Source organism: Ciconia boyciana, chromosome 21 (assembly GCF_034638445.1).
Source record: "Ciconia boyciana chromosome 21, ASM3463844v1, whole genome shotgun sequence".
NCBI classification, from domain to species: Eukaryota; Metazoa; Chordata; class Aves; order Ciconiiformes; family Ciconiidae; genus Ciconia; species Ciconia boyciana.
In genome coordinates this window covers 3983540-4097009 of record NC_132954.1, presented here as the reverse complement: position 1 = coordinate 4097009, position 113470 = coordinate 3983540, and the positions used below count along the sequence as shown (strand labels likewise).

At 50.0% G+C, this 113470-nt stretch overlaps 4 protein-coding genes and 1 long non-coding RNA gene across 23 annotated transcripts; 4 read left to right on the top strand and 1 right to left on the bottom strand.

Moving 5' to 3' along the window:
• Positions 1–9256: 9256 nt before the first annotated feature.
• Positions 9257–78243, top strand: ARID1A (AT-rich interaction domain 1A). Of its 7 annotated transcripts, XM_072884964.1 has the most exons (24): positions 9257–9491; positions 15297–15375; positions 15807–15961; positions 17675–17912; positions 40637–40849; positions 41577–42038; positions 43091–43204; positions 48799–48936; positions 58814–59054; positions 59424–59513; positions 60245–60412; positions 61021–61336; positions 62610–62755; positions 62842–62951; positions 65423–65632; positions 66193–66400; positions 70258–70390; positions 70745–70917; positions 71092–71242; positions 71392–71523; positions 71634–71730; positions 73187–74060; positions 74352–74482; positions 75323–78242. In XM_072884964.1, the coding sequence occupies exons 1-24, from the start codon at positions 9292–9294 to the stop codon at positions 77045–77047; spliced, it is 6504 nt and encodes a 2167-aa protein (XP_072741065.1). In that variant the 5' UTR covers positions 9257–9291; the 3' UTR covers positions 77048–78242. The 7 variants fall into 7 exon arrangements, with proteins under 7 accessions (XP_072741065.1, XP_072741066.1, XP_072741064.1 ...); XM_072884965.1 differs by lacking the exons at positions 9257–9491; positions 15297–15375; positions 15807–15961 and adding an exon at positions 16309–16701 and having other exon boundaries at positions 75323–78239; XM_072884963.1 differs by lacking the exons at positions 9257–9491; positions 15297–15375; positions 15807–15961 and adding an exon at positions 16749–16775 and having other exon boundaries at positions 17217–17912; positions 75323–78241.
• A 417-nt stretch (positions 78244–78660) lies between these two features.
• Positions 78661–79931, bottom strand: LOC140662004 (uncharacterized). The gene is made up of 3 exons (XR_012045962.1): positions 79710–79931; positions 79522–79609; positions 78661–78789 (listed from the first exon to the last, which is right to left on the bottom strand). It is a non-coding gene; the product is annotated as an uncharacterized lncRNA (long non-coding RNA).
• PIGV (phosphatidylinositol glycan anchor biosynthesis class V) lies at positions 78668–92185 on the top strand. 11 transcript variants are annotated; one of them, XR_012045960.1, is made up of 5 exons: positions 81031–81102; positions 84605–84758; positions 86169–87082; positions 87205–87326; positions 88154–88290. XR_012045960.1 is itself a non-coding variant. In XM_072884972.1 (5 exons), the coding sequence occupies exons 2-4, from the start codon at positions 84672–84674 to the stop codon at positions 88460–88462; spliced, it is 1554 nt and encodes a 517-aa protein (XP_072741073.1). In that variant the 5' UTR covers positions 81031–81102; positions 84605–84671; the 3' UTR covers positions 88463–88467; positions 92049–92185. The 11 variants fall into 11 exon arrangements, 10 of the variants coding, with proteins under 10 accessions (XP_072741072.1, XP_072741074.1, XP_072741073.1 ...); XM_072884972.1 differs by adding an exon at positions 92049–92185 and having other exon boundaries at positions 86169–87326; positions 88154–88467; XM_072884975.1 differs by having other exon boundaries at positions 86169–86372; positions 86886–87326; positions 88154–88570.
• ZDHHC18 (zDHHC palmitoyltransferase 18) lies at positions 89234–103876 on the top strand. 3 transcript variants are annotated; one of them, XR_012045961.1, is made up of 10 exons: positions 89234–89540; positions 92049–92209; positions 94114–94263; positions 95655–95792; positions 96286–96334; positions 96780–96882; positions 98381–98490; positions 100135–100234; positions 102693–102785; positions 103736–103876. XR_012045961.1 is itself a non-coding variant. In XM_072884977.1 (9 exons), exons 1-9 carry the CDS (start codon positions 89284–89286, stop codon positions 102732–102734), a joined length of 1110 nt encoding a protein of 369 aa, XP_072741078.1. In that variant the 5' UTR covers positions 89234–89283; the 3' UTR covers positions 102735–103729. The 3 variants fall into 3 exon arrangements, 2 of the variants coding, with proteins under 2 accessions (XP_072741078.1, XP_072741079.1); XM_072884977.1 differs by lacking the exon at positions 103736–103876 and having other exon boundaries at positions 102693–103729; XM_072884978.1 differs by lacking the exons at positions 102693–102785; positions 103736–103876 and having other exon boundaries at positions 100135–102661.
• Positions 103877–106658: 2782 nt separating this feature from the next.
• On the top strand, positions 106659–108570 carry SFN (stratifin). Its single transcript, XM_072885072.1, has 2 exons — positions 106659–106885; positions 107557–108570. Exons 1-2 carry the CDS (start codon positions 106818–106820, stop codon positions 108491–108493), a joined length of 1005 nt encoding a protein of 334 aa, XP_072741173.1. The 5' UTR covers positions 106659–106817; the 3' UTR covers positions 108494–108570.
• The last annotated feature ends 4900 nt before the right edge of the window (positions 108571–113470 follow it).

The window sequence follows — 113470 nt, the reverse complement described above, 5'->3', positions numbered from 1 at the left end:
TCTTCTGCCTAATTTAAACAATTCATCTTGTCTGTATTCAATACAACGTTATTTTCTACTGTTAGCTCTTTTATGATGTCTTCATTACATATTGATTACAGTTCTGAAATAGTTGGGGGTTGAGGGGGTTATTTCTGATTCAGAGAGTGTTTGATGAATTTATGTGCTGGCACCTGCAAACTGTATCCTTGTTTCCTCCACTGCTTCCATATTTACTTTAAGGACTGACTCGGGTCCTTATTGTTTGGACTTGGGTCCAATATTTATAAAAATATTGAGAGTGAAAACAGGCTCGACTCCCCTAGTTATGATGGGTCTTTCCTTCTAATAGATTAGAGCTTCCTGTTGGGGTTTTGTCATTTCTGAGTAAGGAAAGTCTGGTATCTTTCAGCTCAGTTGTTGCTTCATCTCCTCTGCTCTCCCAGGGGTCTTGCATGCACTTTCAGTTCTGCCTTACGTTTTTGATTTTGTGAGGTTCCCTACTATTTACATTTCTTCGCATATATCCTCTTCATACCATCTGCTACCTTATGTTTTGCTCATCTCTGAAATTTAGTAACCATATTTCATGCAACGTTGTTCTACATTATTTTGTTAAAATGTAATTAAAAGGTTCTAAAAGAACAAAGCAAATTAGAATTCACCCTTTCCGTGTAGACACCGTAACTGATGAGGGAACAACTCAATAAAGACCTTCAAATGCCTTGACACAAATGAATTTGTAACCAAAATTTTGTACCTTGTTTATCCAAAAGGTATATTATCGAATCAACTAGGAGAGTTTTATTACTGACAAAAGTTAAGGTTATTGTTAAAGAATGCCGTCTTCTCTATAAACTCTTTTTCTTTGGAATTCAGCAATTCTACTAGGTAGTATTTACTTTCGAGTGAGTGTGTGGCTGTGCCTTGTTAGATAAAAGCCACAGTACTAAAACTGTTTCGCTGAACTTAGCTCCTGACCTACCTCTGAGGCCATGTCTACAAAGGGATGATACATCAGTCTAGTTTGTTTGATCTAATTACAGCTATTTAACTATATTGAGCTCAAGTACACTCACCCCACTTTGTAATGCTGATTTAAGGTATTTTCACTGTTAATCGGGTGCACGGTTCTTTCTTGTATTAATTTACCTCTCAAAATATTCTGGGCAGTTATCCCATGGCGTGGTGTTCTGCTACGCAGCTGCGTGGGTTTCTTTCACAGCATGCTGACGGAATTCTCAGGAATTTGGGAATTCTGTGGGTCAACCTGACAAATTACTGTTCCTTTTCTCTTGGCATCCATTGATTTTTGCCTATGCAACTTCTTTTTCAAAATGCTGCAAGGTTGCATGAAGAAGAAACCGGTAAATGCATTATAATGCATATTCCTGTGAGGCTGCACAGGTGGGAGGATTTAGTTCTGTGGCTTCATAGAGCTTTTGCTACTTTGGTAACGGACGAAATGCACAAAGAGAAACAGTAAGATGTAATCAACCTGCTACTTCTGCATGGGATTTATCTGGAGCAGTTTACTCAATGGTGTACTGTTTCTGGGTGTAGTCAGCTAGCAGTGACTGATAGCATAGGGTCCTGGTGTGGGACTGGGATGGCCAGTAGCGGCAGCCAAACATCAGGATGACAGAATTGCATTCCTAGAAACCTCTGCAGATCTCCGCTGCAGAGGCAAAATACGAAACAAAGACTATCCTTAACATACAGAAGCCCATTGCCATCTGTGGAAGAGCATCATATCTGATTACTTCCAACTGAAAACCAGCCAGTTTTGTGTCAGGGATATTGTCATGGGATTTTTTTTTACATATATCTGAAGAAGGTGCTGATCTTCTGTGTCATAAAGCTTGGCAATGCGTAAGAAATTACCTAGAGTTTTTCTGAGGTACAGTCCGTGAATCAAATAAGGGTTATGGGGGTTCAAGGAATAAACATGGTCTGTCAAGCCAGGAGAAAGAATTTATGAACACAGAGAACAACTTCTTAATGGTTGTACACGGCCTTGCTCATCGATGTAGGTGATTTACCATTGAGTGGATGTAAAATGAATGTAGAATGGTATTACGAAACTTCCTCAGAACAGACTCATTAGAAACTTGACCTTGCCCTGATTTGCACATCATCTGTAAGAGGCAAGGAAAGATACTGAAAGGTGGGTAGAAGCAAGGAATGGAAAGACACTTCCAATGTTACGGACGTCCAGTAAGAAAGCCTCTGCAAAATAGCCATTTTATGAGGAAAAAGTCTGCACTATGATTTTATGAACAGAGCAAATTAATTGAAGAAAGAGTGTTTGACTTTATTAACAATTACTAGAGGTAATGTCATGCCACTGTGGGCTGAGGTGTAGCTCAGCGAAGATCTTCAACAGAAGTGTATCAAAGTAGTTTGACTTCACAAAATAAAATCAATAAAGAATCAAGAAACATTTAATCTAAAATGCCTTGTAAACTTTAAACTCAGAGTGCACGTGTATTTGCATAAGTGATGCACTTACAACACTCCCTCATCTCTTCTGGAGCTGGAAGTTGCAAGAAAGTCCTCCAGGTAACTTACTGAAATGGCAGCCTGAGACAGTGGCCCAGAATAGTGTGTTCTTCATCTAAAAGTCCACTTTTCTAATTGAAATCTTCCTTTCTCACCAGTATTTTTCTTCCTGTATTTGCTATAATAATAATTAGCTGTCATAGAAAGAGACATCAGGAGGGCCTTTGGTCCCATGCTGACTCTGAGACAAGAGAGGGATGCTTCTCTGTATCCCATACGGATGTTTGTGTATCCTGTCCTTAAAAAATCTGAAATGCAGGGCATTCTACAACTTCCATACTAGTGTTTTCATTGTTGAAACATCACTTTTGTTACTCTACCAAATCTTATTGTGAATTAAGTCTACTACCTATTCTGCTTTCAGTGGACATGAACATTTGATTGCTGACCTTTAACAAAATGGACTGTTGGTATTTTGTCCCCTCTCAATTCTCACATGAGCTCTCTCCTTTTCTTTCTTTTTTTTTTTTTTAATTAAGCAAATCCAGTATTTCAATTTGTTCTTGGGGGTTAGATTTCCTCAGTCTCCTAGCATTCTTGTTGCTCTCTTTGTGCTCTTTCCAATTGGTTTATATCTGGTTTTATTTTTTTATGTGGTACCTGAAAATGGATACAATACTCTAGCTGAGATTTCACCAACACTGAGTTGAGTGACATAATTGTCATGGGTGTCCTACATAAAGCAGCCTTATTAAATATTTCTGTGATGTATTATCTTTATTGCGTTGGCTCAAACTCAGTTTGCAATCTGTTATAACCACTGGCTTTAGTGTGGTACTGCTGCCCAGGCAGTTCCTCCCCTCCTCGTGCATGCTCATGTCTTGACCCTTGGCTACAAAAAAACTCCACTGAAAAAGTCAGGCCTGAAAACAAGGGGGAGAGAAAGATCTGAGGTGGTTTTCCAAATGTGCTATTCTTGTGAACTCCAAGTGGGTCAGCCTGCCAATAGAAGAGGAGTTGTGAGATAATGTTAATTTTCAATATTGGATGGAAATTATAATATGTTGTGTCTTATTACTATGCAGAAGGCGTTAATTTCATAAAAGTTCTACTATGAGCTGGAATAGGAATGTTTGCTTGCAAATGGAAAAGAACATAGTTATAGTACATGAGTCTTAGGTTATAATTTACTTGTTAAACTTTTTTGCTTTCCTGCTTAACAAGACGAGCAGAATAATTTGTTAATGTCTCTTTTAAAAAATAATAGGCATAGTTGCTAGAGTTGCAATGAACCAAAGTTAAATCTGAAAGGCATTTGAAGAAAGAAGAACACAACAACAGAAAAGTTACGGGATTCTGGTGTTGTCCAAAACACTGATGACCTGAAGATACAATTTCTGGATGTGAGGTGTCCTCTTGGTCTTTCATGCAGTTATCTGGTCAGAACACTGAAAAAAGAAAAAAAAAAGAAGGAAAAAACCCCAAAACTGAAGATGCTTTTTGGCTCCATGCTCCTGCCTGTTATTGTTTATAGCAACATGAAGAGGTGGCAGATACAAGGAAGGAGTCTTTGACAGCATGGAACACAGCGTGCTTGAAATCGTGACAAACATCTCCAGTGGTCAAACAGTTAAGAACAGAAGATCCCAAGAAGGGCAGCCATGGGTTGTTTGCTAAAGAAAAGTATTGCTAAAGCAGATATGTTTTGTCTGGAGAGATTAAGAGACCTTAGATGGACAGGAATAGGTGATACATATTCCTGGTGATGTTATTTATGATGGAAATGAAAAGCCATTAGCAAAAACTAGAAATGTGGTGTGAGCCCTTTATGGTCTTCTGGGGAGGTGCAATACTCTGGTGTTTTGGAAAGCTTTACCCTTAGAAAAGCTTGTTCTTTCAACAGTTCTCTGCAGAACTAGAGGGCCATTGCACTGCTGAGGTGACAGTGTGCATAGCCTTGACTACAACAAGGATCACTGCTTAGTTCTCCAAGCACTGTCTGACACAGAGAATTTGCTGAGCTTGTGCGTACTCCAGGGCCGGGTCAGCCTACATATTATTCACTCTCTGTATTTCATCCTTCTTTACGCTCTTGTGACCCGGATGAATGTAACAGGGAACTGAGCGGTGTGTTCAGTTTTCCTGTGTACGGTTCTTACACTTTTGCCCATCCTAATCCAGTTCCTTGCACCGTGATGCAGTCTCTAATTATAAATGAAATCATACAACCTTCCTTCTCAAACTCTTGTCTCATTCCATGAATGGGTTTTTTTCAGATTTTCCTTTTATCCGTGTTACTTGATGCTTGCTTACATATTTTATTTATTGCATATAATTCAAGTGCTGCAGTAAATACAGAATTACTAATTGTAATGGATTTTTGTGATGCTTTTCACTATAGTATCGGAATACTTTTTAACCACCATAAATGTATCTTCATGATATTGCAAAGAGATTTTCCTCTCATTTCACTGATGCAAAGCCAGGAAATTAATGGCAAAGCTATCAAAGTTCTCCACTCTATCTGTATGTTCCACAGTGACAAGAAACAAATTTCCAACTTGCCCCAGTAAACTAATTGTAAGTATCTTCATTAATCATCCACCAGGTTGCAGGTGAGCTTTCAAAGGGGGCTGCTGGTATGGGTTATCCCCTCCGTTTGGACCTTCCTGCCATTGGGCTTGAGGAGGCTCCCTTGGCTGCCTTAGGCCAGGCTTTTGCAGGCAATTGTATCTCATTTTGTCCATAAGGACATCAAGCTCCAGCATAAAAACAGTCCCTTTGAGCCTGGTGGCCCCACTAGAAGGATGTTTTAAAATCTAAGTTTTCTAATAACAAGATATTCTATTCTAATTTTCACCCTGAATGTACTCAGGCCTTTATATATCTTTGGTGCCAACACTACCCTTTAGTTTAAATACCTGTGTTCAAGCCATAATCTATGGATACAAACTAACCCCACCCTATCCCAGCCTTTCTTTTGTTGGAGTTAGCTGAAATAAAACCTTAGTCTTTTCTCATGATAGATTCTTTGCTCTTATAACCATCTGAAAAGCCCTTTCTATGAGTATGCCAGTTTTCACCTATCAGTCTTGAACATAAACTGTACCCAGAATTCTGCAAGAGAGCCGTTGCACTAACATCTGGATGTGCCTTACCTGCTCTTTAGATCACATTTGTCTTCTCCATTTTTGTGATGTTTAGCCATTTCTGTGACTAAATAATGCTTCTGCATCTTCATCCTTCTCTATTACAAGAATTTTGGCTCTTAGTCCCTGTGTGAACAGCCTTGTGCTTTGCATTAATCTCATTACTGCATTCCACCAGTCCATTCCTCAGGATTCCTGTCCTGTTCCAGAGCCTCATCCGGTTCTTCACTTAGGATATTCCAGTCTTCTGTACTGATGCTTTTCAATTTTGTCAATAACTAGCTATATTAACACTCTTCTTTCAATTCCTTGTACTGATGTAACTTAAAAGCAATAAATAGCACCAGTTCTGAGACCAATGCTGGAGGAGCTTTTAAAGCACTCACTCTCTAGCCCAAAAGTTCCCATTTCAACACAAGTCAGTGTGGGTTTTTTCACCGCTTTTTACCCACAAAACTTTTCTTGCACTAATCTTCATATTTTCCAGTTTAACTTGTATTTTCGCATGTGGCATCAGATCAAATGCTTTACTGAATTTTAGGTGGGTGAGATCAACTGTGTTTTCCTTTACCAAGAAAAATCTGCTTTCTTATCAAAGGAAGACATCAGATTTGTCTGGCATGATTGCCTTTGTTAAACCTATGTTGCATTTTAGCTGTTTATTTTCCTCCACATCTTTTCCTCCCCCAGGGGAAAAATAACTTAAGTTTTACATCTCACTGAGATCAGGCTAATTAGTCTCTCGTTGTCTGGACATTACTTTCCAAGTCTTTGGCTTGATTTTGTTGGGTTTTTTTTTCTCTCTCCTCACAGTAGATGTCAATTCTAGATTATTTTTATACCCCTAGAGGTAGTAGAAAAAAAAATCCAGTCACTTGCATCACAACTTAACTATAGTGGTTCATGTTTTGTCTGTTTTTTGTTTGTTGGTGGGGTTTGGGGTTTTTTTGTATTTTTAAAGAAAGATGCTATGTCATGGCTATCGATACAGGAAAAACGTAATGAATTTTGAAGTATGCAAAGTCCTTTAAAAAAAATAATAACAAGAAGCTTCTTAACTAACGATAGCTGAATCCAGGACTCCATTCTTCTCTGTAACTGTTGGATCATTACCACTACCAGTGGATCATTACAGCCCGTGGCAACACTGATCATTGACATCTAGAAGTCTGTTCCTTGGGCTGCTTCAGCTTTATTTACTGCTATCATTCCTGTGTTTACACAGAAAGTAAAGTGTGCTGGCTACTCGACACATGTATGTAAGATAATCAGTATGTATAAGAAAATACAGTCATACATATGTATAAGAAAACACAGTCTGAGAATAGACAAAATAAGTAAAACAATAGAAAGGTAGTGGATCTGGAGGGTCAGGATTACATAGGGAAGATTGCAGTGCTCTCAGTGATTACATGAACCCATACCACTGGAAAACCTAGATCATTAACTGTGTTTCCTGAAGGTAGGAAAAAATAATACTTTTAACTACTTTGTTTCATAATGTATGTAGTTACACTCCTTCGCAGTACATATAACAAATGTGAATCTTTCTGAGCACATTTCGCTCAGGTACCTAATTATAAAGATAGGAATGGAAGCAACAACCCTTGAATGGTTGGGGGTTTTGGTTTGGTGGTGGTGGTGGTTTGGTGGGGGGGGGGGGTTGCCAGATATACTCAATATTTGTATAAATATTTGAAAATTATGTCTTTTTAATGATTCTTCAGTATGTCTGGAGCTCAGGATTCTATTTTACAGAGGAAGTGAACAGTTCTGACCAATGCCTTTGTTTTACTGAAAGTGCGGGTGATAGTATCAGCCTTTATAAGAAGTAACATTGCTAAGGTTCGATTGTGGGCCTCTTTAAAGTCATAGGTAACTGTTAGATAAAAATGACCCGGTTTCTCAGTTCCAGTACCAAATTGCAAACGTTCCAGTGAAGCTAGTCTGAATGTGCTTAAATTTTAGTTTCTAATGCAAGTAAATGTGACTGAAGTACATACTTGTGAAGTTGGGAGTCTTACTTTTAGGCCCTGTATGTTTGAGCAAGATTACAGGATTGAGGCCTTAAAAGCAGAGAATCGGTCACATCCCTGCACGCAGGCTTCTGTGCGCATGTAAAGTCCTAAAGCTCCCCATGTGGGTTAGATTACAGAATGAAGATTTTGAAATACACATTTATGGGTGACTGTTGAAAGGTGGATAAGTAGAATTTCTGTCCGACCCTTTCATGATCAAATGTTTCAAAGCTGGTCAACACCTTGTTTATGTGGAATATCGCAATTGTTTTGTTTTATTAAGTTTTCTTTCAGTCATTTGTCCCTGCCTTTGTACATCTGAAATGAAGGGACATTACTAAGTGTTCTCCCCATAGCATGAATATTTAATAGTTTGTGTGTTCTTTCTCTGTATTGTCTGTGTACCTATATAACATCGACAAAATCTCTTAAAATCAATTTTTGCAAGAGATTTTCAAAGCACAGCATATGACTGAGTCACAGTCCTGAGTAAACTAAGCTATTGTAGAATTTCACCTAAAATACCAGGATGAATTTGCCAAATGGTGGTATTTTACAAATAACCATGGATTCAGCTAACTTCCCCTGGAGATTTTATTTCCGTGTGATCTGAGTTCCCAGTACTGATGAACTGGTGTCTTTTAGAAATCAACAAATCTTTGGCCCTTTTCAGCAGAAGATTTTCTTTGTTTTCTCAGAGGTACAGATACTCATTTTCTTGAGCTAGGAGCTGGTATGAGTATTATGGGCGGATCCTGCAAAGTGCTGAGCACACGGTTAACTTTAAGGGAGTATATGCTTAAAATCACTGGGACTGCTGATGTTTAAAATTACGCGTATACTTAAGTACTCTGATGTTCTGAGGCCAGTGGCTTTTGCATCTGCTGGGACTGAGCCCTAAGGAGACTACAGTGACCAGTTGCGGCTGAATTTTCTTTTCCCATTTTAAATATAAGGTTTAAAGCACAAATTCTGACAGCTGTTTAATTAAAAATACTTATTTTAAATGTGAGGAATGCAATGTGCAGTGTCGATACGCCTGGTTTCTTTCTGTCTCTCCTGGCATCCGAGCTCACTCCTCTACAGCCTTAGTGCAGGGCTTGCAGTTTTCAGTCGTGCTCCGTTCCTGCTTTATCCTCTTCCATCTTTTCCATCTGCTTCATTCTGTTTGGAAAATGGCAATGTAGAATGTGTTTGGTGTAACCTTAATCCTGACCAGCATCTGGGCTCCGTTTAAAAAAAAAAAAAAAAAAAGCATCTACTGCAGGCAAGGTTTCTGTATGTGTTTCCCTGCTTTGGTAAAACAAAGTTGGGGGGGGGGGGGGAGAGAACAAGCAAAAATAACCATAGAAAAATAATGTTTATTTTAATTGACATGTTCATTTATATGTAGGTATTGATATGTTTTCCCGCATACATGGCCAAACCATGGTGCTTGTACTTTTCCCCTCACCGCTCTCCTGGTGGGTGTCATGGCAGGGGGAAACCGGATTTGCACCATTTTAGCAAAGGAGAGAAGGGGGGGGGGGGGGTGTGTCTTTAAATCTTTTTTCGACAGCCACCCTGTTCATTACTCACCAATATGTAAAAGTTAATGCCAGCAGAAAAACATGCGAGGAACTGAAATTCCCGTGTGATGCCTTATGACATTCCCCTATCAGGCTTTTACAGGCCTCGTGGAGGTCCCCGACGACCAGGCGATTTTATTAAATACTCCCGCAGAAAGTCACGAAGATGCAATTGTGGCGACCCAGCCGCGGCTGCTGACCCTCCCTCCACCCGAGCCACGCCGCGCGTTTCCCCATCCCGTACCGGACCCGGGCAGACCGAAGCCGCCGAGCAGGTCGGTGCAGCACCCCGGGCCGGCCCGGGAGCCGCTCCCCGGGGGCTCCAGCCTCCTGGCATGTCCTCCCCGGGGATGTTTTCAGAGCCCAGCGTGCCGGGCACCTTTGGAAACCTGGGGCTGGATGTCCACGGCACCCCGCGGAGCGTCATTGTGTTCAGCCGCAGGTTAAACCAGCGCTTCAGAGCGAGTCCGGCCCGCGGGGCTGGCACCGCGCACGGCGAGCGCAGGGTAACGCTGCCCAGCCCACCGCGCTGCCCCGCGGGCTCTCCCCCCTTCCCATCCTTTAGGCTTTGGGCTTTTCCCGACCCCGTGCCGCATCTGCCCTGCGCTCTCGGCTCGGGGCTGTTGAACTTCACTCCCCGAGCAGCCACAGAGGTCGCTTCTGAGCAGCACAAAAAGGTGGTTTTGTGGTTTTTTTATTATTATTATTTTTATTTATTTATTTTATTTTATTTATTTATTTACCCCCCCCCAAGGCTCTCAGTCCCTCATGGCCCGAGTGGAAAAGCACATTTAAACCCTGAACTCGGATTTCCCACGTGGTATCTGGTCGAGCTGCTGTCACAGCCACGCAGGGCGAAGGCTCTTCTTCTCTCCTGCCTCTGCTGAGAATGCAGGAGGGGATGAACATTTTTCATTTAAGCGGTATTTTCAGGACACCAGAAACCAAACTTGTGCGAAAAGCTAGCCCTTGTCATCAGCAAGGCTCTTGCTTTTTGAATCCACCACCGAGTGTACAGATAATGAGGGGATTAAAGTTCTCCTCCACCTTTTGCGGGTGACTGTTGAAGTGATCGATGGTTGTCAGCGATCTGAGGGTTAATTCAGACAAGTTTATAGTGTTTGGCGTTCTGAGTCTGTATACATGCAAAGAGCATGGATGCTTTTGGACTGAAGAATTAGCAGTGTGTACCAGGAAGCAAAACCAATTGTTTATGTGAATATAGGATATATCGGATATGTGTATAAGCATTAAAACGGGGGAGGGGCTTTTTTTTAGTCGTCTTCACCCCATTCAGAGATCATGGTCATAATGCACGGTGTTTCAACACTGGCTGGGGAGAAACGGCGGGGAGGGGGGGGAGTACCCAAAGTTGCATCTGGTCTTCAGACCTCCCTGTAATTTCCGAGGGAAGGTGTCCCCTACCTTTAATTATTGAGTTTAAACAGACCTAGAGCACGCCTCATCTTTAAGGCCTTTTTCCTGATGTCTCTAGGAGGCACCCTTCTTCGAGCAAGGAGATAAAATCTTGGCAAAAAGAGCACCGAAGGATGTGAACCCCTCGGAAAATTCCACTTCCTGCACAGCAGTGCCTGGCCTTGGGTCTCTCGCTCATTCCCATGCACTTAACGAGGGATTTCTGCCTGAGGCTACCACACCAACTTTCTAAATAAATGCCGTGCCGCAGAGAACACCCGAGCTCGCTGCTTTTGCAGTTAATCTCAGCTCAGCACGATCTCGATCTCTCTCTCTCCTCTCTCTTCCTACTTCCCTCCATTTTATTTCTCCGCTGGTTTTTCTCTTCGGCAGACTCCAACTCTCTCCCTCCTGCTGAACTTGCCGGGAACAAAAGGCTCCGTTCCAGATCCAGCCCGCAGTTGCCGTGAGAAACTTCCTTGCAAGCGCTGTCTGTCGCTCTGCTCTCCCTCCCTCGCTCGCTCTCTCCCTGCCTCGGTAAAATGGCAGTGCAAGAGCTTTATGAAAAGGGTGAAAAAACCTTCTTTCTCGGCGCCTGCCTCTCCCGCAGCAACCCCCCCCTCCCCAGTCGTGACGCCTGAACTCAAACTTCTCTAAAAATACACTTTAGGAGGGCAGAATTTCACGGGAGTGACTATTTTTTGTGCACTCCACTGAAAAGAGCAGCTGAGGGGGGGAGAAGCGCAGGGAGGCAGCTCGCTGGGAGCCAGCAGCTTTCTCCATGCAGGCGAACCCGCTGCTGGTCTCACCGCCCTGCTCGGCATTGCCAGTTCCCAAGTACTTGAAACAGCATAATAGTTTTGCTTCACTGGGAAAATCCAGGCCCAGAGTTGAGGTCTTTCTCTTTTGGCAGCTTTAAAAGCCTTTTTTTTAACTCTTCCGAGTGGGGTTTGCAGTGTAACGCCGTTGCTCTGCCAGCCCACCCGACAGGTCCCAAATCTGGTGGGATTCAGTAGGAAATTAGACGGTTGGCTCCTGATCCAGTGCAGGGCTTTTTAGAAACTCCAGTCCGCGTTTTGTTTGATTTTTTTTTTTTTTCCCCTTTTTTTTTTAAGTAGATTTACTCTTCCTCCTCCGAGCGTTCCCCACCGGAGCTGGTGTCCGGGGCGGCTGCGGAGCCCGGTGCGCACACCCGCGTGTGTAAAATAATGCGGTTTGCTCCTTCCCTGCTCTTTATTCCGGTTTTCCTCCCCCAGTTGTCCCCTTTCCCAGCATCTCTCAAGTCTAATTATTAAATTCCAGCTCCGGCCTTATTTTCATTGAGGGGTGAGAGCTGCTCTCCTCGATTAGCCCCCAATCCGCACACATACGCCCCAAAATTTGCTCCCGTCCCACTTTTACCGCGCTTAGGTGGGAGATGGCGGAGCGAAGGAGGCAGCGGCCGTGGGGCAGCGAAACTCGCGTGTCCCCAGCCCCGCGGCTGCCCCGACCCGCCGCTGCCGTCCCTTCCTCTCCGCAAACTCCGCTTCGCCTTTTCCTCCTCCTAGCTAAAATAATGCATTTCCTTGAGGCAGGCCGAGTCCCCTTTCCTCTCAATAGGCATCCGAAGTTTCGCAGCTCCCTGTCAGATGTGACCACCCGGCTCTGGCAGCGCGGCTGAGGCAGGGGCTCGGTCCCTTCCCCGTGTCACCTTTGGTGCCCACTCGGGGGGAAGCACCAAAACCCCGTGTCCAATCCACTCCTGCCCTTGAGCTGTGCTGCTGCGTTCAGCACACTGACAGAGTTACCTTCTGCTTGAAACTCCACTTGGGCTGGCAGCGCAGAGCTCTCGCTGCCTTGCCCTCTGCCATGTGCCAGCGCCAGAGAGGGGGGATCCTACAATATCTTGACATCTTTGTAAGAGGATAAATAAGCATTGCCCCGCGCAACGCCCGGCACGTTAGCCACTCACAGCCAACAAATAATTCAAATGCTGTCAATCTTAGTGGTTACGAAGCTGCAACGAGAGCACTTAACCTAGATGTGACAGTGGCTGAAATACTGGAAGGCATGGGCTGGGCAACTATCAACATATTTACAGGGAATGTAATTTTCTTTAGCAAAACTACTCTCAGATAAGCTGAGGTACAGTAGATAACCTTTCCTTACTCCATTCCATATTTTGCAGCGTGCTCCATGAATTATAATAGATGGGTCTCTTGTTCTTGGGTCCAGTCTGCATATCTCAGCATACTGTGCCTTTCAGTAAAATGGAAGAGCATCCTTCTTCACCCAACTATATTAATTGCTTCTCAGCTCCTTTCATTCTAGCTTAGTTGCGCTAGTTAATACTTTATTATAGAAACTCTACCCAATTCCTGAAGTAATAATCCAGTCCATGTTTGTAGCAAGTTGAAAGGCTGGGGATAATGATAACTTGTGTGTGTGGAGCGTGAGGGAGCGCGGCTGACTTTAGTCCGGTTTCCATGTCAACGATTCAGTCCATATTTGCCATCACACAGTTGGCAGAGCTTTTTTTTTTTTTTTTTTTTTTGGGGGGGGGGAGAGACATTACTCCTGTTTCTAGTACTCTAATCTAGACCAGGTTTCCTAAACTGCCTTAGTGTTGGGTTAAATGGCATGGCCACCTTCATGAAGGAGACTTCCACTCAGGAGCCAGCCTAGTGGTGGTGGCCCGCAGTGCCATGTGAGAGCCGAGCTGGTTCCCCAGCCTATCTGAGCAGCCAGGGGCTGAGCCTGCTGTGGAGGAAAGCATGCTCAGCACTTAGGGAGATGGGGGAAGAGAGGACTGCTGCATGCTGCTTAGCAGGGATCACTCAGGCTGAGAAAAAGAGTGTTGATGCGTTGCAATGAAAAGTCTCGTCCGGTTCTGCGGAGCTGGAACGATGGTAGTTACAGCACGGGATGACATGACCGGCGGGAGGATTTTCAGCTATGAGGTGGAAATTTTAAGAACTGTGCTGTCATCTGTTTCCCAAACCCCATAGTTGGAATTTCATCGAATGCCTTTGTATTTAGTAAAGTGCCAGGGCCTCATTGATGAGGCATATTCCAAAATCTGCTTCAGCTTTCACAAACATTTGGTAAAGTGAGTGTCTCCTTATTGTGTGGGTGGCTGGGGAATCCAGTCTGCTTTTCACATTACAATCAACACCAGGTTTCATAGTCTGCCATAGCGCTCTTTGAAGAAGATCCCAAAGGACTGACACGCGTAGAGAGGTTGTGAGCATGGAGTCTTTATCTGGATGCACCTGAGCGGCAACCTAAGCTCCTGAACCCTAGTCGTTAAACTTCTGGTGGTGCTCAGTCGGATGGCGGGGCTTTGCTTCCTCAAGTAGACTGTAGCTTTGGAGCTGGGGAGATGGTTGGTTGAGACAGTTCTGGGATTAAACGGCAGAAAATTCTCTCCAGTTTGTTTTTTTTTTTAAGTTTAGGGGAAATTAAACATCTGAAGAAGAGTATTTTGGTGCTGTGGTGCACTATAGCCCACCATAGACATTAGTAAAGCCACAGGGCCTCACTTGTGAGAGTCTTGCCTGATGTGTTGAAGGAGTTTATCCCTCTGCTTGTCTTTCTAGAAGCCAGGGTTTGATCAAATAACAGAGGCTCCTCTGAAGAGAGCATGTAGATCAACTTTTTGTTCTAGCATGTTCCACAGTTTTCAAACCCTTCTGAAGAAGAGTATCTTGGCAGTTTTGCTGCTCTGTGGTCCCCACAGATATCAGTAAAGCCACAGGACCTCCCGTGTGAGATTCTAGCACCGTACTGGGGCTCCAGCCTTCATGAAGGCCTTTGAGTACTGTCACAATACCGATGTCATCATTTATTACCCTTTTCTTTCTAGTAGTTTATTTACAGCTGTGGAGAAAGACCAACTGACCAATTTGCTGAGATGGAATCTGCTCCGCGTTGCACAGTCAACTGTAAAGACTGTAAAATGGCAAAGCTGGCTTTGTTCAGGAGCCTGCAGGGCAGTTTATTGCTCTAGAATACATTTTAAATTTTGCTATTTATTGCCCTGTCCCGCCTCCCCTCCCACTTTCCAGCTGTGGAATAAACCCCTTTGTTCCGCCACCTGCATTCTAGATGATAAATATTTTATATTATAAGTTTTATAATGAGTGTGAGGGTTGAGTTGATAGCAGTAGACACCGAAATCTTCAATTCATGCATAACAGGCATACAGCGCTGGCAGTGATTCAGTCCTTCTACGCATTGCCTTGCCTCTCGCTCTGGACTCAGGCTTCCCCCCTGTCACCAGCGTTGTTAAAATGGGATTCCTTGTGCTGTGTCCCGTTGATTGTTAGACTCAGGCTGAGCCCTGTGCTTTTTTCACTGTACAGCTGGTAATCGGGGTTACTTCTGCCCCATTTTTTGTTTTGAGGTGGTGTTCTAAAATGGCAGTCTCAGAAGCGTCTTTTGAGTCTCCGCCCATTGTTTTCTGATGTTTTCTCTCTCCTTAAAGTTATATGTACTTAAACTTAACTTTTCCAAACAGTTCCATATTCCAGAGGAGACACCTACCCAGATTCAGTACCTGGGACCCAGATCTAAACCCTACTATGACCGCCATTTTTACTAGGCAACTGTGTCCTAATTTCTGAGAGCTTGGTTTTTGTAAGCCAAATAACTCATCTTTTTGTATCTTCCACGCTCTGCTGCAGACCCGTACCATTTGAAGTAAAATACGCAACTACAGAACCTGCTGGCATAGGACAGGCCGTGTCTGGGACGGAGTTCCAGGTAACGTTTCTCTCCTCCCTCTTCCTGCCCTGGGAAAGGCCGCGGGGATGGAGGAGGTGGGAATCTGGGTCTGAAAGGGTTGCAGAAGAGCATGGCCTAACTCTCAGTTCACCTCTTGACAGCTGGGGAGCTTCAGCAGCGCCTTACCCTTTGCGATTGCCAGAGCATCCTGTCCCATTGCTCAACCTGTTGTGTCTAGACACGTTCAGGTGGTTTTGGTTCTCCCCATCCAGCCGCCCCGAGGGAGTTCCTGGTTCAGTGCCCACTGCCGTCGCTTTGGCAGGAGCGGGAACCGGACTTTCTTGGATGTCCGTGTGTGCAGTTATAGTTCTGGCGTGCCGCCAACGCCTTTTCCAGAGGGACACAACCAGCGGAGAGGAAATGACAACCGCTAAGAGTTTGCAAAGGCTAATTCTAAATGGAATTTCTAGGGACAAAGAAGAGGCACTTCGTTAACCCACGGGCCATCTCCCCGCCGAAACCCCAGAGCCGGCAGCCGGCAAGGCGGCCCTGCGCCGTCGCCGCTCTCCCGGCCGACTCCCGCTGGAGGACGTCGCCTCGCTGCCCCGGGAAGTGCCCCGGCAAGGTAAGGGAGGCCGCCCCCCGAGCGGGGCCGGGCCGCTGCCCCCCTGCCCCCGCGCCGCCAGCTCCCCCGCGGTTCGGCCGCGTTCCCAGCCCCGGGCCGCTGCCGCCCTCCCCTCCCCTCCCCTCCCGGCCCGGCCCGGCCCGGCCCGGCTCGGCGGCCGGGCTCGGCTCCGCGGATCCGCTGCGGGTTTTGCGTGCGGCAGCCTCCGCCGCGCCGAGCCGCCAGCGGCCGGGGCCGGCCCGCTCCTCCTTTGTGACGGGGGGGAGGCTCCCGTCCGGGCCGCGCTCCGCTCCGCTCCGGGTTTGGCAGGCGGCCGCGGCGCTGGGTAAAATGGCAGTGCTGAGCCTCGTGTCGGAGTGAGCCCCACTCGGCGGACCAGAGTCGGGAGCTGCCGCGCGGCTCGCCCAGCCCGGCCCCGCCGCCGCTCGGCCCGGCTCCGGGGACGGCGCCCGCCCGCCCGCCGTGTCCCCCCTCCCTCCCTCCCGCCTCTCCCGCACCGGGAGCCCCGTCCCGGGTCCCCCCCTCCTCCTCCTTCCCCCCCACTCCCTCCTCCTCCCCTTTCTCCGCCGGCTGCAACCGAGGAGGTACAGCGGGGCCAGGCCCCGGGAAGCCCAGCCCAGCGGAGCCCTCCCCGCCTCGCCAACCAGGCCGGGGGGGAATGAGCCCCCGCTGCCCTGAAGAGCCCGCCGCCGCCTGAGCGGGGAGCAGCAGAGCAGCGAGGCCTCACGCCGGCCGGCCAGGCAGGGAGCAGCTCGGGGGGACCGGTCCGGGGGGGGGTGGCTGGGTGGGGAGGGGGGGGATCATGGCTGCTCAGGTTGCCCCCGCCGCCGCCAGCAGCCTGGGCGCCCCGGCTCCATCCGAGCTGAAGAAAGCGGAGGCGCAGCAGCGGGATTGTCCCCCGGAGGAGGCGGGGGGTGAGGCGGCGGCGGAGCGCGGCGGCGGCGGCGGCGAGAAGCAGGCGGAGAGCGAGGGCCCCACGGGGAAGGAGCTGCAGGACGGGGCCGAGAGCAACGGAGGGGGCGCAGGGGCCGAGTCCGACCTGAAGAGCTCGAACGGGAACCCGGGCCCCAGGCCCGCCGCTGCCGCCGCCACCCTGAACAATAACCTCCCGGAGCCGCCCGGTGGCGGCGGCAGCAGCGACGGGGTGGGGGCGCCGCAGCAGCAGCAGCCGCCGCAGCAGCCTCCCCCTTCCCACCCGGCCGCCTTGCCCCCGCCAGCCTACGGCTTCGGGCAGCCCTACGGCCGGGGCGCCCAGGCTGCTGCCGCCGCCGCCGCCGCTGCGGCCGCCGCCGCTGCCTTCCACCAACATGGCGGACAACAAAGCCCTGGCATGGCAGCGCTGCAGAGCGGGGGCCTGGAGCAGTCCTACCCGGGGCCGGCGGGAGCCCCCGCGGGGCCGCCCCCTCCCCAGAACTCGCACGGCGGCGCCGAGCACGGCTTCCCCAACCACCAGTACAACTCCTACTATGCGGCCGGGGCCGGGCGCAGCGCCGGCTCCTACCCGCCTCCCCCCCAGGCCTACGCCCTGAGCTCCCCCCGGGGCAGCGCGCAGAGCTCCGCTCCGGCGGCCGCCGGCGCCAAGTCCGCCGCCGCCTTCCAGCAGCAGCGCTTCGGGGTCATGGGGCCCTCGGCCGCCGGCGGCGCAGGAGGAGGGGGCGCCACCCCGCAGCCCACGGCCACCCCCACCCTCAACCAGCTCCTCACCTCCCCCAGCTCCGCCCGCGGCTACCAGGGGTACCCCGGGGGCGACTATAGCGGCGGGCCGCAGGACGGGGGAGCCGCCGCCAAGGGCCCGGCCGCAGCGGAGATGGTCTCGCAGTACGGCGGGGGCAACAGCCAGGGCTGGGCCGCGGCGGCCGGCGGGGCCCCGCCGAGGAGCCACCACGCGCCCATGAGCCCCGGGAGCAGCGGCGGCGGCGGCGGAGGACAGTCCCTCGGCAGGAGCCAGCAGGTAACGGCGGGGCCGCGTGGGGCGGGCGGGCGGCGCGCCGGGGGGGACGGGAGCGGACCGGGCCGGGACCGGGCCGGGCCGGGGGCGGCGGCGGGGGCGAGGGGCCGGGGGTGGGGGGACGGCGCCTCTCCCGCGGATTCCCCCCGCCGGGCCGGCGCTGCCGGGGAGCTGCCATTGTCTGTGCCTGCTCGCTCGCTCTAAAATGGCTGCCTCGCCGCCTTCCCTTCCTCCCTCCCCAGCCTTTGTGCGAGGCTCCCGGCGAGCGGCCGCCGTCCTCCCCGCGGCCCCGGCCCGCTCCGGGGGCTCCGGCGAGGGAGCGGGTCGGCCGCCCCCGGCGGAGGGCGGCGAGGGGCAGGCGAGGCCGGGCGCGGGGGGCCAGGGCTGCGGGCGGGCCCGCCCGGGCCAACGCGTGGCCCCGGCGGCGCCGCCGCCGCCATCCGCGCCGCCGCCCCGGCCCCGCCGCCCGGCTCCCCTCGGCGGCCCCGCCGGCCCCCCCCCCGGGGGCCCGCACCCCTCGGCGGGGACCGGCGAGGTCCGCCCGGCCGGCCGCGGCTCGGCCCGGCCGGTCGGGGCCATCTTCCCCGTCGGGCGGCCGGTCGGGCCGTCGGGCCGGGGCCTGCGGCTGGGAGCGCCGGTAAACAGCTCGGCGATGGGAGCAGTAAGTGCAGATCGCTTTGGTTTGGGATTTGAATTATGGAGGTAAAATCCTTCTGTCAAAGCCAGGAGACAGTTGGTCTTAGGTTGACATCCTATCTGTGATCTGATTGGCTCCCCATCTCCTGCTCTTGGCCATTTATAATTGCCTCTGATGTAATGGTACAACAATCCTGATGAGCTCATAAACTTTTACACTCGGCTTTTCTGCCAGCCCCGGACCCACGGCAGCCCTGCCGCTTCGCTCGCTGCCTCCTCGTCCCCCCCTCGCCGGAACCGGCCGTGACCTTGAGGCGGTTGGGTGGCAGCCCCGCATCGGCGGGAGCGGAGCCCCAGACAGCCTGCCCTTGTTGCATTGTGCCTGAAACAAAAGAGGAGGCGATGGCATTTTGTTTGTACCTTGGGTTTATTTTGCTTGTGATGTTTTATGCAGCCTGCAATAGAGTCTGTGTTGTCGGAACAGTGGCAGGGCTGCTCTGCACAATGGGCTTGCTGTTTATTTTGGTTATGTGACTTTCCCTTTGGTATAAATGATTTCTTTGATGGATCTGAGGATGCGTTTGTTCCTGGCTAATTTTGGCCCTTTTCAAAACTGGGGCTGTTTGGATTCTTTATTAGATGGAGAATGTGGGGGTTTCTGGGGGTACGTTACACCCTTAAGAAGGAAAAAACCCCAAACAACAAAACGATCGAACCCGAACTTGTGGCTGAAGCACCGAAAATGGTGAATTATCAATTTGCCTTCAGTAGAGCTTTACCGTAGGACAGGCCTGAGCCTCTAGCTGTAGGTCTTAGGGCACGTTTTGACTGACTTTGAGTGAGCACTGATGCGTCTCCTTACCCCCTAAATAAAGGGACATACTACAGACGGTCAGATGCTGCTTGTGGTCAGGCTCAACAGTGTCACAACTCTTTGCTTTTCCGAGGAGTACGAATAGGAAAAACGAGCCTGAGAATTAAATTTATTGTTGTATGTATAGAATTGCCCGTTTGCTGGAAATACGGATGCAGAGGAGAACGCAGTACGGCGTACGCATCAGACATTTTAGATACAGGGAGAAGAGGTGCTGGTATCTAATATCTGGAAACCTTGATTAAAACCAGGTTACTTTCTGTGTTTAGACGTGCATCTCCAAGGCCTGTCGTGGCCTCGTGCAGGACTGACAGACTTCCCTTTTCATTCTGTGTACTTTGCTCTAACTTCAGGCCCTGGGTCGGAGACATTTGATACCGCGCAGTGTGACATGCAGCCTCCAGAGTTTCCCTTCTTGCTCAGTACTTCTCTTGTGTCGATGTGAAAACTGCTTAATTTTTGTTCCTTGATTACAGAAGGCAATGTCTCCTTCAGCGTCTTGAATTGCTTAATTGTCTTTTCTGTCAGACTGAAAGAGGGCTCTCTAAGAGAGTGGATCTTCTCTCTGCTGCGGTCATCAAACTGTCCGACGGTAACTGGTAGCAAGTATTCGATTATCCTCAGGGAAGATTTCAGCTCCGCAGGCATATGTCCATGTATACCTGCAACACGTTTGGGCAACTGTTAACGGCGCGAGGGTGTTTACTGGAAGGTACTCTTTGTATCCTGAAAAATTTCAATTTAGATAAAATGCGTGGTAAAATACAGTGTCAGACTGAACTTTTCAAGCAGGTATTTTACTACAGCACATATCTGACAAAAGTGTACTTCTGTTGGCATTCTGATATGAATTTGTAAAAGAAGCTTATTTCGTCTTGGAAGATGAATTTAACTTGATTCCATGAGCTGCTGGTACATAGTGTCTTAATAATATCTGAGTAACTAGTCCCATCAACTGGAATTATTAATGAATAGTTGTGCTGAGAATTAGTTGAACTTTAGGTAGTACAAATAGTGTATATAAAGAGTAAACCAACCCCCTCCCCCCCCCCCAGCCTTTTTGTGCCAAGGATTATTGGGCTCAAACTGACAATTCCTTTTTTTTTCTGCTGGAAAAAGAAAAGAACAGACTTACCTAGCACGATGAAAAAAGCTTCCACATGTCATCTGTGCTGCCCACAAGAAATGGTTGATTAATAATAATACTCCAGTCCTAAATTACAGCCTCCTTTCGCTGTGTACTCTCTTAAATTCCCTAGATTGGGAGAACTTAAAGCTTTGTGTCTTTTCTTTGTCTTGTACAGTGATGAACAGAGTGGGTACTTACCACCGAAATTCTGGGAGAGCGAGAGGAGAATGTAATTCATCTGACCAAACACTAGAAAGAGAAGCATCTCTTGGTGCAGGCTTGGAGAAGACGATGTGGGAAGAGCGTGGGGTTCCTCTGGTCAGGAATCCTTGGGACAGTAAACCTGAGGTTTTTGGGACGGGAAGCAGGACTATGCAGAAAAGAGAAGTGCCTTTAATTCTTGACACTTTTTGGGATTTACGGATGATGCCATAGTTTCATCACATTGCTCGTCAAGAAAGGCAAAGTAATTTCTGGTGTGAAAGTTGTTTTGGCGGAGTATTTCCTGTAATAAAATGAGAGTATAGTCACTTGCACAGAGGTAGGCTCCAGTCTGTAGCCCTCACGGACACCTTTGCTCGCTGGCCGGTCCCAGGAAGGTGGTGCTGAGCGGGAGCCCCTGCGAAGGCAGGCGTGCTCCCCGTTTGTCGGGACTGCGATAGAGGACTTTGCATTTTTTTGTTTCTTGATGACCTTTATAGCTGGGAAATGTGGAGTAGGATCAGGAGATCAGAATGGTTGTTTTACAGTGTGTGGGATGAGAAATCTGCGGTTTTTCTGTGGGAATGACTTGTAAGAAACCAAGCCAGGGATCTTAGTTTTCAATTTTTCCAGCTCTATCATGTATTTGTTTCCACCCCCCTTCCCCTCAGAGTGTGTAGCAGTTCTTAATAATATGCTGGCTTTCCCAGCTTTAGAGAAAGAACTTCCCTCCCTTTAATAGATGGGCATTTCTCGTGGTACACGCTTTCGCTACAATAAATGACGTCTCCCGTAATGGGAGATGTCTTTGGATTGCATTAAACATTGACGTGTTGGATAACCTCCCCATAGGTGCATGAAGATCTCTAGGCCTCTACTGTAAGTTCAGTGAAGGCAGTTTAAAAATCGTATGTTAATACAAAAATGCTTTTGGGCCTGTTGCCATACAATAGCTATTTTTTGTTGACTTAGATCTCAACTTTAGTAGCAAGTGAGGCATGAAAAATGTTGTTGAAAATATGTTTTTTAAACTAAATTGGCACCAAATGGCTCTGTGCTGCCAATGAGCTGCGATAATCTTGGAATCGGAAATTGAGACCTGGCTCCTGTTGGCTTGTGTCGCAGGGTTTTTCCTTGCTTAGCGTTGTAATGTTACGAGCCCTTGAATTGCTCGCGAGGTGTCGTACGCGCTAGATCTTTCAACAAAACGGAGAGCGGTACATCTTCTTTTTCCGGGGTAGGGTTCGCCTCCGAATGAGTGATTTTAGGCCTTGTGTGTTTTAGAAAAAGTAGGAAAATTGTGCTAGTTTAATTTTGTTGGTAAGATGTAGTTAATTCTGGTGTGGACACTGAAGGTTTTGCTGGCTTACCTTTTCGAATAGTCTGCGCTAGTCTGAAGTAAACTAGGGGTTGCCTGATTCTCTTAATCCCTTGTTTTTTGAAATACTGTCTCCTTGATGCTCGGTTTTGAGGTGACCAGTGTTTCCAGGCAGGATATGTGTAGGATACAGGACTGTAAACCTCGATTCTGACTCTCAGCTGGAGCTTTTTTCCCCTGCCCTTATCACCACCAGTTTACAGGGAAACCTGGGACAAACCACAGGATTGTTCTGTAGTATTTTTTGCCTTGGTGAGATGGGGTAGGAAGGCTTGCCTACCTGCCTCTTACGAAGTATAAAGGAAATGATCTGTCAATCCTTATTTATTATCTGGGCTAGGGAAGGGTTTCTACATATGGTGTCTCTTGTAATCATGTTGTTGGTTGACAGAAATGTGATTTCTGGAAGGTTGTATGTTAGACTTTTGGGCCTTTTTTTTTTTTTTTTTGGCCAGAATACTTACTGGTTTCCTAAAACTGTCTGTCCAGTTTAATTCCTTTTACCTGCTACAACTTCTGTTTCCTGAAGTGACTGCTCAACAAACAGACAGAACCTCTTCCCTATTCTTAAGTAATACCAGAAACTAGGGTTGGGGGAAGCATGAGAATCAAATTTTCTGTTATATAGCTGTGTCTTACTGTTCTCGTAAGCTTGGTATGTTCGTAATACTTTGGTTTTTTCTGTAGCCTTATTTGAAAACGCTGGTCAATGAATACTACGTTACAGAAGTATTACACGAGACCCTGTTAAGGGTCTTGCATGAAGACTATATTAAAAAACCCAGCAGCTTTCCTTCAGAGAGCAACTAATGTCTACAACTAGGCTAAATAGTGTAGCTGTTCGTTTTATCTCTTACCTCATATGCAACTTTTCCACCATTTTTCTTCCTACTCTTTTCAAAGGAACACCACCAACTTGGAAATCCAGTTTTTACCCTATGAATCTGAATCTGTGATCTCGGTAATTACAATATTAGAGGAGAAAGATGCCCTTTCCAGTTTTTACTCTGTGTATTTGAAATTCTTTGTCTAGTCAGTTTGATTTCTTTTTTGAATTGCAACTCCTTCGTGATGGATTGCTCTGGGGAAAAGCTCATCAGCATGCCACTGCCCAGTTCCTGCCAAGAATATTTGAAACTCTCAAGTAGCAGTAGTAGCAAAGCAGAAACCGAAGGCAGGCAAGTGTAACTGGGGGGGGACGACACACGAGTGAAAAAGATAAGCTTGTCAGTATTTAGCATTGCTGTTGCAGCTACTTGCATTTTCTTCTGGAAGGGTCCTTAAACCATCAGCAAGGATGCAAAATAATAGCTCCCCTTTTGTTCTGGGGGAAAAAATAAAGGAAACATTTTTTTCCTGGGAAAAAATGGTTTTGAGGAGAAGTCCTGCAAAAGTTTTTCTGTCATGTGCTGCTTTCAAGAAGTTCAACCTTTAATTTATCCGGAGGTTATGCATGTGCAGTGGTAAAACTATACTGGATGTCTGTTAGCCAAAGCCATAAATCTCCAGCTAGAAGTGAATGACAGGTGGGATTGGAGGAAAAAAGCAGTTTTCTTTGGCACGCCAGACCAAAACTGATATGCGTTCTGTCTGGGTCCCTGCTGACCGCCTGTTCCTGGATGACATGAGAGGAGTTGCTGCCTTTTTGTTTTTCGTTTTAGTGGCTGGAAAAGCAGAGAAGTTGGTCACCTGAAGAGAGACCGTGTGTACTTTCTGTGGGCTCAGGAAGACCATGCTGTGTGTATAAATCGATTCCAGTAAAATTCCGATCATAAATTTAATGTCATCTCTGCTGTATTGAGTGTATGCTTGTCATTCTTAAGGCTGAAGTTCTGTAGAAACTAGGTTTCAGGCAGTCTTTTGTTTCGCCCTGGTACGTAGAGGAGGAACGTGAGGTCTTAAGTTCTTACAATGACTGTTTTTCAGCGGAAGCAGCTGAGGTGCTGATGTGGGATCTTGCCAAGGTGAGGCACTAGGGCTGGGACAGGGCGGAGGGTGGAATATAGGTCTTCTGAGTCTCATCCTGTGCTGTAAGCGCGAGACCATCTTTCCTCCCTAGTATATGGTTTTAGCTGAATATATTGTTAAGACCCTTTTAATGGAGTTCTGCGCCTATAGAAGCAGCACCCAAGCCTGCCCTCGGAGGCTCGTAGAACGAAAGAAGCAGGGCCGGAACAGGAGGAGCTGCTTCTGTCAGGACTGAGCTCATGTACATATTTTACCAGTTCCTGTAGTGCCTTAATCAGATGATAATATGTATTAACATATGGATGAGGGAGGGGTTCCCGTTTCTTACTCTTCTTCTGTGCACCTGCACTCCCAGTGTTATAACTCAGCAGTTCAGTTGTGCAACTTGAGCATTTTTGAGGTTTTTTGGACTACATCGAGAAGAGCATTTCCAGGTTTGCCCCGGTGTTCTTTCCTGAGTATTTCTGAGTTTAAGTGTCAGTTCAGTGAGTATTTACACAATGTAGGCATGAGCTTTCTGTAGTGAAATGTAAAGGCTGCTACATAATGATAGGTAAACTTAATAAAGCTACTTCAGAATTTCTCAGCAAATGATTTTTTTGCTTTATATGTTCAGAGTAAAATGATAACTGTAGCTAGAATCTAATTTCTAATCATGTTCTTTTTTATTTTTGGGGGAGAAAAAAGGGATGGAAGTGGGTAGGAGCAAATAAAGGAGGGGATCGGTTCATTCTGTAAACACTCATGGTAAAGAAATGTCTTTATGGGAGGGTGAGAGGGTGGAGATAGAGTGTGCGTGTGTCTTAATGCCTATGAAATTCCCGTGAAAAATCGGTTTGTGTAAATAACTCTGAAAAAGCTACTGCTCCATTACAGTTATTGGCATTTCATGCGATAACCAGCATGTCATTATTTTCTTAAGTTAGCTATAGTAATTGAAACTCTTTCAAGGACAAATTCAATTGCTACTAACTTTTTCTTTTCTTTTTTTCCCCCTTTTTTTAAACTTGAGTAACTTCTCTTCCTCCTGGATAATTCATATTATGCCTAAACTGTCCCAAGAAGCTGCAAGTCAGACATGGGGAGTAGTTTTTAGAGAAGTCGTGGGGGACCCTGATGCAGCCAGTATCCCCTCTGCGTGGAGCAGACCCCTCCTGCTCGCTCCTGCTGTGGGCTTGCCCTGCGTTTTGTGGGTGCGTTTGGCCGTGCGGCGACCCAGAGGGGACCAAAGAACGCTTTTATGTTTTTGTTGGGATGTGATGGTGGCATCCTGGATGTGGCTGGGAGCAGAGAGCGTTTCGATGGTTGCCAGTGTCAGACCCTGTGGCCTAAGGTAGCCGTGACTTTCCATCCTGAGAGATTCTGCGACTCTTCTCACAGAGAAATTCTTGAAGTTCAGAGGACTCTGGAATTTCCCCTGGGGAGAATTACTGGGTTAAACAAGTACTTTCCCCCCCCTCCACTCACTTGTGAAATTTCATTCAGGTTTGACTAAGAGAAACCCTGAAAATTACCATTTCCCTTCTGATGTCAGCACTGTTCTGGCACCCTGCCTGTGAATAACAGAAGAGGAATGTTTTAAAACCTGCGCTCAGGCCACAGCCACAGCTGCAGCTACACCTCCAGACGCCGTGGTGGGAGACCTGCTCTGCCCTGGCCAGGGCTGAGATTTGGGATACGCTCGGACCGGTGCATAACACAGCCAGCTCAAATTGTCGACAGCGGGTTTGTACTTTCTTAACGCTATCAGTGTCCAGAGCAGTAGTTTTCAACAGTGTGAATACAGTCCGAGAAGCACGAGGCACAGAAGAGGGAGGGTACCTGCTCTGAAAATGACCATTCTGTTTTGGGCTTATGGCACTCAAATTGATCTTTTTGGTGAGGAGAACGTGCAGAGTAGTCTGTGCTGCCTGCAAAATCTTGCTGTCGGTTCATTGCCTGCGTTGTCTTTGTAGGTGACTGTATTTTTCTTGTTGAACAGAGGTCTGGATCTGAATTCGAAAGGTCGCCTAGCCTGCTGTCCTGCTTCAGGGCAGGATCAGCTATACCTGAGAACAGGGCAGACAGCGACGAACGCGATGGAGCTGCCTCAGTCTGTTTCAGTGCTTTGCTACCCTTAGCAGTGGACATTAGGAAAAATATTCCAACTCAAATAATCTTAATTGAGTGTTGTTGTCCTGGTCTCTCTAGGTACGGAGAACAGAGGCAGAAGTGTTTGGTAACCTGCTTTAAATGTGTAGCTTTCTGCCCATCCCCTGTTTCCTTGAGATAAACCTGCTAGTTCAATTGCAAAATGTCTCCCTTTACTTCCAGATTACTGTGCTTGCTGGGCATTGCGTTGAAGGGATTGGACTGTCCTGCTTTGCCACCTGAACTTCTTACAGGGGCCCGGGGCTGGCCGGACTCACTCTACTCTGTATGGGATCCTTCCTGTAGGCTTGTTTGGAGTTTTGTACTTCATAACAGTCTGATGTTGGATTTAAAGTCCAAATGACTGTAGGACTATGCACCCTGTTCAAGTTTAGGAGGAGAATCTGGTATTCATTAACTGTATGTAAATAATTAAACTGGTGCCAGACTAGAGGTGGCCTTCCCTCAGACATAGTCCTTGTGAAATGGTTTGAAAAAAAGTTCTTACCTCTGTGCAGAAGATACGTTGAAACGGTGGAAGTGCTGGAGTTAGTTAAAACTTGATTTATTTATTTATTTTTAATTAAATGTCTCTGACTTTGGAGCTGACATTGCTAATCAAGGAAAAGGCTTCCCATTCAAGGCCAGTTTACTAAGCATGATCACGTGTTCCCAGAAACTGCCTTTTTGTTTTACTGTGGCTGCACGTGTTGTGTCAGTGGTCTAAGGAGTCCTGGAGTCCTGCCCTGCGGACTGGGGTAGCTGTGTGGGTGGGGGGTTTATTTTTTTATTAAAAGAAACCCCACCCAACCCAAACTCATTTGCTTACTGTTGCGTGGGGGGCTGGTGGTAATTGTAGTGCTTTGGGTCTCCTGGAAAGGATTCAGCGCAGCTGCTGTATATAACAGATTTGAATATTTATTTTTTTAAATTGTGTGTGGATAATTGGACAGTATTGTGATAGGAAGCATTTAAGTATCAGAGTATCTCCTAGTCTTTCTGTTTATTGCGATATACCAGCGAGGCTAGTATGAGCAGTTCTCCACGTCTCAGAAGCCTTGCCTTGCCTCCGCACCCTGCAACTGGGTGCATGGGAAACCTTCAGAGTAGGTGCTCAAAGCCATTTCTCTCAAAATTAAGGTTAATGCTATAACTACTAGATCATACTTTCTCTCTGGGCATGGGTTTACACCTGGAATAGTTTTCTCTGATTTTATGAAAAATCATCTCGCTGGAAATGTCGTTTCAAGCTGCCTGTGGGCAGAATGTGGCCCCCCTGGAACAGGGTATGTTAGTGGAGAAGGGACTTCCAGGTGATGAGTGTGCTAATCCTGGATGAGGGTTCATGATAGAAATGACATTAAAAGCACTCTTATTTAGCTCATGCTCTGGAGGAGAAGCAAAATGCCTGGCTATCTACTCTTGGATGTGCAGAAGAGACCGACAGACCTATCCCAAATTATCCTACCTGCCTGTACTTTAAAGATATTTCTAAAGCACCTTCTCTGGCCTTCCTGTTCGGTTCACAAGGCATGACAGCGTTGCAAAAGCTTGTTTCCCCGTTAATTGTGATTGATTACCTTGCAATCTAGGACAGGATTTCCTTTGAAAAGCTATATGCTGATTTGGTGTCAGGAATTAAAATCCGATGAAGTGATTAGTGTTCTATGAAATGTCCCAGAGCAATTGAGTGCTCCTCAGCTTTCAACTGCGTTTTGGCCCTTAACCCTTGCCTCCCTTCTCTTTCTCTGGAGCAAGGTGCTAAATCTGTTGTCTGTACGCTCAGGCGAGTAACTCATTAGGCGTATTGTGTCAGGAGATCGTGGTATAATTTGCTGCTGAGCTTCAGAGTGTAGATTTACTGGCTTTAATGATGAATGCAGAGCGTGTTGAAAGTGCACTGTGTCAAGGCAACAGTGATACTTGTACTGGATGGTGAACATGTATTAAGGTTAGCTTTACATCTGATCACTCTGTAAATGGCAATAAACTGTTTGGAGTTGTCACTGCTGTCAAGGTACAGTCATGTCTCATCTTCCTTTTCTCGTATGAGTTGTCTTACAGTTTCTTGTTATACCTGTTCCTGAAACCAGTGAAGACTTTGCAGCGTTGGCTGTTCCTCCTCCCCCCATGGCATTGGCACAGTTAGGAATTTTTGTATCTTCTCACCAGCTGCCAGCACAGACTCCTTTCAACTTGCTAAGCAACTCCCCGTGTTGTTCATTTAGCTGGAAAAGAAAGCTGGATTTTTTCTGGGCGTAGATGGAATAAAAGCCAAAGGACAGAAGCTAGCGTGGGGCAGTGGACCCAGGCCTCAAAAATCACCATAACCAAGGGCTGGTGGGCTTTTTTTTTTTTTTTTTAATGATTATTATTTTAAAATAACAGTGACCTTGTATCACGGTGGGGCTGGGATTCGTGTTGGGCTTGCCAAGTGTAACGAACCTGAATCACAACAGCGTTGGCTTGATGAAGGCTCTGAGTAGAGTGTCTTCACTGCTGTCTGGGAGCTGGCTTGGCTGCAGCTCTGAGTTTCTTGCCTACGTAGTCTTTTCGTCTCCCCCAACCTCCTCTCCTCTTACCAACGCAGGCATGACAGCAGCTCTGCTTTCTGGATGCATATAGATCATTTGGGTATAAATACTGGAGATTGGTTGTTGCTAGCTATAAAGTTACTGAGTGCATCCTTGGTAAATGCAGATGGTAACTTGTCATTACTGCAATTTTAAATATTTTTGGTTCCATGGAACTGAAGTGGAGTCTTGAAGGCTGAATTTTAAGGCTAAAATAAGAGAAGGCTCAGTAAGATCCACGAAAATAGCACCTAAACTTGTCAGCTGCTGTAATGAGAAGGGAAATGACTTTTCTTGTTCCTATTAGCAAAACAAAGCCTTGTTACCTTGTTTCGTGTTGGATATAAAATACCGGGCGGGATCAGGAGGGATGGACAGGGTTTAAGGTGTATGAAGTTGCTTCCTAATGAGGTGACACTAGGGCTAATGCCAGCGCAATACAAAATGTGCTGTGAACGTCAGCTGCTACCCTGTAACTGAGGTATGTCTGAGGTACCCTTGAAGTAATTAGCAGATCATTACCCCAGCCTCCTGGCTGGGATAAGGGTGTGTCTTTGGGCAGTTACAGCTGTCTGATCCGCCTTACCCCATCGCAGAACAGAGGTGATGTCCACCACTGAACTGTGAGTTTTGAATCAAGGTCTGGGAGGCGAGGGTGATGGAGCACGGAGTTTTGTGCTAACTTAAAGTGAGATTGCCTGTCTCTTCCACAGATTCATTCCAAACCTCAGATTTCTTGAATTATTTTGATCTTCCTTTATGTTGCATTATAGATGCTTTTAAATAAATTCAGTAGTTCTGCAGAAAGAAGGGAGAGCCTGTGTAATGCTGAAACGTGGCTTGGAGAAACTACAGGCCCCGACATGCAGCCCTTATTGCAGCAGGCAGCTGCTCTGGACAAGATGGAGCCCTGCATGCTGAGAAGAGGTAGCCTCCGACAGCTGTACCTCTCTCTTACGATGAGCGTGGCTGCGTCCTCCTCCATCTTAGCGTTGTGTGTGGTAGGAGAGTTAGGACCACGGAGACCTGTGGTGTTTGAGAGCCGTGACCTGATCCTGAGATGCTTCTCAGGGATGCCCTTACCAGCCTGGCATGGTAGGAGGTCATGGGAATTTGCCTGTCCAGTTGAGTCTGTTCAGCCACCGTTTATTCTGGTGTAAAATGAGACAAATTTGCAAAGTGATGAGATATTCAAATACAGATGGGGCTTTCAGACAGACACAAGTGGGTAGAAACCTGCAATGCTGCATTTTACAGATGAAGAGCTAGCAAGAAATTGTTTTTAGAAAGCTAGGAGGCTATGCTGGAGGTGCTTGAATGTGTTTTAACTCTTGAATGTGTACCAGGACCCATCGGATTTCTGTGCAGAAAGGGCTTTTAGTGGATTGATAAAACTAACTTTGTTCTGGAAAGTAAACTCTAGTGAGCCTCTTGCATTGAGTCTTCCTTCAGGCCTAAAGTTTTGGAAAACATCCACTGTGTTCAGTAGCAAAAGACTTCTGTCCACAAGATCAGTATTGCTTGTTTGAAAGGAAACGGGGGTTACGGAGAATTAGCTGGATGACTGAAGTTTGCCACAGGTCACAGTTGTCTGAATGTATTTGTGGGGCTTCTGGAACCTTTTCAGGTTTTCAGTGGTGCTTAGTGGAAATATTTTGCATCTTGCTAGAGATCTGGAACAGCTGCTCTCTTACTGATGGAAATTAGATCACTTAAGTAGTGGTGACACTTAGAATAATTTTGCTCTTCCATCCTAGCCTTTCCTCCTCTTGTGTTTTTTTTTATGGCTTGCTCTTGGCCCGGTCCCATTTCTGTGGTACAGCATGAGCTTGCTTGCTCCTTCTAGTGTGTAAGTAGGCCTGGAACGAAAATGCTGTAATGAGACACTTAACCGTCTTTTTGTTGACTTGCCTCCAGTTCATTAGAGCAGACGTAGGAGGTTGGCTAAACTTAAAGCCTGATTTAATACTCAGGAAGGAAGTTTCTTTCCATCTTAAAAGGAACACCACCTCATTACAACTATCACACGTTCCTTGGGATCATCTCCCATGGAGCTGAGATGCAGCTTTCTTTACATCTTGGTGTTGCTTGGATTTTGGGAGGAGTCAGCAGTGGCACTTTGGAAATCTTGGGGCGAGTTGGCTGAATAGTGTGCTTCTAAAGTGAGTTGAAGTCTGAGAGGGAGGGGATGGCTAGTTATCTAGTTATTCGGCTAGAAGGAAATTATATTTTCGTGCTTAAATAGAAGTTGAAATTATTGGAGGTGTTGGAGATCACACTGCCCACCTAAATAGCAAACTGCGTAATCTGCCTCCAGCTACCTGTGAAATGTCTGAAAATTTCACTAGGCTCCAGCTGTTGCAAAAGAATCGTAATCCTTTGTTAATTTTGACTGCATTTAGTTTGGTAAATAGTGTTTGTCAGAATCTCCTGCCATGTTAAAATACCCATGTAGGTAGCTGTCAGCTCCTGCTTCCACTTCAGTGTCTGATAAAGAAGGAACCGATAGCCCAGCCAAGTCATGCGGGCTGGGCTGGGTCGTCAGATAGGGACAACGTGTGTCGTCCAGCCCGCTGCGGAGCGCGGGAGTGAGCCGGGCCGTGGGCGGACTCGGCCTAGGCTTGGGCTGGTCTCTTCCCTGCCATTGAGAGCCCCTGCAAAGGCGTTGCATTACGGTATTTTGAAACAACGTGGATGTTTAGTCACATCATCGATGTCCTGCTGGCGAAAGAGAGATGGAGGGAGGGGGAGATGAATCCTCTGGCTGTTGCCTAATTTTCAGGTGGTAGGGGATCGCTTGTGCCGTTTCCCCAAGGACGTGCACCGGGCCTGCAGACAGGAGAGGTGGCCGTGAGGAACCTGCTGTCATGTTGCTTGTGCATCTCGGGAAGACGAGGGTGCTGTGTGAGCCCGGCTGTGGGCGAGGTTCGGCCTGGTGCTAACTTTGCATAAAAATAAGGCGGAGTTTCCCTCTCTCCCAGGTCAGCCTACTTCAGTGTTTACAGTGTAAATCTTACTTCAGGTCCTCTTGTACTACAGCTTTTCACAAGTCCAGAAAAATGTCCTGCTAATGTGAGCATGCATCTGCCTTTGCGTAGACCCTGAAGGCTGCAGAAAACCAGTTGTGTGTCGCCGTTAGGTATGATAGCGGTCGAAATATTATATCGAGGGTCCTGAGAGATACCTAAGTAATGTGGTGTGATAAGCAGTGCGGCTGTGTGTCGGAGAGAACAACTGACTGAAGAAAGGAACTGAAATCCAGAGCCTCGATAAGCTGGATTTGTTGAATTTGTTAAGAAGGGCTTAAAGTCAGGCTGGGAAGGAAAGATGAGATCAACAAATGCACTTTGTTTAAAACGCAGGCAGGCTTGGCACCTTCCTGCCCTCCAGCTTTTAAAAAATAAGAAAAAACCCAGAACCCTGCTTGTACTTGAGCACGAACCCTGTACTCCTGTCGGGTTATTTCCAGTGAGGGTTTGAGGTGGGGCTCTCATTTCACTTCCCCGCCAGATCACCTTCTTCTGATTGACTTCTTTCAGGAATAAAATGCTCCATAATGATACATCCTGTAAGCAAAACTCTGGTCAGTTTTAATCAATTTGAAGAGTATTAGTAAGAGTGGTGCTTAGGAAAGTCCTCTGAGATGTGTGGACTGGCCTCTTGCTGAGAAATGTTAATAGGGGTAATTACTGAATTGTGTTTAGCCAGGAAGATATAGTTCACAGTATAGCTGCTTGGAGAAAATGTCTTCATCTTTTTTCCACTGGTAAAACTTAGTATCCTGGATTTACAGAAAGTCTCCCCAAAGGAACTGGGTGTAATGTATAATCAAGGAAAGGAGCAACATTTAACAGGGCTGATTTTAAGTTTACAGGAGCTCCAAATAACTCTTGGTTAGAAGCAGGTGACCAAAGTAATTTAGAAAATGTCCCGTTTTGTGTGTAGCGTTAGCTTACTCTGAGGCCTGTGTGTTAGCAGAAGATTAGAGGAATAGAAAGTGTCTTTGGTCAAACTCTGACCTACTGCAAAAAGTCAGAAGAAAAACCATGCTCTTTCTGCTTGCAGAACTGAAACTATTGAGCAGAGGTCAGTTATTGGAATGCTTTGGCAACCAATAATTTAATCTGGCCATTTAATGCATTGGCCATTGATAATGAGGTGATAATGATACATTGCCTCTTGGTTATGTATTAAAATCTAAGTTAGATTCTAGGATTTGTGGGGGTGAGATGGGGAGTTTTATTTTTCTGTAGGTTACATAAAAATTGATTTGTCCTGCAAGTTTCCAAAGGGCGAGTGTTTGTAACCCTGAAACCAATCCTGTATGACACTCCAAAAGTCAGGTTTTGGTACCCCAAGCTTATGGGTGTGAGGCAGAGCAACCCAGCCCGCTTCATGACTGCAGCGAGGTGTAGGAGCTTGGGGGAGGACAACGTGTAGGCAGCCTGGGAGCAGAGCTGACTGTCACTGTAGGGCAGGCACGGGACATTTGTTTGCTGTTGCTGGCCTGGTATTTGCAGGAGTCGTACTGCCTCGCAGAAGTGTTGGCTTTGGTCTCCTATGGGGTGCTTGTTTCCCAAAGTGATGGGTGCTGCCCTGGAGAGGGGCAAGGAAAGTAACTGATGGGTGCTGAGCAGTGCCAGCACCGGCTTGGCGTGTTGTCCTGCTTGTGCTGAGGAGCTGAAGGAAGTAGGTAGATTTCTCAAGTTTAAAAAAGAGAGGGGAAAAGGAAAAAAGGAAGTGCACATTTCTGTGATGACGTTCTTGGTAAAACACGCGTGTCGTTTAAACTGTCCTGGTGAGACACTTGATACGCATCCGTGTAGTGTTTGCTGCAGGGTTCTCTAGGTGTTTTGTCTTTTGGGGGCATCTTCATCTGCTACTACTAAAATCCTCTACGGGAGGATTTTTCTTTTTATCTTAACTTTAATTTCCCCTCAGCCTCTTCCACCTCTCTTTAAAAGCAGACTGCCATAGGAAGAGAGGCAATGAAGTATGCCCCAGTGCGCTGGCCCTTCAGAAGGCTATAAAAGGCAGCAAGTTCAGGCTGGGATATTGACCTTAGCACAGCCAGTTGCACCTTAAATAGATCAGATGAAAGTGTTCCTCACTGGAAGATGAACCGTGTTTGCTCGCGAATGAGGACGGTTGTTAGTTTGTGCTTGTTTCTCAGCTTGAACTCTCTAGACTGGCCATGGAGGAATTGGAGTCACTTGCGCGTGGAGTTTGAGGAGATACGGACGGGCATGAAAGTGTCTGAAGTGCAAACTTGAGGCCTGAGAGTGTCCTGCGGCTGAAAGTAGGGTTTGCTGAAGCATCTTGTGTTGCCCATTGGATGTTGTTGTGTTCCCCCCTCCCTGTTAGTTCTGTTTCCTCAGTGACGTCATGGCGTTGCCGTGGTTGGATGATGTTGCAAGGGAGTAACTGTCTGCTTGCCTCCGTCTTTCAGTTGGTGTGCACCAGCCTGGTTGGTTTTGGTGGGTCTGCGAGGCTTTGTGCCAGCTTGGGGCAATCCCTCCTGTGCGTTTCACGCTTGTTCACAAGTACCATCACCAGGTGCAGGCACCATCACACCTAAAGTAGCTTAATACTGGTGAGTATGTGGAAAATTGGGTTTGTCTTGATCAGGGCACTGGTGCCTTGATGCTGCAGGCAGTGTAACTCTCATAGTACCCTTTGAACTTGAAAATATGGCAGAGGTTTAGTTTAGGGGGAGGGCTTTAGTAGAGGGGGGAGGTCAAATCCCTCGTCCCTGGAGGCAGTGCGGATGCAGTGTGTTAATGGTGTGGGATGTTGGGACCTCCAAGACCTTACCCAGCCTTGGTGTCTCACCGCACCCTGAGCTCTTGGTAGCTCCAGAGGATGTGGAACATACTAGAAACGGCAAAGGTCAGTGCAGCCTCTGCACTTTGATAAGGAATGCTTTTTAGAAACATTAATGCTCAGTTGATCAAGCCTCTTGGCAGCCTTGCGATCAAGGCAAAGTATTTTTCCCGAGTGATTCTCCATTTGCCATGACTTTCATGTGGAGGTTCCCCTGCCTGCCTTGGCGTGGTTGGTGTTTCTCAGCAGAGAGGAATGCCCTGGAAAATGGGCAGGGAAAGCTGCTGATGTTGAATCCAGGTCTTTTCCAAGAGCCGCTGTAGGTGTTACCAGCCTGTTCAGCTGATGCTGCTCTCGCTGATTGTCTGCTTCGTACAGCTTGTTGATTTTGATAGAAATGGCACAGAAAGGTTGGGGGGAGTGTGAGTGGTTTTATTTTCTTGCCTGGTTTCAATGATTAAATCCAATATGACCATGATCCCAGCTGACTAATTCTTAGGGAAAATGATTCCCCTTTCCCAGCGTTGTCCATTGCTCATATAATTTTTATAGCCAACATGACAATCTGCTTTGTAACTTCACTGGCTGCAGAGACTGCTTGCCCTTGCCTTTGGGTAATGAGGGGTTGGAGACATGAGGAGAGAGCGTGCTCGTCTACCAAGACCTACTTTCTTCACTTCAGTAAGATCCCATCCGGATTCAGCCTCGGGGAGGTGAGCAGTTCGTTCTCTGAGCCTGCGGGACGGTGTTAACCAGTGCTGGCGCTGGTCAGCATCTTCTCAGCTTGGTGACTTCCAGGCCTCTGGGGTTTGGTGGTCCCCATCCTCCGGCCAGCCTGACGATGGTAGGGGAGCAGCTGCCGCCTCTCGCTGAATTTGCGGGGCCCGGTCGGGCTCGTCTTTGTACTGGCGCTCAGCAGCCAAACAATGGTTTGTGCTCGCAGGGCCATGTGGCGAGTCACGTGCGCGGTGCTGTTTCTGCCGGGGTCCTTGCCCATCTGTTCTCGGCTCTTTCTGGGTTATCAGGCGCAGGTCCAAGTCCTCGCAGGCAGCCAGCTCCGTGGCCAGAGATTACGAGCACTAACCTTCCTGGCAGGAGTGGTGTGGCTTTGCTTTTATGCAGATTAGCCATGTGCTTCTCACTTCAAGGCGTTCCACAGGAAAAGACGTTTCCTGTGTTTGGTTCTTGGTGGGCGGCTCCGGCACGTTGTACCGGCCGGGGCCGAGCCTGTACGCGTCGAGCGGGCTTGGGAGAGGGATTACGGCGTGCTGCCCCCCCTTCCCCTTCCACCTCCACTGCTACGTCACCACAACACAACCACACGCGCGCTCATACTGTTGGTGTCATTCATTCAGTGCCAAGATTGCTTTAAAAAATTCCCTTGGCCCCAGTTCAAACAGGAGTACAGCTGGGATGTGTTAGATTTTAGGCAGTCTGCCCTCAATTTGAGATGAGTTATAAATAGCAGTGCCGACTTCCTTAACTACCACTCTCCGAGGTAAAATGCAGGTTAATTACTGTGGGAATCAATTAGGGCTTCTCTCGGTTAAACAGCCAGTAATGCTTTTTATTATTTTTATCACAAAAAATGGACAACAAATATGGTCAGGAAAAGATCTCAAATCCAAGGTGAGAGCTTAGGGCTTTTTTTATTATTTTTTTGGCCTTTTTATTTTTTTGGGGGCAGCTGAGGAAACCAGTTGTGGCCAATACCCACGTTTGCCAATAATTGAATGATGCTGATTTGAAATTGGAGAGTTCAGTGAATGACTCTCCCTCCTTTTCTTCCTCTGGCGTAATAAAATAGAAATATGTAATAAGGTAATCGGGGAAAGTCAAAATTGTATTTTTCTGTACAGCTGTGGAGGGTTTGGCTCTTGCTTCCGAAGTGGGATTTGCCTCTTCCCTTTACTCGTTTTCCTGCTGGGACCATTAAGCAAGTCCCCTCCAATTTAACCAAACTGTTCTTTCTAGAGGCCAAATTTCTCTTGTACCGGACAAAATCTGAAAAGAATTGTTTGTGGAATCCTCTCGTCTGCTTTTTTTTTCTTAGGAAAGCTCTGGTGTTGTTTTTGAAGAATAGCTGGTTTTCACGGTGCCGTTTCATTTTAGGGGTCTGACATCCTTTACATTACACATACTGATTTGGAGAGCTTTCGAACTCGGCAATTTAAGCTCGCTTTGGGCTTGCTGTTACAAGCTCTTAGTCTAGAAATATCTTAAATTTTCTCGAAAGCTCAGCAGTTTCTCTGGAGCACTGGCTTACGGTTGCTTTTATTACACACCGTACCAAACAACTTTGCTTTTGAAAGTTTGACGGGTGACAGGACTATGTTTTGCCAAGTTCTGGTACTTAACAGTGTTATAAAACAGCAGAGATACTGAGATTGAAGGGAGAATAGAAGCAATTTCTATGAATGCAAGGAGGTGTAAGCAGGGGGTCTGGACTTCAGTGATGAAGGAGCAACACTCTCTCTCAATTCTGTCTCTCTGTGGCAGGGCCTTTGCTTTTGAAGTGTAATCACAGTAATCTACTCCTGTGGTTTCCTATTGAAAGGATTTCCCATGTATCAGTCCAGAGAAGAATCTCCAGCCTTTTGCAGTCGGAGTTTGGTATTTCCTCATTTATCCTGAAGTGTTCGTGCAAGCGAACCGGCGTCGCTTCCTCTTGGCTTACCCACCTCGTGTAACATGAGCGTACAAAGGAGCTGTGCGGCACCTCTGCTCCCCCCAAATTCTTCGCACGAGCTCTTGGATCGATCTGCACTTCACTGCGTTTCAACTTTGACTGTTCTTTTCTTGAGGCACGTGTTGTTAAATTACCTAAAAGGATTGAGATAGCAGATTCAAGTAGACTTCTGATGGTAGGCTCTTTAAGCCAGAGCAACGCTGCTAAGATGAGAGCAGTTAAAGCCCTGTCAGCGAAAGAGATGTCTGTCTTTAAAGGGAGATTTTGAAGGAAGAAACAATGCGTGGCAGCATTTGAGATGTACACGGCAGCCCCAGGGAGCACGAATTAGCCTGTTGGTTTGCAGCGAGTCAGGAGCGTGTGTATGAAATAGTTCCTTCATTAGAGATTAATTGGCGTTTACATTTCTTCTGTTTATAGAATTTTATCTATAAGGCTGTAATTTAGAGTGATGCTCTTCATGTTTGTTTTTAGCATCCTCTGTGCGCTAGGGCCTTGTGGAAGAGTGGCAGTTCAAAGCAGCGCAGTTTGGAAGCACGTCGTGTACTCCTACGCTGAGCAATCAAGGTGACGACTTGGTCACATCCTGGAAATATGTTTGGGTTTTGTGCTTTGGGTTTTTTTCTTTTCTCTCTTTTTTTTTTTTTTTTTATAGCTGCGTAAACAATTCCAAATGTTTCTTGAAGTTTTTTAACAGTCGTCATGCTTCCTGTAGGAGTCATGGAAAAGTGGATCTTCACCTTGTTTCTATCCTTCCTGAAGATATGGTTAGCTTTGTGGGTGACCACAGACAAGAAAATCTGTGCAGAAGAGGCAGCATGTGGTGTGTGCAGTTTAAAAAAAAAAAAACAAACCTAAAAATAATCCCCAAACAGGACTGTATTTGAGAAGCTGCCCTTGCTAGCGGGCTACGAAGGTGAGGTAACAACCAGGAGGAAGCAAGTAACAAGCGGAAAAGATGCTGAAATGTTTAGTCAGTAACCCCAAAGTTGCACTTGATCAGGTAGAAGAAGGAAGGAGGTGTGTGTTTGGGGGGTGGTGAAAGAGAGGTTGGACTTGGTCAAAAGCTAGGGGCTGGGAAGGCTCCTGGTGGCACCGTTTTTACATACCAAAGAAGATAATGTGGGGAGGGAAAAGATGTCAGTAATCTAAGGCGATACCCACAAGGCAAGACACGGGAAGCATTAGGGACAATTGCTTGAAAGATGTAAACACAATTTGCATCCCTTAGCGTTAGCGTGTATGAAGGCTCCACATGGGTGCTGCCATTCAGGAGGTAAGTCACTGTAGCTCTGAGGATTCAGACTACAGCCATCAAAGACCTCTTTTTTTTTTTTTTTCCTGACCCCCTGAATGGAAGCTTCTTTTCAGAGCACGGTACAAACCCCCGTGTGGGTGCACGGCATGGTCTGTGGGGTATGGCCATCGGCAGCGCAGGACCTAGGGCTTCTCTGGGCTTCCTCTGAGGTCCTGCAGCCTCTGTCCGTGTTACTCCTCAGCGCTAGCATCTGTGGTGACTTGAACGTAAAACGTGAAACGTAACTTTTTCTGAACTGTTTTAGTATCAGTATGGATGAAAATGGAAGCATCTAGCACAACTGAGCATGGCAGGGCATCTAAAATCTGCCTTGATAGAGAGAATCATGCTGGTGCCATGCACATGGTCATTTGCGAACAGCTTCCATAGGACGGCAAACACCGTATTTTCAGGGGTGTCCGGGGCTGAACTGGAGTGGAGGAGGGGACTTGGACCTGGTTCTTAATTGATTTGTGCCATATTGGTGCAAATTTGTCTAAGGGAGCCCGATTTCAGTTGAGTGGGTAGCCCCCCCTTACCAAGAATGGGGTGCTTTTCCTGCCGTCTCCATTAAATTCCCTCCCATGGCCCAGCTCCTGTTGCCCCACGAGTACCATTAACTCCCCGTTGCGCCCCTGCTTACTTCTGTTTGGCGTGGGCTCGGGGCTGTGTGGCTCGGCTGGCAGGCAAAACGTAGCAGACAGCTGGTCAAACAAATGTTTTCAGGGTCTGTGTGTTGGGACTTCAAGCTGTGCTGGCTGTTGGGGTAGGATTTTCTGAAGTGTAGCATACTGCACGAACTTTTTTTCCTAGGAGGGTGGATTCTGCAAACATAACTGAAATACTGTTCTGGTCTCCGGGATTCTTTGAGGTTTCCAGCAGGAGCTGGCTTTGTGCGATATTTGCTTGTGCAGGCCTGTAGTGCCACTCCTTAAGCACCTGATCTCAGCAAGAGAGAGTGGATCTGTACAAATACCACCCTAGGGCTAGTTGCAGGAAGGAATGGTGTAATAGAGAGTCCATTGTCATGGTGATCTGGTGGAAAACATCTAATTGGTATTAGTTAGGTCATCAGGAGATCAGTGAACAATTCTTATTCAGTCCGAGTGATGGAGGTTAAAGACTGCGCCTGGGATTCATTTAGAGGTCACTATGCCAAAACAGGCCTTGCTTTAGTGTGAGAATAGTACTGCCTAGGTGGAAAGACTGTGTTTTGAGGTTTATAATATTTTCAGGAAATTTGATTGACTGTTCTTATGCCTTGGCTCCAGGCAGGGGTAGTACAGATTAGGAAGTCCTAGGAAAGTTGCATTTATTCACTCATCTCATCATGTCCGCTCTAAAACGCGGGGACCTGACTTTCAAGGCTGGCAATTTTTTTTCTTTTTTTTTTTGTGCTTCCAAACAAATTTGATTTAGAAACCTTTATTCAACAAAAGGCAGCAGACACAAAGCGCATGTAAAAAAAAAAAAAGGCAAAAATGGAACTGCAGTCTTGAATGCCGTGAATGTCAGTAGCACTGCCCAGTATTACTACATCAGTATGGATTAATTGAAATGCGTAAGTGTAAATTAACAGCCTGTAGTGTTTTGGGAGACCTTGTTATATGTGAAAGAAGCAGTGTTTCTTGTGAATATTAAAATTTTCAGCCTAAATTTACCTTGTTGTGGAATATCTGGATATTAAACTACTACCTACTATGGGGAAAAGCCACTTACACTGATAATTCATCTTTCTTAATGATCCTTCCCCCCTTCTTTCCTGTCCTCCGGCCACGGGAGATATGTCAGCATAAAATGACTTCTCATTGGGTTTGTTCTTTGTGAAACGTCTGTAGGTTTGAAAGGGCAGCAGGAATTCTGCTGTAATTCAGAATGTAACTGTGGGGTTTAGCACCTGAGAAGCGACAGACGAGCTTCTGCTTCTCTGTGCCAACCTGTTGAAGTTTTCTTCTGGGCTTTTTGGGAAGTTGTGAACGATTCCTATACATAGCTGGATGTACATCATGTGTCGCAACTTGCTTTGCAGCCTTCAAGCCCAATGGATCAGATGGGGAAGATGAGGCCTCAGCCGTATGGAGGAAACAACCCATACACACAACAACAGGGACCTCAAGCGGGGCCGCAGCAAGGACATGGCTATCCAGGACAGCCCTATGGGCCACAAACTCCCCAGAGATATCCCATGGGAATGCAAAGCAGGACGCAAAGTACAATGGGCAGCATCTCATATGCACAGCAGGTAGAGCACCCAAGCTTCTGTGGTCTCTGTTTACAGCAGGGGCAGGCAGGAGAGCAACAACGTGCTGTGTCTTCTGAAGGGACCACCTTCAACCAGGTTGGAATCAGTTGCTTAGGTAAAATGGCGTTTCTTTAGGCTCCGGGTGTGGTGTTGCACCACACCTGGATGCAGCTGTGATCGATGTATGAGGACCTGTGGCATCCTCGCTTCCAAGAGAGGCAGCAGCAGAGCAGTGAATCAAACAAGGGAAAAATAGTGAGGGCAGTAAGACAGTCTTTCTCCACTGTGTTCTGTTAGAGACACAGCTGTTCTTTACAGAAGAAATGACTTCAGGTCAGTTTTTTGCTCGCTACATGATCCAGGTGGCTCCTGCTGGACTGTTTGCAGGATTCAAAAGGCTACCTTTTTTTACCTTTTCCCCTGGAGCAAGCAGTCTTTCCTTTTGATATTACTGTCATTGAAGGGTGGTCAGATAGGGATCCCTATCAACGTAGTTATGGGGCCTATTAAAATTTTGTTACTGTCAAGAATAATGTCATACACAAGTGACTTTTGCTGTTGTCTGGGAGGTTTCCTTATAGAGGTGGTGGCATTTCCAGTACATTCCCACTTAACTGCTCTGCTCAGCTCTCTGAATTTTTTTTTCTTCTTGAGCATAATCTTATTTTGTGTGTGTGTGTATAAAATACCTTCATAACTGGTATAACTCTATCCTCTTCTTCTGTAGATTCCTCCTTATGGACAGCAGGGCCCCAGTGCATATGGGCAGCAAAGCCAGACTCCGTATTACAACCAGCAAAGCCCTCATCCCCAACAGCAGCAGCCTCCATATTCTCAGCAACCTCCATCCCAGACCCCTCACTCTCAGCCTTCTTATCAGCAGCAGCAACAGCCTCAGTCTCAACCTCCACAACTCCAGACATCGCAGCCTGCCTATTCTCAGCAGCAGTCCCAGCCGCCCCATCAGCAGTCCCCGACTCCATATCCTCAACAGCAGTCCACAGCCCAGCAGCATCAACAGAGTCAGCCTCCCTACTCACAGCAGCAGTCACAGTCGCCCTACCAGCAGCAGCAACAAACTCAGCAGACAGCTTCCTCGGCTCTTTCTCAGCAGTCATCTTCATACCCTCAGTCACAGCCGCAGCAGCAGCAGTCTGCATACTCCCAGCAACGCTTCCCCCCTCCTCAGGTAGGCTGTCTCCTGCTTTGTTTCCTTCTGTAAGTGATTTTTAAAGAAACTTGGGCAAATCCTTTTCTTCGTGCATTCAAGGCGGTTGAACTACACGTCAGCAAGCTGGCTGTAATGATTACGGTAATAGATGTGCTGCCTTCTCTGTTGTGTCTAGATCTGTATCTCTTACAGAGAGATGTGGTGGTGGTAACAGGCCAAGGCGCGCTGATACTGCAGCTTTGAAGACTAGCGTTGAGTAAATGCTGCTGGTTGGCAATACCAGTCTAAAGGATTTCATACTGGAATGGTTTTCATGCTGGGGTCTGCGGAAGTTCTGCAGGTGGTCTCCAGAGCTACTTGGTTTAGCACAATAGCAGAGCACAGTTTGCAGAGTGACGCATAGATGGTGATGGAAGAGTTTGCTCTTAAATGTAAAACTTGGCTTTAGGGAGGAGAAATAAAGCAGGAAATGCATGGAATTGAAGATAAAATCATGAAGCAGATTTTTTTTTTTTTTTCATAAATTGTACTTATTTTCAGCAAGGCTTTGTAGTTTAGACAGATATAGGTTAAATTAATTAATCTAGTTTAGATTAGATACAGATTAAAATAGTTGTGTGAAAAGCTAGATGGGACCTTTCAGCAAACATTGTAATGCACCAAAGCTAGCTTTCCAAAAGTTGAAGACTTGAATTGACTTGTCTTGTTTGTGTAATGAAGTACTTGGAGCTATCGTAAGATGTTAGAAGATCGAGGAGCTAAGTGGGCAGTCTCCCAGGACAGTCTCTGTTCTTCAGGATCTGTCATAAGGGAAAGCCGGAGAATTACTGTTTTGTCATGTTTTAGACTTCTACTCCCGACAGTCTCTGTAGCAGTCCGGCAGTCTTTGTCCTCCTGTGGAGCAGTAGGCGTGCTGCCTTGAACTCGTTGCTGTCTTATTTCCTGTTTTGGGCAAATGTCACCAAGGGTACATAATTCTTCCACAATGTGAGAATATACCAGAGTGATTCCAGCAGAGCCTTTATTTTATTCCCATTTGTGGTTTTTTTTGGTGTTTCTTGATGTTTCAGGAGTTATCTCAAGACTCATTTGGGTCCCAGGCATCATCTGCTCCCTCAATGGCTTCCAGTAAAGGGCAAGAAGATATGAACTTGAATCTTCAGTCCAGACCTTCTAGCCTGCCGGTGAGTGGTGAGCTGATCTAGAAGTGAATGGGGCGAGGGCAATCAGGAGCACAGCAGGATAAATTAGCACTGGTAGTATTCCACATGGAAATGGGAATGATGGAGGCTGCCTGTGCTTTTTACTAAGTCATTAGCTTCTGGCTTCCCACTGGAGATGAAATGTAATTTACAAAAGTAATGGATTTGAGAGTAAAGTTTAACCCTAAATACTCTGGTCTGTGTGTTCTAGCTAAAAGATTTTTTTGAGCTTTCTGTTTGCAGTGTCTGAAGTACCTGACTGCTGTTAGAGTAGACCCTGACCGTCAGGGGAAGGCATCTCATTTTTATTTTATTTTCTTGTTCCTTCAGCCCACTGTTGCACTGGTGGCTAGCGGACTGGCAGCATGGTTCCCTTTCTGTGTCATTGGATCCGTATACTGCTGATTTAAGCTTCTTTGGTCCGATCTGACTGAACAGTTGGTGGAAAAGAAAAGTTTATTAGTACCTGGAGTGAGGAAGATCAGTGACGGATAGCTCCTTCCTTGACACATGGAGAATTATATTTTCTTTTGCATTCTAAATCTGCTTGCTCTATGTACAGTGAACAGTTGGGTATGAGATGAGTGCCTAGTGTTCCAGCAGTTTTTGGACCAGAATAGTTTAACTTTGGGTTAAAACTTCATCAAGGAAATGGAGAAGGGTTAAAAGTTCGGATGGGTTTGCACGAGTTGGTCTGTGCCTCTGACTTGGAGGAAAAGTTTTGAGCTGCTGAGTTCTGATTTTGCTGGTTACTTTCATTGTAACCAGTAGGAAGTGAGTGAGCTTTTATTTTTTTATTTAGCCACTGGCTAAGTCAGTTTTCTAAGCTGCAGTTGGATTGGTCAGAGGAGAGTGAGCTGTGTATATAGCAAAGTTATTTTTGCTCTCAGCAATGAGAACGGCTTTGTTGTGAGCCCCTTGAAATAATTCCTTTGGATTGCGGGTACAAATTGTCACCCAAAATACGAAGTGATTCTAGTTCTGACCACCTAGTGGGAGTAGGTTGTGGGTTGTTTCTTTTTTCTTTCTTTTCCTTTTTTTTTTTTTTTGCCTTTTGGACCCTGATTACAAAGATTTAATTTGTTCTGAGGCCTGGGGAAAAATCCTTTTAAATAGCATGTTTCTTTCCACTCTGCCTCTCCACAAGTTCTTCCATGTGACCCATCTTCTGGTGAAGAATGTAGGAAAAGTGAAGCCACTGAAGTAATTGAAGAAATTGCTCTAGCTCCGAACGGTGGGAAGTCCTGTTCAGTAGCATTGTTGATAGAGCCTTCATGAATCCTACCAATCAGCGCCCTCTGACTCAGATTATAGGAATTAGTTGCTCTGTTTAGCAGAAGTGGCTCCTTCTCAGCACCAAGTGGGAGTTTGTTTTATACCTTGTGGTTAAATGTATTTGGCCCCTTTCAAGTTTTCCCTTTTCCCAAGCAGTTTAAGAAAAGATATCCATCTCTGCTGTGAGAGTGAAGGAACCTCGAAACTAGGGAATTTGATCCAGTTCGAAAGTTTTAAATGTCCACCAGTTTCTGATCAGGTACTTTAGAGGTTTGCTGAAGAGAAGTCCAGAGTGCAAAAAATGGGTTCAGCTTTTAGAATTGGCTAGCTATAAAGCTCACTTCTGTTTTAAACAGACTTTGTAGTCATCTTGTTTTCCTGACTTTATCACCAAATAATTTGCATTTAAGAAATCAAGCAGTCTTTAGCTTACCCAACCCCAGTGTATTTTTGGGCCTTCTCTTCCTTGGTAGGCAAAAATTAAAAAAAGGAGCTCCCCTGCAGAAACTCACCCTTATTCTTGTACGTGTTTCGTAATTCCTTGTCTTCCTGTTAGGATCTTGTAGGACAAGACCAGCACCCCTGTCAGTAAATTGAGAAATGCATCAGACAGCGATGCTGTGGAATGGTTTAAAGGGAGGACCTCTGAGGTGCATGGAAGCCGACTCTTTGTTTCAGTGATCAATCTCTTGCACAAAGTTTGGCCTGGGGATGCTTAGAAACAAAAGAGCTATGTGGAAGGGTGCTATCAATTTATTTTTATCTTCCTTATATTGCTCAGTCTGTCTGTTTTAAAAAGGTTTATCCTACTCGGGAGGATTCCTAGATCCCTGTTTTAACGTTATGTATGACTTACAGAAGCACAGTTAGTTTGTGGGGTTTTAATTTTTTGTGGAGTTCTGAGCCCTTTTCCAAGCCTCAGTGGGCACTGTGGAATAGCTCACTGGGTATCTTGGAATCGGGGCAAATCATGCCATGCATCATCTTTAATTGAACGTAGATCAGCTCCAGCAGGAAAAGGAGGTTGCTTCTTTTTAGGTTGTTAGAAGTGTTAAATTTATGTACCCAGTGCCTTTACGAGTCTTTGGCCTTTACACATTGATAATTGTATGTCAACATTAATGTTGGAATTCTAAGCAATGAAGGGGGGAATATTTCTTCGGCTGATCCTATCACCATTTCAAGAGGTGCTGATCTCCTAGATGGTGACATTGTCAGGGTGTTCAACTCCTGTGAGCTCTCGCTGGCTTTGTTAGGATCTGCCTGAGAAATGTCACGTTGATCGTTCTGGGTGGGGGTCTTCAAGATACCTTCCTGACAATGTTTTTTGTGTCACTAACAAAACTTTTTCCTGATGATGTTCCCGTATTCAGACATTTAACAGCAGAAGAGTCAAATTACTGATTTCTCTAATGCTTTGTCTGCTCATCTGTAAGTAGCAAAATGTCTGGTCTTCCATTTCTGCTTGTGTTATAGGCTGTTCTAGTTTAAGTATTTCCTGGTTTGTTGTTCCCTTTCTGAAGATTATACTTGCTGTATTCTGGGGGAGAATGCTGCTAACTTGAACTCACTGATGCCTTTTAAAGAGTAATGCATCCATGCGAGTGTCCTGGCTGGTACTCTTTTCCTGTAGCAGGCTAGGTGAAGAATTTCTCTGAAGAATTTGCTGTTTCCCTAGGGAGGCTCTGTCAGGATTGCAGCTAAACTAAACTTAGATTGCTATTGAGTATGGGAGAAGTGAAGTGTAGTCTTTTGTGTCTGGGTGTAATAGAGGAATAGTAATCCTTAGTATAAATCTCTTTCTCCCAGGAGATTCCCTAGTCTCTTCTCCTTAGCAAAGAATTCTTCCTGGCGAGTCGTATCCAGTTTATTTGGTGTCTTTTACCTTTTGAGGCTTGGATTCTGAGTCTGTAGGAGTGAAATATTTCCAGCTATTAATTATCTTCTGCTTAGACATGGAAGGTGCTGGTAGCAAGTACAGGGAAAGCAAATAGGGTGCTAGGACATCCATTTGGGATTGCAAATCAGTTCTGCTGCAGAGTTCTCTGGAGTTTTAGGCTTGTTGGGAGGAATTTTGTATCTCATTATGGAACATGCAACAGATTGTTATCTTGCCCTAGTCTCTGTCTTATGGGCTCTCTTGAAGGAGTTGAGTGCAAGTTTCTGATGTCTTTGAGATGGATGAGGAGTAGAGCATCAAGACGATCGTTGCCATGCCAGGCTGTTTGTACCTTCCCAACCACAGACGTTGATAGCTGTGGTATTGGGACTTCCAGGTTGGCCCCAAAAGCCACTTATAAAGCAAAACTGATTTGATACCAGTATATGCTGGCTTGTATTTGCTTTTCATTGGACCTTCTGGGATTTCTTCAGTGAAGCTTTCCTATCTGTGGAAACCAAAACTTCTGTGAGAGGTGGTGTTTTCAGCAGTGCTTTGATGGGAAAGGTTCTGCATGGGGTGGGACTTCTGGCTGAAGCAGGAGGACAGATACTGGCAAGGTTTTGGAGGTCCTGAAACAGCAAGGCTGCATTTTTGAGTTTTTGTTGCAGCAAATACGTAATGAAGCAAACTGGGGCAGCTTGTACAGAAGTTTCAGAATTCCCACCCCAGAACGTCCTTAGTTTGTTTTGGTCAGTGTACTGCGTAGCCTGAGGGAGAAACCCCATCCCTTTTCTGGGCAACTTATTTTCATCTTGATGCGGAGTGTGAATCATTTTAATCTCAGTATTTTGCGCTATTGGAAAACTCTTTTGCTTATTCAGCTGCATTTCGCTTTGGTTCATCTCTGACTTCAGGTCTGAAAAGTGTCTTGTCAGTGGCAGAAAGGAATATAACCAACTGAAACCAAATTCCTGATCCATGTTTAACTTCTGAACGTGCGTTCTGGTCTTGGATCTTTGCAGTATGGATTTAACAATATTAGGTTTTATGGGGAGGGGAGAGGAATGAGGCTGCAGAGTTTTGGCTTGCACAGAAAGAACCATTTGGTGAATATCCCCAGCAGTCGTGGGGTATTTTTTGTTTGATTACCTCTTCCTTTCTTAAGTCAAGTAGTTTCTGAATTCGGACACTCTGGAGGTTGTCAGGGAAGCACCGTTTGGATTTTCCATTCTTACAAAGTGGCCATTTCAACTCGTACTCTGTAGGTACTTGAAGTGGAATAAAGTTGAGCTCTGTCAGCTGCGTCCCCTGACCTGGAAATAATCAATGCAACAGGCTGAAATGCAGCAAAAAAACATCTCAGAGCTGCTGTGGACGGGGAGGGAGGTGCAGCCCAGGAAATGAATGTTTTCTTAAAAATTCTTTGAGCTCAAAATTAATCATTTTGACAATTTCTTTTGGGGGAGGGGAAAAGAACCTTTTATAGTTGAATTTGCTGGTCACTTCAGGCTTTTTTTTTTTTCTTTCTTTCTTTTTTTTCTTCTTTTTTCTTTTTCCATATGGGACTTCCTGCTTCTGTTTGGTTTGTATTTGGCCTTTTGAGCTTGTCTTATTGCTTGCCTTAAGAGAGGGATTAGTGATGTATGCATTTCAAAGCAGGGCAGTTGCATGCTGTGGTGCCTGGGCATCACAGTGGATATGCAGGTAAACACCCCAGCACCCGGAGGCTTGCCCCGAGGAGCGCAATACCTGAAACACTGGTATTAGAGAGATTGGTGCATTCCAGTTTATGCTGATATGAAGGTTTCTATCCCAAGTTATGGTGATACGGAGAGTTGAAAATGTTTTTTCCTGACCGAAGCTCCTGCCTAAGCTCTTCTTGGTGTGTGATCGTGGCCATCATTTCCGTGTGGTTTCTTGAGAAGGCTGTGCCTTTTTTTTAAATTTTTTTATTTTGCTAATAATCTCTACAGCTGTGGAGAGCGTGGAGTGCTGCTCGCAAAACTACCCTGATCTTCCAGCCGCTCCACTGACATGTTTCACGCCTGTGACCTGCTTCTCGGGGCTGCTCAGCTATTTGTCCATGTGGCAATTTTCTCTCCTCCCACCCCTTCCTCCGGGTTTGAACTGAGCTAATCCGACCCCGTGCTCGGGAGGAAACTCCCCACCCCATGCTGCATCGCCCGGGCCCACTCCGGGCTGCACGGAGCCCTCCGCCTCCAATAAGCGTCCCTTTCGAGACGATGCCGCACGGAGCCGCTGATGCAGCTTTGTGGGAGCCTGCGCTGGCAGCGGGTTGTGCTATGCTCGATGCCGGGCTCGTTTCCTGTTTCTATTCTGGTCGCAAGCGGCTCGGCTCTGCTTCCTGCCTGCACGCCTCGCACAGATTCCCCTAACCCCCAGCCTTTCGTTTTCTTAGGAGCGATTTCAGTTACGGACCCAACTGAAAGAGGAGACGGCGACCTCCGCGTGGCGGTGGGCGGCAGGGACGGCTGGCAGCTCGCTCGGGAGAGGACGGGCTCTTGTTCTTTTAGGCCCGGCCAGAGTGACTAGGCGGGTCAGTATTTAATCAGGAAATTGCTGTAGGATGACCAGTTCTGGTCTTGGATCCTGAACAATAGTCTGTGCTCTGTCACACGCATCCCCTGCGCTGCCGCAGCCTGAACATACAGAGCTACTCCTTGCACCACAACTGCTGAAGCGCACGTCTCGCGAGGTGACCCTCCGCTTTTAAACACGCTTTCAAGAACCTCGTTGTTGTAGGGCAGGGAAATCAGTTTTTCACTTCCTTTTTGCTGCTGACTTGGTGTCATTGGAGACCCTTTAAAATGTGCGGAAGCCTCTTGTCAGGCTGATGTCGGACATACTAGCCTCATCCTCTTCCCTTTCCATCAAAACTTAACCCTGCCAGAGGTCCCGCACCGTGCAAGGGAGGGAGAGTCCACGTTGATGTGACCTTCACCTGCTGCGTGGAGCGGTTGCAGGGATAAATGAAGGTGTTTAACTTTGGCTGACAGCGCTACACGCGTTTTAAACGCTGCCACACCTGAGCTTTCAGTTTACAGGAATCATTTTCCTCTTAATGTCCTTTTGGCATGCTGGATTGACTTGTCTTGGAGACGTGCAGGATCATAAATGCCGTGGAGAAAACTGTTTCCACATGGCGCTCAAATGTGCGGCATGGCAGGGGCCCAAGGCTTGGTCTGCTCTGCTCCCTTCCTGCAGTGGCCACGCTGTTCGGATGGGCTTGTGCCCGCACCCTTGTGGGTACGAGGCTCGCGCTGTGATTTCAAAAAGTCCTGGTAATTGGAGGAGGAGTTGTGTAATTGGTTTTTATTATAATTTTGAATCAGGTCTTACCCAGGAAAATAGAAACCTTTATTTTAAAAAAAAAAAAAAAAAAAAAAAAAGATGAATTTCCTGAAATGACAAGAAGTGACATCTCTAGGAATTGACTGTTCTGGCACCCTGACCCCGAAGGCAGCACCGGGCGTACGTCAGCGTCTGGCCTGGGCCAGGTTTCCATGGTTATGTTACCTCTTCCCGTGCATGCTCGCTGCTCTGAGCCAGGGCAAGAGGAGAATTTCCTTGATTCTTTCCAAATATGCCTTCAGTTTCTCTGTCCCATCCAGATCAGCGGTACCTGGGCGCGGGTGCGGTATTGCAGGCAGGTTCTTGGCTGGAAGTGCTTTCTCTAGAGATGCCCCAGCTGGCAGTGTCAGGGGGCTCAGCCGTAGCCCCTCGTGTTGCTCCATCGCTGCCTCCCCATAGGTACGACGGACTTTGGGAAGGAGCTGCCAGCTTTTAGCTGTCTCTTCAGCAGCTTTTTAGGGCGAGAGTACCTCCAGATTCATCAGGCTTGCAAATACCTGATACCTTAGAAATCTTGTTCTCTCCTAAAATCTTCCTTCCTTCTGCTTTTTAAAAAAATTGATTCTGTCACTCTTAATTGTTTCAAAGAGGCTGATAACAATACTCAAAGCTGAGTTGTCTTAAAATCCAAAGTGTTTGCCTGAAGAGGGGCCTTTTACAGTTTTTAATAATTTCAGACTCCTGCCTTTGCTGCATTTCTTTGCCCACCGTAACTCGTGTGGTTGGCATGGTGGCATAGTCACATGCTGACGTGACTAAATGCTTTGGAGTCTAAATTGAACACACTGGAGACTGGAAAGCGCCTTCCAGAGGAAGCACTGCTGGGGACTTGGAATATCCTTACGGCTGGCAATAAGAGGGTAGCTTCCTGCCTCTTACGTGATTTAGCGCTTTATGTCATCTGGGGTTCGTCTTCAGACTGAAGTAGAACACTTAAAAACCTCTGGAAGAAAAACAAAAGCTCTTCAAATAAACGGGTTGTGGTCTGTCATTTGAGACCCGTACTAGTTTCTCACTTGCGCTTGCCTTCCCGAGGCCTGGTGTCAGACCAGCCTTTTCAGATTGATGTGATCGACTTGTAGGTCTCGCTCCCCCTGCATCCCCAACACCCTCCAAAAAATCAGTGTTGCTGAGAGCATCCTCTGCTGCTGCTGCAGCGTTGCTGCTCATTGTGCCTGGGGTCCTGCATGCTTCTTTCCTGCAACTTATTTTAGGGTCGGTGTTACTGTTGAAGCTGAAGGTTTTATCCTTTTGTGTGGTAACCCTGGATTTTTGGGACCAACTTCTGCGTTAGCTAAAGTGACACTACTCTGTCAAGCAAAATGTCAGCATTTACCACTGCTGCTTTGAATACTTTGTGTTGTATCAATGTTTAGATAAACCTAGGAGTATTTTTTAGAAGCTGAGCAGCTTTCAAAGGGTTAAATGGAAACTCTTCTGAAGAGTTTTGCTGCTGCATTTCCCAGGGTCTTGCAGAAGAGCTCAGCACCCAGCGCTCCCCGTGTGGGAATGCTGGCCTTCCACATGGTGGGTTTTCCCTTCAGCGACATCTTGTTCTGTGGATGAATCATGTTACTCCTTCTCTACTTTGTGCTGCAACTACAGCTTTTGAATCTCTCCTCTCCAAAGACCGAGAAAATGAAATTTGTTAGTCTGCTCAGTGTTTGAAGGGGGAGGAAAGTCCCCTTGCCCCCTCCCCCCCCCTTTTTTTTTTTAATTTTATTTGGAGGGGGAAGAGAAGGAGGGGTGGCACAGGGTAGGAGCAGTAGATGTGATTAAAGCTCCTGCCGAGTAGATCTGTGGGAGTGGAGTATCGACCTCTGAAAAATCAATGGCTGCTGCGGTAGCAGTGCTGGCTGTTGTGCAAGGTCTCCCGTTGCAGGAATGTAGTAAAGCCAGCAGCACTTCCGTCTGTCGTCCTCCCTTTTTATTTTGTACCTGCTTTCTGCCAAACAACCAGACTCACCTAGATTTACTGAGGTGGATTAGAACAGCAGCTTATTTTTGCAATCAGAGTAAAATTTCTTGTGTGACACTGAGCCCCTCCTCCTGCCAGCCTCCTTTCCAAATGCTCTTTTTCCTGCAGTGCAGCTAGAGCCAGCAGCTTCTACCAGTTTGTCTAAAGCCAGCCTGGAAGAATGAGCTTTTCAGCTTCTTTTTTGAGCAAGGAAACTACATGAATCTCTCTTGCATGTTCTAGTCCCCATCTTAGGTTTGTAATTGTCAGCGCTGATGCCTGAGAGGAGCTTAAACTCCTCGTAAGGGAAGGGAATATGGACTCCATCTAGCAGAGGCTGAAGCCTTGATAGTGTTACCTTCCTGATATTTGTTTTAGTGGGCAGGTGTTTCTCCGTTGAAGTAGTAAAGGTCTAGCACTTACTTCCTTTACCAAAGGACTGCTTGGATGAGTAAGTGGCGTGTAATAGGACTCAAATATTTTTATGCATGCTTAGTTTTGTAACCAGGATCTTGGGTTTTTCTCCAAAAGAGCTTGCTGCAGAACCTGAAAACTGTCTAGTTCTAGTTGCTCACATGTGGTCCTTGCTCAGATCAGAGGTTGTGCTTCCAGGGATGTATCTGAGGCACCAAACCCAGTGATTTCGTTGCATAATTAAATCCCTTTGTTCCCCATTGTCCCATTTTGAAGGGGGGGGGGGTATAAGAGAAGAGGCAAGGCCATGGATTTAAAAAGCTTTCATAAAGCACAGAAGTGTACTGTGCAGCTCGTGCTGGTGTGGCAGTGATCTTCCTTCTGGGCATTCCCTCCTTCTTATGCCAGAAGAAAGTCATCTTTCCCTGTTAAGCTAAAAGCAAACTTTTTGGCATCTTGGAGAGTAAGAGGTTAGAGCTACATGGCAGCAGAGGCAAGCTGTATTTGGTCAAGGGGACACCAGCTTGGGTTGCTAGGCTTTGGTTATATTTGATTAGCCTTTAGTCATATTGGGTAGCTTGGGAATGTGGATAAACATGCTTCCCCCACATGTATGAACATAAAATCAGTAACAGGTAAACTGGCAGCTTAAAAATATATATTTTTTGTTTCTACCCCACTCCTCCAATGTATGACAGGGTACAGAGCACATGGGAAGAGAGTGTTAACAGGATCTTTCGCTTCACTTTGAATTCCAGAAATGTTCTAGATGTGGCAAGAGGTTTTATTGGAGAGAGATCCTGCACTCATCCTTCCTCCTCCTCCCCTTCATCTCTTGTCCAGCCCATACGCGTGCCAAGAATGATGACCATCTAAAAGGTGCTTTTGGTGCTGTACAGACAGCCTCGTTGTCTTCTGCACAATAACTGATGGTAGAAGAGCAGAGTGAGGCGAATGGTGATCTTCCCTGGGACAACTTGTATATTTTTGGGATAGGACAGGACTTGTAAATCTGCTTTGGCTTTGGAATAGTTCAGTTTCTTCTCACGGGGATGGTAGGTCTTTCCCCACCCAGGGTGTTCAGCGAACCTGCAGCTGCCTACCAAATGCTGAGAGCCAGTGCTCAGTGGATTTCGTGTTTGTGGTGGTACATGCTGATGGTTTTTATCAGAATTTTAAAGCATGGCAGTTGAAATTGAGCTGGTGGTGGTGCAGGGCTTGCTGCAGGAGTGTGGGCCTTTTCAGTGTGCCTCTGGTAAGCTGGACCAGCTTGGAGACTGAAAAACTCTGTTCTGACTCTTTGATTTGTCAGCAAGAAAAAAACTTTGGAGACAGTAGATTATAACTCTCTCTAGATGAAAAATGTCAACTGGATTTCTACTGTAGCTTAACTTGTGTTCTCCAGCTCCAACTTCTGGTTTCTGCTGGGGAAGCAATCTGGAAGAGGCAGACAGTAAGTAGGAAGGCGGTGGCAGGCTGCAGAGCCCTCTCCAGACCCTTCCGTCACATCTGTGGAAATCTCGTCAACTTTGCAAGGTGTCTTCTTGGATGTGATGTGAATGTGTAAGTCTGGTGTAAATGGAGCGCGGTGAGATCTCCAGGCCGCTTTGTGTTACGAGATAGAGTGCTTTGTGAAGCATAAGATGCAAGATTCAGTTGTCTGTACTGTAGAAGGAGAAACGAGTCTATCCATTTCCCCGAAATAGCAGGGAGATCCTAGCTTGCCAGTCAGCTGTGTAATTTTTGTGATAAGAGAGGATTGAGGTATTTTGGGTGTGGAAATAAAGGGGAAGGAAAGGACAAGCTTGTGATTTTTAAGTGTTGATAGTTCTTGAATGAGTGGAAAAGAAACTGCAGAGAAAATGAAATTGTACTAGAAAGCAGGTATTTCAATTAGTCAGAAGCAACGAAGAGGCTTTTTCCCTTTCAGAAAGAATCGGGGAATAAATTTAGCCATTGTTCTCTGGTGTGGCTTGTAAGCATCTTTATGGAAACAACTGGCCTTACAGAATTTATAGGCTCCACCACATGCTCGTCTCCAGATCATAATTTCCTTGAGTGCTATCTAGTGATCTGATAGTGCCTACAATCATTACAGTCTGACTGCGCTCCTTCCCTCTTCCCCCACGCTTTTCATCCGCACTTAGGTTGGGGATGGGCAGGGGAGTAGTAGAGGAAGGCTGCAGTCCCCAGAGATGAGTTTGCTTTCTGGTCAGTCCTCCTGCTCTTCCAGATCAGTGGGATGAGCCAGAGCGGAGCCTTGAATCTCTTCTCCTCTGGGGTTTTGTTACCTTGATCTGAAGTATTTCTTGTTGTTTCATCTTCATGTTTGTTTAACAAATGAGCTTGTATCAGATAGTGAAATGGTGGTTCCTCTTTTCGTATAAAAGAAACCTTGCTGTTTCCAGCATAAACTAACCGGCTCCCTTGTGTTGGTCATGCCAGGACTTGCAACCCTTTTCCTGAGATAGATGAACTCCCCTGCCCCCTCCTTTGGGTACCAGATTGTGTGATTTCAGGCATGGTTTTGTTGTGGTGTGAAAAGAAGGTGTTAGCTGCTGAGTCCTTGTTTGTCAGCAGTACTGACAAACCCATGCTGGCATCAGCGAGGGTTGGGCAACCAATCGCAGCTGGAACAGTTATCGTTTCAGGGTCCCTGTGGGCTTCCGCTATCAGGTCACATCCCAAAATAACACTGGGCAGTATTTCAAGTGAAGAAACTCAGGCTTTGGGGCTGCAGCCAGCCTGGAGTGTGAGATTCTGTGTGAAATAGTTGGAATCCCTCCAGCGTTTTTGATCTGCATGGCAGATGAGCAATAAAATGCATAAAAAACACATTGGAAACACGTGAGGAAATTCTCCAGACCCTGACGTTTCCTTCAAGTTGGCAGAGTTACTGCTGTCGAGCCTCACCTCCTGTCTCGGCTCAATTGGCTGCGCTCGCGGGAGGAGGGAAGAGGAGAGCCCTTCTCCTGGTGCTGCTGTGTCTTTCCAGGTCTCCTCCTGATGCTCTGTGGGAGGCAAATAAAACCTCACTGGCCCTCTCCTCTTGGGCTTGATCCAGAACCCACTGACAGCAGCAGGTCTCCATTATTTCAATGCGGTTTTCTTTTTTTTTTTTTCTTTTTTTCTTTTTTTTTTTAAGGCTTTTCTGCTACGGCCGTCCTTAAAACGGTCTGTAGAGAGATTGAGAGATTTCTTTTTCCCGTGGTTTGTGGTGCACTTGAGTAAATGGGATATCAGAGCTGGAGGGTGTCCTTTAGGTTTAGTTTAAAAAAAAAACAAAACAAAACAAAAACCCAAAACAAAACGCAAACAAAAAAACCGCAAACCAAAAAACCATTCTGTGCCTTGATGGTTGGCATCCTGAGAAAATAACTTGATAGGTAGAAAACAGCTCCTTCCTGATTAGCTGCTCACACTTAGGGATTCCAGTCCCCAGTTCTCTCCTTCCCCTTGCAGGAGTTGCACTTCTGAGAAACTTAGTCCTGCTGAATAACACACTTGGAAAACGCTGCTGTGCTGGGAGAGCGTTTCTTTGCTGGGAAATGACTTTATTGTTGGAATTCATAAAACTTACAGATCTTTAGAGGTGAAAGTCACTTTATGAGTTACTTGATTTTTATGGTCCTGTTTCAATTCGTGTCCAAACATCCAAGAAAGGCTGACATGTAATTCACTTTTAACTTATTTAAACTGATGATCTGAGGGTCTGATTCACAGCCTTATAGCTAGAAGGCCTACTCTTCCTGTATGTGAGGTCCACGATGGTATGCTAGCAATGCAGAGGGGCCCTCGCTCGCATGTCTGAAGCAACCCTGTATTAACCCGCTTAATTAAAACTGAATGTTTTTAAATGACTTGCAGTACTTAGGTTAAGCTTTGATGCATTGGCAAGGTTGAAGACATCAGCTTTAAAGATTGTTATCTAGTTACTTAGGAGTTAATTTTCAAACAGTTTTTAACATTGCTTCATTTTATGTCCTGCAGATACAGATATCTCCGTGCCTGGCATTACCAAGTCGTATCCTCTTAGTCTGCCCAGTTCATCTACGAATATTGCTCATACCTCCTCAGTGACCCCCTCGGATCCTGGAGGCAAACCTCCTCTTTTGCCTCTTGGAGAAGCATGTCACTTATACTCCTGATAATGGAAGGAAACTTTCACATTTCACCTTGCACACTCGCTCTGTGTCTGTCCTTTCATGCCAGTATTTTGTCTCAGGTGTACATTTATAACGTGTTTTTTCTTTTAAGCCTAAAAATCTCTCATCTAAGTAGCTATAGGCTCTGCCCCTCTGGTCTGAAGGTTGAACTCTTCTGAAATACCGTACCCGCATAAGCTCGTGGTGGTGGGGATTTTAAAGCTGCAATGGGTTTTGGCCTCCAACTTCATTTCAGTGATGATGAAAACAGTGTTTGGATGCTTTTGGTGATTCAGACTAAAAGTACCTTAATGTATTTAAGGGAAATACCAGTATTTCTGTCCAATTTTAGGTGGGACTGAATTGGCTTCTGGACATTCTGATCCCTTCGTTGTCTTAGAGGGGAATCTAGACGTGTGTCTTACACCGGTGGCTGAAGTTAGGTGCAGTGAGTCGCAGGGAGAGGACCGTTTTGCTCGTGATCGTTTGTGTTGGTTGACGCTTTTGAATGCGAAATGTTGGAAATACTGTCTCTTTACTCTCACTTCAGATGGTTCCCGCAGTAGGAATGCGGGTTTTGTCAAAGTTGTATGAGGAAAAAAAACAAGTAGCGGTGTAAATGAGCAATGCTTTTGATGTTACAACAGGAAGGTACTGAAAATTGCAAGAGCTCTTAGACACTATTTTTAGGCTTTTTCTGCAGTTTTTTAGCTTTCATTGAAATAAAACAAAGCTCTTTTTTTCCCAGGAAGATAATACTTCAGCAGTAAGCAAATACACCTCTGAGACTGTTGTGCAGGAAATGATCTCTCGAACAGAAGCGGTAATGGAAGGGGAGGAAGGACCTGCTATGCACTAAGTCACCCCACCAACTGACTGGCATTTTCAGCTCAAATGTAGCATCTGCCAGCGTTTGTTAGAAGCATTTTGATCAAATTCCAGTGTTAAAATAGACAAGATTGCCCTCCCGCAGCAGACAACTGAATGTAGCGCAGCTGATGCCCAGCTCTCCCCGTCGTCCTTCTGAATGTCACTGTCTATCCAACAAGTGTGATGAGGTGGTTGGATATCTCCCGGGTCATTTTTTTATTCTTCCGTAACTCCAGTTTTCCACTTCCTAGGATGTGGTGACATACTGTTCTCCAGCTTAGACGATGGGGATGTGCTGTCAGAGCCTTTTCACACATCACCTGGCAGACAGGTGTTGCAGAGTGCTAGGGCTCTTGCTTGCTTCTGAAGGCCGATAAGTTTGCAGTATCTTGTGTCTGAGGTCCTCCCGCACTGCGCAGAGCTGGGAAAATGTTATCCGAACTGCTGCTAAACAAGGCATCATCCAGTCAGTGTAAATGAGACCAGGGTGTGCAAGTTATTTATCAGTTGGCTCAGCCTTTCTGCATGGTGTTTTAAATGGGGTTGGCTCTGTTCATGCTGGTCAGCTGAATTCTGTGCAGAGGGAGTGGATCTGAAATGCCTTCAGGGCGCAGTCCAGAACACTTCTGATCCAGGGTTGATTGCTCTGAAAGACTTACGAAGGGTAGGTGAAGTCCTGGTAAGCTTTGGTCTGCCACTTCTTCACCTGCTGTGATCCTTCAAATCTCTGGCAGAGATTTTTATCTAATCACGGGAATAGTTATAACTTCCCAGTTTTCTGTTCAAATGCGCCACCGCTTACTCTGTCTTGGACTGTTACTCACTTACTCCAGGCCAAGCCTGAATAGCTGATGGACCTTACTGTCAAACAGCTAGTACAATTGTGCATGTTGGATCCGCACGTCATCTTGGAAGTATCCCCATTTTTCAGACTTGCCCGCTGATTTTTGGTGCTGTTGCTTTGCAGTCGCTACTGTGGCAATTGGAGGTTTCAACTTTCTTAGGCTTTTCGTGCTTTTCTTCTTCAGGGTCGATACATGCAGTAGGAAGGGTATTTTCTAGCCTTGCCTTCAAGAAAAGCTGAACTTTACAGGCTGATATTGTAACTGCTAATTTTTGCTATCTTTGAAGAAAGGGAAGTGGGAACCCTGAAGAGTATTTTATGGTTTTATTTTAAATCTCTGTTTAGTTTGTTTTTATCCATCTCAAGTGAGTAGTTTCCCAGCTCATATGAGGTTTATGAATTAATTATGGTGAGGCAGGAGTTTTCTGTCTTTCAGAGGCTGAGCCACGTTTCTCTTCCAAGCTGTGATCACATGGACTGTCTCCTCTATTTGCAGTTTTACGTGTATTGTTGACGCATTCTTTAATTTCTCACCTTTAAACTGACCTAAAAGAAGCAAGTAGGAGAATTACCCAGTTGTTTGGACCATCAGCAAGCACTCGGCAAACCAGCTAGGGAACTCTTGGGTTCAGAGACAGGCAGCAGGATAAGACACATTTGGCAGTTACCTCGGTCTGCAGCAGCCTTCGTTACTGACAGTAGCATGAACAGAGTTCATTGATTTCTATTTGTAGTATGCCTAAGGGAGAAATGCACTCTTTCTTAGTGGTATGTGAGAGAACAGTCCCATGTCTTTTTATTTTTGCCTGATCTGTTTCTCTGTGTGTTGCAGGACCTGTCTGGTTCGATAGATGATCTACCCATGGGTACAGAAGGAGCCCTGAGTCCTGGAGTAAGCACATCAGGGATTTCCAGCAGTCAAGGAGAGCAGAGTAACCCAGCTCAGTCTCCTTTCTCTCCGCATACCTCTCCTCACCTGCCAGGCATCAGAGGACCCTCCCCATCCCCAGTTGGGTCTCCAGCTAGTGTTGCGCAGTCCCGCTCTGGCCCACTTTCACCTGCTGCAGTACCAGGTAACGCTACTCGGCACGTGTTGATCTTTTGGTGGGACTGCCTCGTGCAGCTGGGGAGTGAATTGAAATGGCCCGTGGGGAGGAATTGGCCAGTGGCCATACTATGTGGTTATTGAGGTCCTGTGATCTCATTTGTTTGCTTTAAAATGTCTGTAACTTTTAAAGGATGCAGTAAGATGGGTGGGATGGCTGGTAAACCAGCAGCGTCATTTTGCTGGTTTAATGTGACTGATCTTGCTCTTGTTTTTCTTCACTGTGGCTAACAAACCCTTCTCAAGTTATGTGTAGTTCTGGTATTTAATACTCTTGCATCCTGGGTTTTGTGGTGTGCAGTTTTTGTTATTAACCATGCTCCTTTTTGTGGTGTAGGCAATCAGATGCCACCCCGACCGCCCAGTGGCCAGTCCGACAGTATCATGCATCCTTCCATGAACCAGTCAAGCATAGCGCAAGATCGAGGTGTGTGGCACGAGTTAAAAGGTTTAGTTGTATGGATCTGTTTGTAAAGCTAGATGTGTAACTGAAAACTACCTGGCCTGATGACATGGATTCTATGTTGAGATAGCATTTAAAAGCTGCCCCAGGTTTATAAGCTGGAAGTGTTTAGGCACCTTGCAGTAAATTCAACTGTTGCTGGTCGTTTGGCCTCTTAATGTTCCATCCAAGCTAGTAGTTTGGCTTGTAAGATGTTTTCTCTGGCTTTTGAAACACTTTTCTGTAAATGTTGCTTGTCCAAGGTCCGTGACCTTAAGCTTCAAAGTGAGGGGTGCTCGCAACAATATTGCATGCCTTTTCCCCTGAAGAGAGTAAGGTTAGCGTGGGGGAAAATGCATGTGAAATTTCAGCTGTCATGGCTGAAGTTATATAGTTGTCACCCTGAGAAAACAAACAAGCAAACAAAAAACAAGAAGCAGCAGCAGCCCCTAGGATTTGCAGAGTTGTACTGTCTACTCCTGTGACACTAAGTTTGTTTTTTTTTTTTCCTGGTTAAAACAGGAAATTGGATCTGTTATCTTAGCAGATAACACTGGCTCCTTAATAGCAACCACTGTAAAATCTGTCTAGGCTGTTGCTGAAAGGATTTTGTTAGTCGGTCCCGGAGGCTGCTGTTACCTAAGAACATGTGTGTCCAGTGGCACCTCTGGATACTTCGCACTAATAATTGTCCGCTCTGCTCGCTGGGTGACCAGGTTACATGCAGAGGAACCCTCAGATGCCCCAGTACAGCTCACCCCAGCCCGGCTCAGCCTTATCTCCCCGTCAGTCTTCTGGAGGACAGATGCATGCTGGAATGGGGCCATACCAGCAGAACTCCATGGGAAGCTACGGACCCCAGGGCGGGCAGTATGGACCTCAAGGTGAGGCACGGTCAGCTCCTCAAGGTGGGAACTGAGCTCAGCAAATAGAAAAGGCCTCTCTCTATTGTAACATCTTGTCTCTGATAAACTGTTTTTATTTGTCCCCTCTTAATGTGTGGGTGATACAAAACAGCGTGCTCCTTATGAGCGGGAAGGAACTTTGCTTTGTTCATGTTGAGATTGATGAAATATGTTGCTTTCAGGGCTAGTTGGATCCTTCCTCCTCGTTTAAAAAGATGTAGGTCATGCATTCAGTGTAATAGAGAAGAAAGGCCAGTTCTCTTTGTAGAGGAAGAAAATTGAGTGCTGTATGTTTTGGAAAGGGTTAAGTGACTTTCTTACGTCCTGTCCTGGACCATTTAGCTCACTCTGCTCGGTTGAGGCTTGGGAGGGTTTCAGGCAGCTTTTGAATCGATGTTGTTACTTGGCTATGTCAAAACACATTTTATGTGGCTTATATCCAAGTACTTTGACTTTTTGTTGAGGTGTTAACACTCCCCCTCATCTCTGTTAGTGATATTTAAATATTTGCTGATAGAAGATTTTTATGGTGATTCATAAACTAACTAGTTGAATGATGTTGTCTTCCCCTCTTTTTATCTCTTTAGGAGGTTATCCCAGGCAGCCAAACTACAATGCTATGTCCAATGCCAACTACCCCAGTCCAGGAATGGGAGGAAGCATGAACCCCATGGGAGCAGGGAGCCAGATGCATGGGCAGACTGGTGTGCCACCATACAGCGGGCTTCCTCCAGGGAGGATGAGCCATGCAGCCATGGGGAACAGACCTTACGGACCTAACATGGCGAATATGCCGCCTCAGGTGGGGACAGGGATGTGCCCCCCACCAGGCGGCATGAATCGCAAAGCACAAGAAGCGGCTGCTGCCGCCATGCATGCTGCTGCCAACTCCATCCAGAACAGGTAAGGAATGAGATTTCCCCTGGTCTCTGTTGAAGTCCCTTCCCTATGTCAGGTCTAGGTTTCAGAGCTCTGGATGGAATAACCCAAAGTTGGGGTAATACTGAATGTACGCTTCCTTGAAGGTTTGCCCTTCTTGGAGACTTTTTCATCAGTCTTAAGTGTTAAAAAGGAAGAGCATAAAGCTTGGACAAGCCGTGTGTTGGAATGCATCGTTAATGACATGCCTAGGGAATTTTTAATATTCATAGGTGAAATCTGTTTAACTCTGAGCTCCCTTCAGTTGTTTTCACTTTCTGGTTGTCTTTGTTACATGAGTGACTTAAAAGACGCTGCGTGTGTGGTAAAGCCCATAAATCTAGCAGACAGCCATCCAGCTGCATTTGTCTGAACCAAGGCATTACTTGTCCAGTGTAATGAACTTCTTCCTTTTAGGGCCTTGAGGAGCAGCTGTGGGAAAGGGAGCTGGAATTCAGCACTGAACTTTGCAACTGTTTTCTGTGGTGTTTTTTTACTGCACATTTCAGAGTAGGTGTATGTGGCCTACCAGAATGCCTTCCAAGCCGTGAACTTGCTTATAAATTGGGTTCCCCCAGTAAAGCTGTTAGATATATTTGTTATCTGACTGGGCATTGTGCTCTTTATCCTGACTTTAGGGCTGCTTCTGCAATCTACTGTCTGATGTTACCTATGACTGCCAAGAGGTCAAGTTTCCAAACGCCAATAAAGGCGTCAAAGCCTGTCCCTTTGAGTAACGAGTTTGAGCGACAGTTTTGTGTGTGAGGTTTTCCGATAGATGTGAAATAATGTAGCTTGTATGGGTAACAAAAAGGAAAGGAATAAAGAAAAATCATTAAATGTGGCTGGAGCACTACAGTGTTCATCTATACAAATAATGTATTCTCACTTAAATGCACAGGGCTGCAGTCTTTGCAGATCTGTTCTTCCCTGTAAAAGCAACTTAACAACTGAAATGAAGTTCAGTTTAGGGATGTAGTAGAAAAAGATTAAGGGTGAAAATGTTCAGAACTGAAGTCCCTCTTTCAAAATGGTTTACATCCCCTTTTCTTTTGAGAATGAGACTTGGGCTCTAAGGTAGCTAAGCTTTAAAAGAGCACCTCATCTGTGGTCTTTTGCTGGAAAAGTGAGCTGGAGAAAAGTAACTTCTCCGCTTCCTTTGTAGAAGGCTTGTTTTAGCAAACCTGCTTCCTTAGAAGACAAGATCTTAACGCTTAGTATTTGGAGTAAGTGCCTGTTTCTTCCTTGCCTTCTCCAGGCCTCCTGGTTATCCCAACATGAATCAAGGGGGAATGATGGGCACTGGACCTCCTTATGGACAGGGAATTAACAGTATGGCTGGCATGATAAACCCCCAGGGCCCACCCTATCCGATGGGTGGGAATATGGCTAACAACTCTGCAGGTAAGCCAGTGCTGACTGTTAGGCATTTCATTGATTTTATTGTACTGGATTGAAAATCAGTGTTAAAGATTCTTTTAACTTCCTAGGGATGGCAGCAAGCCCTGAAATGATGGGTCTTGGGGATGTCAAATTAACACCTGCAACTAAAATGAACAATAAGGCAGATGGGACGCCAAAAGCAGAATCCAAGTCAAAGGTAAAATGTTTTGGGTTTTGTTTTTAATGACTCCCATCCTCTTCAGCATCCAGGGAAATAAAACCATTGCATGTTAACTTGGATTGAACAGTGCATCTATCTAGTAGCAAGTGTGGTTCCTGAGAGAAACCTAATTTGATTCATAGTTTTCAGCCTCAACAGACTTCTCATTAGCATGGTCATCCTTGTAGTATGTGATCTGACTGCTACTTGTGACCATGCTTCTAACTCAAGAGTGTGGCGAGTCAGTGGGATATCCTCTTTTGGGATGTGTTATGTTTTGGACCGTAATTAAAGAAGTAAGGGTCTCAAAACATGTGTGTGTTAGAGTAGGCTCTGGCTATATTTGCAATAAACCACTAAATACCCACATATGTTAATAACAGTATTCTTGAGGAGCCTGAACTCTGCCATCCCCTACAGAGACCCACTAGCCCTCAGCAAGGCCAGGAAAGGGAGTTTTCTATCAGAATTCACGTCCTCCCCTGTTTATGACTCACAAATTCAAGCCTCTATCTAGAATTTCTAACAGATGCCTGGCACACCTTATTTATACGTTCTCGTTTCAATTGTGGGCTAGTTACTTGCCTCTGTTAACTGGGGAGAAGGTACCTGAACAGATGCACCTTTTGGGTCAGCTCTATCCGAGTCCCCAGATCCTATGAATAGCTAATTAGACTGTTGCGTGAATCAGAAGTGTAAAGGTAAACACCGTGTAGTTGAAATGCTCAGTGTGAGGAGATTCAACGTGAATTACGCTTGATGTGTCCAGCCCTGGCTGTGTTTGAACTGTGCCAGTGGTTCCAAGAGGTTCTTCAGGATTTATCAGGAAAATTCAAACAATTGAGGGTTTTACTTCTGGGATTCATAAAGTGTTCAGAAATGAAGGGGAACATGTCCCAGTCCTTTGGGAGCAATAAATTTCACTTGCAAAACAATTTACTATTAGGAATTATCATCTGCCACAGTGAAACTGCCAAAAGAAGTGTAAACAAACCTGAGTTTGTTTCTGGTGTAGGCTTGGAGCTACTCAGTTATCACCTCTCAGCTGGGAGGTGGTATACTAAAGTGTTACAGTTGTTTCACAAACAAACCTCTTACTAATCCTGTATTAAAGCCAGAAGAGGGAGGCAAACAAGTTCTTCAGGGAGTGTTTTTCTTTGCATTACTGCTACCAGTTTCAAAAGAACCACCAAAAAAGCAGTTTCTGAGCCCGTAGTCTCCTCTTTTGCTACTTGAAGGAAAATAAATGCTCTGCAGGCTTGATACCTGTACCACCAGAAGTCTGCAAGAGGATTCAGAAGATCTCTTGCTTCTGCTCATGTGTTCTGGCATCTGCCTTTCTATTTATGACGAACAAGGACTTGAATGCTCTTGGGCTAGGAGATGCCAGGAGCTACAAATAAGCATTGTTCTGGCCTCCTGGTCTGCGCTGTTCAAGGATTATCTCATGTGCTAATGAATACACTCAGTCTTGGGTGTAGGGGTTCATCTAGAACATCATCAGATTTGAAGTTCAATTCTACTTTGGAAGTTCATTTCTAAGTAAGCATTTGGAATGCCAAAACCATTTCTGCCTTTACTCCAAGTGTACGTGATCCAAGTGGTGAAAGGCAAAATAACATGCTTATGCATGACATCAAAAGACTTGGGGGAAGCAAGGCAAGATGCAGGACCACAGGTTTTACCTCTAAATAGAGGCTCGGACAATTCAGTGAATCAGATGTGTAGGAACTAGAGGGTGATACTCCATAACTGTAAACTTGTATTCCAAATTCCTCTGCTACCTTTCCGTATCAGTCTTCCTGGATCCTGATACGCCAGCGATAGCAAACCAATATGGGAGCTTACGTCATATCTGGGTAGCAGGAGATTTCTGCGCTTCTGTCAGTGAATAGGCAAGGGTGGAGGGATGGTCTTTGTGGGGGACCCCTCGCATACATTTGTCAGACAGGTGCCTCTCATCTTTATTTTTCTTTGAGGCGTGTTTATTTTTATTCCTTTGCAGTGTTTAGTGTCAGTTTAACCTGGCATCTACCACTTGGGTAAGAGAAGAGACTAACCAGAGGGCAGTATTCACCCTGGCAGAGTGCAGTAGCCTTGGGGAATCTCATTTGTAGTTGAATTAGATGTTTTCTCATATATTTAGCAAACGAGGCCACAAAGGATGTCTCAAAGAGATGGCTCTCTGCAAAGTCTCCTTGAGGTTGGTTTGGTTTCTGTAGCATTCCTGAAACCTTTCACTTTAAAAAAAATACATAATTCCCTGAGTAGCGGCTGGTTTTGTGATACCTTTGTCGAATAACACTTGCCTGATGTTGATCTGAGACAAGTGTAGGTCTAACGTAAAGCTGTTCTCAATATAACAGCAGAACTTTGAACTCTTATCTGACTGCTTTTTAAAAACCATCTCGGATGTGAACTAGCTGCTTTTGTGCTGCTCAGTCCTGATATCTCTCTCCTTCTCCTAGAAGTCCAGTTCCTCTACTACAACCAATGAGAAGATCACCAAACTCTATGAGCTGGGTGGTGAGCCTGAGAGGAAGATCTGGGTAGATCGTTACCTGGCCTTTACTGAAGAGAAGGCCATGGGCATGACAAATCTCCCAGCGGTTGGCAGGAAACCCTTGGACCTTTACCGGCTCTACATCTCAGTGAAGGAGATTGGAGGATTGACTCAGGTGAGTGTCCAGCAGCCAGTGTGGTGACTGAGTGTTTGTATTCAGAGCTGCCCGCTGTCTGGCAGTCACAAGTCAATGGGCAACACAATTCAAAGTTAGATTCATAGCTAGATGTAAGCCATGACTTTCCATTTATCTGTGTTTCTTTTCTTTTTATTTATTTTTTTAAATAATACTTATAAAACCCAGCATCCTTTAAGTGAGCCAAATGTCTGCTCTCCCGTTGTCTGGTTGAGAACAGTCGGTGGTGAGATTCAGTTCAAGTGCTTTTTTTCCCTGCTTTGTCCAGTGCAAAGATTGGTGACGCTGTCTTTGTCTTTGCATCTGGCTGTCAGCTGGCCTCATGGCTAATTTGACTTGCAGTCTGTCCCTGTTCGAGAAGTTTTCTCTAGGTGAGGAAGAGAGTTCACTAGTTTTTGGTTTTGAACACAACTGTATCTGCTCTGCTTAGCCCTTAGAGCATCCTTTGTTTTAACTGGGAAGTGCTGATTTCTTCCCAGAAAATTTCTTGGAGGAGTAGCTGGGATTTTGAGTTTAGAGCCTCTTGTTTGGTTGTGCAGGTCAACAAAAACAAGAAATGGCGCGAGTTAGCCACAAATCTCAATGTGGGCACGTCCAGCAGTGCAGCTAGCTCTTTGAAGAAGCAGTACATCCAGTGTCTCTATGCCTTTGAGTGCAAGATTGAGCGAGGTGAAGACCCCCCTCCAGATATCTTTGCAGCTGCCGATTCAAAGAAGTCTCAGACTAAGATACAGCCTCCATCTCCAGGTGAGTTTAGACACCTGTTTAAGGTGTGGAATGAATGTTTGAACCAGAGGATCTCTGGCGTTGCACACCCGACTCCACATGCTGTGGGCCAGACCGATTCCAAACTTCACAAAGCCCTCACGTCTGTTTCTAATTAGATGTTCTCTGGTTGTGTAGATTAAATATTTTTGTAACGAGGGAGTGAATAATAGTGGGAATAAGTCAAGCCTCTTGGGATAGTTCAGTTTTTGTGTGTCCCACCTCTGTACTAAGTTTAAAAGGGAAAACATAACAATACGTACATACGTATACACACGCGCCTCTGTGCTTACCAGTACATCACCGCCTCATGAGAATCTGGTGGAGAGAGAAGTCCGGAGTTATCCCTTCAAGGTGATCTCTGCATATTCTAACAGCAGCCCTTGTTGGTACTGCTTAGCTTTGGGAACTTGCTAGAAAAGTTGTGCTTGTTTTGACTATGCAAGTGCTACCTTCTGGGAGTAAATGCTTGATGTGGGTGTGCACTCATCTTCCTCATGAAGTACTCCTTTCTGTCTTCAGCAGAAGGCAGTGAGGACTTTCTGAGGCTTTATGCCCAGAGAGCTTCATAAGCGTTTTACAAGTTGGATGCTCTAGAATTCAAACCCTTGAAAATGAACTTGTACTGTTGTTTCAAATTTGATGGGGTGCTCCAGTTTCTGAACATTTAAGCATATAGTGTTCAATTCAGAGGGGGCGGGGGGGGGGAAAGGAGAAAACGTCCAGGCTAGCAGTGCATGCTGTACTCTTTAGTCTTCAGAAAGTCTGATCGTTTCTGTCTCATTTACATTGAGTTCATTGCTTGAATTGCTGCTGAACTTGCCAACCCTTTAAGCTTCGGTTTTCCAGTTTGTCTTATAAGTAAAACCTTCAGATGCTTTTTCTGGTCAGGAGCCTGTTCATGTAGGTGAAATAAAAACTTTGTCTGCTTTGAAGTTCCTGTAATGTTTGCAAAAAATGCCTTTTTGGTTCTGAAACCTGGCATCATCTTTGTCTAGCTCCTGAGGAGTGGAATAATGAACCCTTTTTTGATTGTACTGCAGTTGTGTTTCAGCCCTGATAAGCCCTTGATCGACAGTGTGCTTGTCCGAATATTCTGTTGGCAACTACATTTATCTATCCTCTCAGTTACAGAGTGTTGTTTTTTTAAAGAACTAAATCGTGGCTGTTCACTAGTCAGGAAACCTGTCCCAGTGTAGCTTCAACCTTAGTGTATTCTGCAAGATAAAGCAACTTCTGTGTCATTAGACTAAACTTATGTCTAAAGTGGTGCCTGAGTTCCACTTAAGCTAGACCACAAATCCATCCCCACTTTCTTTCCAAAGCCTTTTTCTTGTCCCCATGAGATACTAGGCAGTGGAACAAAGATGTTAAGAGCATTTGGAGTTTATTTGGAGCGGGCTGAGACTTTTAGGAAGCCACTTTAAACTTCTTGTAGCACTAGGCGCCTGTCAGAATGGATTAGATGGTGCATCAGTTCTTATTTTGTTTGAGCTGATATGATGGTATGTGAAGGTCGCGAGTCTGCCTTCTGGGCTGCGGTACAGGTGATCTCTTGCTTCAGCCCATCAGCAGTAGCAATTTGCAGGGCTGCTGTCCCAAACTCTGCACGCTTGTGCGGCTCTGTTGACTTAGTCCACAGGTTTGATTCCTGCTGTGAGAGGGCTGTGCTGTATTTCCTATTTGAACTGTTCTCTCCACTTGTCTTTAGTCCAGACTCCTGCAACTAGGAATATGCAGAGGCAGCACTGAAGCGTGGTTGCTCTGATCCTTTAAGCTGTATCACTCAGCATGTTCATGCTCCTCTTTTCGCTTCCCTTTTCCTCCTCTCTCTTGCTCCCCTGGATCGGCAGGAACCGAGGGTGTAGGACACAACACAAATTGCTTTCTCAACCTCAGCTCCAGACTTAAGAGCCTCAGAGGAGCACTGGGTCCCAGTGGGCACTACTGCTCCAGGGGGTTGCCGAGGCCCTGCTGAAGCAGCATCCTCCAGACTTGCACACACAGAGGCCTGTTTCCCAACAAGTCACCCTTACTGGGAATAACTTCCCTGTTTGCAAACCGATTGGACAACAGTGGGGCATTTTGAAGTCCCATCATTTGGATGAAGGGCTCTGTCATCCCACACAGTCACGCATGCTTCGCTCTCCTTGCAGACTTTATAACCTGTTGGCATTGGCTTATGCTTCATTTCAGCCTGTTCTGTCACATGAACTTCTGCATAACTTTGTGAATTATGAGGATCGCACTGCATGATTCTCCATTAACCGCTTTTTGAGGCTGCAGAGCATCTAAAGGCCTTGCAGGACAATCATCTAGGTAGAGCCCTTGGTGCTGGAGCTGTTTTCCATGCAGTGTGCGTTCATAACTCTCAAAAACCAAAGGTGTTTACGGAAAGGCCTTGGCTGGAGTGGACTGGCTATTACCTCGTGGGCACTCGGCACGGGTTTCCTGCAAACCTTCTTGGGTTCCTGGCTCGCAAACTGCGGTGCGTCCCTGGGGAGGCGTAATCAGTCTGCCGTTGGGTTTTAATTCCCAGAGCATGGAACTGGCCTGGCTCCAACTGTGTGTAAATTTGTGAGTGGGAGGGACGGCAGGGGGTGGGGACAAACACCAAATGGCAGCGACGCAGGGAATGTCTCGAGGCCTCTTCCTGCCGGTGCCAGCATTACAAACGGAGACGAGCGGCAAATTCCTGGGGGAAGTGAGTGGAGCTGAACCGCTGCTGACAGGGGAAGGAGAACGGCGGGGAGGGCCCATGAATGAAACTCCCCGCTGAGCTCGCCTCTGCCCTTCCTTCTCCCGAGACCTCCCCGGGCTGGGAGGGAGCCACTGAGAAGAGGACAGGGTGCCAGGAAGGTGGGGTGTAAACAAACATGCCCTGGACGTGACCTCGGCGGATTTTAATGAATAGCTGAAATGACTCATCAACCAGCAGGGCTGAAGCTGAGGGATATCGGGTGCTGGGGATGGTAACTAATGGAAACATTAATTAAGAGTTCAGCTCTTGCCAGCTGCGAGGAGCATATGAACCTGAGAGCTGACACTGTCACAGCAATCCAGGGGCAGAGGAGAGCTCCTAGAGCTGACAGCACAGCTGGATTACACATGGTGGCTGGGATTCTTGATGAAAGCTTACTGTAGTGCAAGGCAACCCGTACAGAGCCAGGGAACTTGCTGGACGGGTTTTGTTGTTCAGTGAAAGATCCGGCATCTCCGGCATTCCCTGTTCCAGGAATCCTTGGGAGTGGTGCTTGAATTAACCTGCTTGAATTAACCCCGCTCGAAGGGCAGAGCGTCTCCTCCTCAAGACAGAGGAGCCTTGTTCAGAGTTACTTGGTGACTTCAGCTGACGTCCTGGAGTTTCCATCAGTAGAAAGACCGTGAGGCTTCCAGGAGAGGGCTCAAACCCACCTTCTTTCTGGGTAGAAAGAGAATGTGAAGGTGATGGGTCAGTGGTTGTCACTTGGCAAGAAGCACCGTATTCCACGCTGCATGGTGCACTGTAGAGCATCAACCTTCGAAGCTAGATAGCCTGGGCAACCCAACACAGTGCCACAGTGGTGGCATGGTGCGTAAAAGGGAATGTGGTTAAGAATGAAGGCGTGATGAAAACGAACACGTCCTCTCAGCTTTACGTTACTGTACGTGGTTCTTCTGGGAAGTCTGGCCCAGTATGTTCTTGCAGCGTTGAGCTCCTTGTACTTTTTTGGCCATGTTTCATCTGTTTCTTTCTTGAAGGACTCTTTGCTCTCTGTTCTTGAGGCTGATGTTCTGGGAGTTTCTGGGTTGCATCTGTAGGGTGCAAAGCTCCTCACGCCAGGTTTCTGTTCTTGCAGCGGGTTCAGGCTCAATGCAGGGTCCTCAGACGCCTCAGTCCACCAGCAGCTCCATGGCAGAAGGAGGAGACCTGAAGCCACCAACTCCAGCATCTACGCCACACAGTCAGATGCCCCCTTTGCCAGGCATCAGGTATGAAACCATTGCACCCTCTTCCACTATGCTGGATGCAGTGTGACTGTGAGGTTGCTTCTGGGTCACTACCACAGATGGCTGTTTTGGTGGGGCTCCATGGCTTTGCTCCTTTGTTAATGGCTCACAGCGACGTTGTTGACTCTGCATCTGTGTGTGAATAATCATTGCTTTTGGGACTGGGGTTGAGGACAGTATTGTAGCAGGGCAGTTCTTCATGCCTCTGTTGGAGGAGCCACGACTGTGGTCCTTTTAGGGGATGGCAACACCTGAGAGGGAACATGTGGGGAAAAGAATCCTGAGGAGCTTTGTGGACCTCTATAATCCTGTGTTTGTTGGGTTTTTTTGAATCAGGAGTAACTCAGTGGGCCTTCAGGATGCCTTTGCAGATGGTAGTGATCCTACGTTCCAGAAGCGGAACTCCATGACTCCAAATCCAGGGTACCAGCCCAGCATGAATACCTCCGACATGATGGGTCGCATGTCTTACGAGCCAAATAAAGATCCTTACAGCAGTATGAGGAAAGGTGAGGAAGTCCTTGTGTGCTCCCTTTTCTCCTTGAGTGCTAATCCCTGTATCTGGCTGTACGCTGGAATGTGCTGTAGGAGACCTTCTGCTTGCCCTTCTTTCCCAGAAGATGGGACGTCTCTTTCTAAGGCAGAGATAGACATGTTTATTGGTCCTTCTTTCAATATTTCAGCTCCAGGAAGCGATCCCTTCATGTCCTCAGGGCAGGGCCCCAACAGCGGTATGGGTGACCCTTACAACCGTGCTGCAGGTCCAGGGATGGGTAACATGGCCATGGGACAGCGGCAACACTATTCCTACGGAGGTCCTTATGACAGAGTGAGGTGAGTACTTGAAACGTGAATTTGCTTGCCTCATGTGAAATGATTACTTTCTCGTCACTACTGTGACTCTTCTGATCATCTTTTTCCGTTTGAGGAGCAAGGGTGAATTTAAGTGGACGTGTGGGGTTTTTGTGTTTGCTTCCATGTAGGACGGAGCCCGGCATGGGACCCGAGGGCAACTTAGCAACCGGAACTCCGCAGCCAAACATCATGCCTTCCACCCCTGAATCGGGGATGTACTCTCCCAGCCGCTACCCGCAGCAGCAGCAGCAGCAGCAAAGGTCTGTGCGGGGTGTTGCCACAAACAGCTCTTCCCAGTTAGAGCGCTCTGAGACTGTGAAAGTGAAGCATGCATCTGATCAGACAAGTAATGCATCTGTTTCTTCTCCAGACATGATTCCTATGGCAATCAATTCTCCACTCAAGGCACATCCTCGGGCAGCCCCTTCCCAAGCCAGCAAACTACCATGTATCAACAGCAACAGCAGGTAAGTTATCAGAAAGTGTCTGATTTGTTGGACTGAGAGACAGAAGAGTTTTATCTGTGAAATTTGTGGAAAGGGGAGGATGAAAACTCTTTGGGCAATGTGTTTGCTTTATGAATGCGTAGGATTAAGTACCTTATACAGGAGGCTGCTTTTTTTCCCACAGTTTCCAGATAGTTTAAATAAGTTTTAATTAGTGTTTCCAGTGTTGTGTTAGCAAAACAATGTTCTGAGAACGGAGGTTGTGCGTGCTCTGGTCAGGCAGCAGGAGATCAGGAAGCTTTATGGAGCTTCTCTGCCCCTCTGGAACTTTCTGAATCCCATCATGTTTCTGTAAGACTTTTGGTCCAAGTGATCAGATGAGTTTGGAGTAAGTCCTTGATTGTTCTGGGGAGCTGTTTCAGGTGGATCATTCTGCACAACCCAGGGCTTTTTTTTGTCTTTGCCTTACTGAGCCTGCAGACAAAGGCTTCAGACCTGCCTCCACTGCCCCACTGCCTCCTACGTGTTGTCCTCAAAAACATCAGGTTTGTTTCAGGACAGAGTTTGAATGAACATACATCTCTTTCCATAAGCCTTATATATGACTTGCTCTTTGTATCAGTGCCAAGACCCATAATGTTTTCCTGATAATTTTGAGTCCTCTGGTTTAGGGGAGTATAGACAGGGCACTTGCTGAGCTGTGCTAAGAATAATTCCAACTGCTCTGCAGTTTGGCTCTGCAACCAGAGCCATGGGGCTCTGAGCCAAGAGTTCGAGTTACTCTGGTACTTGTCATCTTTGAAGCCCTAGAGCTCCATCTGAAGCCAGTCGTGACTGTGGAGCTTCTGAGTAGACTGTATAGCAGCTAGAGCATAGACCCTTGGAGGCAAGAGAGATCTTGGATTTTAATTTTGTCTCAGCAATTGACTGTTTTCTTTGTTTGCACTTAAAAGAAGTAGGGGAGAGAGGAGTTCTTGCTCCTTTCAGCGATGTATTTTGAAGTCTACAGGAAAGGAAGAAGCAGGAAGTACAACAGTTTTTAATGCATCTTGTTTGATGCTTCAGCAAAAACCTGTTTTCTGGGAAATATAAGAGAAATAGGGTCTGATAAAATTCCTGGATGTGAAAGGAAACAAGTACCTGTGCCCAGTTTGGTTTGTGGTGAATGTATAGTAGAGCTGAGTCTTTTCTACAGGAAAGTCCTTTCTGTGGGCAGATTTCTGCCCCCAAGGCATCCGTGTAGAATCCACAAGGAAACTACCCAGCCAGCCGCAAGGAATTGGTCTTGGCTTGTGAAACTGAAAGCCTGATCCAACTTCATGTTGGGTATGGCTAACAGTGAGACGAGTCTTGCCCTCTTACAGGCCATGCCGTGGGGCATATCCTCTGGCTCTGAGTAGCTCTACCCACTGAGGTTTGGGTTGCTTGTTTCTAAGTAGATAATCTCATGTTGTCGATGCCTTTATTTTCCCTGTAGAATTACAAGCGACCGATGGATGGCAGCTACGGCCCGCCTGCTAAGCGACACGAAGGGGAGATGTACAACGTACCATACAGCGCCGGGCAGGGGCAGACGCAGCAGCAGCTGCCTCCAGCACAGACCCAGCAACCCAGCCAGCAGCAAACTGCACAGCCGTCTCCACAGCAGGACTTGTATAACCAGTATGGGAGTACATACCCTGCTGCTGACCGCCGATCTGCCGGAGGGCCACAGAACCAGTTCCCATTCCAATTTGGCAGAGACAGGGTCTCGGCTCCCCCAGGCTCCAATGCTCAGCAAAACATGCCTCCTCAGATGATGGGTGGTCCCATACAGTCTACTCCAGAGGGCCCGCAGCAAGGTGCCATGTGGCAAGGGCGCAACGAAATAGGGTACAGCTATCCGAATCGGCAGAGCACTGGCTCTGCACCCCAGGGGCCTGCTTATCACGGAGTGACTCGAACAGATGAAATTCTGCATTCAGACCAGAGGGTCAACCATGAGGGACCATGGCCTTCCCACGGGAACCGGCAACCTCCTTATGGCCCCTCTGCCCCCGTGCCCCCAATGACTAGGCCCCCCCAGTCTAACTACCAGACCCCCCCTAGCATGCAGAATCACATTCCTCAGGTATCCAGCCCAGCACCTCTGCCCAGACCTCTGGAGAATCGCACTTCTCCTAGTAAATCTCCATTCCTGCACTCGGGGATGAAAATGCAGAAGGCAGGACCGCCAGTCCCTGCCTCGCATATAACACCAGCAGCTGTACAGCCTCCCATGATCCGACGAGACATCACCTTCCCTCCGGGATCAGTAGAAGCTACGCAACCTGTGTTGAAGCAGAGGAGGCGGCTGACAGCAAAAGATATTGGTAAGAGGAAACTCCTGCTTTTCTGCTTGTGCCTGTTGAGGGGATGGGTGCTGCTGTTACCCTTTGGTACAGTAATGCCGAGCGGAAGGGCTCTACTGGCTTTGAAAGAATTACATTTTCATGGGTTATTTGTGTTTTCAGACATAATTTTGGCATTGTCTGCGGAGAGATTGCTGGTACAGACAGTCTGTACATCATCTTAAACAGGCTCTGCTCTTCATGGGTCCAAAAAGCAGTATCAAGTATCTCCTTTTTGTTTTTAAACTCCAGTATCATGTGTTTATGTTACAGGAACTCCTGAAGCCTGGAGAGTGATGATGTCTCTGAAGTCTGGGCTGCTAGCTGAAAGTACGTGGGCCTTAGATACCATAAACATCCTGCTCTATGATGACAACAGCATAATGACCTTCAACCTCAGCCAGGTGGGTGCAGATGCTCTCTGATGCAGGTCTTTGAAGTGCTAATTTTGTAGGGTTTTCTGTCAGTGAGATAGCAACAAGCAGCTCGTGCCCTTGTAGGGCCAGACTCCCAGACGTCCCTGTACCTGCGGAGCACGCCAGGTCTGAAGAGGGCATGGGGTCTGGGTAGCTGTGCACTGGTTACTCGCTGGCCCGTGTAATTGATATGTTTGTTGGTGTGCAAGCGTGTGTGTTCTCCTCTCTGGTGAGATGTGTTGCCTCTGTAACAGAGGAAGTGAAAAACGGTGGGGAAGCCGTCATGGACTTTGCAGCGAGAGCGCTGTGAAAGGCTGGAGGCTGCTTGCATTTTCAGGAGTTGATGGTGTTCGTTCGCCTCTGGCTCTGTCTCTCCCCCGGGACAGTGCGCAGTGGGGCTGGGATGCCAGTCTGGAGGGCCAGCCTTCCTCAGTTAGTCGCCACGTGCCTCCGTGGCTGTCATAAAAACTGCTTGGCAGTACTGTAAAGGCTGATTTGCTTAGTGCTGCCCTTCACCTCCCTGTGTATTAACCAGAGGGGAGATACAACCAAGAGCATGTGTGTTTGCACAGGTATGTGTGTGTGGAGGGGGGGCGGCTTGGATACCGCCAGCATCTGGTTTTGCCTTTGTTCCTTTTCTCAGAGGATGGAAAGCTCTCTTTTGCAAGCAGTTTATTGCCAGCATGAAAAGAACCCATGAATTAACAGCACTGCTTAAATTCTTAGCCCTTTATGCCCTGCTTTCCCAGTTGCTCATGTTGGCCTAAGCTGTTTTCTGATCACTGTTCCCTTCCTTCCTTCCCCTCCTGTTTTTGTCCTCCCTCGTAGCTGCCAGGCTTGCTGGAACTCTTGGTGGAGTATTTCCGGCGCTGCCTGATCGAGATCTTTGGAATCCTGAAGGAATACGAGGTGGGAGACCCAGGGCAAAGAACACTATTAGATCCTGAAAGGTTCTGCAAATCTTCAGCTTCCTCTCATGAAGAAGGGGAGGAGGATGATGAACCGCGGAGCCTGAACTGTGAGGAGGAAGAAGAGGATGAGGAAGAGGAGGAGGCTGCGTTTTCGAGCAAGGACAAAGCACCTCTAGAGAGCAGTGAGGAAAAACTAGTTAGTAAATTTGACAAGCTTCCAGTCAAGGTCGTGCAGAAAAACGACCCGTTTGTGGTAGATTATTCAGACAAGTTGGGGCGAGTGCAGGAGTTCGAAAGCGGACTGCTGCACTGGCGGATTGGCGGCGGAGATACCACCGAGCACATTCAGACCCACTTTGAGAGCAAGACGGAGCTACCTTTGACTCATAAACGAGCTTCCTGCAACTCTGTCTTGAGGAAACGTTCAGCAGCTGAGAGCAATCCGAGCACTAGGGAAGGAGAGACTCCTCCATCCGACAGCTCCTCGGAGAAGAGGATAACTGCCACCATGGACGACATGCTTTCGGCACGTCCGGGCTCCCTGGCAGGGGAGGAGGAAGAGGTCAAAGCTTTGGAAACGGCGAAGGAAAGCAGCAAGTTTCCCTTTGGCATTAGTCCAGCTCAGAGCCACAGAAATATAAAAATTCTGGAGGACGAACCTCACAGTAAAGACGAGACACCCCTCTGCACCCTCCTGGACTGGCAGGACTCTCTGGCGAAGCGCTGCATCTGTGTCTCTAACATCATCAGGAGTTTATCGTTTGTGCCGGGCAATGACTTTGAAATGTCTAAACATCCCGGGCTGCTGCTGATTCTAGGGAAACTGATTCTCTTACACCACAAGCATCCGGAACGCAAACAGGCACCCCTGACCTATGAGAAAGAGGAGGAGCAGGACCAAGGGGTGAGCTGCAACAAGGTGGAGTGGTGGTGGGACTGCTTGGAGATGCTGCGTGAAAATACACTGGTCACGTTGGCCAACATTTCTGGCCAGCTGGACCTCTCCCCTTACCCAGAAAGCATCTGTTTGCCTGTCCTGGATGGACTCCTCCACTGGGCGGTATGTCCATCAGCAGAGGCCCAGGATCCCTTTCCAACACTGGGACCCAATGCGGTCCTCTCCCCTCAGAGACTGGTTTTGGAAACACTCAGCAAACTCAGCATCCAGGACAACAATGTGGATTTGATTCTTGCAACTCCCCCCTTCAGTCGCTTGGAGAAGCTGTACAGCACCATGGTGCGGTTCCTTAGTGACAGAAAGAACCCGGTGTGTCGAGAGATGGCTGTGGTACTACTGGCCAACTTGGCACAGGGGGACAGCCTGGCAGCAAGAGCGATTGCTGTGCAGAAGGGCAGCATTGGCAACTTGCTGGGCTTCTTGGAGGACAGCCTGGCCGCCACGCAGTTCCAGCAGAGCCAGGCCGGCTTGATGCACATGCAGAACCCGCCCTTTGAGTCGACGAGCGTGGACATGATGCGCCGAGCTGCTCGGGCGCTGCTCGCCCTGGCCAAGGTGGACGAGAACCACTCGGAGTTCACGTTATACGAGTCGCGGCTGTTGGACATCTCCGTGTCGCCTTTGATGAACTCTTTGGTTTCACAAGTTATTTGTGATGTACTGTTTTTAATTGGCCAGTCATGACAGCTGTGGGATCCGAGACCCTGTGTGCGTGTGCGTGAGTGGAGAACTTAGAAACTGACTGTTGCCCTTTATTTATGCAAAACCACCTCAGAATCCACTGTCTGCCCTGCGCTGTCCTGCTTCTCCCTTGGGGAAAGATGTCCCCCTTCCCTCTCCCCTTCCCCTGCCCTTCAAATTTGTCCTGAATCCCTTATTAAAGGAGACAAAGTTCTGTCTACATAGAAGACTTTTTTTTATTTTAACCAAAGTTACTGTCGTTTACAGTGAGTTTGGGGAAAACGACTTGCCGTGTTATCACATTGACAGGCACCACTTTCATAACTGTTTTTAATGGTAAACTCTGAAGGACAAAAGTGACTGCTGAACTCTGTGTGGTTTATCGTTGTACATTCACAATCTTGCAGGAACCAAGAAGTTACCAGTTGTGAACAGACCTTGTCCAAGGGAGGCCTGTGCAGTAGCGTGTAGAACTTCATGTACTGTACACCTTAAACTGTAAACATACTGTAATAATGTCTCACATGGAAAAAAAAAAAACGCTGGATCAGCAGCAAGCTGTAGTTTTTAAAAATGTTTTTAGTTAATGTTGAGGAGAAAAAAAGGCTTTTCCCCCAAAGTATCATGTGTGAACCTACAACACCCTGACCTCTTTCTCTCTTCCTCCTTGATTGTATGAATAACCCTGAGATCACCTCTTAGAACTGGTTTTAACCTTTAGCTGCAGCCTGAATGCTGCCACGTGTGTATATATATATGACGTTGTACATTGCACATACCCTAAGATTCCTTGCAGTTTTGTCCCCCTCTCCCTACCCCTTTATAGTATGACGAGTTAACGAGTTGATGACCTGCAAAAGCGAGACACAATTATTTAATCTCTTGCCAGACATCCCTCCCTGGAGGATGCTGTACAGGTCTCTGTGTATAAAGTCATTGCTGTCTCAGCAGCCAATCAACTTATAGTTTATTTTTCCTGTTTTTGTTTTCTTTCTAATCGAGGTGTGAAAAAGTTCTAGGTTCAGTTGAAGTTCCTGATGAAGAAACACAATTGAGATTTTTCAGTGATGAATTCTGCATATTTGTATTTCAGACGATGTAGCTAAAAACTTGATGTAAATTCCTCCCTTTTTTCCTTTTTTGGCTTAATGAATATCATTTATTCAGTATGAAATCTTTATACTATATGTTCCACGTGTTAAGAATAAATGTACATTAAATCTTGGTAAGATGTTTGTAAGGGTTTTTTTTATTAGCAGAGTGGGGAGGTAACTTCAGTGCTGTCAGGTCTTGTAGATGCGATGTTGTAGGTCAGCTCCTTCTTACCAGGCAGCACAGAGACCTCAGAGGTCCTGTGCGTTACAGCAGTGTCTGGATGGCAGAGTCCTGCCTTGCTCTGGAGACCCGCATGCCGTGTGGTCTGGCTTTGCTTTCTCTGGCTTGTTTCAGCGATGGAGTTTTGGCTTAGTGCTGCTTAGGCTCGGGTAGGAGTGGATTTGCAGCGTGAGGTGACGCTACAGCAGAGAGACACGTAGTTCGCAGGGTGAAAAAGTCTGTTGCTCGGAAGGGAGGCGGTTCCCGTTCAGCTCTGTAAAATGGAAAATTTTCATTCCCCTCGCATTTTTCACATTTTCTTGGAACTGCGGTGTGGACTCTGACTTCCTTCAGAGGATGAGGTTTTCCAGCGGACAGAGCTCTGATGCCCTTCAGCAAACGGCCAAAGTTCAGGCTCTTCATATGAAAACCTGCACATTTTCATGGGTTAGTAAATGGTTATTTTATTTAGCCTGAAGCTTTATCCTCAGATGATAATAGAAGCAGGCTAGCTAGAACTGCACTGAGCTCGTTTAAGCAAAAGAGCTAGCTGAAGAGAAAGGAGAAGTTTTTTAAAGGCAAATGTATTTTTTGTTGAAGAAATCGCCTTGTTTTATCCCCCTAGTCCTCTCCTAGGAAGCTCTCCATTCCCAGAGCCCTCCCTCAGCTACATTCCTTAAACTTCAGATTCCTGGGAGTAATTGTGCCAGAATCAAACGGACTCTTTTCTGAAAAGTCTGATTATCAGCAGGAATTGCAGGAGCTCTTTGCCTGGCAGAAGGAGACTCCTTAAAATGGATTTCTGAAGAGACAGGAATGGTGCTGGGCTTCCTTGGCTTTAAAAAATGCTGAATGGAAACCAAGTTCTGAGATAAGAATTCTGCTGGACTTTGCCGTTCTATGACAATGTTGTTGATTTTAAACCAACCTCTCTGATAATTTAATCTGATTAAACAAAGCTCCTGAATACAGAACTAAATTAATGTAAAAAATTTTACTTATTTTTCTAAACAGAAAGGACCTCAGCAGCAAGGTTGAAGAAGGTAATGTTGAGCTGCTTTTGTACAGCCTCTGTGCTCATGTTATAGTGAATTTTATCATAAGCGAATGCTACATTTGGGAGGGAAAGAATAGTCACAAGTGGTACTAACTACCCATTTTACCAGTATTTATACAACCAGTTGATCCGAGGGGAGTAATTCCGCTCCCCCAGCGCTTGCAAGCAGGCAGACACATACACCTCTCGCGCTTCTAAAATGGTTAAAAGAAAAAAAGCAGAGATGAGAAATTAGTAAAATGAGAACAAGGGGTGTTCACAGTTTGTAATTAGGGACTATTTTGAGAGCCACACCTGATCTCAAACTCAACTTGGCTGCCCGGAATGCAAATCCTTGATGCTTTGACCTGATTTGTACCCAAAGCTTTCCATTTCTGCAGGCATTCCTTAAAACGCCTCTCTTTGACCCCGACCGCTCCGCCGCTTCCCGTTTTTTACCAGCAAGGGAAAAAACTTGGGTTCTTCCCAAGCCAGCGCCCTGTTTAAAAGCACTCAGGGTTTTTCCTTAAAGACTCCGTTGGCAACGATGATTTCTCTCTCTTGTTCCTGCAGTAGATACGGTCAGGCCCATACCACGGCGTGTCGGTTTTAAGCAGAAAGACTTGCTGCTCTTGGCCATGCCGGCACCCAGTGTACCGCGAGCGAGACCTGCCAGCGTGCCGCCACGGGCTTGCGATGTGGTTAAGCGTAGCATGAGCTTGGTTAGGGTGAAAGCAAAATCTGATGCCTCTGTCATCACGTGGACGAGATCTTGAGGGAAACCTGCCCACCCTCTTGTAGTAGTAAGTAATTAATATAATAACATACCCTTATTAGCAGGCTATTGTTATGTGATGTTACTTAATGTGTTTTGGCAAGAGACCTGTTTAAGCCGTGCCCTTGCTGCAGCCGCCGTGTGGCTTCGGTTGAGGTTTGCGTTGGTGCATTTCCAGGAGTAACACCTCGCTCTGGGCCAGGGCTGCTGCCAGGCGATGCCCCGCGCGGAGGAGGGCAGCTCCCGCTTCCCGCTCCAGCCCGAGCTGCGGCTGGGCCCGGCTCGTCCCGTCCGGCCCAGCCTGGCCGCGGCTGACCTGCGGAACCCGGGCCGCGCCGGGGGCTTGGGGCGGGGGCCGGCCGCAGGCCGGGCGGGGAAGGCTGCGGCTGGGGGCGGGAGACGGGCGCTGGGGCAGCGCCATGGCTGCCAGGCCTGCGCCCTCCTCTGCCGGCGGCCCCTCCGCGGAGGAAGGGGGTTTAACGTTGGGGAGCCTCTCCCCTCCCGCGAGCGCCGCACGCGAGCACCCCATTTTTTCTTTTTTGAACAAAACCGCTCAGTTTGACCCTCCCTGACCTCGTGACGAGACAGGGGAAGGCTGGGGGCCGCCCCGTGGCCAGCATGGAGCGAGGTGCCCCCGGCGCGGCCGACCACAACCGCCTGTTCCCCTCAGCGGGGGGGGGGGTGTCCTCCGTCCGGGAGGGCCCGGGCTGCCCGTGGCTGAGGTCATCAGCGCCGCCGCCTCCGCCCGCCCTTAACAAAGATGGCGCCGCTCGACCCTTTCCCCCCCCGCTCCCCTCCCCTCCCCACCCGGCCGCCGCGTGACGCGGCGCGCAGCCCAGCGGCGCGCGCAGCCCCGGAAGAGGCGCGGCCGGAAGCGGGGGGGCGGTGACGGCGGGATGGAGCCGGCGCGGGAGCCGCGCGCCGGGCGCTCAGGTGGGGGAGGGGAGGGGCCGCGCGCGCGCCGCGGGGGGAGGGGCGAGGGGCTGCCCCTCCCCCCCCTGCACGGGGCCCCGCCCCCTCAGACCCCGCCCCGGGCCCGCGCACCCCTGAGGGGCCGGGACGGGGCCGGGCCCAGCGGTGACCCCGGTGCCCCCCGGCCGCTGCCCGGGCCCCGGCTGTGGGGGGCAGGAGCCGCAGTGAGACCGGGGGGGCTGAACCGCCGGGAGGCCTCGCGGCGGGGCTGGGGGGTCCCACCCGTGCGGACGTGGCGGGTCAGGGCTGAGGGGGGCAGCGCGTCCTGCGGCTGGAGCCGGGCCGGGCCGGGCCGGGCCGGGCGTCCTCTGGGGCTTGGCGCTGTGTTCCCAGCCTGGCTGACGGGCAGGGAAGGGTTCCGGGGCGGGGGGCAGCAGGGACAGGGCCTCGCCCGGGGCCGGTGACAGCGGCCGGGGCGCGTCGGCTGGAGGGCCCGAGCCGGCCTGCCCGGGGTGAGCCCTTCCGTGCCTCCAGCACGGGCCGGCCCCGCATGGCCCTGGTATTAATCCATTAATAAACACACAAGCGATAACCGTCCCTAATCCTGAAAGCGTCCCTGTTATGGCTTCAGCCATCACCTAACCTCTGCTGGAGCCTGCCAACGGCCAGCCTGTCTCATCTCCAAAGCCAGGGGAAACAACCCTGCGTTTCGTTCCTCGCCATTGAAGCGCCGGGTGCCGGCCGCGACGGCTTTGCCCGTCCGAAGGAAGCCGCAGAAACGGAGCGCGAGTCCCCAGCGTCTCACCAGAAGTTGGTCTGTGCGTGGATGGGCTTTACAGAGCGGGATTTGTTACTTCGCTGGGTGCGATAGTAAAGGCAGATGTGAAAACACACAGAGAAGCGACTGCGGCGCGTTCTCACACTTGTCTCGTTGCGGTGCACCCGGATCTGAACACCTGCAGCTCCAGCGTTTGCTCGGCAGGTCCGTCGTCTCAGGTCAGGTCATGCTTTGATCCAGCGTGGGCACACGCGTGAGCTGTTACAAAAGGTGCGAGGGGTAGAGACGTTCCCCTTTCCATGCAGACGCCGGCGAAGCAGTGCTGGGGCTGCAGCCTCCACACCGGCAGCTGAAACCGGGCAGGAGCGAAAGCGGCTGCGAGGCCGAGAGCTCCCAGCTCCACAGAACCAGCGCTAAGCGCACGGGATTTCCAAAATTCGGGTTTATTTCTTTGACGTCCCGGTTAGAACAGTTTTTAAAGACGTCTGGAGAATCCCCAGACTCTAACGGCAGGTTGGAGAAGCACCAAGCGGTGCCCAAAGCCTTGCTCTCCAAGCGTTCCTGGGGTGCGGGCTGCATCGGGTTGCCCACCGGGAATCCTGTGCCCCAGCCGGGAGCTGGTTGCCGGCCGTGCGGAGGGAGGAAGGGCCTTTGTGGCGAGTGCCTGCTGCCACCGGGTGGTCATCGCTCTCCACTGCATTTTTACAGGCCTTGCTGAATTCCTGTTTTCATTTACAAGATCATTTACCCAGTGTCTATTTTGTTCGTATTCGTGTCCTTTTTTCAGCACGGTTTCCAGAGCGAGCAAAACGGAATTCCTATCTGAGAGCAAAGGGAAACGCAGAACACGGAGAGAAAGACATCTTTAATATTAATGAAGACTTTGCATCTTTTTCTACCGAAATATTTTTAACCCACATCTGCCTTTTTGTGTCCTTTTTCCATTCATGCAGGTGCTCTTTCACGCAGCGCTTTTCGGGGTAGAGACATTCCAGCTCTGACACTGTTCTCTGCCAGAACGGTGGTTGTGGGCTGCAGCTTTTTGTAGACTTTGCTGCTTTCCGTTACAAGGTGTGCTGCGTCGTGACAGGAACAGGCTTTTTAAAGCTGTTTTGCTTTGAGCCTTCTTGGCACATTCATCCGAAGCTATTTCTCTGCTTTTTAAAAAATATTTAAAGCGCTGAGACAATTTTTGCCGCTGTGCTTTAAGAGGATTTGCAGCTGTGAATGCGCTTTAATAGAATTTACAGCTGGGCTGAAGTATCCCCTCTCTTAAAATAACATTGCAGCTTCGTGATTCAGGAGAATGTGCCTCCCACTAGTTGCTTTGTCTGTAGCTGTGAATGCTCTGGAGCAAGAGGAGAATATAAGCAAACCCAAAACTTTTGTACGTGGCTAAATAGGAAGCAAAATCCTGCGGTTAGGGACTGGGACTACAAAGGAATGTATTTTTGGGTCTTGTTTTTTGCTTTGCTGATGATTTGGTTTCTGCTCTCTCATGCAGTTTTTAACCTGCCAGTTTTTTTCTCCATTGGTAAAATGGGAATAGGAAAACCTCAGCGTGTTTTGAGATCATTAGGTGATCGGTTTGGGGATCTTTATGTATTGTAAGGCGCTGGATCAGAAAGATGGCAGGTGCAGGATGTGGTGTCATTGGAACCCAGCGAGAGCTGTGGGTCTTCTGTTTCTCAAACTGAAAAGCAGTTGGTGGCTGGGGAACCAACGGAAGAAATGTGTTATCTTCAAAAGCTGCATAACAGATACTGCCTGCCTTTCGTGGCTCTGGGCCAGTAGTTTTCGTAGCTGGTCCCAGAACGTCAATCCAGAATATACAGAAATGAAAGCAGTGGAGACTCCACAAAGCGTTTTAAACCTTGCAGGTGAGCTTTGCAGGGAAGAGGTGGAAGAGAGCCACCTTAGCAGATGCAATTTGCTTGTCAGGCAGATGCCCTCACTCTGGAGAGCGGGACCCCTGCCAAAATATTGGAAAATTACAGGTGGAGAGGGTGGAGTGGTGCGAGTGCCACGTCCTGGAGGTGCTGCCTCTGATTGATGGAAGGGGTGGGGGGAAGCCCATGTATCTGAGAAGGCACCTCAGCCTTGCTCTGACGGAGCTTGTGGGGTCGGCGCCATGGAGGCAGCCCTGGATAAAGCCGTTCTCGGCTTCCCAGGGGCAAAGGCTGGGCAGAGAGCAGGAGAGAGGAGAGAGCGTGCCTGGCAGCGCCTGGCCGGCTGCGAGCTCCAGTCAGCAAACTGCTTACATGGATGTTAGGCTCAGAGTCTATGTTTTAATTCTGTCTCTATTCCAAAAAAAAAAAAAAAAAGGTTTCAATCCCATTCAATGCATTGGAACTTGAATGTGTGTGTAGATGCTTGGCGGAGTCCTGGCTTGAGCCGCTGGTGTTTCTGCTGAGGCAGCCGCTGAGGAGGCCAATGAGCCTGTCTGCTTCTGGTATTTACACTGGCCCGGTAAGAAATGGGCTGAGAGTACGTGTTATAACCTCTCTCCCTCTGCATCCTGGCCAAGGTTAAGAAGTCAAGGGAATTTTTTTAAATAGGAACAATATCAAAGAGGTCTTCTGCGTCATCTCCCAGTTCCGTGATCTCTTTCATAAGTGACTTTCTTGTTCATCAGGATTTGCAGCCCTTTGAAGTGCCTGATAGTAAATAAAAGTGCATAATTTACAAACATGGCTGAAGCCAGAAATACCTTTCTGTGTCTCTGCTCTCTGTTTATCAATTCAGGTTTCCGAAACCGGAGGGAGAATTTCCCTGGCATCAGTGACCTACTGAGGCAACTTTCAAGCTCAGAATGGAGCTGGTGAGCAGGCAGGACCCCTGCCTCCGAGAGGTCGTGTGGTTTGCGGTGTGCTGCAGAGCCCTGACACTGCTGCTGCAGGCAAGTCTCCTGTTCCTGAACCAAAGATGCTGCGACATCTGTTGTTTGCTGCTCCAAGGCTTCTCTCTTCGGTACTGCCTTGTGCACCGTGAGCTAGCTGGTTCTGCTTGATTGGGAAATCATCTTCTCCTTTGGAGAAACAACAGACCAGCTGCATCCAGAGAGGCAGGTTGCTGCTAAGTAAAATTACATAAATTTCCTTGTAACTTACTGTGTTTTCACGCCGCTGTTGCAAGAGGCTGGTTTGGCAGCACGAGAGGAAGATGATAAACAGAAGAAGAACAATAATCTCCTCCTGCACATTCCTCCCAAGTCTCATTTCCAGAGACATCCTTCTCTGAGCACGGGAGAGCTTGGTTGCTCACTCCATCCTACCTGTGCGTACCGAGACAGCCAGCAAAGAGTCTAGCTGTAGCCATGGCCCTCCTGAAACAAAATCAGCCTGAGAAAGCTCTTTAGCAGCAGGCCACCAGCCAGCTGGCAGGTTGCAGCAGCCCCGGTCACCACTGGGTAGGGCTGAGTGGAACCATCAGCTGAGATGAAAGACTCCGTGTTACAAATGCCAGAGGCCTGGTTAGACCAGATGTGTGCTTCATGGTAAAACGGCGGCTTTGTACGTCTTTTAGTCCCAATTTGTAGAGTGTGGCCTTTTCTCTGCCAACGCTGAATTTATTGCAGGGGGCTCATCCCAGTCTCTGTGGAATAAAGCTCCACAAAACTTGCCATCTGAGGTTTTTTGGGTTCCTGGGTTTTTTAAACATACTTTCATTTGGAATTACATTACAATGCATTAAGTTGCATACCTCCTATCTCATGAGCTCTCTGGGTTTTTCTCTCGCCTTTTAAAATGCGGTCAGCGCCACAAGCTCCTGGAGGCAGAGGTGTGTGCATTCTGCTTGCTCATCTCTGGAAAGCGAACCCCTTAGTGCCCGCTGAGCTGCAGAGGCGATGGAGTTATCTAGAGACTAGAGAGAGGGCCTGGGAATCGGCTGCTGTCTTCTGCATCGGTTTGCTCTGGGAAAATGTTTTTGTCTCATTCTGTCTCCTCTCCCTTGTACATCAGCTGGGACGATAATGCCAAATTGAGTAGAACAGGAGGCTTCCCAGTGCTGCAGAGGTAGCTGGTGTGAGCGTATGCAGTTAGATGTGCCTGAGCATGGGGCTGAGCAGCTTTCCCTGTTCAGTTCCGTGGGGATTCATGCCGGATATGCTCCAGAGCTTTATTGAGTTCAAAAGACTGTGTTTGCCCCTTTTCACGGTCTTCTAGGTGTCCTTGCTGCAAAGCCCCTCAGCCTGGCTTCTGTGCTCCTCTCATCCCCTTTGAAACCCAGGAGTCCTCCTCCTGCTTGGTGCTTTCGGTAGGGTACAAGAGGATGTCTGCTGGACTTCAATCCTCTCTTCTTTTTCCAGGCTCTGTTTAACCTCCTGATCCCAGATCACGCTGCAGACGCCTTCTGTCCCCCTCGCCTGTCCGAGCCTGGCCTGTGGGACCTGCTCTTGGAGCGGCTGCTGGGAGGCCTCGCGCACTGGGATGCAGAGCACTTCCTCTTCATCGCCGAGCGTGGTTACCTGTATGAGCACAACTGCGCCTTCTTCCCGCTGTACCCCCTGAGCGTGCGTGCCATGGCCGAGGGTGCTCTGTGGCCCTTGCAGCGGCTGCTACGTTTGCGGAGCCGCCTCCTGCTATCAGCTGTACTTCTTAATTCTCTCTTTTCCGTCCTGGCAGCCGCTGCCCTGTATAAGCTGGGCTGCGTCGTGCTGCAGTGTCGCAGGGTGGCTTTCCTCGCTGCCGTTCTCTTTTCTATCAGCCCTGCCAATGTATTTATGGCAGCTGCTTACTCAGAGAGCATGTTTGCCTTCCTGGCATTCAGTGCCATGTGGCAACTGGAGAAGGGGCAGAGCTGGCTCAGTGGCCTGCTCTTCTCCCTTGCTTCTGGGGTGCGTGCCAACGGGCTTATTAATGCTGGCTTCTTTCTCTACTCCCGCAGTAAATTCTTTGCCTTCCAGCTCCAGGTGGGTTCAGGATCGGTAAGGAAGCTCCCTCTGTTGGGGAAGCAACTCCTTAGCATGACATCTTCAGCGGTTCTGATGTGTGCCGGGATTTTTCTACCTTTTGCTTTATTTCAGTATTATGCCTACTTGAGGTTCTGTGGTCCTGGCACTGGCCTGGAGCAGGCTGTTCCCAAGCCGCTGCTGCAGCTGGCTCTGGAGAAGGGCTATCGTCTGGCGGCCATGAACGGGGTTAAACCCCCTTGGTGCTCCCAGCGATTCCCCATGGTCTATTCCTATATTCAAGACGCTTACTGGAATGTGGGCTTTTTAAGGTATTTTGAGCTCAGGCAGATACCAAATTTCTTGCTTGCTTTGCCTGTCACACTTCTGGGCTCATGGGCTGCCTGGACCTACGTCATTGCAAACCCCCGGCACTGCATAACTCTTGGTCTAGAGGGAAGAAAGAGTGAAGAAGAGGGTAAACCAAGAGCTGGATTTTGCTGCCCCGCTGTCTTCGTGTATGTGGTCCATGCCACAGCCCTGCTGGTGTTTGGATTCTTCTGTGTGCACGTGCAGGTAGGACGTTCATAGCGACACACAGGAGTCATTTCTTAAGGGGAGTGCAGCGTGGTGGCCGAGGCAGTGACAGTCCTGAAGCTGTCCCAGCTGCAGCGGAGCGCAGGGCAATGCAAACCAAAAGCTTTGCCTTTCCTCTTTTGGAGCTACTTCCACAGAGAGTTTCCAAAGCCAGTTAGTTCCTCTGCTCTGCTGGAGAGTTCCCGAAGAGAGCTTGCCTGGTGCTCGGTGTGATGAGGACACCGGGACAGGGATCAAAGGGTCCGGCTGGTGTTAGGTGACATTCGACCTGTGCTTAAGGCCAGGCTTGCCAAGCCCTGCTAATCAGCTGTCGGAGGACAGGGATACCTGGTCATTGTTATGTTGGGCCGAGCTTAATGGATGGCAATAAAAGGATCCAGGGCCTGTTGCCAATCTAGTGTTTGAAGGCCTTTTTAGGACACAGCTAAGTGGCACTAAAGGTTGGGGGTTCCAGTGAAAAAATAATTGAAGAGCGAGATTCAAATCTCCCCTGAAGCTGCTGCCCCTGCCCAGTTCCGGAGCTGGACAGGGACAGGGAGTGACAATTAGTTACCGTGCTTGTCCAAAACCTGGGGACCACTTGGCTGCTTACACAAATGTCGTAATAAATAAAGCAGGTTGAGCAGAGAGGTGTTTCATTTCAATGTAATAAATCCTAGCGCCACGAATCGGGGCCGTATTTCAGTCCCCTTTATCAGCGGTCTGAGGCAGATAGATGGCTCCTTCCCTGCCTCGGGATCAGGGCTGGTCACAGCTGGAGACTTGCAGTTTATGTGACTTTTTTTTGTTCTGCCTGTCGTCCGCAGGTGCTGACCCGGTTCCTTGGTTCCTCCTCTCCCATCCTGTACTGGTTCTCCGCTCACCTGCTGCAAGAACACGAACCTTTGCTCTGGAGCGAAGGGACTGATAATCAAACCACGGCACCTCGCTCCGAGAAGTCTCTTCTCGGTAAATCTCCTGGTTCCTGTGGGAAAGGGACTTCTGGAAACCCCGTTGTGAGGCTGCTGCTGAACTGTAGATTAATCACCCCCCTCAGCAAATGCATTCTCGGATTCTTCGTGTCCTACTGGCTGCTGGGACTGATTCTGCACTGCAACTTCTTGCCGTGGACGTAGTGAGGGTGTGTATTGGCACAGACGGGTCGCGGGGCAGAAGCACTGCTCAGAATTGAAACTCGCTTTTTCTAAAAAGCCTGATAATTAATATATGTAAGGATGCTGTTGTCTCAGTTACAAAGGTGTTACTCCTCAGTTACTGCTTATGTACAGAGCTGTCACTGCGTGACCACGGCTGAGACGGGCACGTTCTCTTTGCTGGGGTGCTGCAGCGTCCTGCCCCTCTCGCTGCTGTCGTTGCTGACGGCCAGAATTCCTGTGAGCTGCCAGGGACAGGGAATGCATCTCGGTTCCTACGTCTTCTGGGGGAAGCACCGTCACCGAGCGATTATTTATGGCAAGGATCCGTGTCCGTCAGATCCTCATCCCTCGGGAAAGCTGCGGGAAGCATCCCTGACGGCACAGCGGGCATCCCGTGCGGGAGGATGCCGCTGCCTCGCATGGGCCGCTCGGGCCTCTCCGGTTCCTTCTGTTCCAGAGCGCTTGCCGCCTCGCGGGGGCCGGGCTGGGGTCACGAAGGGGACGGCTCCGGCCGCTCCTGGGGGTTTGTGCCGGGGACCGCGGTGCTGCCACTCGGTGCTCTGGCGGGCGGGGGGAGCGCGGCAGCCGGTGGGTTCAGCCCCGCTCCCCCGGGGCCGGGGCCGGGGCCGGGGCCGGGGCCGCCGGGACGAGGCCGCTCCCGGCCGGCGGGGAGGGGAGCGGTGCCCGGCGCGGCCGGCAGGGGGCGCGGCGCTGAGGCGGCGGGGCGGGGCGGGGCGGGGCGGACACGTCCGGCGGGGAGCGGCGGGGCCGGGCCGGGCCGGGCCGGGCGCTGCGGCGCCATGAAGGACTGCGAGTACCGGCAGATCCCGCCCGGGGTGGCGGCGCCGGGCCCGGGCACGGTCATCACGCCACCTCCGCCCCACGACGGTCCGGAGCGGCCCGGTGCGGCCCGGCGGCCCCGGCGGAAGTGGGAGGTTTTCCCGGGCCGCAACCGCTTCTACTGCGGCGGCCGCCTCATGCTGGCGCGGCACAGCGGCGTCTTCGCCCTCACCCTCGGCCTCATCCTGGCCACCAGCGGCCTCTTCTTCGCCTTCGAGTGAGTCCGCGCTGCCGGCTCGGGGGCTCCGGGCACCGCCCTGGGGTCTGCGGAGTTCTGGGGTGTCCCCCCTCCTCTGCTGGGGGTCCCTCTGTGTTCCCCCCCCCGGTGCTGGGGCCCCGGGACCCGACCCCCCACCCCCACCCCGGGATCAGGCCCCCTTCCCTGCCGGGGTAAAGCCGTGTGGAGTCTGCCCCTCGGGTCGTTCCCCACTGGGGTCTCTGAACAGCCCTTGTCCCCCTCCTTTAAGCCCCTTCCTTTTGGGGGGAGCCGTGGGCTAGCTGGCATCCCACCCACGCCCTGGTGGTGGGAGGGAGGTGGACTGGTGGGGGGGCACCTCCTTCCCCCGGGAGCCCCGCTATCCCGTCCTTCTCCCCACTGCCCCCCAAGGCATTCCCCCGCTGCACAGCCCCCAGACCCGCTTTGCAGGCAGTCACTGGTTCCCCTTTGCCTGTCCCCAGGCGTGTTTATGTGAGGGGTGGGCAGGGGCGGCCCTGGACCTTGTTTGCTCAGTCTGGCCCTGGGAAGGGGTTTAACATCCTCACAGGATGCCCCCGGGTCTCTAAATACACCGTCTCCCCTCCTGCTACGGAGAACTGGCCCAGCATTGCAGCCAGGAAGCCCCCAAGACTGGTGGACTTGGTCCGTGGAGGCGGCAGCAATAGTCTTGCTGTTAAAGGTGCCTGATAAATGGTGAAATTCCTTGGGGTCCCACCTTGAGGGTCTGCGCTGTAGCCCTGCCCCCGTTGTGCAGCGGTGTCCAGGGAAGAGGGAGCTGCATCTATGCCAGTCCCCTTTGCTTTAGGAAAGCTGGCCCTGGGAAGCTCCCCGCTCCTGCACCCCAAGGGAGGGGAGAGCCAGGAGCACCCCGTTATGTCCTGCGCTGCCCGGAGGAGCCGGGGAAGGAGCACCGTTGGTTATCGACACCTCTGAGGGCTTCTGCTATCCTGCCTCTGCGTTTCTGTCTCAGGAGGGAAGGGAGCTTGATTTTCCTGCCGCTGCATGAAGCGGGGTGGGGGGGTCATGCCTGCCTTTGGATCACGGCGTTATCTCTGTGTGTCTCAGAGTAAAGCTGCCCAAGCCTGCAGGCGGGGAGATGAAGGTATTTGATCGGATTAGAGGTTCTGAGATGAGCTGAAAGGGGCAGGCAGCTGTGGGAGGCAGTAACGGCATCCTACGTGAAAACTCCTTTCTTAGTGTCATTTGTGCCTCTGACAGCTTTCTCTGCTGTATCTGAAACTAATGGGCAGCAGTAGCACAGTAACTGCTTTGTACGGGGCCAAGCTGAGGACATCTGCTCTCCCCTCCCTTCTTGCCTAGTCACTCTTTCTTGCTTGAATGTGCCCTGGGGCTTTCCAAGTTGTTATTTTAGCAGCGTGCTTCTGTTGCATGGGTTATGGTTTGCTAGATGTATAGCAAATACATCTTGCCTGTGTCTACAGTTCACGTTTTTTATGTGATTTCTTGTTGCCTGATGAGGGAAAGCGGGGTCCAGACATTCTCCCGGGAAAGGGGTGGCAACAAGCACACATCTCTGATTTCAGAGACCTTTCTGTCCTTCCATCAGGGAGATGACCGAGGGGCTCCGCAGCAGCGATGGTCTCGGGCCGAAGGGGTTTTGTTGCTTGGTGGTTGCTTTGTTATGGACAGCTGAGCTTGGGAGTTGAAACAAAAGTTGCTTAATCCTCTCAAACTGCCTCGCAGCGTTACTGAGACTTAGCGCTGCCCGCAGACATCAGGGCTCAAGCAGCTTGCCTTTCTGGGCTCAACTCTGGGTACTTATCAGTGCTTATAATAGCAAATCCCTCTGCAGAGCGAGAGACGGGAGGGGTCTCCGGCACTGCGCCATGTGAAGAGCTGCGTTCCTCAGCCATCTTCACCTGTCGTGCTGGGAGTAACGGAGCTGCCCTGATGTGGAGTGCGATCGTGCTGGTTCCCATCTGTGGAAAAATAGCCCCAGGTCGTAGTACAGCGAGCCCAGGAGCGGGCATCGTCTGCTGGGATGCTTGGTGGCTTGTCACAGCAGTGTCAGTGCTGGAAAGTGTCCTCATCCAAACATCTGGCACACCATGAAGGGCACACGAGTCATCAAGAGACAGCAAAGCTGTCTTGAATTGAAGCCAAATTCCCTCTCAGCTTCACGTGTTGAACCAAATGGGATCATGTTCACACTGATTTTGATTCCTGCTTAGCTTGGGGTGTTTCTCCATGTGTTCTTGATGCTGCTGTTATAGAAGGCGACCGGGCTTTGGGGCAGCTGACAGGTTTTTGAAATGCGATTCTGGGACTTCAGAAGGGCAAAGAGGTTGTGTACGGGGGCTTGTACTGTCTTCCCAGTGCTACTCCAGTGCTTTCTGGGCTGGCTCTTGCTGTTCCAGAGGTCTCTGCAAAGCAGCAGCGCTTCAGCCCACCGCCTTGTGATAGTTCATAGTGTGTAGTGTCACAGCGGATAGCCAGTTCTGTAGCAATGGTTGGTAACAATGCTTTTTTTTTCTTTTCTTTTAACAGCTGCCCCTTCCTTGCCAGTCACCTCACTTTGGCCATCCCCATCATTGCAGCCGTCCTCTTCTTCTTTGTCATCAGCTGCCTGCTCCAGACAAGCTTCAGAGACCCGGGTATCCTGCCCAGAGCCACCCCAAGTGAGGCCGCAGACCTGGAAAAGCGGATCGGTGAGACTTCTGTTCCCTCTCCTGTGTTTGGTCCAGTGCGTGCGTGCGTGTGTGTGTCATGCACATTTCAAGCTCAGTGACTCTCTGGAGAAGAGGCCAGAGTATCAGATCATGAGGCTTGACAAGTGCCTTACGAGTCCCGGTAAGAGAGGTGTGACAAGCTCCTCTAGCACAGCAGGCAGTGCCTCGAAGAGAGGATCTTCAGAGAAGCAGAGGTGATTTTCCTTTCTGTTTAGTCCCGTCACAGGCAAAGCCCTGTACAGTGGGTCAGGGCTGTACCTGTTCCTGCCCTCAGGATGACTCCTGAGTGGGGAGCGGTCCTGTGCAGCGCTCAGGGGAGGGAGATTTTCCGGCATCGGTGTCTGAAACATGAATACCATTAGGGACTGTGTGCCAGCAGCTGGGGGAGCATGAAGTCCCCCTTCAGAATCACGCTGCCAGGCTCTTAAAGACAGAGCGAGAGTGCCTGTGCCGCTCCGTAACGGCGTGTTAATTAACGTGGACATTGTCCAAACTCGGAGGAATCTGACCCTGTACGTTCTTCTGCAAAATACAGGTGGTGAGGACGTAGAATAATTAATTTAGGAATGAATGCTTTTTAAGATTATGGTTTGCCATTGAGCCTGCTGTGCTGCAAGGTTTTCTTTATTGTAATAGTTTCTAACAGTATGCTAATGTTTGTCCCCATCTAAAAACTGCTATGTCACGCTGTTTTGGTGGTGGCCAAGAAGGTGCATGCACCCAGGATCTGTGGACTTTGTGGATGTGACCCGTAGTAACAAATACTTTAGCAAAGCTAATGTGAGACAACTGGAATCTGCCCCACTGAAGACGGTTGCAAGGCAATAATTCCACATCTTACTAAAAAAATGGTTTTAAAATATCCTCAGAGTGGTTATCCATGTTTCTGTTTATAAGTGCCTAAAGCAGTAATCTGGCTGCAGATGCTGCCTGATGTGCCAGCTGTTGCTGTTAATATAATCCACTTCTTATCCTCTTAACATGCTCACTGTTACATCTCTATTTTCAAAGACTTCGTCGGAGTTGGAAAGGTGCTCTTCCAAGAGTGACTTAAATAAAGGAATAACCCCCAAAATTGCAAATGTGATAGCGGTTTTTCAGTTCACGCTTTTGCTGCGCAGAGAAACAGTCTCCAACTGCCAGTCCCCAATGAATAAGGAAGTGCCAGCACACACAGATGTGACTTGCAGTGTCCCTAAAAATCCTTGATTTCAACCTTGAGGAGGACGAATCCTCTTGTGCTACTAACATACACGCGTCAAATTTCAATGAAATCTGCCTGGAGCACTTGAGACCTGCTCACTGTCCTCCCTCGCTGTGATGGAAATGAGCCCCTTGAGCCCGGCGGTGCCGCTGGCTCCAGCTGCGGGCTGGCAAGTTGTGTGCTGGCGGCGGCAGGGGATGCTTCTGCTGAGGTTACCCTGATGTGACCGTCTCCTGGTTTCTGTAACTTGGATGCGTACAGAAGAGGAGGAACCACACGTGCGTTAACAGATTATGTTGCCTCCTTGTGTTGTGATCCGTGAGACAGGCAGAGATGAGTTGGTGTTACCGGGGCACACTAACACTGCTGCTTTTATGCGCACTATATATAAATTGCTTTATGTTCTCAAAGCGTTGGGCAGATATTACTTCCTCTTGGCATCCCAGCAGCGTTGCCATTGAACAGACAAGGAAAGGACATAAATAATGCTGCGAGGAGCTGACTGGAGTTCCTGGCTGCCCACCCTGCAACAAATCCTGTAGGCTGAGCTGCCTCTTAGCTTTTGCTTAAAATCAGGAGAGCACATGCCAATCCCTTACCCTGCCAGGAAGCAGCTTGGGGTGATACGGGGTCTGGGTTTCACCTGCATCAGTTTGACTGTCCCTCCTTGCCCCTGCAGACAGCATGGGTACCTCTACCTATCGCCCGCCGGCCCGCACGATGGAAGTGGTCATAAACAAGTATGTGGTGAAACTCAAGTACTGCTACACCTGCAAAATGTTCCGCCCTCCACGGACCTCTCACTGCAGCGTCTGCGACAACTGTGTCGGTAAGCCTGGAAAGTGGAAAGGTGCTGATACCTTGTGTGTGTGTGTATGTGGGGGGGTGTTTTATGTTCCTGGACAGATTGCTTTTGCTTCTCGTAAAGGATTATAAAGCGAGATACTGAGCGGTCTTTCTTCTTGCCGTTTAAAATGAAAGCAACACCAGTGCAGTGGCTCAGGGCGAGGGGGCAGCATGTCCAAGCCTCCATGTCTCTGCTTTCTCTGGTTCTGGACTGTACCATGAAACGCGGTTAAGGCCCCCACCAAACACAAGGTTTGCTGCGGGCTCCTCGTTGTCTGTGGCCAGGCTGGTAGAGACACCACCACAGATGCTGGTTGAGCTCTTCTGTGTCCTCTCCCCGTGCCATCAGACTGTGGTGGGGCAGGAGGGAATGAACAAAGACCTGAAGAAAAGTGTCTGATGGCTCCGTGCAGGCAGGCGCAGGCATGGGGCAGCTGCAGGGGGGTGGGCAGGGAGGTTCCTGGCTGCACCAGAGCAACTTGAACCGGCAGCAGAGTGGCATGGTTTAGGGACATGCCTGGGGAGTTTACTCCTCGTGCGGCTGCTCCTGGTCATGCACCGTGTGGGTGCGGAGGCTGTGCTTTACACTGTCTGCCGGGGCAGCCCTAGGAGTGACCGACCCGCGAGCAGTCGCAGGACCCCAAGGCTCTGGTTAAGAGAGGAAGTTTGGGAGTTGCCAAGCGTTATGTGTTTGGGGATAGCCGTGGGTGGCCGTGACTCCTCCTTACGCTGGAACAGCTCACTGGAAAGCAGCCGTGGCAGGGGCAGTGTTTGGAGAGGAGCTGTCTGGAGGAGCAGGCATGCGCCTGCTTTGTGTGTGATGGGTTTTGTTGGCACTGGTGTCCCCCGCAGGACAGTTACCGCAGGCCTTTCATTAGAAGGCAGTCGGGAGTGTTTCCAGATATATTGCACCTGCCCTGGGTTCCCAGGCAGTTTCTGTGGTTTTAGAGGCATATCTTTATAACTTTGAAAATTATTTTCTGCCCTGAAGAAGGCGGGGGAAGCTGACATGCAGAAAGGGAGCAGCGATGCTGCGTGCACACACCCAGTGCTGCTAGGTACTGGAAAAACTGCCGCGCTTTCCCTGCTCTCTTTCAGTTTTAGTAATGGTAGATGTTACCAGTCACAAGGCTTGTGTTTATGCAGGGTTTGGTGAGAGGAAAGGTTTGGCCTTTGATGTTAAAAAAGGGCATGTGAGCAGGCAGCAGTGCTCCGTTGAAACTTCTTGGTAACGTACTGCTGCAGAGAGGTTCTGGTCTCAGGGTGGTGGGTGGAAGCTCGATTTGTAGCCCCTGGTTTTTGGAGGCTCAGCAGAATTTGCTCTGTTACGGGGTGCGAGGTGGCAGGAGTCCTCACCATGTCCCTTTGTTTCAGAGAGGTTTGATCACCACTGCCCATGGGTGGGCAACTGCGTGGGGAAACGCAACTATCGCTACTTCTATGCCTTCATCCTCTCCCTCTCCTTCCTGACAGCCTTCATCTTCGCTTGCGTTGTCACCCACCTCACTCTGCGTAAGTACCGCGGGTACTAGGAGCGATGTGTGCCATGCTCCTGGCCACAAACGGCTTGAGGCAGCCCTGGGTCACTGTTCCTGTTGGGCAGAGCGTGGGAAGGGTCTGGCTGGTTTACACCAGGCTTTTCAGTGCAGGTGGCCTGACTAAACGGGGTCTCAGGCTGCAGGGAACCACAGATCCACCCTGCACCTCGCTGCGGAGAGACCTTGAGAGCTGGTGACTGGGTTATCCCCTCCAGAGCAAATGAGCTGGTGGGTGCATCTGCTCTTAACCTGGCGGGGAAGGTGACTTGCCTGTCAGCCCCAAATCCCCTGGAGCTGTGTCTGCACGCTGACATTTCTGCAAAGTTACAGACTGCAGATGTTTCTCAGGCAGCCAGGCAGATCCATATGGCCCACAGAGGGGTGGCTGCGTGCTCAGGAGTGAAGTGTTGGCTGGAGATGCAAGGCTGCCTGATGGGGTATCGTTCCTTGTCCGTTTTGCTTTGCAGGCTCTCAAAGAGATGGATTCCTCACCACTCTGAAGACGACACCTGCAAGATATCCTTCTGATGCCATCAGCTGCTCAGACTGTCGAGTGCTGGTGCAGCAACACTAACCATGTAACAGAGAGGTGCAATGAGCTCTTCGTAGGGTCGCCCTGGTGTACTTTCCACAACACAATTTAGTCCCCTAGCTACCTGGTTGGGGCAGGCAGGCATCTCTTCGTCTGTAGACTGATAACCAAATTGGGAAGACCTTTAGTTCACCACCAGGGACTAAGGGTGGGTGACAAACCAGTTTACAAGTTTATGTGGAAGGGGAAGCGGCTGGAACAGGCTGTGCCTTGGTGGATGCCTGCAGAATGGGACGGGGAATGGGAAGCTTGCTGGAATGTTTTCGTGTCCCAGTGTGTGTGGTCACAGCACATACCTCCCAAAACAGTCATTTGCCTCTCCTTGCAGGATGATTTTGTTCCCTGAGACTTCCTTGACTTTTGCTTCACTGTGCTGGAGCTGGTGATTTGTTTTTTCTCAGTCTGGTCTATTTTGGGCCTCTCAGGTTTTCACACTTACTTAGTTGCCTCCAACCTGACGACAAACGAAGATGTAAGTACCTGGACGCTTGTCCTTCTGCAGGGCCGGCCCTGGTCCTTCCTAAGCAGAGGTGAGGCTTTCAGGGGATCCTTGGCTGCCTGCCTCAGTGCACTATCTTGGTAAGGCATGCTGCGTGCATTGCCTGTGATAACCCACTGCAAAGCAAATGGCCCGTGCCCAAGGCATTTGGGCTGTAGTTTCAGGTAGCCGAGTGGGGGGAAAGCAGCACGCAGCAGCAGTGGACTGTGCAACACGTGTTGCTTGGCAGTGTCAGGCTATGGGCGTCACGCGCTGCAATGTTAGAAAGGTCACGTGTGTGTTTTTTCCAGTCTGTATGTGGCCTTGCTTAAAATTAGGAGTTTGAGATTAAAAAAGGAAGGCTGGCCCCAGGGATTTATTTGGGTGTTAGCCTGGGACATGGGTGATCTTAATTCAGCATCCCGCATAACCACAGGTTTCCTCTGAGACCCTGGGCAAGTCCCTTTGTCTCTATCGGTTCCTCATGTCTAATAGGCAAATAATGTACAGACATCTCCTGATGAGATTTACCTCAAAGTCTGGGGTGCGTGCAGACTCCAAGGGCCAAATCTGAGCAGGGCAGATTGTACAGAAAAGCAGGATCTGTCTGATCCTCGGAATCAAAATTCACCCTTCTGGCCAGAAGTACCTGTAATCCTTGCTGGAAGCTTCCAGCACTGCAGAAGGCAGGTTTGCATCCCTTTTCTTTCACTTTTTTCCCCTCTCCACCTTTCTGCTACAATCAGAGGTGTTGGCAGAGATGCGCAGGGCCATGTAAGTGAAGCTAATGGAGGTTGCGCCCCAGTACTGAGAGCACCAAGTCCGAAGTGCATGGCCCGTTGCCTCTCTAGCCGCGTTGCCCACGTTGCCAGCCTTATGCTGCAACTGGGGAGAGGAAGTAAAAACAAAAGGAGGAAATGTAATGGTAAATGGTTCGCTGCAGCAAGGGGCCTGAGGCCAGGTATAGCATCTGCCCACTCGTGTGTGCCTACGCTTGATGTGACCAGGGTTTCGAAATCAGAGTCCCAGTGACAGCTGCTCAGGGTGGGGACAGATGAGTTTGTTTCCTCCTGTTGCAGCATGGCCTGGGAATCCCCTTGCTGTTTGTTCAGCCTGAGGAGTCCAGGAGGGACCATGAGCTAGAGCCCTGCTCTGATGAGCTTTCAGCCTAGCAGAGAATGAGGGGAGGAGGCGGCGGCTGGCGTTGAAGATGGTGACACTGACAAGTTGACACGCAGCATGGGGAGGGCACAGCTTCGGAGCTTTCTAGCTGCAAGGTTGAACCTTGGCAGAGGCAGGAGCAGCATATTGCTGTCTCCTCTGGCTGCCTTTCTGCAGCTGTGCTGCTTGTTAAAGCAAAGAGAGGGAGGACGTTTGCAGTAAAACAAGCCTTCCACCCCTTGAGCAAGGATTTGAACTGAGTCCATTATCGTGTAATTAGCTGCTATCACATCTTTCCTACCTTAATCTGTGTGTATCTTTTCTCTTTCAGATCAAAGGGTCCTGGTCAAATAAGAGGGGCTCAGAGTTTGCCAATCCCTACAGCCATAAAAGTATCCTCACAAACTGCTGCGCGGTGCTGTGTGGACCATTCCATCCCAGGTAAGAGCCTTTGACCTCCAGGGCGTTGGGAATTGCATCCTGCTCTGTGAGAGGGGCCTCGGAAAGGACAAATTTATCACGATTCAGGGGAGACCGTGTCAGCACAAACGCATCTACTTAGATGATGATGAGGAAACAGTTTCCCAGTCTCTGCAGAGAAAGGCTGGAGACATGTCAGCGGGTGTCAGTCTCTTCTCCCAAGTAACTAGCGATAGAACGAGAGGAAATGGCCTCAAGTTGCATCAGGAGAAGTTTAGATTGGATATTAAGGAACGTTTCTTTACTGAAAGGGTGGACAAGCATCGGAACAGGCTGCCCAGAGAGGTGGTGGAGTCACCATCCCTGGAGGAGTTCAAAAACATGCAGACATGGCACGTCGGGACATGGTCTAGTAGGAGGTGGTCATGGTCATGGAGGTGTTGGGGTGACGGTTGGACTAGATGATCTTAGAGGTCTTTTCCAACCATGATGATTCTATGTGTAAGTAGGAGATATAACTGTTGCTTCTCCTGTGTTTGAGCTTGATGAGTTCGGGTCAGTTCTAACTGTTTCATGGAGCTTGCAGATAAGACACATCCTGTGATTCAATAAGGGGAGAGTAACGGCACCAAAGAGCTCGGCAGCAGATGGTAAATACCGGTAGTGGCAGTACTTCTTAGCACGTGTTTTTCCTCCTGTACTCTGAGGATCGAGCATCATGGCAAGCAGCCAGCAGAGATCCGCACCAGGCAGTGCGGACACCTTGGGTTTTACCAACACTTAAATTCCCTGAAATGCTCAGTCGCACCCTACCAAATGCTCTTACCCGTCGGTTAACCAGAACCGATGTTAAAACAAGGGCAAAGGCGGGCAGTTCGCTGCAGACGTAAGGAAGCTTTGGGCCTGCAGCACGGGTACCTGCAGCACAGGATCATCGCTGCGTTGTCACAAGAGGGTGCAATTGGGCAGAGTCAAGCCGGCGTCCCCTTGCGCTGTGCTGCAGGAGTGGAAGACCTGCACGCTGGCTTGGAGCTCTCGGCCTGTCCTAGGGCGTGTGGGGATCCTTGAGACAAGTTTATTCAGGGGATCCAGTTTGGATTTATGTGGAGCGTCTCAGAGGTGCTAACTCGGTGCAAACAACAGCAGGGGAGGGTGTCTGAGGCCGTGCAGCTAGAGTCAAAGTGTTTTACACTTCTATCTGGCCCTGCTCTCTGAAGTACCCCCAAGGTTTTTGTTGGATGCAGAGGTGCCGAAATGCCAGTGCTGCCATTCAGAGATGGTAAATCTGTGGATTCAGAGATGGTAAATCTGCGGATTCAGGGAGCCAAGCGTGTTTGCTGGGAGGTTGTGGGGAGAATAGTGTTTTACTCCAATTCTTTCCTCATTCATGTTGTTTTCCTGTTGTGAAGACCTTTTGCCAGTTCCCATTTGGGTTTGTGGTGACAGAAAGCTTTAACTGCCTAAAAGCTGTTTGGTGGCTTGCGTGATAAATTTGTGGTTTGTCTAATGGGCAGGAAGCTGTGTTCTCCAGCGCGCTCCTGCCGATGCTTTGGTTAGCAGTTCCCACGAGGAGAGCCCTCTCTGTGGCTTGTGAGCTCCCATCTTCGCCGAGTCTTCATTTCCTTAACTCCTCTCCCCGTGCACCCTTCCCTTTCTGTTTTCCAGTTTGATAGACAGAAGAGGATTTATCCAGCCAGATGTCGGGACCCCGTCCAGTCCTAAGAGCGAAATCCCTTCCTTTGGAGCCAAAACTGACACCAGCATGGTAGGAGGCATTCCCTAGCAGTGCTGTGATGTAGCCCAGTGCCTGCTGTGCCTGCACCTCGCTCCAGCCAGTACCTTCCCCTCTTACCATCTCCCCGGCCTCAGGCGGGACAGCCCTGCGATGCAGAGCTGCCAAGGACTCAGTCGAAGCATATGTTGCCTTTTTTTTTTTAAATTTATTTATTATTTTTTGTTTATTTGTTTCACTGTGATGTGGCCTGTCTGGACTTTCGACTGATAGAGCCCAACAGCATGCAAGACCCTCAGACGCGTGCAGAAAGCAGGGGGTCCCTGCCGCACCGGGGAAGCGAATAGGTCTGGGGAGCCACCAGACCTCTGAGCCCAGAGCGTCTGCTCCAGGGGCTCGCTGTGTTTCCTGCCGGGAGTAATGAGGTGGGCCAAGGGTGGGAGGTGGGGACTGGCAATCAGTTCCCGCTCTGAGCTGGGCTGTCACGCCTCGTCTTCTGGGCTGGTAGAGGTGCAAGTTCCCGGGAATCCCTGTTATCTCCGTGAACACGTCCTGCTCCCCTGTGCCGTCCTGGAAGGGCTGTTCTGTCTCTTAATGGCCGGGTTCTCACCTTGGCCGCTGCCAGAGCGGCTTTTCTTTTCCAGAAGCCGCTGTGCCTTGGTAAGTTGGGGCTGTTCATCTGGGGGGACTCTGGCTCCCAGCAGATGTGGAAGCTAGCTAGATGTCCCAGCTGCCGTTGATCCTATTTTCTGGCTGGTCACTGAGCGGGTGCTGAAGAACTTTGTGTTTTGGCCCTGCCAGTCAGTAAGACAATGTTTTACAGCAAGGACGCAAGTTAGGATGACCCTCCTTTTAAAGGGGAAGAAGAAACACGTGGTGTTCTGTGGCTCTCGTCATGAGATGCTGGTTGGCAAGGCTACAGTTGTAAGATTTGAGAACCTTAGCTTGCCAGGAAAGCCTGGTTACGTCCTGTCTGTAGGAGACCAAAAGGCAACAGAAAACTGCGTGAATTCCTGAGGGTCGCTCCCTTCCCAGGTGGAGTTTCACGGAGGAAGCAGTGAGCGGGTGCTGGTCTCTGATAACCTCGCATTGTGCTCTTGGTTTGGGTTTCTGGCCGGCAGACGAGAGCAGGGCTGTCCTCAGCGCCTCGGGAGCGATTCCCGTGTGCCTGGGCTCATCCAGGAGCATCGCTCTGTGCCTGCGGAGGCACGGGAGAGCCGGGCTGGGCAGCCAGCTCCGCATCACTGACACTGGAGCGTGCGTAGGGGAGAGTCACAGACCTTGTTAGCAATACTTGAATCATGTTATTAAAAGCTGCTGGATATTTTTGCACAATTTGTAGATATTTTTTTTCCCCCCCCTAGGTAGAACGTTTTATATTCAGTGTAGGTAGCGTTGTTCATGTTAGCACCAGGGCAGAGGCTTGCAGCGTTTTGTGTCAAGCTGCCCGGTTAGGTTTCCGTGGGTCGGACGCATGTCTGTCAACCTCGGGCAGAGGCAGCACGCTCGCGGGGGGCAGCCCGTCCCCACCGAATTCACCAGCGTCGTGCTCTGCACGCTGCCAGGGACCGCGCCGGCTCCGGGGCGCGCTGGGGGACGGCGGAGGCACGAGGTTCCCCCGGCCTTACATTTCTGGCCGGCTGCACGGAGATCTCTGTGCTCGTTTGCTGTGGCCACCATCTCTACCTTCCCCTCCGCCAAGAGCCGAGGTGAGAGCACGGCGGCGGAGGCTGCTGAATTTCTGCCGGATCCCGGCAGATGGCCCTCGCTGCGCGGGGAGGCTCCCGCAGCTTCGGGCCATCGCACGGCCCAGGCGCTTTAGCAGCTTGCCCGTGTTGCATCTGGAGAGGCCACCCTGCCCTTCCCTCCCCGCTTCTCCTGCAGGGATGTCCCCAGCGGGGCTTGTCCCTGCCTCCGAGGAGCCTCGACGCTCCCTTCCAGGGGCAGGCGTGGGGCCGGGGTGAGCCGAGCTGTGCGGAGAGTGCGGAGGTGCTGGGGGGTGTCATCAGGGGCCAGCCTCCTTCCTGTTTTTATTTAAACCGGTTTCCTTTGTTACTCAACATAATAAAATTATATTTTAAAGAGTTAATTGCTTGGATTATTATTTTATTCCTTTAAGGCAGAAGAGGGCAGGTGTCTCGATGTTTAACATCTGTCAGGTGGCAGTTGGACTCTTGTATTAGGCCCAGGCCTTGTCTGGAAGCTCTCTCAACCTCCTGCAGGATGGGGCTACGAGGGATGCTTAGCAGCAACCGGTGCTGCCATGACTCTTGCTGGAGCAAAGGGATTTTCTGTCCCACGTCTCCAGGCTGGGCAGGGTCTCGTCCGCTCGCCGGTCCCCTTCCTGCAGAAGCTGTCACCCCAGCATCCCTTCCCAGCCACCTCGCTCGGTCCAGGGTCGTGCCAGCGCCTGTGGTCCCCATGTCTAACCCAGCCCTCTCCGGCCGTACCAGCAGATGTTGAGGTGCATAATCTCTGGTGTCTTCCCCAGGAGGACGCCTGCCAGGACTTTGCCATTTCCTGCACGGCCTGACGGGATTTGCCCCCTCCTTGGACGTTAGCCCTGCTTTCTGAGGGTTAGCTGGTAAGAAAGCGCTTTCTTCTCCCCGTCATCCGCTCGAGCGACCCATCTCATCTCCACTGCATGACCAGCTCTGTCCACGGAGCCCATCACCCTCCAGTCGTGTAGACGTCTGTGTGCCGCGTGCCCTGTCCATCCCACCGGCGCGAGGGGCGGCGAGCCCTGGGTTGTGCCTTCTCGGTGCAGGGCTGTGTGGCAGAGGGGTTGCCCGCAGCCTTGGCGAGAAGAGAGGGGCCGTTTATCCCGGCTTTGTGCTGGGGCTCGGTACAAGATGGAGCCGCCTGGTCTGCGTGTGCATGCGTGGCGGTGCTTGGACAATGATGTGGCTGAGCGTTGGCTCAGGCTCCGGGCAGAGGGCTCCCGAAGCCCGGGGCTCGCGGCATGGCATGCTGCGGTGGCTTGTGCTCGGTGGAGCTGCCGTCATGGGCTTGGAGGAAGCTCCCAGCTGATGCAGAGATTTAGTGTTTGGAGCGAGCTGTGGCCCCGACGCAGGAGTGGGGGCCTGAAACAGATTTCCAATCCCAGCTCTGCCCCGCTCTGTGGTCCAGGCAATCCCCCCCCTTCCCCTCTGCCTGTTTTCCTCTCTGTAATGCCAGGTTCCTCCTCCGACGTGCCCGTGGCTGCGGTAAGTTCCTTCCAAAGCACGTTGTGACGAAGCCCTGCTTTACTCGTGGGCTGCGGAGCTGCCCTTCTCCCTCCTGTGCACCCCTGCCCTCTCCCTCCCTGCAGCACCCCACGGGCTCCCGCCTGCTCGAGCCTTGGCGGCAGCGCTGGAGGCCGGCTGCCCCTTCCTCCCTGCCTGCGTCTGCCAGCGCTCTCCTCCATCCCGCCCTGTCTCCTCTTCCTGCCGCTGAGCCTGGGTGCTCCGCTCTGCTCCCTGCTGCTCCTCGCTCGTGTATTTCTGGCACTAACCCTCTCTTTCTCTTCCTCCCCTCTCCTCTCCCTCGCCCCAGGTCGGTCCAAGAGCCCTGGTGGCCTGCAGCCCTCTGCATCTCGTGGTGCGCCCTGTGGGGAGCCAAGACACCGCGGGCATCACCCGAGACTACAGCCATGACCACCACGAGTGCCTCCGCTCGCCAGGGCTACGCGGCTGCGCCTTCCTCCCTCCCGCCGCAAGAGAGGGGGGAAAGCGGCCGTGCACAAGGAAAAGCTTTTCCAAGCCCCCGCCGGGAGCCGGGACGGTCGTCCTGTGGGTTCAAAGCTCAAAGCCATACAGCCGCCCCATTCGAGTGCAATAACTGGAGTTCCTGCTGTCTCCTGCCACTGGATGGACTCATGCAACCGAGCCGAGGCCACCAGTGGCTCCCCATAACCACCAGCCTTACCCCCAGTGAAGGTGTCTCCCCTCCCGTAGATGCTGGAAGAGAGCGGTTAGCATTCCAGCGGGCTTTCGAAACGAGCAGGCTTCATGCCAGCGTGTTTGCAGCCAAGCCGGTGGCATTACACGCCCAACCCCACCAGCCCCTCTGAGCCGTGTCCACGTGTCAGAGGACTCTCCTCTGCGGACAGGAGTTAGCGCGTGGTCAGAGTTTACCCTTGCAAACCCCCCCCGGCCAGCTCCCCCTTCCCGTTTTGTCTTAGCACAGCTCTAGTTTGAGGGGAAGGGGCTCAAGCCCCACAGGACCTTGACCAGCCGCCTCTGCAGCCGGCGTTGACGGAGGCTGCAGCACAGGCTGGGTGCTCCAGCACCCAGCACCCAGCGCCGGGTCCTCCCACCGCCGGCGGCCGGGCTGGGAGCTGCGCTGAGGAGCTGTGCAGCCAGACCTGCCCCCCAGCCCAGCCCAGCGCCCAGTAGGATTCACCATCTATTTATGCCTTTTACTTTTGTAACAAATAAAAGTTTCTCCTATTTACTGTACGCCAGCGTCTGCTGCTGCTCTGCCGGCGGAGGGGAGCTGCTCCCTGCAGCTCCTGCCTGGGCATGCCGGTGCTGCGCAGGGCGGGGGCCAAGCAGAGCCACGGAGGGCTGGCACCCCTCTGCCATCGGCTGTGCCGGCCACGGGGCCGGGAGCCAGGAGCTCCTGTGGCACTAGCCGTGGCCTTGAGGCGAGTCTCAGCCTTCCCGTGGCTCTGCACCCTCCTTACAGCGGGGAGGGCACGAGCCCTGCTGCTGGGGCCGGGGAAGGAGCGATGGGCAGTGCCTGCGGGACCCAGGGTGCAGTGAGCACCCCTTGGCAAAATTCGTCTCCCACTGAAGTGTCGGGAGCCGGCAGCGTCCCCACAGCCTGGGGAGCGGCAGGGCTGGACGGGTGAGGACAGGGTGGCCGGGCAGGCCGTGAGCATCCTTCCAGCGCTGCTGGGAATGGCCGTGAGCATCCTCTGCCTCCTGCCTGCCATCGCGGAGCAGCTCGAGCGCCCAGCCCACGCCTGCAGCGTCGCCAGCTCAGCTCATGGGACTGGAGATGTGTGCTGGCCCGGGCAGCGTCCCCTGGGCTGGGGCTTAACTGGGTACCCTTCTCCCCAGGGCGATGCACCTTCTGGTGCTGCTCTTCAGCATTCGGGGCACCCACGGGTGCTCTGCGGGGTGATGCCGCAGCCGAGCTCACCCGCAGTCTCTGCGCAGCGATCTGGGGCTCCTCCCTTCACCCACCCGCTGATTTTTCACGAAACCGGTAGAGCAGAATGTTTTTGCAGCCTCCTCTCAGCCCATTGCAACCAAAATTTGGCAGCAGCTCAGCCCCTTTGGCAGGGGCTGCCAGCAGATGCCTGAGCCGAGGCCCAGCCATCGCACTCCCCATCTGAGCTTCCCGTCCCGCTGGGGGGGTCCTGCTGGGGGCCGGGGGTCTCCCCACGGGGCCGTCCTGGAACAGAGCCGACACAGGATTAAACAGCCCAAACGCAGCCGGGCTGGTGCGGGATCAGCCCGAGGTTTGAAGCCGGGTCTGGCGGCGAGTGCTTCGCCAGGGCTGGGGGCTGCAGACCCCGACCACGTATGGCTTGGCTACTCGAAGGGGCACGAGCTGCAGACTAATTCCCACCCGGGGATTGCTGCCCTGCGTTTTTGCGAGGGAAGGAGGTGGTTTTTAGAGGGCCGGTTACATTGGGCTGCCCGCTTGGCCCCCAGCGCCTCTATGGGGGTTTTCACGCTTGGTTGAAGCTCTTAGAGGGTCTCTTTGGATCTGCCTCCTGCACCGCACCTGCCGGGTAGAGGGTGGGAGGTGGGCAGTCATCTTCCATGGGGCGGTTCCTTCGGAAAACGCCTTTTCCCGTCTCAGTGGGGCTGCTCCCACGGTGGATCACGCTCATCCCGTCTAATTGCCGGCGAGGTGCTGCACGTGGCGCAGCTCTGGGGGTGGGACACGGAGGGGTTGCGGGGAGGCTGGTGGAGCCGGACCCTCTCGTGCTGCCGCTGCGTGTGAGCCCCTCGATGGGCAGGGGTACCCCAGACCCACCCCGTGCCTGGGGGCTGGGCCAGGGAGGGGGTGAGCAGCCCCCAGTCCCCCTTGCCGGGGTGGGAGGGAGTGGTATGGAGGCCGGGGGGTGTTTTCCTGGGCTGCACGTGGTTGGGAAAAGCATCCACGGATCTCTCTCGCGTCCTCCATCCTCAACATCCTCCATCGCCCCGTCCCAGTAGGACCCGAGCGAGGCAGGAGGGGGATGATGGGGACAAGGGCACTCCCGGGCAGGGTGGCACCGGGGGCTGTTTGCAGGGATGAGTAAAGCAGCGACTCACGCTGATTTAAAAAAAAACAAAAAACCAAACCACCAAAACCTTTTTGCCTTGGCCCGGTGCCGCCGGGCGCCCGCCCCACCCTGCCCTTCCCGCACAGCTCCCGCATGGCAGATAAGGCCGGGGATTGGCGCAGGCTGCGAGGCCGAGGCTTCGCCAGCACGGCGAGGAGCCGCCAGCGCCCGGCGTGTGGCAACAAGCTCAAGCAGGTTGAGAGTGAAACTGCAGCGCAACACGAAGCACAGATCCTAATCGGGGCGGCGCGTTGCCACCAGCGGGCCAGCACCGACAGCGAGTTCGTGTAAAAAAAAAAATAAAAAAAAATACCCCAACCAAATCAAAACTCTTCAATTACAGCTTGAGAGATGAGAAAAGTCCCTGGCGAGATGCTGGGATGGAGGCTGGGATGGGGAAATGCAGCCCCGGGCTGGAGGTGAGTGGCGGGGGAGCCCCGAGTTCAGCAGGGCTGGGGTCTCCCTGCTGCCGGCCGGACCCGGGCTCGCACCGACGGTGGCTTCCCCGCTACGGGGGGGTTTGAGGGGTCAGGCCAGGGCCCGGCTCAAAGGTCATTGCCCGGCTCAAAGGCGCGGGGCAATCGTGCCCTGCTTTGGGGCAGTCCCTCCCGCGGCGCTTGGGCGAGTTGCTGAGCCTCTCTGCCTCGGTTTCCCCACCTGTGGGAATAAATACCTGCCCGTCAAGCGCTCACAATTACCAGCAAAGTTAATCACCATATAAAAATGACAGTGATATGATTTTGGGAGGGGGAGGAAATCTTTTTTTTTTCGACCAGACAAACCCCATGACCCATATTTCTCTGGGAGGGGTGGGAAGAGCTGAACGCCGCTGCATCTCTGCGTACCCCCCGAAACGCTAACCCACCCCCTGTCCCCCTTCCAAGCACTTTTAGCAGTGGGACGGGCATCCCCTCGGTCCCGGGATGGGTGTTGGCTGCGGGGAGACCCCTCGGGGCATCCATGGGTGCTGCACCCACTGCCGAGCCCTCCCCGGGACCCATGGGGAGGGCAGGGCGTTGGCCGCCCCCCTCGCCCCTTCCCCAGCGCCCGTCGCCTGCAGGCGATGATTCACAGCAATTTTCCTTTTAAGGCCGGGCTCGGCAGGGAGGAAGCAGAGGAGGAGGAGGAGGAGGACACTCCTTTGGCCTCGCTGGCTCCTCCCGCTCTCGCTCGAGGCTCCGACACTCAGCCAAAAACGAATCCCGGCAGCGGGGCTCGGCAGAGGCTCCGACGGCTCCCGGCCCCGCTCCTCGCCCAAGCATCTGCCCTGCGCCCGCGTCCCAGCCATGGCAAGAAACCACCTAGTGCAGAAGGCCAAGCTGGCCGAGCAGGCTGAGCGCTACGAGGACATGGCAGACTTCATGAAGGCGGTGGTGGAGCACGGGGACGAGTTGTCCAACGAGGAACGCAACCTCCTCTCCGTCGCCTACAAGAACGTGGTGGGGTGCCAGCGCTCGGCGTGGAGGGTCATCTCCAGCATCGAGCACAAAACCGAAGAGGGGGACGACAAAGCGCAGCTGGTGAACGAGTACCGGGAGAAGGTGGAAAGGGAGCTGAATGGCGTCTGCAAGAACGTCCTGGCCTTGCTGGACAAGTATCTCATCAAGCAGGCGGAGGAACCTGAGAGCAAGGTCTTCTACCTGAAGATGAAGGGCGACTACTTCCGATACCTGGCCGAGGTGGCCACTGGGGACAACCGGAAGGAGGCGATAGACAACGCCCAGAAAGCCTACCAAGAGGCCATGGACATCAGCAAAAAGGAGATGCAGCCCACGAACCCCATCCGCCTGGGGCTGGCCCTCAACTTCTCCGTCTTCCACTACGAGATCGCCAACGCCCCCGAGCAGGCCATCTCCCTGGCCAAGACCACCTTCGACGAGGCCATGGGGGACCTGCACACGCTCAGCGAAGACTCCTACAAGGACAGCACCCTCATCATGCAGCTGCTCAGGGACAACCTCACGCTATGGACAGCCGAGTGCGCCGGAGAAGACGGCGGCGAGGCTGGCGAAGAGCCCAAGAACTGAACGGACCCTGCGGAGCCGGGGACCGGCCCCCACCTGCCCTCCCCTCCAGTCCCTTCAGCATCTCTTCGTGGTTTATTTTTCTGGGGTTTTTTTGTTTGTTTGTTTGTTTTGGTTTTTTTTTTTTTGGGGGGGGAGGAGGCTCAGCTCCCCCACAGCCCCCCCAGCCTGGATGCCGGGAGCGGGGGTGGCTTTGGCATGCCCCCCCCCGCCCCCCCTTCGCTCTCCCCCATCCTCTGCTCTGGGGTGGGGGGAGGGAGGGAGAGGGGGTGCCTCCGTCCCAGAGGGCTGCCAGCCCCCCACTATTTAACATTTTGGCGGGGGGGAGCCCAGCCCGGTACGTGCTAGCTCCAAATCCACCATTCCAGCGGGCTGGAGCTGCAGCGGGAGGAGGTGAGGGGCCGGGATGGGGCGAGGGGGGGGGTCCGGGCAGCCCCCCCCATTCGAGGGGGTGTCACGTATGGCCAAAGCCTCTGTGTGTCTCCAATAAACCGTCTCCTGCACGCCTGCCTCTGGTCTGCCTCGTCTCTCCCCTGCGCACGTGTCCGGGCAGCTCCCGCTGCCGCCGGGCACCCGCTTTGCCTCTCGCCCCACGGGACGGGGGAGCGGGTCAGGTCCCCCGGGCCCCACGGCAGCGGTTCGGCTGCCCCCGATCCCCCCGGCCCTGCGATGGGGTCTCAGGGTGCCCAGGGAGCCCCGTCCTTCGGTGGCTGCAAAACTGCAGCCCGTGGAAGTGCCGACCGGGTTGGGCTGTGCCTCCCCGGGGCGAGGGTTTCGGCGGCCCCACGCAGGGCTGGCTGCTCCGCGGGGCGCACCGAGGTCCCCAACCCCGCAGCGGGGTGTCCCGACCCCTTGGTGCAAACCGACGGGGCCCCAAAACCCGTCACCGAGGCCCTTGTGCAGGTCCCCAGGTCCTCCCCCACCAGCTCTCCTCTGTGTCCAAGGGTGGGGATTGGGGCGGGGGGGGTGGGGGGGGGCTCCCCAAAAGCAGCGACATGGGGACAGCCCCAGGGTGTCATCGGGGTGGGGACGTCCCTGTCAAGGTCCAGATGCGCTGGGGCAGGCTCAGCACTTCTGGCCCTGGCGCCTGGCCACGGTGAAGGGCGCAGCTCGCCGAGCGTGGCCCCTCCCGCCAGCACGAGTTTCGACATGAAAAATAATTACACTAAAATACAGTCACGGCACCCAGGGCTATGAGCTCATCAGATCAAGTGCGGCAGGGCTGGGCAGGAGCTGGCCTTTGATGGGAAACGCCGGGATGCTGGGAGGAAACATGCCGTGACTCAGGATGTGCCGCCCCGGTTCGGCGGGGTCCCCAGTTGGGGACATGGGGGACACGCCAGCCCCGAGCCCCGTCACGGCCAAAACCCAGCTCCCAGGGTGCCAGGAGCTCCTGGGCTTTGGGGAAACTGAGGCACGAGGAGGGAAGTGACCCCCCCCACCCCGCTGCGTGCAGGGATTGCGGAGCGCCCGGCACAAAGCCCGTGGGGCTGCTGCTCCCTGCGCAGGGACCAGCCTGGGATGTCAGGAGGTTTGCAAGGACTCTGCCGTGGGAAAGCACTGGCTGCTGTGCGAGGTTGGGCTGCGCAAACCAGAACCTGTTCGCCCAGGATGGGATGCGTCACCTGGAGCAGAGCCGGGCACAGAGCCCAGCCCGGGGGATTAACCCCTGCGAGCCCCCTCAGCCCCTCGCCCACCTCCCAGTCCCCTCCCCGTCCCCATCAGGGCACCTTGTAGAAGCAAACGTGGGTGCCGCCTTGGCCCCGCCAAGGACCGGGTCAGCGGCTCCGGCAGGTTGCAATTTGCTCAGCAGGTCTTGGGCTGAGCTGGGGGGGGCCCCCGGCGGCGTTGGGGAGCCCAGCCGGTTCCCGGGGGGGAGGCCAGCGAGGGGCCCTGACGCTTGGCCTCCGCCCGGCCCCGAGCGCTCCCAGCCTGGGAACCAGCCCCAGACCTGTAATTAGCCAAACCCGCGCCGGCCGACGTGAAAAACGAGCCGAGGGCTCTTGCTGGCCCTTGACCCGCGGCCTGGGGACACCAGCAGCCCGGGCTGCTTAAACGGGGTGGGGGGGTGGCGAGGTGGGAGCTGGGGGGTGCCGGTCCCTGCCGCTTCTCAGGACCCATGGGTGGCAGGAGGACAACGAGGCTCCCGCCAGCCTCCCAGGAGTTAACCGATTTCGACAGCGCCCGAAATTGCAGTGTGGCTGGGCAGTGTAGGAGGACGATGCTCCCCGGCCTCCCAGCCGGTCTGGCAGCTTTTTGGGGCTGGGACGGAGGCCCCTGGTCCTCGCAACACCTCCCGTGAGAGGGTTCTGCTGCCGGGGTCCTCCTGGCCCCCTGTTTCACGTAGGGTGGTGGGACCCAGGTGGAGGGGACCAGGGAGATGTTGAGACCCCGATCCCCGTCCTTGTCCCCTGGCTGGGACAGGCAGGACGCTCTCAGCAGCCCTGACATTGCACAGGAAGGGGCGCACAGCAGAGCTCCCAAATATATCTGTTTTAGCAGCTCTAACACCAGGAGAGCAAAGGGACGCGGGTGCTCCGGGGCCAGGGAGCGTCCCCCATCCCGGAGCCACCCTCCCAGCCAGGCGCTGGGAGCAGTGCACCCAGCTGCCCGCACCGTGGCTAGCAGCCATGGGGTTAAGGCTACTGAAACAGGTCTCTGCGGGCAAGCGGGGGCTGCTGCCCCTGGCCATGCTGCCTGCAAAAGGCCCTGCCAGGCCTGAGTGGGGCTGGAGGGCTGCAGGACCCACGGCAGGGCTTGTCCCTTGTCCCCGGCTCTCACAACCTCCCTGCAGGGCTTTGTGCCCGGGGTCGGGGCTGGCCGGCTCCTGGACACCCGGCTGGGCCGGCTGAGGCTGAGCCACCACCAGCACCTCCCCGGTGTCGCAGCACCCAAGGGAGACGGTGCTGGCTGGCTGTCACCGAGCAGGCACCCCGGGGTGCTGCCAGGATTGCCCTGGGTGCCTGATCTGGGGGCTTTTTAGTTTTTGGAGAGGCTTTTCATACCCCTGCAGAGAGCACCACTCGATGGGGCAACTCGCAGCCTTCGAGCAGGAGCCCAGTGATGGAGCCAGCACCCCCAACACCCTTTCCTGGGGCAGATGCTCCTGGGGTCACGCTGGCCCCATCCTCTGGATTTTAGCCCACCACCTCCTCTGTCCCGCAGCCCTGGCGAGACTCCCAGCACGAGGCCGAGCCCTGACCCACCTCGCAATGGCTGGGGGCTGCTGAAAACGCTCAGATTTCACCCCGGTAGATTGCAGGCGGCTGGCTGGCTGACTTGGCCTGATCCAGGCACTGTGTTTTGGGGTAAGAAGAGGGACCCTGCGAGTGTAACCTGGCTCTGGGGTGCTGCCACCTCCCCAACTAGCAGCTGCGGTGACGCTTTGTCCGGTGGGATGTGCAACCAGGGCTCCGGCACGGTGGTCTGGCCACAAGGCGGGGGTTGTGGGGCTGGAAGCGATGGAGGGGACATGGCAAACCCCAGCTCAGCAGCTGCAACCGAAGCCCAAACCCCTCCAGCCCCCAAAAACCATGACCTGCCATGTTCAGTCTTGCCCAGGAGGTCCCACACATGGTTGGGGTGGGCTCAGACTCTCCTGGCGCCAGGCTTGGAGGGGCCAGGGCAGGTAGGACCAGCTCGGCAGAAAGCCTGGCCCCCCAAGGGATGTGCCTCAATTGGGGTGACTAATCCTGGCCCTTCGCCCTGGCTGATTGCTCAACGGAGCGACAGGAGCCAGAGTGTCACCTCCCTCAGCCTCGGGAGCCTCGGCAAGGCCGTCCCCTCCCAGCGTGGGGACACGCGGGTGCAGGAGCTGCCTGGATTTCGCACTGGGGGTCCCCGGCCATCCGTGCCCGCTGAAGAGCCATCTTCTGCTTCGCCCTGGCCAGGAGTAGCAAGCATCGTCCCTGCTGAGCTGCGGGTCCCAATTCAGCCCCTGCTTTCCAAACCCGGGCTGTGAAGAGCCACTTGGTGCAAAAACGCTGCACTTTTCAGGCTGTAGCTCTTCTAGACCTCAGCATTTCTTGGCTCGGACATGGCAGAAGTTCCCTGAGCTGAGAGGTTTCTATCACCCTTGGTTTCCATTTTCTCCAGCACCGGCACAGCGCAGCAGGGCTGGAGCTGCAGATACTGCCTGGGCATTAAAATAAAAAAGCCAAACAACCTCAAAAGCTTTGATGGCTCTTAAATAACTCCACCTTGACCTGGCTTTTAAGCCACCAAATCTCTCAAAGTCATGAAAAAGCCACCATAAAATTCACCTTTTTATGATCACGTCTTCTACCCCTTTACAGCAACTACAGGGCTCAAAGATGACTGGGACAAGGCCACAAGACCACAAGGCAAGGATGGAGTTTCAGCTATGGTTATGGTTAGATGGGCTTCCAGACCTTCAGCCCCAGAGAGCACTGAAATGTGGCCGCCAGGTTTCAGCCAGGAATGTCCAGGGAAGTCCCTGGGCTCTCGGGAAAAGAGTTCAGGCACTGACAGCAGACAGGAATTTGACTTTTATAATTTGAAATGTCAGTGTAGTCTTTCATTGTGAACCGATCTGGTTAAAGAACACGTGTGTGTGTGCGTGCGCATGTGTCTTCTCCCTCCGAGCTCCGCCTCGTCTCCAAATCCTGGCCACAAAGCTGTGAGATGCAGGAAAATTCAGTTTTAATTCCCCACCTAGCTGCAGTCCCTGCCAAGCAAGACCCCACTCACATTTAGACTCACCGAGTCAGTGGACTGCAATTGCTCTACTAAGGGCCAAACTGTCCTGCACAAAGAAGCCGTCTTATCTTATACAAGGTCTTGGGCAAGAAGTGATGCTGAGTCTGCACACTGAGCTGGGAGCTGGGATTCTCGCCCGCTCCCATCCTACGTGCGGCTGCGCGAGCTGCCGGGAGGCGCTCGGAAGGCTGCTCGGTGGGGACACCTGGCTTTTCATCACCCCAACCTTCCCGATTCACAGCACCAACAGACCCAAGCCGC

What these genes read in the sequence shown, in the direction of transcription:
- SFN (XM_072885072.1), top strand. Translation starts at nt 106,818, where the DNA reads ATGAGAAAAGTCCCTGGCGAGATGCTGGGATGGAGGCTGGGATGGGGA. An exon ending in AATGCAGCCCCGGGCTGGAG is followed by an intron (nt 106,886 to 107,556) that starts GTGAGTGGCGGG and finishes TTTCCTTTTAAG; the next exon opens with GCCGGGCTCGGCAGGGAGGA.
- ZDHHC18 (XM_072884977.1), top strand. Translation starts at nt 89,284, where the DNA reads ATGAAGGACTGCGAGTACCGGCAGATCCCGCCCGGGGTGGCGGCGCCG. An exon ending in TGTCACCCACCTCACTCTGC is followed by an intron (nt 95,793 to 96,285) that starts GTAAGTACCGCG and finishes TTTGCTTTGCAG; the next exon opens with GCTCTCAAAGAGATGGATTC. An exon ending in CCAAAACTGACACCAGCATG is followed by an intron (nt 100,235 to 102,692) that starts GTAGGAGGCATT and finishes TGTCTTCCCCAG; the next exon opens with GAGGACGCCTGCCAGGACTT.
- PIGV (XM_072884972.1), top strand. Translation starts at nt 84,672, where the DNA reads ATGGAGCTGGTGAGCAGGCAGGACCCCTGCCTCCGAGAGGTCGTGTGG. An exon ending in CCCTGACACTGCTGCTGCAG is followed by an intron (nt 84,759 to 86,168) that starts GCAAGTCTCCTG and finishes TTCTTTTTCCAG; the next exon opens with GCTCTGTTTAACCTCCTGAT. An exon ending in TCTTCTGTGTGCACGTGCAG is followed by an intron (nt 87,327 to 88,153) that starts GTAGGACGTTCA and finishes TGTCGTCCGCAG; the next exon opens with GTGCTGACCCGGTTCCTTGG.
- ARID1A (XM_072884959.1), top strand. Translation starts at nt 16,764, where the DNA reads ATGGCTGCTCAGGTTGCCCCCGCCGCCGCCAGCAGCCTGGGCGCCCCG. An exon ending in TATGGCTAACAACTCTGCAG is followed by an intron (nt 62,756 to 62,841) that starts GTAAGCCAGTGC and finishes TTAACTTCCTAG; the next exon opens with GGATGGCAGCAAGCCCTGAA. An exon ending in TGTATCAACAGCAACAGCAG is followed by an intron (nt 71,731 to 73,186) that starts GTAAGTTATCAG and finishes TTTTCCCTGTAG; the next exon opens with AATTACAAGCGACCGATGGA.